The following is a 144,179-nucleotide window of genomic DNA, read 5'->3' on the forward strand; positions in this document are numbered from 1 at the left end:
ATACATTAAAATTGACATAAAACGATATATTTCAGACCCAAAAATATCAGTTAAATCTCATCTTGTAGATGCTAAATAGGTCAACTTTAATGTCTTACAGAGTAAAACAGCTTTGAGCAGTATATCTTGAACTCTATTGTTTAAATTTGCTGTGTTGGATTCTTTTCAATTCTTTTTATCTTGCTTTGTTTGTAAAAGCATGTATTGTCAAAAACTTTGTTTCTCACTTATTGAACAATGTCATAGTTGTCACATATTTGCATTTATAGTGGATTAGTCATAGAGCCTTTCTGTTTATGTATGTGGAGATTCACTGAGATGGTACCTTTAACTATTTGGTGGTGCAATTGGAAAAAAAATCCAGAAGTTTTAGGAGGGGAGAGTTCATTTTCTTATGAGGTTGAAGTTTTTCTTTTCCCACCTGTATAGTATGTTACGAAGTTTAGGGCATTGACACTAGCAGCTCAAATGTGAGCCTGTAGATTATTCCATTAGTGCGCTAAGTAATTATCATCCTGGCACCAAAACTGATTAAGAACAAAAACAATAAACTTGTCTATTGTTTTAGCCTGAATTTTATTTCTCAAACTTGTGCTCTCTACAAATTGTATATTTTTGTCTTCTCTGATCAGGTAACAAAATCTACACAAATTTTTTATTCTTTGAATTTTTAAGATAGTATGCACTAATTTATTCTTGACCCCTTGGATTAAGGCTAAAATTGATGTAGTCGTTTACACTGGTTTATCTTTGTAAACTGCTGTGAATTGATTAACCTGATCTTTTGGCAGGAAAATGCAAGATGAAGGATTGGATGTCCAATCTGCAACAAATGCTGCCTAATGGCATGTGTAAGTAATAGCTTATGATCTTTTTTCTCACTTGATGCTTAGCCATCCCCCATTCATTTGTTTTATTAACTATTAGTTTCTGAACAATGCAGGCATAACCAATCTGGAATAATACAAAACCTAAGTTGGAAGGTTGGGCGGGTGCTTCCTGATGAAATTGAGCACAAGCTAAGTGATCCAGAAAAGCGTTACTTTAAGTTTGAACATTAATTTATAAGTAGTACATCGCTTGTTAAGTTTATTTTGTAGATTGAAGATGGATTTTGTAATTTGTACTACCACACTCATGGGCATCTGATCCAGGTGCTCTACACGCGCGTATCCTTATCATTTTGGAATAGCTTAATATAAGGCAGATGCTAAGTTGTTGGCCCTATAGTGGTGTCATATAAAGAGATAATTTAGTGGGTTTTGTATGTCATTGTTTATTGGTGGATCCGAGCTTGCAGCTGAATATGTTATGTGCTAGGAATTGATATTTAGATAAGTCTAGGAGGAACACACATAGGTTGTATAGCTTTAAATTTTTAAGCCTTCCCCCCTGCCCCCTGGTTTCCCGCATGGCCTCCAAGGGAGGCAATGTTTTAATAATCAAGACACCCCTATTTTTTTAGGTGTTGAATTTTGTCTTGTTAAGGGGGCAGTCAATTAGCATGTTGGAGAGTTAGAATGTTGGAGAGTGCATATTAGTCAACGACCAATGACCCTGCAATGCTATACTATGTGCTTGACATGTATATTTTCTGACAAGTTAGAATGTTGGTGAGTTATTCTTGGCTACTTGAAATTTCAAGGTAATCTTCAAAGGTTGGAATGTTGCAAGTTGCAAGCTTATGCTCTTAGTTAGTTGATGATTACTAGGAATTGTGCATTTATGAACCTTAATTAATCACATAGAATATGGACTTATATTTCTTAGATACTAGGGCAGCCGACGCGCGCGTTGCGCGCGAAGTGGCTAGCCGTTACGATGAAGTTATCTTGACTTGTGTTTAAATTAGCGCATTAGTGATTATGAATTACTTACACAAAGTTGGCGCACAATAAATGACTTTTCATAAGTGATACATCCAACAATACTTGCTTATGGAAAAACATAAATTAAAAGTCCAACAATTTTAAGTTCTAACCAAGTACTCTGTACAACAGTTGTGTTTTTGTAATCAAAGTTTTTCTAGTTGAAGCCTTTTGAATTTAGGCCATAGTTATTATGTGTAATGCAAAAACAAAAATATTTAGAGGTTTGAAATTTTTAAACATAACCATTAAACTATTGCATTTATCGAAACGGTTTGGGCTGATTAACAGCATGAATTGCAATTGGTAGTACCAGAAAATAGTTCAAAGATGATTTGTGTATTTTCAAAAGCAAAAATTACAACCAATGGCCCGTCAATGTAGTTTAATCTTGCTAGTACGTACAAATTACATTGGTATCAAAATCTAACCAAAAGGTGTTGTCTATGTCAGTGCTCTTGTAAGAAGCCACTTGATGTTGCTGCTATAGTTGCGTTCAGGCAATTAAAATGGCTTTCCTCTGCCATTTTAGAACCCAAATTCTAATCAGGGACATTGGAGCAATCTCCAAGTACATTGGCTTAGTCACCAAGCCAGTAGCTATTGCTTCAAATTCTGGCCAATCACCCTGTCCAGTAATGCTAAAAACATTTTTTAGGAGAAAAGTCACAGGAGTTTATCTAACAAGCTACTACTATTACACAATGTTAATTCGGTGATATGAAACTGAAGTGGCATGGTTGAACTATACATCAACATATATATACAATAATACAAATACAATGGAAAACAGGAAGAATAAGTTAAGAAATGATATGGAAAAAACTAACCTAATACACTAAATGAGCAGGCAATATTTACAGTGACAAATCTTAATGAACAATACTAACTTCTTCTTTTTTTTTTTTAAACAAGAAATAGGATAGCCTCAAGGGATTAATAGAGAACATAACAGTTTTAAGATGTAAATGCAATATACAGTTATAAACTCTGCAGTTCTTGAGTTGGGTGGGTTTTAATTAGAATTGATTTGATTTGAATTGAATTGTGACCGAAAATGATTGCACAGAATTTGAAAAGAATTACAATAAATTGTGAATGGCAATAATTATTGGAAATTATTTAAATTTAGTATTGAGAATTAAGAGGATGTGCAATAAATTTAATATAACCTCCATTCTAAAGATTAAAAGCTTTCCACAATGATCATCTTTAGCTTTAGTGCAGCTCAATTATAACTTTGAATTTTGAATATAGCAAAACATATTGTTAGAGAAAATCTAGTAACAATACATTAAGAATAAACCTAGGGTAATACAATAGAGTTTTTAAAGAGAAAATGTAGTAACCTCCAGTTTATAGCTCTTGTAGATAGACTCGTCTAACTGGTCAAATTTATTTATAAGAGACCATTTTACTAAGTAGAGAACATCATTAAAGAACTTTTAAGAGAGTATTTTGCTTTAATTAGGTGAGGGTAAAATATATTACTTGTCTGATTTATCTTATCAATTGTTAGGTTGATTAGTTAAAAACAAGAGGAATACAATGAACAACTCAATCTATGGAGAAATTGCATACCCAATCAACCAACTTGTCATCCATGTAAGCTAGCCCCTTGAGATCCTCATGCAAATATGCTTATCCTTTTGCAGCTCCAAGGGCAAGCCTCAGTCTTGCAGGCCTTTCCATGGTGGGCTGCCCTTTACCTATGATTAGACCATTTAAAATTTCAGTTTAATCAATGTCAATCACTAATTATAAGCATAAAAGCCAAAATGAGTGTTATACTATGCTGGCAGTGAGTGCATTTAAAGAGAGACAATGCAGACACATATAAAAGCAGAGAACTAATGGCAATAAGCTTACAATGAAGATAGCACTCCATGGTATCGTTTGGAATGAACTCGTAATCTAGCAACCTATGTGCACCACTATTTCAATATCTAACTAAAGAAACACGATTTGTGATGGATTTGGCTAACAATTCCAGCTTATGCCTGAAATTCGCACCCTCTCTATCCACTACCAGATGTAAGAGACTAACGAGCAACTTCCTTAACATTAGAAAGGACACCCTTGTGGACATTAATTAGTCTTACATTTTTAGCTTCCAGCAAATGTTTAATAAATTAAAGATCAGATATATACTTCCTTGTACTGTCCACCTTCCTTCGATAAATGTCCTCTCTAATAAAAAATACTCTACTTAATCATCATACTATTCATTTCTCTGAATAAAATAACAATAATCAACAAAACTCACCAAGAAGATATTAACCAGACAAAACCGAGGAGAAAGAAAAGAGAGGTCAAAAGATAAACTTAATAATTGATCAAAGTTTTCAGTGATTAGGGTTCTAAAAAGCTTTGAAAGCATAATTAACTCATCAATAATCAACAACACGAAATACCTAATCTATAATTTCAAAAAATTTACAAAAACTCAAAGTTCAAAGAATCAACAATTATAATCAAAATAATACAGAGAATTTTAGAACTTGACATCGAAATGAAAGGAAAAAATTGATAGATCTAGAAAGAAAAGCGAGAAATACCTGAATATCGACCTCCCAAGAAGCGACCATGAGGTATCACGAACAACCAAGACTTCATCGTCTTTGCACATAGGCATTATATTGTTCGGAAGTTGTGCTTACTTCATCGGTTGCCGGAGAGTGGAGTTCTCATAATTACACGACGGACGTTCAATGGCACTGAGATGTGAGCCCTGCGACATTTTCGGCAAGCGGGGGACTGGACACTAGGCGAAAAAACTAATTGGCCACCGGTTCAAAACCCCCCTTTGCCACCGGTTTTGAACCGGTGGTCAGTTGGGGGGTGGCAATAATCTAATGCAAAAGCCACCGGTTCAAAACCGGTGGCAATTTCAATTGGCGGTTTTTTTTTTTTTTTGGGTATTAAACATTTTTGCCACCGGTTAACCGGTGGCAATAACAAGTACATATTTTTTTTTTCTTTTTCTTTTCTGCTGCAATTATAATACTAATGCTATAATATAAAAACAATCAATGTAAGGCAAACAACATCACATTAGTGCAAAAGAATTGTTATTATAAATTGTTATTGTACAATACTAAAAATAATTAAAAAAATTGCATTGAATTATAATCAAGCAATGAAATTCAACTTTAAATTATTGTACAATAAAAAATAATAAGTAAAAAAAATAAATCTAAAACAAATTTTTCTAAATCAAAGTCTTGAATCTTGTTGCATCTCTTGAATCTTGATGCATCAATTAAGTCCTGCATAAATTAAACCCAGAATTAATAAAACTTACCAAAAAAATGCGAAAAAAAAGTACCAAAAAATGCACGAACTCTAAATAACAAAATAAAAAAAATCTCGAACCCAGAAATCAAACAAAAATAAAAAAAAATGCGAAAAAATAAAGAAAAAAAAAACCATAAACCCATAAATCAAACAAAAATCCAGTAACAAAAAAACCCAGAAAAAGAAAACCCAGACATTATAATCGATCAAACCCAGCAAACCCAGAAATTATTAAAACTCAAAAAAAAAAAAAAAAAGCGAAAAAAACCCACTAATTAGTAAAACACTCAACACACTCCAAACAACAAACCCAGATCTACCCACCTAAACACCGAACCCTCACCGAACCCCACCAAACCCAGATCTACCCACCTAAACACCGAACCCACACTCCAACCCACCCACCTAAAACACTCAACACGTAACACCACCACCAACACCACCGAACCGACAATCAGACCCACTAACCTAAAACCATCCAAAAATTAAATAAAAAAATCAAAAACAAAAATAACAACATTAAAACGTACCTTAAAAGTAAAAAAAGCTTCGAAATTCCCTCGATCTTGGTTTAATAAGGTCAAATTCGACTATGAATACGCTAGATCTAGCATTTTCATGGTCGAATTTGACCTTGAAAACCATCACCACAAATGAAAGAGCGTGAGAAGAGAGGAGATGTTGTTGTTGATGTTTGAGGGGAAAGAAGAGGAGGGTGACGAGAGATAGAGAAGGAGAGAGCGGGGTGAGTTCGGAGGCGAGGAGAGATAGAGAAGGAGAAGAAAGAGAAAGAGAGGAGGCCGGAGAATCGCATGAGAGGAGAAGGAGAGGAGAGAGAAAAAGACAGAAGAGAGAAGGAGGAGAGGGGAGAGTGAAGGAGAGAGGCTGAGGGAGAGGGAAGTTAGGGTTAGGGGTTTATAAAGGGGGGGGTCCGGGGTTTATTTTTTTACTTTTTTTTTAACTAAGCCCGGGGTTTATTTTTTTAACTCATTATTGCCACGGGTTCAAACCGGTGGCCTTTCCAATTTTTGCCACGGGTTTGGTTGAACCGGTGGCAATTGTTCTTTGTGTCATCCCGCCACTTAATTAAGCCACCGGTTTTCAAAAACCGGTGGCCAATGAGCGTTGCCTTTTTCAATTTTTCTACTAGTGGGAGACTCTTGGTTGTTCATCTTTTTTGTCTCCTACTGTTTGGGTTTTCTTCTACTCACGGTTAACGAAGATGAAAAGGAGGGAGAAAGGCATAAAGCTTAAAACTCATTTATGAATAGGGATAAGAAGGTAAATAAACATTTTGAAGGGCAAAATGGTCCATGCACTATTCATAAGAACAATTTCCTACTTTTTATAAGGTAGGGATACACAATATTTGTCTATCTATCACTTCAAGATCGTGTAACCTACTATGACAAAGTATTGACATGCTAAAAGCTCATGTAAATTGTAATAGGACCCCATATAAATATATACACAGCGTCAAACTCACGACCTTAATCGCGAGCATGATCCACAGCCCGCGCGCGTCTCATCGCCCTAGTTTTGTGAAAAAGTTCAATTTTCATGTAGAAGTATGCCATTAATTATGGCACTCCTAAAATGGCTACTAAGCCACTAATTATGGTGGAAAAGTTTTGTATAAAACCGTTTTTCAGTAATTTACTGAACAATGGAATTACTTTTGTCAAATTTTGTGTCACTTTTGTCAAATTTATCAATGAACTATAAATTACTCGTATATATATTAGAATAACTTTTGTGCGTTTTAGTGTAATTTTTGCACATTTTATGGACACTTTTATAATTGTTGTTCAGCAATTACTGAACATCGATTTTATTCAAAAGTTTGTCAATTATGGGACGGAGGGAGTATAAGTATATAGATATAGAAGATTCCCGCATATAGTAACACAAAATAAAACCTTTTTTTTTTTATTTTAAGAACGCGAAATAAAACGTTTAGTATAGTTCGTTAAATAAAAATTATCCTTAAAAAGAAAAATTTAATAAAAAAAGCTAGCCGTTGGATTAATATTGTATCGACGGATTAGATAATTGGGAGGGTTTTCTATATATGAAGGAAAGGGGCCGAAACTATCTGAATGTTGTAGAAGCGAGGAGAGAGAAAAGAGGATGAAGCGAAAACGATGGTGGTTCTGCGCTCAAAGAAAGTGATCGGTACGGACTCCAAATCTTTGCGCCCGAAGGCGAAGGGTTATAATTTCGATCGTGGTCGTTCAAGTGTTGTGCCTGATTCCTCACCCAAACCCAAACCCAGGTAAATTTCTTTATTTTCATTGTTTCGATCTGTCCTGGGGATTCGAAATTGCTAATTCGACTTCTGAATTTCGACTGTTTTTCTTTTTTTTTTTTTTTTTTTTTTAATTATTGGGTTTTTTCTGTTTGATTAATGTTCATATCATATGTTTTGGGGATTCCATCATCTCACCGCTCCTTTTCCGGTTTGTTGTTGATTTTGATGGTCTATTTTTGTATATTGAATTGAAACTAGGGCCCAATTCGCCTAATTTTTTATCACGAAACCATACATGTTCTGTTAATATTGATTTCATATACAGCAAACAAACATTATATGGCTGTAATATTTATTAACAAACAGAGATTATATCATATGATTTTAAACTCTATATAATGCATACAAATGATTAGTATACTAGCGGCTAGGGTTTTTGATGCGGTTGGTGCTTCTTTACTTGTTGTAAACTTGTAATGATTCTAATAGTTTGTTTTTGTTGTTAATATTTGCTAATTAGTGATGGGGTTGCTGCTCTTTACTTGTTGTAAACTTGTAATGATTCTAATAGTTTGTTTTCGTTGTTAATATTTGCTAATTAGTGATAGGTTTGCTGCTCTTTACTTGTTGTCAACTTGTAATGATTATAATAATATGGCTGCAATTTGTTTTTGTTGCCTTGAATTAATGACTGAGTAGATGAACCGTGCTTGTGTCCTGTAATTCGGAGGTGAACTTGCTCCATGCTTTAAGCTGTGATTTCCATTAACTGTTTAACATGCTTTTATTCTTCATTATACTCCCTCCGTTACTTTTTACTCGCAACTTTTACCATATTTAGCCGTTACACATTACTTGCAACAATTTTTTTTCTTTCCTTTTATGGTAGGTTTTTTTGTATGATTTTACAAAATTACCCTTACTTTTTTTTAAACACCCTAATTAAACTACTAATTTTATCTCGATTAACTTAAACTTTACATTAATTAACTTAACCATTTCCACCAAAATCATTCCCTCCCAATTAAATTCATCATCATTTTCTATTGCCAACCACCACCACTACCTTCACCACCACTAGCACCACCACCACAACTACCATACCCAGATTTTCTCTCTCTTTCTTCACCGATCTCCTCTCGTTGTCGCCGCCTTCCCTTCTTTTCTTCCGTTTTCTTTTCTTTTTTTCCTTGTCGCCGCCGTCCTCGTTGTGGGCTTTGTGGGTCAAAATCGGTGGTGGGTCGAAATCGGGGTTGTGGGTCGAAATCGGGGGTTGTGGGCGAAAAGGTGGGTGGTGGGTCGAAATTGGGGGTTGTGGGTCAAATAGGTGGGTGGTGCTAGGTCGAAATCGGGGGTGGTGGAGGAAATTCGTGGTGGGTTGTGGTGCGAAATCGGGGTTGTGGGTCGAAGGGGGTGGTGCTAGGTCGAAATCGGGGGTGGTGGAGGAAATTCGTGGTGGGTTGTGGTGCGAAATCGGGGTTGTGGGTCGAAGGGGGTGGTGCTAGGTCGAAATCGGAGGCGATGCGCCGGTGGTGGGTCAAAATCGCTGATGGGTGGTGGTGGGTTGAAGTGGGTTCGGTCTTTGCTGGTGGTGGTGATAGGTGGACAGGTGGTGGTGGTGTTTCATGAATTCCAGTTTCTGGGATTTCAACTTTGATATTTTTTTTTTTTTTTTTTTTTTTTTTAAAATTTTAAAGTAGGATTAACACACTTAAGTGTATGCCCTTATTTTTCTTTAATCATGGTTTCAATATTTTGCCTAGGAGTCCGTTCCTACCCTCAAAGTTGCGAGTAAAAAGTAACGGAGGGAGTATATAATCTGTTTTTATTTGACTGATTTTCTAGCTGTTTAAATTTTGATTTTTGAACATTTGAAGGAAAACCAAGATATATTCCCATGAGCCTATAAAGGATCGCGTATGCACAGAGAAAATGATTCAGGATTTAGGAAGACCATATGCAACTGAAGCTTTGAAGTTCTATAACAAAGACGGGGTATGGTCAGTTTAGTTATCTTCTGATTTGAATGTTTGAAGTTAATCAATCGCCATTATTTTTTGGTTGATTTGTTTTTCTAATATTTATTGCAGTGGGCAAATTATGAGCTGTTGAAGCCTGGTTATAGTAGAACTGTACCTGTTTGGTTCGGGTTTCTCCATCATGCTAACTTCACGGCTAAGAAGAAAGATGATCCTGATGCACCTGTGGAGCTTTTTTTTGCCGAGCTCACAACTACCTCTGATGTTCTTTGTACCAAGGTCTGCGTTAGCTTGGGCCCGGTCAACAACCCAACTTTAGGTTTGTACTTTGTACTTTTGTAGGTAGCAATATCAATGTCAATGTCAATGTAGATGGGTTTTCATGTTTCTTACTCCATGCTTATATTAGCTTGTTTATCGATTTATATATATGTATGGGTTACTGACCAATTCTGATGTTCAATTCTTGCAGGAGATGGAAAGAGTGGCTGCCGTTTTTGCAGGAGTCTTCCTATTGAGCATCCTAAATTCGGAGGATTCACGGCTACCTTAGTTGCACCCTGCTTCAGCTCCGATAGAGGTTTGGCCGATATGGCCGATTTGGTCGATTTGATGATTCCGCAAACACAACCCAATGTCACTCATGACTGATGAAACTTGATCTTGTTAGACGTACTATGTTTGAAGCATATATAAGTTTGTTCGTTTAACTATTAATGACGTAGTAGTGTTTGTGTTTTGTGACATATTTCGAAGTTTGTGAGTTACTTAATTTAAGTCAAACTAAGGATTCTCTATGTGTTACATCTTCATGTATTTGATTAATTAATAATATAGTATAATGGTTAAACTAGTGAATGCTCGGCCATGCACTAATTCCATATCACCGTATCACCCCATGGATAACGGCATCAAAATGTAATAAATTATTATACGAAGTACTTTTTTGTGGAGTAAAAAAATTTGAAACAAATAGCTGAGGGTTCGTTTGGCATCGCTGTGGTTTTCTGTTTTTTGGTTTTTTGTATTTTAAAACTATATTAAATGTGTCACATAATGAATCAAAAATTATTTAGACTTATTAAAATCATGGTAATTTTTAAAACTGATAACAAAAAAGTGGAAACACCTTTTTCTTGTTTTCTGTTTTTGGTTTTTAGTTTAAAAAAAAAAAACAGAAAACTAAAAACCAAAAATGATGTCAAACAAGCCCTGAATAAACAATTTGTACACAAGGAAGTCCTATTACAAAACACCATGATACATAAGGCAATTAACCATACATAACTAAGGGTTCAATGGTACTTTCGCATGGGTTTAAAGATTTTGAATTTATAAAAGCCCTTATGACTTATGACTGGAATACCCGTTATGACATGTATTAAACCCGTTCCAAGCTCTCAAAATTTTCGTCACAAATGAATGAAGAGGAAATCGGAGACCGAAATCCAAATGCTTGGCGTAGATTGCTATGTGGTTCTCTGGACAGTCCAGAACGGTACAACCCTCATCGGGCACGATCAAATTATAGCCGTCAGGCAGCTCATACAAATGCTTCGCCTCACCGCAGTTATTGTACTTTAAGGCATTTGGCCTCCACTCTTTGTCAATTACGGTGGTCTTTACCTTTGATCGTGGCTCTATCACTAACGGCTTTCGATGATCATCATCATCTAATTCTGATTCATATTTGGAATCCTCGGCATCCTCTTTGGCTATTTCGGCAGCCAATTCTCCACTTCGTCATTAATAGAATTATCTGACGAATGATTTGGACCGTTACCTGTATTTGGCTCTTCAGGATTAACGGTCTTATCTTTTTTTCGACCACTTGTGCTAGGACCTGACCCATCTGTCGGACCACAGTTAACGCTTTTTTTCACTCCCATGTCGAAGTATTCAAAGTTAAAACTGTCGCAAATGGTATTGTATTTACCCCAAAACACCTTTCTGTCAAGATTAGGAAAGCTAGTCAGGTGGTACCTAACGTTAATGGGAGTAGCATCGACTACTTCAATATCGGGAGGAAGATTAGTGTCTACAAAATTTCTACCCTCTTCGTATTCAGCTATAATTTTGTAGCGAATTTTAGCCATTTCATATTCTACGGTAGACAGTTCAGGAAACGGTATATCTTCATACAATTTATCCCTAGGCATGATTCTAAGTTTTAACAAATTCTAAACCCTAGAAACTAGAAACCGTCGAACAAAAGCAAAATATGACAAGGACAAAGACGTTTACCTTATACTATAGTTTGGGCAATGTTCGCAAAGGATAGGTCCGTTCACTATAAAATAACGAAAGCTCAACGAATGAAGGGCGAGATAAAGCAGCGACGATTCTTCAATATACTCTGACAATTTTTTCAGAAAATTTTGTTTCAAACATAATAAATGACAAAAAATGGGAAGGAAAGAACTATTTATAACCTTCTAAAAAACCTATTCATCTCCTTTTTAAATCTCACCGTCCCCTTAAAATGAACGGGAATGGATAGATGAATGACACATGTCAATAACACTTTTCAAACTTCATAACTTTCCCGCCAAAATTTTAGGAGTTTCAAAGTGAATATAAATTATATCGGAGATTTTCAATCTCGGCCCCAATCAATTTTTCAAGTGAATATCAATTAATTAATATTCACTTAGGGGGACAATCGGAGATTTTCAATCTCGACCCCAATCAATTTTTTAAGTGAATATAAATTATAATTTATATTCACTTAGGGGGACAATAGGAGATTTTCAATCTCAGCCCAATCAATTTTTCAAGTGAATATAAATTATAATTTATATTCACTTAGGGGGACAATCGGAGATTTTCAATCTCGGCCCCAATCAATTTTTCAAGTGAATATAAATTATAATGTATATTCACTTAGGGGGACAATCGAAGATTTTCAATCTTGGCCCCAATCAATTTTTCAAGTGAATATAAATTATATAATTTATATTCACTTAGAGGGACAACCGAAGATTTTCAATCTCGACCCCAATCAATTTTTCAAGTGAATATAAATTATAATTTATATTAACTTAGAGGGACAATCGGAGATTTTCAAATCTCGGCCCCCAGCTCTACATGTTTAAATCATAAATGAATTTTCAGGGTTGTTATGTTGGAATTACAAAAAATAATTTTTCAGTATTTATATGTCGGAATTGCAGTGCTATTAAAGCGGGTACGTCAAGAATTTGTTTTTAACGCACCCACTTTGGGGGACCAGTTGTATAGGATAGATATATCCGATATCCTAATTAATCATATCATAATCAGCACCTAAGTACAAATTATCGGCATGTTATTCATATCGGTGATACAAATCCATAACGGCCACCACCCAAGGATCCACGTCACCAACAATACAAGGATACATGTAGGCATCCAATGCTGATGCAGACACGTGCGACCTACATGAATGCTTCTCCTATTTGGGTTTTCCTATAAATACCCCATCAAACACCACTCTTAAGGTACAACTAGTTTGAGGCCCGGGCGATGCCCCGGATCATTTTTTTATATAAAAAACTATAGTAAATTGTTTTAAAATCAACTTTAATAAATTAAAGGGAAATCTATTGATGGTTTTGTAATTTAAAAAAAAAAATCATTTTTTTTAAATTTTATTGAACATTAACAAAATTCATTAAGAAATATGCAGTATCCTAACTTTTATCTACCATTATAAATTTCTTCAAAGTATAGATGAGCAAACGAAAGAATAAGGATTAAAAAATTAGCATTTATGAACATTAATTTTTTGTGAGGGAAAATTGATGATCAGTTTTAATATGACATAAATCACATGACCCCACATCATTTATCAATTCATGATGACACGTGGCAAAAATGATGACATGTGGCAAAAATGATGACACTTGGCATAATTACAATTCTTGCCTTGGGTTTTAATATATATATAGATATAGATATTTTACACACAAATCACCTAAATCACATATTTATCTTTATATTCTTACACTTTATATCACGCTTATCTGACTTTAGCATCGGAGCGGTTATACTCGGATAACCCTCGAGCTCAGTTACCCATACTTATCTGTGCAGGATTAGTGAAGGACAAAGAGATCATTACCGGCCCAACAAACGGTATTCGGATCATAACCGGAACACTTTTGGTTATAATTAATATATGAAACTAGCATTTGCCCGTGCTAATGCACGGGTTATTATGTTAGGTATAATGAAAGTTCAACGTTGTTGATATAAAACGACACAAAACATTTTTAAAGACATATTGTTAAGCAATATTTTTCAAAAATGAATAACAAAAAAAGCAATCAGATTATTATTTGTCTATATGGACTATATTACCAAAACCATAACTAAGTGGATGTCTCATCTTTGCGGATGTCTTGATGGAGGTAATAATATTCTTCTTCCCATTTACTGAAAGAACAGCCACGACTCTTAGGGCCTATTCATATTTACTGAATTGAGCTGAACTGAACTGAACTGATTGAAGCTGAACTGAACTGAACTAAACTGAACTGAATTAAGCTAAAATGAATATTTTATGTGAGAGGGAAATTAAGAGCTGAACTGAATTGAACTGAACTGAACTGATTGGAATTGAACTGAACTGAACTGAACTGAACTGAAATTAAGTAAATGTGAACAGGCCCTTACTTCGTCCATCTCTTTTTTTGGAACATGTAGTATAAAAACGAATGTACTCATTAGATGTTCTTGTATATAATCCTTCAATATGACATCTCCATATTCCTGATTACAATTACTAACTCAACATGTTAATAAATTATCCAAATAGAAGCAATACATGTAAATGCACAACAAAAATAAACAACGCCTAAACTTACATGATTATCAAATTCTTTAATATATGAAGCTTGACACCCAATAATCTTCTTAGCATCATTTATAAGCTTGACAATTTTATATATTTGAATTGTAGTATGTGCAGGGCCAGCTAAGGGCCTGTGCAAACACCCTTAGCACAGGGCCCCGTAAATTTAAGAGCCCAAATTTATCCGAGACCAGTTAAGTTATTATAAAAAAAACGAATATTCTCAGTTATGAAAGTGTTGCAGTTGAGTTTATAATAGAGAAAGTTTATGGAGACTAAATTAGCAGTTACGTGCTTCTTTGTAGGGTTTTTTTTCTTTTTTTTTTTGAAATTGAAATGATGATGATGATTAGATTAGATTAGATATAAATAATAATACATTCTTGTAATAATACGTAGTATTACGTATAACATATATGTGGACACATTATCATTCAAGGCTCACAAATCAAGCATATTATGATATAGAATCAATTGTCTCATCCATATAATATGTGAATTGATTTACTATCAAAGGCAATGATTTCATTCATGTATCCAATGGCTTATTGCGGAAAGAATCAAGCATGATATAATTATAATTATTCTGTATAATATTCTAAGAAAATAATATGGAAATGATGGACATAATAATATATGATAATTTTCCATATTTACCTTCTTGACTTACCTTCTAGAATAATTGTGTGATGTAAGTTAGTAATTTTAGTAATAGTATCAATTAGGTGATTGATTTGTAATGTGATTATGAGTATGTGGCATTCTGATTTGCTGCTGACGTGGCGTAACGGGGTTGGGTATTCACCTTCAGTACTTTTCATCGTTTTAGTACATGAGTAAAATGCATTTTAGGGGATTAAAAGTGAAAGGTGAGTCCCCAAACGAAGAAAAGTACAGAAGGTGAATCCCCAAAAATGCATTTTACTCAATTTTGACCTTATTTGTACGATAATCCTTTATAAATTATCAAATGAGAAACCATATAATATGTAGTAATCTAATGATCTGATCTGATCCGAAAAAAACAAATACGAAGTATGTATTTGCTTAAATAAAATGGATTGAATATAGCCTAAATGTATTGAATTAAGATTATACTTTGTATTATGCTAATTATAGAATTTTGCGCATCATTATTACGCATTTAATTTGTGCAAATTATAAAACAGAGGGAGTACATATGTACATGTCTGCATGGGTTGTGCTTTGTAATGTATGTAGCCTTGTTTTTTTTGGGTGCAAATGTATGTAAGCCTTGGTTTTTTTTGGTGCAAATGTATGTATGTAGCCCTTTTTTTTTTGGGTGCAAATGTATGTAAGCCTTGGTTTTTTTGGTGCAAATGTATGTATGTAGCCCTTTTTTTTTTGGTTGCAAATGTATGTATGTAGCCAGTAGTCTTGTGACTAGTAAGTTGTGATTCTTGTCACAGTTATGAATCTTGTGAACACATAAGTTATTACGCTTAGGGTCTGTTCTCTTACGTTGAAATTCAGTTCAGTTCAGTTCAGTTCAGCTCAGCTAAGTTTCGTTCAGTTCAGTTTAGTTTAGTTCAGCTCAGTTCATCAGTTCAATTCAGTTCATTTCAGATCAGCTCCTAATTTCCTTCTCATATAAAATATTCATTTCAGTTCTGCTCAGTTCAGTCAATAAGAACAGGCCCTTAGAATATGTAAGGCTAAGATCCCGGAATAAGAGATTTGATAGAGTTTGTTGGATCTTGGATTGTTGCCATGTTGGGCTCATGGCTCATGCTTACATCCAGGTTAGCACAGAATCAACTTTGCTGATCTGCTTTACTAAGCATTACAAGAAAAATATTAAAATAGAAACAAAAAAGAAAAAAAAACCTAACCAATCATTGTGTAACCGTGACTAGTTTAACCTATTAAACACAGTACTGGTTTTTTATTTTATCATCAAATTTTAAATTATTTTGATTTGTGTTTAAATATGCTCCTTAATAATTCAAATTCATAGATAAATAAATTGAAACTAGATGGTAGTAATGCAAACACATGAAATCATAGTCTTTGACTCATGAATTACTTAGGCTTGTTCCGATTGACTGAATTGAGCTGAACTGAATTGAATTGAACCGAACTTATTGGAGCTGAACTGAACTGAATTGAATATTTTATGAGAGAAGCAAATTATGATAAGAAATGAACTGAACTGAATTGAGCTTATTGGAGCTGAACTGAACTGAATTGAAAATAATCTGAAGAGAATTGGCCCTTACTAATTAGGCTTTAAATTGCTTTGGCCAAAAAAAGAAAAAGGAGCTGAGCTAGCTCACCAGCAATTCTATGATTTATATATTCTATTTTGAGGAATATATTATACTACGTATCTCTTAAAGGGAATTTATTATAAACCAGCAAAGTTCACTTTCTCTTTAATTATAGGGCTATATTATTAATGAAAATTTGGAATCACAACGAAAAAATAAAAAATAATTAAGTGGCCAGTAATGTTGTGGCAATCATAGGTTGGGACTTGGGGTTTGGGAATAACCCTAGATTTACCAATTGGAAATTGGAATTGAAAATAGTATAGTGCACCCGGAAAGAACATTAGGCTTATTTTAAAGAACATGAGGAAAAAAAAAGAACATACGAGTGTTTGAAAAAGAACATGCTAGTATTTGAAAAAGAACATGCATAATAGTGTTCAACACAAGAACATGTTTGTGTTTGACAAAGAACATGGCCCTCCGAAAAGAACATTAGACATATTTTAAAGAACATGGAATAAAAAGAACATGTTACTGTTTGAAAAAGAACAAGCCAGTTTTTGAAAAAGAACATGCTAGTATTTGAAAAAGAACATGCATAATAGCGTTCAACAAAAGAACATGTTTGTGTTTGACAAAGAACATGACCTCCGAAAAGAACAATAGGCATATTTTAAAGAACATGGAATTAAAAGAACATGTTAGTGTTTGAAAAAGAACAAGCTAGTGTTTGAAAAATTAACCTTGCTTTGTTATCTTCCAGTTGGCTTCAATTCATTACTATTCTTCTTTCTCCTCTAATTGTTCTTTTTTGAACAACTTGTACTTTAGCTTTAATTATTTCTTTTTTTAAAAAAAAAACCCCAAATTCAAAAAATTAAACACTTTGTCTTTAAAATTATTGACGAAAAACAATTTGCATGTATAAAATTTATACTTACATTTTACTTGAATCCACCATTTGTTTAAGTTTGAAGGTTGAATTGTTGAAATAAGTTCAATTTTTTTCTTGGGTTTCACTTTGAAGATGAACAATTTTGCTATTTTGAATTTTTTTTGAAAAATAGAAAAAGATAAAAGAGAAAAGTTATGGAGAGAGAAAATGAGTACTTTGGAAATGATTTTTACCCAAATTCATTGAAATTCTTAAATGAAAATGATGGTGTAAATGAGAGTAAAAATTGGCAGCAAGAAAGAGAGTGATAGGAAGAGAAAGAGGAGTGAGAAATTGCAGGAGAAGAGAGTGATGGATTTGCAGTTGCAAGAAAATAAAAACATGTTCATTTTTTACCCATGTTCTTTTAAATATACTAAATGTTCTTTTGGGTGCACCATGAGCATGGTGCACCCGGGTGCATCAACCACAAATTAAAGGTTGACTAGTTTGAGGATCAAAATGAGAGAATAATGATTTGATCGAGTGCGTCGCCTAATTAGTAAGTACTCCATTTTTTTTTTTTTTTTTATTTTATAATTTTTTATTATCTTGACTATTAGGGAGTATTTTGTTCTCAGATCATCTAGCCAAAATTTTAATCGTTTCAATTTCTTTGTATATACTTTGTATCTAATATTACTATGTCCTTCGTATTTTGATTAACATATACTTTCTCTATTCTTTTTCACTTGACCTATTTCTTTAATCACGCTTGGCACTGCAAAACTTAATGATCAATAACTTTAATTCTACATAAGAAATAATTATAAAAGTTACGGAGTATATATTATGATTATACTTACTAAGACGAATTCAAAAAGATCTTAAATGAATATGTTTTTTCTTTCATATTATTCACAAACGACGGTCAGAGGAGGAGTGGTGAATAATGTAAAAGTCAAAGCGAGTCATGTAAAAAAGAACGGAGAAAGTATGTATTTATTATATGCATCCTTTAATTTTAGACTTTTTTCTTGGAAGCTAAGTATAGTTTAATTAATGTTCCGTCTGATAGAATTAATTTTAAATTTGGAAATGACTCAACCTAAACTCAAACAAAACTCAAATATACAAAACTCAATACAAACAAAACTAGTCAAAAGCTCAAACTATGAAAAGAAGGCACTTAGTAAGTTAGTTGGAAGGATAAATGACTTGGTTTGAACTGAAACTAGTACGAGTATTATTTATGAACTTGATTGTATCTAATTTCAACCTGACCCAAAAATTAACGCATGTAATGCAAAATATTTACTATTCATCCCATTTGTTCTTAAATACTCTAAACAGTTTGACTTTGACATTATTCTTTTTTTTTTTGAAACAGACATTATTCTTATATAATCAAGTTGATAAAACCAACCCTTGCTTAAACCGAACTTAACCCAGACGATCCATACACCACCTAAATCGGTTTTCCAACTTATGCCCCTACTAGCTAGATAATGAGAAGGCTTAAATCAAGGTGGCATGAAAGATGGCTACATTTGGCTTGCTTACCAATGATGAGATGGCCTGGCAAGATGTCGCTAACATAAACTTGTGTAAAGTAGCTGGCATAGCGACTTCACCGCGTCATAACATACATGTTGTGCTAGCCTTCTTAAATTCTCCCTCATCTCAATTGGACCACATTTTGCAATATTTGGTGTGTTAGCTTAACATCTTTCATTCTTAATTTCCTACTTGTGTAGGTATTCTAATAAAACTGTTCTTTTTTATTTTTATCATAATGAATTTGTAAGTATGGTAACAATTATTAATTATAGCTTAGGAGTTGGGACATTTTTAGTGCCTTAAGTGGGATAATTGCAACAATAATCCAACTGAGAAAGACTAAGCAACAAAATCCGCGATTCATTACTATTTCGCCCATTCTTTTTTATTTAAAACGGGTGTTGTGATAAGTAAGCGGATCAGGATCAAGTTCATTTTATAAAATTGCAAACAATTATCGTCCTTCTTATATCTTTTTCATTTTTTAACAAATCCTTTTATGTTTAGCTGATAAAAAAAAGGGAGGTAAGTGCAGGTATTGAGTGTGTTTTTAAATTTTGATTTATCAGTAATTTTTTTCCTTTTTTGTATATATAAGTTTTTTGCACATTCGGAGTTTTTTTTCTCTCAAATTGGGTAATTTTCTCATGTATTAAGCTTAAACAAGGCCTATTCAATTTTAACATTATTGAATTTGACTTTAAGTGAATATGTAAAAAGTAATGTAGTTTGATGTCAATGATATGAAATGCAACCTAACATGGTTTCAGCTTTTCGACCAAAGTGGTTGCCAGTTGCTATGTTAGATATGAGTAGTTAAATCATTGCTCAAATAAATGATCAATAGTTAGATTGGGTGAGATGGGATTACCATGTGTTGTATGTGACAAATTTAACATTCTTCAGACTCAGTTAACCAAAATATGAAGCTCATTATTTAAAATTTAGACTAGTTGCTCGCAATATGAGATTTAATTTGTAGCCCAAAAGTTGACACTCGGCTTTTAACATTCAGTATGATGCTCATTGTCTAAAATTTGAGATAGATCCAAAATCTAAGACTCGTTGTCAAAATCTAATACTTATCGCCCAAAATGTGATATTGATTGTCCAATATATGAGACTCATGCGTTGTGTGTTATCACATCTTTTACTAGTGTGACGCAAATCCTCACACAACGCCTCTTAAATGAATACGGAGTATTAATTAAGACTTTGGACTTCGTATTAGACAATAAGAAGATAAAGTTTTTTCTTAATACAGCTATAGATGTAGTAATTAATAAACATACATCAACTATCGAAGCAAAATACTACTTAATTAACATTTTGGATGATATTTTCACTTATATACTCCTCAATTAATACATGATTGTTGCAATTCAATTTCTTCTTATCCTATAGACGATTTCATAAGAGATTGTATGTAATTGGATAAGATAAAGGGCATTTCATAAAATTGTAAATAAAGTTAGAAAAGTCAGAAAAAATTCACAAGTGTATTAGACAAACATGACAAGAAACTACTTAAATTAAATATGGAGAGCTAGTAGTACAAAAACAGGAGGACTCATAAAAACCATAAAGATTGAAAGCAAAGCTTTACAGGTGAATATATGCATCATGCATGCACACTATATTTTCACACGCTTGCCCAATACTAGACGTTTCAAGTCTACTCAAGTTTGGCACGACCTACTTTGAAATACAACTTTTATTTTTTATTTTTATTTTTATTTTTGTGGTCATTAAAAAAACCTCCCATTTTTCTTCTGTTTGAATTTTGAGGTCAAGCAAATTTAATTCACAAATTTGACTATGGTAACTAGTTGTAGTTCTTCATTTTATATTTTCACACTCAATTAATCTTTTCATCAATGTCTTTTGTCAATGTCTTTAAAAGTAATTTTTATTATATGCATTACTTAGAAGCTTAGATTTAAGAATGGATTAATCTGGACTTAATTTTGTTGAGTAGTTTGTAGTCTTACCAAAATTCGGAGTGTATATGAGTGTAATACGTAACAAGTAGACCATGAGAGTAGTGTGATGGTAGGTATTCAGCTTGAGATGACTTAAATAAGCTCAAGTAATTGATTTAAGTCTTATTATATATGTATATGTTATTATTTGTGGTGTTGGGAATTCACTTGTTTTGTTTTGTTTTATTTTCTAAAATACGACACTTTTTGGTCTAATAGAATCCTACTTATTGTTTTAAAATAATAATAATAAGTACAATTGTAGTTTAGTAACTTGAGTGATGTATTATTTTCTATGACATAACCCATAGAAAATTAGAGCTAACAGCAGCATTGATTGTCCTACATGGCTACATCTTCTACATGTCCCACATTTGTTCTCAAGCCAAACATAACATAGTCGATACACTATACAACCCCACTTGCATTGCTTGATTATACAATGCATTAGGCTTGGTTTTATCCCTTAGTCCATTTAAATGTAATACAAAATGTTTTGTTATTAAACGAATTGAAGCTATGACATTGGATGAAGATAAAAACTCAATACACCAATTACAGACATGTTCTAATTGATTGGACTGAATTGAACTTAACTTATTGGAGCTGAATTGAATTTTTTTTTTTAGAGAAGGAAGTTAAGAACTGAACTGAATCATTGGAACTGAACTAAACTGAAAAATAATCTGAAGAGAATAGGCCCTACGTCAGCATTAGTGTTGTGCTAGGCCGAGCTAGGTCAAAGCTACCAAATTTCCCTTGATTAGGCCTAGTCTACAAATAATAATGACCGACTTACATTTGGTGCATGAGACCCTGACCAGAGTAGGCTTAGTGTGAACGTCTAATTTTACGTTAGTAAGTGTGTGGTTAAATTTATATTCTAGTTAATAAGAAGGTATTATCACGATTCTTAATTGTCTATAACAAGCACCAAGACTCGATCACCAAGTTAAAGTAAGACGATGTAAGCTTGAGACATGCTTGGATAAGTATTGCCATGCCAATTCAAGCCTTCAAGGTGAGCAAGTAACAAATCACACATAACAAAAAATGATAATATCAATAATTAAATTACATATACATTAGTTGAGGTCTTGAGTATTTGATTAAACACTAGTAGTCTAACAATTATATGGATTTTCACATACTTCAAGTATGTATGGACAATAGAATAAAAGAATATTTCGATTTTATATTCACATACTTTATAATTTTTACATATCAATAAACAAGAAAAAAGTCCTTTTTAATATCCAATCAAACATCAAATCCGAATATCCGAGTAAATTATATCCCGTAATTAATCCTTCAAAAAGAGATCGATTTACCTATCACCTGTTTCAATTTTGTATTTTTGTTCAAACACCTAGAACAGAGTAAACTGAGTTGGTTTGTTCAAAATTCTAGAGTTACCGTACTCCCAATAAAAACAATACTACGTATTTATTCTGGAGGAACCTCAAAAGAAATGCAGAAAAATCCAGCTTGCACCAACTCAGCAACTCCAGTCAGCATTCAGCAGCCTCTAAAACATCCCATATAAATACACCACCCTTCATTTGTCCAACACCACAATCCTCTGTTTTTATTTTATGACATTATACAAATTACAAACTTTAGTATAAAAAAACACTATGGCATACTTGCTTAGCAAGAACCTCCATTTACAAGCCATATTCTTGTATACATTCATACTACTACTACTACTACTAAGCTCATCAAACCATGGCAGTAACGCTCAAAGCGTGCTGCCGAGCTCGACTCGATTAACTAGCCTCTTCCCTCATCTTTCCTTCGACCGGGACTACTCCCAAATGTTTGGAGACTCTAATGCTCAAATTTATGGCAATGGCTCTTTTGCTAAGATTTCTCTTGACAAAAAAACTGGTAATTTTTATTACCTACATTTTTTTTTATCTATTTTTTATAATTTATTAATGTAAATTTGTAATAATCTAACATGATCAAAATATACAGGTGCAGGTTTTGGTTCTAAGAATCATTATAATTATGGGTTCTTTAGTGCTGCTATCAAACTTCCCCCTGGTTTCACCTCTGGAGTTGTTGTCGCCTTTTATGTAAGTCCAGTAACACGCATGTAGAATATACAACGGTTGCATAAGATATTTTGGTTATTTATAAATAACCGCGAAACTAAATGAATGATTTTTTTCCTTGGCCCCAGATGTCGAATTCAGATATTTTTCCACACAACCACGATGAGATCGATTTCGAGTTACTTGGGCATCAAAAAAGCAGGAATTGGGTTTTGCAAACAAATATGTATGGAAATGGAAGTGTAAAAACAGGGAGAGAAGAGAAATTTCGACTATGGTTTGATCCAACTACACAGTTTCATGAATACAGCATCATATGGAATAGTCATCATATTGTGTAAGTAAATGCCAACTTAAGCTTATACTATACCTAAAATCATGTCACTTTTTTTGTACATTAATTATTATCGTATGGAGTAACATGACAACTCGATATAACCAATCTTTTCTTAACCTTTTTTTTTTTTTTTTTTAACTAAAGTATTACGGCTAAAAAGGTATATTACTATTAACTCAATTTAAGGTACAACAGTGTAACAAAATTTGAAGGACGAGTTAGGAAAAAAAGAAGTCATTATTTAGAATTGATAACAGGATACAAAGTTGATGAATTTAAGAAGGTTTATTTATACATGCATTCAATAAGAGTGAAACATACATTATTTTATTAAGAAAAATAAAATTGTAACATGTTTATGTTTGGAACAAAATGGTTTATAGGTAAGATATAAATTGTGGACCTCATACTCAAAACACTATGAGTTGTATCACTTCAAGACTTCAAGTTGGCCATAACAACCAGACACAAACTTCCCTACCCAAACCTTAAATGCCTAGCAACATACTACTAGAAGAAATCAAATCATAATGCATGACACCTAATATAGGCTAAATTAGGGATTCATAAGTAGATTATCTTAAGAAAATAACTTAAATGGATGTCTACTAATTTAGCTGTTATATTAATATATAGTAAGTTTAATTAATTTTTTTCTTCGAAATGCAGGTTTTTAGTAGACAATATACCAATTAGGGAAGTGCAAAAAACCCCAACGACGTCTTCATCCTATCCATCAAAACCTATGGCGGTATATGCCACAATATGGGATGCTTCACCTTGGGCAACCCATGGAGGAAAATACCCGGTTAACTATAAGTACGCCCCATTTACCGCTTCATTAGGGGAGATGGAGATGGCCGGCTGCATTTATGACCCGAAAGATCTTTCGGGTAAATCATGCTCTAAGAGTAGTAGCCCATCAAGTTTGGACCCTCTTGAGGGCCAAGATTTTGTTAAGTTATCTAATCAACAAAACAAAGGACTACAATGGGCAAGAAGCAAGCAAATGATCTACTCTTATTGTAAAGACAAACGTAGGTACAAAGTCCTACCACCGGAATGTACCACAAAATAACTAGGATTCAATTAATTAATTAATTTTTTTATATATACATTTTTGTAACATTTTTTATATATTTTTTTTACCAAGATTGAATATGTAATTAGTTCTTGAGGACTTGAAAATTGTACCAAACTCACAATATTAGAAATTAAAGAGTAACGATTTGTTTAAGTTTTGTGACTCTTTTGTTGTCATTTAACATAGATTCTAGTAGTAAACTTTACCCGACAAAATTAATTTATTAATGCATTAAATAAAGAAACTACTGTGATCCAACATAAAATAAAGTTCTTTAATTAGTAAAATATATATATAAAAATAAAGTTAATTTTGTCTTTTTCGTTTTTTTTTTTTCTTTTTTTTTTTTTTGCTAAAAATCCAACTTGTGCATAATAATGTCTAAATCATAGACAGCTATAAACATTTTGAACTAAAAGATGAGCAGAAATCTCATGAGCTGTATCACAAAATACTTCTGATTCCTGAAATCCCTTTTATAGGGCATTTTGGGCTTGGACGAAATTGCGGTGTTCCCTTAGTTGACTATTTCATAATCATAAAGGTTATATTTTATGAAAGTGATTAACAAAAATTGATGTTTTTGAAAAGATATAAAGTTATTGGTGGGTTTACAAAGTTGGTCCAAATAATATATGGGCACATCTATATATATCACCTAGATATGCAGCTTTAAGCCTTTAACCTATTATAAAACTCTACATACAAATATACTACTCCCTTTCATACTCCCTTTTATAATACTTGTACCATTTTTATACAAAATATTTATGTTCGACGGATTACTCGGCATGTTTTATATAAAGTTAGTATATATAGTTGAACCAAAAATTTGTAATCAAAATTATGATGCTAAGTAGTTCTACCCTTTTTGTGATAAATAGTTCACTTTGAACACGTCATTGGCCATCCACTATCTTTGTTACTCAATAGTTGCATCATTTCTCTTTTAAAGGTCAAATTTATAAAAATTATGATCATAAATTCTCACTACTAATACGAAAACATAGTCAAGTGAGATCTTGTTAAATGTAACTTTGTTAAAAGCATCACAATGTGTTTTTTTCAAAATATTAGCTATTTTATGTGCAATTTTTACAATGCACAATTAAAATATTATTGATGAGCATATTAGTGCATTAAAATTGTTATAACGTATGCAAGAAAGAATAGATGGTGAATGTAAAATTGACAAGAAAAACACACACGGATTTACATGGTTCACCAATAATGTGTTGGCTACGTCCACAGGCAGGCGAGAGTAATAGTTTTATTGACTTAAGGAAAACATATTACAGATTCAGAATAGATTTGTGACCATTCACTGAAAATAGATTGATTGTCTTTTAGATTTATAATGTTATCTCTCACAGATCTCACCTATGAGAAAAACACAAAATACTCTCATATTTCTGAATAACCACTCAACTGATTTGGCTAAGGGTAACCCTAAAGGTATATATAGAACTCTTCAAAATAGAAACTGAATTTAAGCCACAGCCCAATTCATAACCACACGGACCAAAACCGCACGATCGTGTGCCTTAACATGTCTTGTAGTAGCGGAACTACACGACCACATATTTGTTCAAAGTAATTAATTATATTGTTTTATTGATGGTATTAAATAGTATTATCAATATTTTTTTGATTTATCAAATTTTTTATTTCATTTATGTAATTTTTATTCTTATTTTATATGATCTCAAAAAATATTTATTTTATGTTGGATTAAAATTTTCAAAATTTATATTTATATTGTAGATATTATAAGACTAATTATGATTATTTTATAAATTGAAAAACTTAACCAATCATATTATATATCATTAAAATAATATAATAGTCATCATTTTTCAAAAGACTGCTTATATTTCTCTCAAATAATTACACGTTTAGTGAAGTTGTTTTACTCTCTTATTAGATAATTGTTGTGCATTTGTGGGCCATTAATCACGTGAACCTTATAAGTAAGGACTAACAGAGGATCTTTAGTAAGATTTTGTGTTTATTTTTAAATCTATAAAGCCAAAACATGAGAAAATGTTATTAGAGTAACATTTCCTCATTAAAAAAAAAAAAAAAAAAGTATTAGAGTAATTCACCATTAATAATCAACAACAGCCACAAAAATTTAAAAATAAAAATAAATAGAGAGGGCTAGTATCCATGTTATAACATACTAGTATAATTTTGCAATATTCTGTAATATATGGTGCTGAATTACTTGGCCATAATAAAGTAATGTGTAGTGAACATATTCTGCTCGATTCATTAAGGGGCCGTTTGGTTCAACCGGGGTAAACGGAATGGAATGAACAAAGGAAATGGAAGTGAATGGAATGAAAATACCCAATATTCTCTATGTTGTTTGTTTTAGAAACAAAGGGAAACAATCCCATCAACCCACCACCACACAACCACCTAATTCATTCACTTTTCACCTTTTGTAGCCACCATCCGTCCACCAAACCACCAGCCGCACCTTCGCCGCCCTCCGCCGCACATTCGCCGCACACGCACATCACTCTCTTCCCTAAGAATCAACCCCGAAAACCCTAGAAACTAACCCAACCCCTAGAAATCCCTCCCTCTCCCCGCAAAACCGCCGTCCGACCCTCCCCCACCCTCGAAACCCTAGCCGCGCTAGGGTTTTGAGGGTGGGGGAGGGTCGGACAGCGGTTTTGCGGGGAGAAGGAGGGATTTTTAGGGGCTGGGTTAGTGTTTGCGTGAGGAGAAGAGTGTTTTACGGGGAGGGGGAGACGCGGCGAAGGTCGTCGGAGAGGCAGCGAAGCAATGGGTGGTGCGGTGGTTGGGTTTCTCGCTGGTGTGTGGAGGTAGGAAGGTGGTGATGTGGTGGTGGCTAGGGAATGGAATGGAAAAGTCTAGGGGGGGGGGTGGGGAATAAACTTAGAGGGATTTGGGGTAATGAAGAGAGGAAAGGGAATGAAAGAAAGTGGTAAACAAACATCAACAAAAATCGGGCCAGTTGATTCCCATTCCCTTTCCTGATTACCCCCAATCAAACGACCCCTAATTGTGTATATCTTTGTCTTCCTACTAGTAGCATATCAACTTTGGTTGACATAATAAAACATGAGAATTGAAACTTCCTAGGAATTGCAAATTTTGTATGTTGTTTGGTTGGCAAAAATTTGGTGATATGGGGGAAGTGAAACTTCTTAAGAATTTTGAGTTCTCACAAAATGTAGGAATTTTGAGTTCCCACAAAACTCAAATTCCTATAATCAAATTCATGGGATTTTACATCATAATTTGAGTTTTCATATATTACTCGTGATATTTACGGTCAATGTTAACCAAAAAGTTAATTTAGATGGGTAATTAGCGGCAGAGATAGGTTAAATAAGAACTCAAATTCCTATAATCAAATTCATGGGACTTCTCTCTATTATATAAATGTTAGAAGTAGAAATGTAATTTAGGGACGGAAGGAGTAATTATTTCCTTGTGAAAATACATTTTGAATTACGACTCAAATTTATGACGTTAAATAGTTGCATTTTTATTGCAGCGCAGCTAAATTTGGTTGTGTTCACTCGTTCTCTTCTTAGCACATCGGCGGAGTGTCATGTAAGGTTTTACAAAACAGAGATTTTTAATTCACAAACATACCAGCATTCAAAATCAAGCGTTGCTAACAATATAAACCAAATTTATCGACATCATTAAGATCGAACTGCTAATTGCAATATACGAAGTACTCCGTATATCAGATAAGGATCTTTTATCATCATCATCATTCACCACCAATGTTTGATGATAAAGCATAAAATGATATAAAGATTGAGCTTAGCCGCCTTTTATTTTAGGAAAGAAAATAGTTTTTACTCTATAGCCAAGCTGGATTCTTCAAGGCAGTGACAACGGCCTTCACTTGCAAGTAGTTTTGCAAGCTGTAAATTCCCTTCTCTCTACCAATGCCGCTCATTTTGTACCCACCGAAAGGGATTCCAGCATCAAAGATGTCGTAACAGTTTATCCACACTGTACCAGCTCTTAGAGCGCGTGATATAGTGTTAGCAGTGTCGAGGTTCTGAGTGAAAACTCCAGCTGCCAGTCCATACTCAGATGCATTTGCTCGGCGTATCACCTCCTCTATGCTCCTATGGAACAAGACAAGGAAAGCATTTAATAAAAGTTTTGTATGTATATATTTTTCTTTCTTTCTGTATAAATGTATGCATATGTCACTCACTTGAACTTCAAGATGGTTTGCACTGGACCGAAAATTTCATCTTGTGCTATCAACATGTCATCCTGAAGACAGTTATAATGGATTAGCTATGAATCTTGTAATACTGCACATTGTCAGGAAAACTGATGAGAAGTGAGGCAAGCTAGGCTTTTATACCGTTACATCCGAGAAAACTGTGGGCTTTATGTAGTAGCCCTTTGATCCTAATTTGTCCCCCCCTGTTTCCAGGGTAGCTCCACTATCGACCCCAGATCTTATGTACCTCAATATCTTATTAAACTGCTCTGGATCAATCTACATAATTCAAAAGTGCCACCATAAACACAATCAAACAAAATGTCCGAACAACCAAATGGTTTATTGCAATTAAAAGCCAGGAAATAAATGATAAGACAAAGACTTGTAGAGATTAATACTGTATATGGATTACCTGAGGACCTTGTTCAATGCCTTGCTTAAATGGATCTCCAACAGATCGGCTTGCAGCTCGTGCCTTAGCTTTGGCAACAAACTCATCATATATACTTTCATGGACAAAAGTACGAGACCCAGCACAACAACATTGTCCCTAAAGAAAGACGCAAATCACTTGATCAGCAATTAGGATTACGAGCCTTCAAACCAACAACAAAAAACAAACTCATATATGAAAATTTTCAGCTCAATCAATCAATCAATCAATCAATCAAAGCCTTAATCCCAAAAGTGGGGTCGGCTAACATGAACCAAATTTGATTATTCCGTGTAGTCATCAACATAAATCTTTCTCCTCCATCCCTTACGATCCAAAACTTCATATATGAAAATTTTCAGCTCATACCTGATTAAAAAATAAAGCAAAATGAGCAGTCTCCACTGCTAGGTCTATATCTGCGTCTTCACATATTATGAATGGGGACTTCCCACCAAGCTCCAAAGTAACAGGCTTGAGATTGCTCTTTGCGGCTAATTCAAGAACTAATTTTCCTGTGCTAGTTGATCCAGTAAAAGCAAGCTATGGAAAAGAATAGGTTGAGACTACTAAGCACTATATAGCAGCCTCTATTGCATAATATAATTAACAGAAAAGTATATAGCCTTAATCAATTAGTCTAGTATGGTTGTAGTTTCAACATTCAAAAGAGGAAAATTATTCAAAGAGTTTTCCAAGAAGTTGAAAACTTAGACAGAAAACAAAAGACAAAAGACATTCCTAATTACCTTGTCCACATTCATGTGAGAGCAGAGGGCTGCACCAGCAGTTGGTCCATAACCCGAAATCACATTTAGCACGCCTGGAGGGAGTCCAGCCTGTGATGACACAAGTTATCAGTAATTATCTGAGACTCATAGATAACTTGAAAGACAGATGCAAAGTGTATTTCTAATCAGAGACTGGTTGATCAATCAATAGGACGATAGTCAATTTCCACGAAATTTCTCAGATTTACATTTCTCTCTTGCAAATGAGAAGGGATAGTTATCACATGCAAACATAATCAAGTTCATGACCAAAGAATGAAAGTACCTCATGAAATAAGTTAGCAACATAAAGTGCTGACAAAGGAGTCTGTTCTGCTGTCTTTATAACAACTGTATTACCACAAGCTAAGGCAGGTCCAACCTTCCAAGAGAACATTAAAAGGGGAAAGTTCCATGGAATAATCTGCCCTGCTACACCAATTGGTTCATGCAGAGTCTGTACATGATACGGTCCATCAGCAGGAACAGTGAGACCGTGTATCTTATCTGCCCAACCTGGGATCAGAAATCAAAATAAGTTCTCTGACAGTAAATTGTTCTAGGGCCACAAAATATAAGAAATGCAACCTTGCTATATAAGTTACTTATTTACAAGAAAATGTCATAGCTAAGGGTAATCTTAATTATGGAGTATTTACTTACCAGCATAGTACCGGAAAAGGCGTGCAACCATAGGTATTTCAATATTGGCAGCTTGCTCATAAGGCTTTCCATTATCCCATGTTTCTAAAGCAGCAATTGCATCATTATGCTTTTCAATAAGATCAGCAAACTTCAAAAGGATTTTTGATCTTTCCTGCAGTAGATCAACAGTAAAGTTGGATTACGGCATATTCATAACTGTGAATCGAAGTATAATTTCACAACTTTTTGGAAATTTAGTTACATAAGCTGTCATCTTTGGCCATGGTCCTTCATCGAATGCTTTCCGAGCAGCAGATACTGCTCTGTTCACATCTTCGGCATCTCCTTCAGCAACATCAGCAATCACTTTCCCATTCCGAGGGTCCACTGTGTGAAAAGTTTTTCCTGCAATCAGCGCAAACATTAGTATTGAAAATATATCACATTTGTATCAGATAATTAAACAGAAAATTCGAAAATACCTGATGCTGCATCTACAAATTTGCCATTAATAAGAAGCTTTGTATAATTTATATCCACTGGTGGGGTAATTGGTTCATCAATGGCAGCAGCAGTGCTGTATTTTGGAAGTCCTCTCCTGATACAGGAGCTCCTTCCTACTTAAAAAAACATTAGAGAATGTTAAGTTCATCGATCATTGAAAGAAAAATAAAAGTCTTCCTTTAATGCAAAATGGTTACTAGAATATCAGTGTTGTACATATTTATTCATAATTATCAGTACACAATAGGAAAAAAAAAATAAAGATATTAAATCACTACACACCAACAAATGATGATCAAAGAAGTTCCCCCCTTTTCAGACATCTGATCAGTCATATACGTTCTAAACCTCGTAATGCGACCCCCAAAAAAGCAGTAATATATACAGAGATCTAAGCGCAATCCTAAAACACATTTACAAAGGATTCAACAATAGATGCACAAACGTAGTGATACTATATGGCAGGCTACAAAAAATCACTTAGGTGTATGATTATTGGAAACTATATTACCCTAGAGCTATTGTGAGTTGTTAAAAGTTTGTTTCATATGTCTGAGTATCTTTATTCATTTCTTCCATAACATTCAAGAGGTAAGCACTCTAAAGCAAAAGGCAAAACCTTTGTCATCCTATAAATTCCTAAATTCTGTTGAATGATCATTGGCTCAGACTTTTCAAGGAAGAAACTTATAATCCTTGTCCATTGACTAAAAAAAACAGCAGAGAGTACCTAGTCCAAGTTGTGGCCTTTTTGGCATCAGATAATCACTACTCTCCAAAAATCGAAGTTCTACTAAAAAACATTGAAACGGGGGGCAGCAGGGTGTAATTTGGCTAACAAAAGTAACAATGTTTACAAATGTGAACACGTTGTAATTAACACAGACGTGATGTAACCATCCATCCAACTGGTACCCTAGTGGGTGCAAGAAATGGGGTATCAGTCTAGCATCAAATTATTTCTACTCATCATTTGTCTTCCATTATTCCAAGTGAACATAATTGCATACTTCAATATTTGCAATCAACCCTAGACGTAAAGAAAAAATGGAAATTTTTTGTACTAACACGGAAACTACATCAATACTCCCCCTATTGTACTTATCTTTACTATTGTTACAAATATACAACGACTAATAGTGGAACAGACGCGTTTCAAGAACACTGCTATCTACATACAGTAGAGCCCTTATAAGATGCCCCTTATAATAAAGCCAAATTCAATCAAATCCAAGTAAACATCAATAATTGTTTTTAACAATGAATCTCATGCTTCCTAGTTTTAGACCTCTTAGTCCAAAATATCAATCACTTTACAAAAGTGACATTTCATTGTTGATCTTTTTTCCTATCACACTAATTTGTTTGGTAACTTAGAAGTTGAAACCCTGCCGCCCGCCAATCAAAATGGACCCACACGAATGAGGTGAATAATTGAATCACTAATTGTTCTATGTAAATCCAATAACCTTGAACAACTTTCATAGAACAAAACAGTAATTCTTAACATTCCTCAATTAGGAGCTAAAGATTCCTTTGACGGCTGAAAAAAAAATTAGCAATTGGCAATTGGACTGTCCTGATTCACTTGATCAACATGCAATAACTCTGCAAAGCTATGTGAGCTTGTGCAGTCACACATAATAAGTTTTACTCCAGAGAAAGGGTACTCTAATAAAGAGACGGAGGGAGTACTTCGTATTGTTTTTGTTCTGAATGAACAACAAAGGCATTACAATTTACGAGCACAAATTACAAGAACTTTCTAAACATTCAAAATTCAAAACTAGTTTGTGTGTAATGTGTATAAGCATTAAATATACCCCGTACGAGTATCTACTAAAATGGTCCAGCATAAAAATTCACGACAAACCATGTCTTCGATTGGTGTAATTAATGTTTAGTTTCCTATACGGATATAGTATCATTATCCTAAAACCCGGAATTATGAGTCAAATTCAAATCCCAAGAATAAATGGTCAGTCAGAAGAGTGAGATCAACAAACCCACCGAATCAGATTGAGTGACAAACGTAGCATCAACATAAACATTACAAAATAAAAACAAAATTCATGAATTGATATTTTTTCAACAAAATAAAAACAGGGTTAACATCTAAAATTATTAATCAAATGAGGGTAAACCAACAAACCCATCAAAACAAACAGAAAGATAATATAACCAAACAAACAAAATCAAAATGAACAAAAATCCAACCAAATTAATAACAATTTCGGAAGAAACAAGGGTAAAATTGTTGTAAATTACCAGGAGAAGAGGTGAGATAAGGTGAAAGTGAGCGAGATAGCAAAGATGAAACCCTTCGGCTAGCCATTTCTCAAGTGATTTGAGGAGAGAGAAAGTGGAAAAGATTGTATCTTTTTAGGCTTCTTTATATGAAAATTTCCTTAAATATAGGGATTAGGGGGAATGAAGTCGATATGAAATGAATCAAATGATGAATGAGAAAAGAGTGTGGGAGAGGAGGTGCATGAAAAACCAACTCACTCTCACTTCACCAACAACAACGTTTTGGACATACCAATATGCCATACGTGACTTGATTTTATTAGGGTCGCTTTTTTTAGAATCCGAATTCTCCGTCTCACTATACGTGATGTTGACGTGTCAGCTTTTTCCTATCCGTTAATATTTGTTATCTCAATCAATATTTAAAGTCAATAAAATAAGTTACTATCATTTTATAAAATTGGCGTGAGACAGAGTTTTATTTTAAGAGTATTTCACTACAAGAAGGTTTTATTTTAAAAAAACAACAAAGTATTTTTATATTTTTTTGTTGACGGAATAGTTGCAAATTTGGAAGGGGAACATTTTGTATTAGAAAAAGTAATAATGAAGAATCAAAGGAAGACTAATCTCCATATTAAGGAAATGTGTTAATTTGTCAAAGGAGATGACAATTTTGACATTATTGGATCATATATTCATATGGATGGTATTTTGCGTCTAAGTTAAGCAATTGGGATTAGGGTTCTCACTCAAATCTATTTTTCCTTTTTTTTTTTTGTATTATTATTATTCTTTTTAATAACACTTAGCCTAGCCTCATATGCAATTCAATAGTTGCATGGTGCGATTATAAGAGATAGGGTCATTCTTTCAAAAAAATAAAATAAAATAAGAGATAAGGTCATAGGGAAATAGTATTTATGAAATTTTAAAAGCGGAAGACTACTGCGTATGATACTAAATAAAGCTTAATATAAATTTCTTAGAATAGTTAAATACTTCCTCATTTCTTTTCAACATACAATTGTTTAGAGCTTCACACTTATTTATGTTGTTTTAACTATGAGTATTTTATGTCTATAAAGTATAAACTAATACTCCAAAGTAGCAACCATTGATATCATCACTCTCTCCAAATTGTACACGTGTTGCTTTCTCATGAAAAATTTTCCCGCCTAAAGACATTTCGTAATACGCAAAACAAGGTATTTACGTTTCATATTTGCCAAATCTAAGCTCAATTTGGATCATTTGGAACCAAAATAGCCCCTAAACTTTAAACGGAATATTTTAGAATGCGCAAAAATCAATAAAAAGTATTAAAAATTGGAAAGTGGGCCCCACTAATAGAATTTATTAACGGTGAGATAACGGCAAGGTTACTATATAGTCCCTAAATAAACTTGTTGGTTAATTACTATATAGAAGTTTTAAAAAGTAAAAATACAGCGTAAAATTTCTAAAAGTTGCGAGTTATATTGTAGAATTTCCCTTTAATCTTTATATCTAAAAATGTCCCTAATAAAAAATGTATTTTGAAACGGTTAGACGGACGCAGAAAAGAGATAATGTTGCATGTCCAACTTCCCTTTCATTCAATAATGAAAATAAAATATTGAAGTAATTACTTTCTTAAGTGTGATCAACCAATCGCAAATTCACAATAAGTAATTACTCGAAAAATTTGTCTGGAAGGGACATATATGTTCACTATTTTGTTTGGAAGGACATTATATGTTTAAACTTTAAAGTGGTATAAAAAAAACTTTATAAGTTTGTTTTGTTGTTTGGGGGATCTTGAGGTCGAAATCCGACAATAATTGACTTTTTTCTCTGACGTTGACTTCTTAAGTGACCTTAAACAATGACCCCCTTTACTTCTTCTTTTTTTCTTTTCACAATTTCCCTTCAATTCCTCATTCTCTCATCTAATCCCCAAACGACACATATCAAAATAAGGGAATTAGAGAGAAATCATGGGAAAAAAATAAAAGAGGATCATTTTTTAAGATCACATGAGAGGTCAACATCAAGGAAAAAAAAAACAATTAATGTCGGATTCCGACCTCAAGGTCCCTCCAAAATCCAAACAACAAAATTAACTTATAAGGTACTTTTAGACCACTTTAAATATATAAGATCCTTTCAAACAAAATAGTGAACATATATTCCTCCTAGACAAATTTTCCTAATTATTCCGTATATATTTATATGGTCCATTCATACTATAAATTCTCGGAAATGCAATCAAAACTATGACAGACAAGAAAAAGACCCAAAACACACAAAAAAAAAAAAAACCAAATCCAATTTTGTTCACACGCCAAGTGCCTTCATCCATGCAAAAAAAAATCCAAATAAGATAAATTAATAATAAACGTCGTCATTCAATCATTCATAATTAATTATACAACCAACCTCATGTTATTCAAGGCCAAAAAAATCAATAATTATCATATTATTTTATAAATGAAATGAATTTCGAGTCATAAGATGGACCAAGTTGAGTATGAACACATATTTCTTAGTTTTTCTAGTTCAGGTAAAAATGTAAAATAGGTTATGGTTGACACGCAACTATTTTGGTCAAAACTCACATTTTGAGCGGAGCTAGAACACAATAGATCCACTAGCTAATGCTAATCTACTACCAAAACAAGGTTAAACAATGAAAAAGATGCATTACAACTTTATACATAATTTTTAATTGGATTTGAATTCAATGACAATATTTAATCGTGTTGTTTTGGACTAAAAGAATGTGAAGTAAATAAAAGTTCAAATTTTTTGAAAAATAAGTCCAAAAGAATAAGACTTAGGGCTTGTTTTCATTGACTGAACTGAGCTGAACTGAACTGAATTGAATATTTTATAAGATAAGGAAATTAGGAGCTGAACTGAATTTCAACGTATGAGAACATGTCTTAACCGTATTGAAAAAATCCAAACCATCAAGCAATATCTTTTAATTTAAGTACTCGGTAATTTTTTCCACATTACAACAAAAAAAATAAAAAAGAATATTTGTGTTGTTGCGAACTTGATGATAACTTGAGTGAGAATCCGTGTGGAGGATTGGTGGTCGTTGTTGAAAACTTGAAAAGGGTAGTATTGATGAGAAAATAAAATCTACCAAACTTCAACTTGTTCTTTGGGAGTTTGGGTAGTATTGTAGATTTGTAGGAGACTAGGAGTATAGTAGTTGTCAATGATGTCAAAGATTTTTTTCAAAATCTGAAAAATATTTAATATGGAGTACTTGTTAGAAAATTGCAAAATTTTAGAAATTTAGATTGTTTTTTTTTTTTAGAAATTTATTTGTCCGTAATCATCATCCACCATTGTCATTTACTAGTGAGCCTTCAGAAAATGTTTCATGAATAATGAGTAATGGCTATTAGGTAGCACTCCGTAATATTGTGATAAATTATTTGACTATTCTGTACAAAAAACACAATGATGAAATCATGAAATAGAGGAGCCCCTCCAAAAAAGTAGGGCACCGAATACTTATCATAAAACAAGAGCGGGCCAGAGCTCTTAAGCCCATGTGATGTTATTGGATCGGGATCGGGTTGTTCTTAGACCTAGAAAAAGTCGTGTTATGTCATGTCATGTCATATTAAACATGTGTGAATATATGTTATAAATGCAGTTTAAGGACACAATGATAATGTTTGTATTCAAATCCAAGTATATATTTTTTAAATTGGTTGAAAATAAGCAAGCCAATCATCATGCTCATATCAAATTTTTATAAGATGCTCATAGTCCACCATCGTGCCTCTCATGTCAAATTTAACCACTTTTGTACTAGCCCAACACATACGTCATATCTATCTCTACATAACTAAGTTGGTAATCAGTTAAACAAGCTAAGTGTCTATCATTAAAAAAAATAAATTTTAAAAAAATCATAATGAGAGGTTAAATTTATAACAATTCATGACAAATCTATTAGTGTGTCTATCATATCATTGTGATCGCATAGGTCAGACCCGCAAATTAAGAGAGTCCACTTCACAAGTCCAAGGAGGTTCCATCCCAAAAACCATATGACAATAAAAAGGAGTAGCCCCTTAGCCTTATAAAGTGTTTAATTCTCTCTTTTTCAACCAATGTGGGACACTTATATGTGGTGACACTTAGAGAGGTTTATTCAGTTCAGTTGTTTTCAGTAAATCGAAAGTTCGGAATAGACCCTAAGAGATTGTATAAAGTTAAATGTAATGATCTATATATAATGTGACAACTAATTTCAATTTAGGCCATATCATACAAATTTTCGCCTATGTGGGCTCCATCCTACGATGGTCATTTTTTATTTCCAATATTGGCCCCTTTATACTTAAATCATTAAATGATTACTTGTATAATTAAAGTGGGTTGATTATACAGCAAATAATTCAATACCTAGAGGCTTTGCTAGTGAAAATAGTATTGCACCAAGATGGCATAGGTTAAAGGCTAGATGATATTAATCTAAATGCAATTTCAATGAATTAGAAAAAATTAAATGCTCAAAAGAAGCTATATTATATAGACAATATAGACAAAGAATAATTGAAAATTAAATCAAATTAAATGCTCAAATGAAGCTATATTATATAGAGGCTTAGCTAGTGAAAATAGTATTGCAGCCTTCCTTTATTTCAGCTGTTGAAGTAACTAAGAAAAACAGGAATACAAGACTTCAACAACAATAATAATCTGTGTGTTTTCTACAACCATGCAGGATCCTTCAAAGGTGTAACAACAGACTTGACTTGCAAGTAGTTCATGAGACAGTATATACCCTTCTCCCTTCCTTGTCCACTCATCTTGTACCCTCCAAAGGGGATGGCTGCATCGAATACATCGTAGCAGTTCACCCAAACCGTGCCTACTTTGAGAGCTCGAGCCAAGTAGTTAGCTGTGTCGATGTCCTGTGTGAACACTCCTGCTGCCAATCCATAGTGTGTGTTATTGGCTCGTCGAGCCACCTCTTGTATGTCCCTACAAGTAAATACATCTCAGGGTTGGTCATAAAAAATAATTTAAGGTTCTTAGATTAGTTGCTAGTGTAAATTAAAGATGCTCACTTGAATTTTAAGATGGACTGAACAGGACCAAAGATCTCATCCTGTGCAATCAACATGTCTTCATTGACATTAGAGAAAACAGTAGGCTGAATATAATAACCCTTTGAGCCTAATTTTTCTCCTCCTGTTTCGAGCTTAGCTCCACTCTCGATACCTGATCTTATGTATTGCATCACCTTCTCGAATTGCTCTGAATCAATCTGAGGCATTCCAGAGAAAGTAAGAATTTCATAATAAAAACAAGCATTATGCATTCAACATGTTAAGGTTCTGGCCTATAATATATAGGAAATTATGCAAATGTATTAGTTATGATCCAATATTTTGCCAATTTGTTTACCTGAGGCCCCTGCTCAATGTCCTTCCTAAAAGGATCACCAACAGCACGCTTCATAGCTCGTGCCTTTGCTTTCTCAACAAACTCATCATATATGCTTTCATGTACATATGTACGAGAACCAGCACAACAGCATTGTCCCTGAGAAAATAATGGAAATGACCCTTGAATAAAATTCTGTGACATGACCCAATAAACCTGGACTAATTGATGAAAGGCGACTTACCTGGTTGAAGAAGAGAGCAAAATGGGCTAGTTCCACTGCTTTGTCTATATCAGCATCCTTGCACACAATAAAGGGAGATTTCCCTCCAAGCTCCAAAGTCACCGGCTTTAAATTACTCTTCGATGCCATCTCAAGCACTAACTTTCCAGTCACAGTTGATCCGGTAAAAGCCAGCTGCAATGCAGAAATGTTATGTTAATGTACATAAGATCAGTACTAATTACAGTCTGGTGACATTATCTTGGAGATCCATAACTGACATTTTGAATTATATAAGAGAAAAACTTAAACAAGGTGCTCATTGTTACCTTATCGACATCCATGTGAGAAGCAAGAGCTCCACCAGCAGTAGGACCATAGCCAGAGACCACATTTATGACACCATCAGGAAGTCCAGCCTGCAGCAAAACATATTAAGATCAGCAAACTTCAATCCATATACATGTCCTTTATATAACTCGAAAAGTATGATGATCCACAGTTTCTTTCTCGCTTTTTTGACTGATTAATTTAGATTCAACGCTTGCAACACACAACCAAGCTTGCCAAGGTAAGATGTATTAGGCTATTAATATGATGATCAGATCATTTTATCAGGAACCTAATTAAGCCTATTAAAAATGAAATATTTCTGCAGTATAATTACCAATGATTTAAATTCTAATCAGTAGTACTTAGCTTGTCCATTCTACCATTTTGAAGTCCATAAAATCTATTGCAGAGATATCTGAAGCAAAACAAGTTGGAATAGATGAAAAGAGGCACATATTTGGACTTTTCATTGTGCAAGTACCTCTTGGAGTAACTTTGCAGCATAGATTGCAGTTAATGGTGTTTGTTCTGCACTCTTCAAAACAATGGTATTCCCGCATGCTAAGGCAGGCGCAACCTTCCACACAAACATGAGAATCGGAAAATTCCATGGGATAATCTGCCCTGCTACCCCTATGGGTTCATGCAGGGTTTGCATTTGATATGGTCCATCAGCAGGAACAGTTAGACCATGTATCTTATCAGCCCATCCTAAGAAATTCCAACATTGAACAATTGTCAAAATAAACCCAAATTCATGTTCTTAAACCCAAATAGCTTAGCTTATTTCAATACCTACCAGCATAATATCTCATTAGACGAACACACATTGGTAATTCGGCTTTAGCAGCTTGCTCATATGGCTTGCCATTATCCCAAGTCTCAAGAGCAGCTATCTCATCAGTATGCTGCTCAAGTAGATCAGCAAATTTGAACAGAATTTTTGACCTTTCCTGAAAAATAAAAATATACTTATTTACTGCTGTTTTTCTGTGGCCTTTATAATATCAATATTAATGCAAGAAGCTAGCTGATTACATAAGCAGTCATCTTAGGCCAAGGCCCTTCATCAAATGCTTTGCGAGCAGCAGCAACTGCACGATTAATATCCTCAGCATCACCCTCAGCAACTTCTGCAATCACATTTCCTGTCCTAGGATCGTATGTTTTGAATTTTTTACCTGAAACAGATGAAGAGCTGTTAATCATCATGGCATCAGCAATCGTTAGTAATTTTCTCGTCTGATTAGTCATCATTAGGAGCTTAATAAAAACACACCTGATGCAGAATCCACAAATTTTCCACCGATCAGAAGCTGAGTATATTTTACACTCACAGGCGGAGTAATAGGATCCTCAGTGGCAGCAGCAGTGCTGTATCTGCTCACCACTCTTCTGCAGTGAGTAGTTCTTCCTGAACAATTACAGAAGCTTCAGCATCAGTCTTAAACAAAAGAATTCTGTGATTAAAATACCATACATTTGAAACAAATGGAGTATTGACATAAATTATGGGTGCATATATCTTGAAGTTTTTCTTACATGTTTTCACAACACTTCTAATTAATATAGGGAATGTTTATTATAAGCTTCACTAGTCAATTTATAATACTACCTCCTGATCGTATTATATGCAACTTTAGAATTTTTTATATCTCACAAATAATACCCCAAAGTTGCATATAATACTATCCGGAGGTAGTATAAAGTTTTGTTGCATGTATAGCTCATTGCAATTTACAAGACTAAATTAAACTTTCTCCATTTCATAAAACAAAACATCTACAGTATATAAATTTTTGGAGATCATCAGGATATGATAATTGTTTGATATAATCTATTGATATTTAATAAATTAAGCCTTCTGATGTTACGTATTCTTTGACCACCTTTCGAAATGTATCTTTAACACTGTTGCAAGTAAAAGAAAACAAAAGAAAAATTACATACGTTGTAGCTCAATAGCATGGATCTTTATTAGCCATGTGACAACAAATATAAAAAGCCAAAACTATAATATTTTAAGGTACAACATTCAAAATACACTGTAGTCTGTTTAACAATTTTATAGACGTGTGCTATTTGCGGATTTAATTCAGAGCATAAAAGCTAAGTAACTGTAACAACAATAGATCTCATCTAACATTCTCACTTACCCCTACCCCATACATGAGCAAAATGACACTACAGTAATATTTTCTGAATGTCAACTAACTTAATTACTTCTAGGTTAAAGATGGTATTCAAAACCCGGGATCAAATCCAGTCTACATCTCTACCTTTTGCCATTGAAAAACGGAACGAAAAATAAATATATATATTGAGCTTAGAAAGTACCATGTTGTGAAAGGGAACGGATTGAAGAAGAAACCAATGTGCGAGATAGGAAAGATGAGATCTTTTGGCTTGCCATTTTTCACTTCCTTTTTTCCTCTGTTATAACACACAAAACTAATTAGCATAAAAATTAACAAAAAAAGAGTGGAAAGAGAGAGAAAGAGAGGACATTAGCAATAGCAACCCACCACTTGAAGTAGTGTAGACACCAAAGCAAGAACATTTTGAATTCTGATTAGTGATCACTTTATATAGAAAATGCTGCTATAACTCCATCTACTTCCATTAAATAATATTTTAAACTATCGATTAGTGGAAAACGCTAAATAACAGCTTAATTTTATACTCTATTCATTTTATACTATTGATCAATTAAAATATCAATGTATTATTATTTGTTCGCTTAGGATTTAAATATTACGGAGTAATATCTCTAAAAAAACTTGTGCATACTTATCTTTGTTGGGTCGGTAGGTCTAAATGGCTATTATAATATGCGAAAGGAAGACTGATTGGTAGATAGCAGATAGTAAACTAGTATTCCGTACTATTATATGGTCAAATAATGCTCAATATTCTCTTTAGGTGGTACCTTGGACATTGTTTTAATTAGACCACCAACATGTATGATATAAGGAAATCAAAAAGGATATCAACTACTTCGTCTGCTTGTCACTTTACATCAAAACCCAGATGATTGTACATTATTTGATTATTTCTAAATATTTGGAAGTTGTTAATTAGACACATGGGAAAAGGAAGAGAATAAATTACTAAATAATGCAACTTGCAAAAAAGATATGTTAAAAGGACCCAACTCAACCAAAAGCTGATGGTTGAAGCCCAAGATCGTTTTATATAATCTATCACGTCCACTCACAAGAGAGTCCATTGAGTTTGTAGTGTGGATGTAGCATGGGCCCCACCATACCTAGCGTTTAATAGTCCATTTTGAAAGGAGGGGTGGATGAGATTCGAACCCGTAATCTTTGTGTCACGCAGACTCTTGATACCATGTTAACTTAATTAAAAATTTAACTGATCGTTTTATATACTCTATCAAGATATGGGATAAATATCTTAGGCCAAGGCCAACAACGAGTGATCTCGTGAACATAATGTACATGAAGACGTACTTTTTTTTAGGGGAAATATTCGATTGGCCTTCACTTTTTGAAGTTTCAAAAACAATTTTAAAAAAATGTATTCAACATGTGCTTTTGTCATCCAACTATACACTTAAAAATAAAAATAATAAGTAAATGTTGAGAATTTGAGATGTATGTTGAAAAAAAAAGCAGTACATGTTTATGCTATAGACAAAGTTGCTAATTATTCTCAACGTCTGAATTTGCAAATAAAATACATATGGAGTATCTTTCCTTGATGATTTGCCAATTGACTTCAACATAACAAAATTGCTCAGTTAATTTCATACAACAAAGACAATGAACCACAAAAATACAACTAAAAGGCACAAAATATGTGCTATTTCTTGCAGACAATGGATAATCTTGTAGAACAAAAGGGAAAAATTCTATAATTTGTGAGTGTTTTTACAGCCATGCAGGATCCTTCAAAGGAGTAACCACAGCCTTGACTTGCAGATAATTCATCAGACTGTAAATTCCCTTCTCCCTTCCTTGTCCACTCATCTTGTAACCACCAAACGGAATGCCTGCATCGAAGACATCAAAGCAGTTCACCCACACCGTGCCAACTCTTAAGGCCCGAGCCAAAGTATTAGCAGTGTCTATATCCTGGGTGAAGACTCCGGCTGCTAGCCCATAGGGTGAAGCATTGGCTCGTCGAACCACCTCTCCAAGGTCCCTGCATAATAGATGATGAGACAGGATATTAAGTAATAATCCTATCACACTAAAAGAATGACAAAGGGACAGAATATATGCAAAGAGTGAACTCACTTGAACTTCAAGATAGACTGAACAGGACCAAATATTTCATCCTTTGCAATCAGCATGTCTTCATTGACATTGGAGAAAACAGTGGGTTGTATGTAGAATCCCTTTGACCCTAATTGTTCTCCTCCTGTTTCGAGCTTAGCTCCACTCTCAATACCGGATCTAATATATTGCATCACCTTCTCAAATTGTTCTGAATCAATCTGAGAAACTCAAAGAATAGTGAGTTTTTCAGAAGTCCTCCAACTAGTGTAAAAAGGTGTAGTTTTAAATCAATTTACATATTGCATACCTGAGGACCTTGTTCAATGTCCTTCCTGAATGGATCACCAACAACACGCTTTATGGCACGTGCCTTTGCTTTCTCAACAAACTCATCGTATACACTTTCATGTACATATGTACGCGAGCCAGCACAGCAGCATTGTCCCTGCAAAAATGATCATAGCCTTGTAAGTACATATACATATGGGTTATGGCAAGCATAAAAATAAGAGACAAAATAACAAAAAATTGTTCCACTAACCTGATTGAAGAAAAGGGCAAAGTGAGCGAGTTCAACAGCCTTATCTATATCAGCATCCTTGCACACAATGAAAGGAGATTTCCCTCCAAGCTCCAAAGTCACCGACTTTAGATTACTCTTTGCTGCCATCTCAAGCACCAGTTTTCCAGTCTCAGTTGATCCAGTAAAGGCCAGCTGCAACAATACAACGCGAAGTATATGTCAGATAACAGTCCTAGACAGTAGACACAAAGACACTGCATAACTCTTATCTATTGTGTCCTGCATGCTCATAGATGGCAGGATACGGTTAATATAGCCTTTCTACATATGGGGTGCTTATTAGTCATTACCTTGTCCACATCCATGTGAGATGCTAGAGCTGCACCGGCAGTAGGGCCATAACCAGAAACCACATTTAGAACACCATCAGGAAGTCCGGCCTGCCACAACATTGATACAGAGTTTAATCGAGTTAAGTTTCATTTCATCTATGTGATAAAACAATTTAAAGCAAATTAAGTTTCATCTGTAAGCAACATAGATTTGATGAATGGTTCAGCTCTGACATTATTTGGATCACCTGCCATAATCCTATATTATACTATCCACTCTAAATGAATCTTTTCTGTGTTCATCTAAGTAAAGGAAACTCTTTATAGTGTCATATAGATGATGAACAGGACCAAAAAGACCAGGTAGATAATAGTACCTCATGGAGCAGTTTTGCTGCATAAAGGGCAGTCAATGGTGTTTGTTCTGCAGTCTTCATAACAACGGAATTTCCACAAGCTAATGCTGGCCCGATCTTCCACACAAACATGAGAAGAGGGAAATTCCATGGGATAATTTGTCCTGCTACACCTATGGGTTCATGGAGGGTTTGTACATGATGAGGTCCATCAGCAGGCATAGTTAGACCATGTATTTTATCCGCCCATCCTGAGGTTTTTGAACATACAAATCCGTTAGGAAACACAAATACAAGTTTACATTCCATAAATCAGCTAAGATAGCACCTATTTTACACCCACCAGCATAATATCTCATTATACGAGCACACATTGGTAATTCGATCTTAGCAGCTTGCTCATATGGCTTTCCATTGTCCCACGTCTCAAGGGCAGCAATCTCATCAGTGTGCTGGTCAAGTAGATCAGCAAACTTTAACAGGATTTGTGATCTTTGCTGTAAAATGATAAGGCTGAGAGTTAGCTACACAAAATATAGGAGCTAGCTTCAGAGAAAGAAAAGAAGGAACAATACTAGCAAATTACATAAGCAGTCATCTTAGGCCAAGGCCCTTCATCAAAAGCTTTGCGAGCAGCAGCAACTGCGCGATTGATATCCTCAACATCACCCTCAGCAACCTCAGCAATCACATTACCTGTTCTAGGGTCATTTGTCTTGAATTTTTTACCTAAAACACATAGCAAATTGTTGTATTATCTTTAACACGGATGAAATTTAATCTATTGATTCATAGTTTCAGTGGAAATCTCACCTGAAGCTGAATCCACAAACTGTCCATTAATTAGAAGCTGAGTATATTTCACCTTTACTGGTGGAGTGATGGGTTCCTCGGCGGCTGCAGTTGTGCTGTATATGCAGACTACTCTTCTCAACTGACAAGCTCTCCCTAAGAAACAAGTACAGATACTGCAGCATTAGCCTTGAACAAATAATTGGAACTGAAGCATTTAATTTCACAAGTTAATTCATGATAAAACAGATGTAGTACACCTTAATACAAAGACTAGTAAGAACTCTAAGTTCAATATAACTTTTTAACGATGTCTTTAGATTACTTCCTCCGTTCTTCAATTAGTGCAACATTAGGTTTATAATACGTGCTCAAATCAGTGTAATCTAATTCTCTAATCCCCTCGAACCACTAACCGAAACATGTGAATTGGTATGTAATGTAATACATTGCAATGGTTAACTTATAGACTAGTTTAAGTGTGTAACAATAGTAGGAAATGAATTGAGTTCCCAAACCCAATTTGTGTCCCAAGAAACTTTGACCCTTTTTGCTACTCTAATTTATCACATTTTGTCTTATTTCAACTTAATTTATCACATTTTGTCTTATTTCAAACAATTCATAACAATTCAAACAAGTACAAAAAGTTCAGACAAAATAAGTTTGGATAAAATAATAAGTTCCGAAACACTCACATATAACTTTTGCTACGGTGAAAATAAGTTTAAATATAAGTCAATAGTAAAAGTTTAAACGAGTAACGATGTTATAATGAAATCTAGTTAACAACTAGAGGAACAACATTAGCAGCAATAACATGTCATCTTATTGATCTCATCAAAAATATATATTTCTAAAGAGTAAAAGTACCTTGAGAAAGAGTAGAACGAGTTGAAGAAACCAATGCTCGTGAAAAAACAGATGAAATCATTTGACTAGCCATATTATTGCACTCTATTTTACTTTGTACTTAGCCATTTGACTTTCTGTCTAGTGACCTTATATAGATAAACTTCTGCCTAGCTTCATTATTAATTAATTAGCTAATTAATAAACTATTCATCAGATTAAGCCTACAATTAGAAAGTGTTAGATATTACCCTCATATTAAGATAAGTGTCATTCTTGAATTAATGCATTTAAGTTTTTATATTGTGTGCACATCTAGGAGATCTAAATAATTATTAATCAATTTAATAATTTTAAAAAAAATATATCAAGTCATTCCATTGAGTGGAACCTAAAGAAGTTCCTATAGGTACGGATAAATACCACGTAGATATTACACTTTAAGACTGAGAGGAAAACTCAAATGCTTAGAGCTCCCCTCCCGATTTCAGATAATCCTAGAATCGATTCTCATCACCCGCCTTTGTTGGCTCTCTTAAAAAAATTAAAAAAAAAAAAAAAAAAAACTCCAACTATGTAGTATTTTAAGTTTTTAACGAAACGACCACTAAATATAAATATATCTATTTGATTGAGTGCCAAAAAAAATGCACATAAAAGTTAGCAATTGAACGCTTGAAGCAAACCCGGGAGTTTAGGAGAAGAGATCACATTGTGATACACTTCACATGGGCCACATGGTAACCCTAATATTTTTCGATATTCAATTAACAGCGTGGCTCATGTGATAGATATTATTTTGATTGTTAATTAGGCCTAAAATGGAGTATTATTTTTACAAATAAATCATAACAAATTACAGAAATTGAAATTGTTGCTTTCAGTTTCAGAAAGGAGTAGGAGAGAACAGAAGTAGAGATTTACAACAAAAATAATTAAATAAGGATTTCTCTGCAACAGATTGTATATAAATTTCTAACTAATTAGGCAATAATAATGTAGTTTTGTCAACTACAAGTACAAGACAAGAAAACCAAATTATGTTCTTACAATAGTTGCAATTCATAATTTGTTTCACTACGTAGAAATACCAAACATGGATAAATTATATTTAACAATGTATACATTATCGTCATAGATTCACAACCTGCAAGAGCTGTAAGCCTGCAACTAAGCGACGTTTACACAATACTCTACCCGTTTACACAAAAAATTGCTTTGAGTATGCTATCGCCTTGGCAGATCCACTACCCGTTTAGTTGTTGGTGACGCATTTGAGCCTTGTCAAAACACTTAGCTGGATCGGATTAATGTCAAGTAATTTGGGGTTATTTTTGTGCTAGATAATTTCTATCAACAATTCGAGAATATTACAAAGTACTCCGTATATCATAGCTTAAAAATAGTCGATTGTGAGTTTGTTGCACTGTGAATCGGTCGGTTGGGTGACTTGGGTCAAAGGCGCATTAACCATTTGGCAAATATTTTGATGTGAACGTAGCATTAAAATTTAGTAAAATTTTCTCAAAACAATATTGTAATTACCATACTACTGAGATCGTCGAAATACGAGTAAATAATCATTACAGCAATTTTTATTAATTACAGTAAATATTAAGGTACATAAAGTACAATTAAAACCTTTTTTTACATTAATAAATGTAATAATGTCCCTGTTTAAATATAAGATACTGTAATTATTGTTTTGGACTAAAATCTAAAGTATATACAGTCATCAGACGACTTTCTATGAGATTGACCCAAGAGATTATCCAGATAAACAATTTTATCACAAAATAACTAATACATACTCAAACGTTCATGTAAAATATCCCCCACTTTTCAATTACTACTCATTTTAAATCATAATAGAGCTGTAATGGGAGTATTATAGTCTGTAGAAAATATTGGTAACATGATATTTTATTTTCTTATATAGTTTCTACAAATTATTTGCAATTATTTAGTATAATTGCTTTGATTGAATGATAAATTAGTTTATAATTATTAAACAAATATTTCATTAATGCCTGTAGTTTTAGGTATTACTGCGCCAGACTGCTGATTGCATATTTTAGTATTAGGCCGTGTTAAGTCACTAACAAAAAATATTGATTCATAATGATATGATCCATAAAACATGCATTAGATGACTGAATAAAAGATTCATAGTTAAATTTATATTAACCAAAATAAGAACTACAAACCTAAGAAGTAAGCCATCCACAACCCACTTTCTACTGCCCTGCAACTCTGCAAGACTGCCTGCCTGCATCGCAACCACCAGATCCACCAGCCACCACATTCTCTCACCACCTTCATTTTCTCTCTTCCCCATCCCAAACATAACAATGTTCAGTCTCTGATCCTGAGCTAACCATCCCAATCATGCCCAAAGCCCCACAATGACAAGTTATTGTACCTCAATTGTCTCTTCATTCTCAATATGACATGGGGTTTCAGACAACCAGCTTCAATAAAAACAAAGAATAGAACGTTGACTCCTTTGTGTCACAGAACTACTCTCTCAATCACAAATCTAAATTTTCAGCATGGAGTTGAATTACTTCATAAACATAGATCCCTAAACTAACATGAATCAACTAACAAAACTTGTAGTAAAAATTATTTTCGTGAACCATAATTTTATAGTGAGATTCATAAAGTCATGTACATGTGCTGAAGATAGACAAATTAGATTTTTCTTTAACCTCGAAGATAACAATTGCTACAAAATTTTGCAATCTTAACCTGGTAGCTTAATGTTACACTGATAGTTGAGAACATTTGTTTGAGCATGTTCAATTTCCATAGTCAACTTGCACTCTCCATAAAGCACTAAACTGATACGGGCAAACCTTTGAATACCTGTGGAAGCTCATATTCTACTCAAGTTACTCTTGATTTTTGAAAATGTGCCTGTTTCAGAAAAATATGTACTCTGAGTTCCACTACCAAGTTGATGTGCATGAGCCTGTGGATTTGAAAGTTCAATGCCCTGCATGAAAGGTACAACAGAAATTCAACATCAGCAGCAAAATTTTAATCAAATCTCATAAGGAGTGTTTTCCATGAAAATTTCCCAATGGTAGATAAAAACATCACAACCAAAATAATTTTTACACTAAATGACTGTAAATGACACTGAAGCTGTTTAAACAATCTTTGCATAAGACTATAGTAAGGGAAGATAAAGTTCAGTGTTATGGATCTACGATACATGAGCATTCTATGTTGCCTAGAGAAGCAGACAGTGAAGTGGAAGAAAATAGACTGACCTCTTCCTTTCCACATATAACTTAAGGGTGCTATGGTTTTTTGGCGAGTGTCATGGTATGGGAGCATTGCATAAGCAATTTCCAGTTACAGTGTTACTAAAATCTACAAATAGCACCCAAAGAAAAGCAGATGGGAAGTGATCTGGAATTATCCCTATTACATCATCCAACAATTTGTTTTAACCATGTAAGCACATAAGAATACCCCCCCTCTTAAAGAGCAAAAGATTTTAGTATGTGTTGACAAGAGACAAGACCAGTGTCTAAAATTTCATCCTTGGGTGTGCCCAATGCCAGTCATGTTGATTTATAACAATCATAAGGGAGATTCCAAAAATGATTTCGCCACCCCCCCCCCCCCCCCCCACCCTCCTTCCTCTGGCGAGACAGATATAAGAAATCTAGAATGGTATTTGGACAACAAGAGCTACTGTTCAGATAAAAGGGCTTATTAGGCATGTTACAGCCAAGGCGTACATATCTTCAATATAAGTACCAATAAAGTCTTAAATCAGAGGTTCAGAACCCCATCCGCTGGACTAAAGAGCAACACCTAACACTTCAAGCAAAACCAAATAAAGATAGCACAACAACCAATATGAGATGTGAAGCACAAAAACTATTAGATAAGTCTGTTTATGCTAAACTAACTCCAACATGCAAAAGCATAGTGATTCCCCTTTAATAGAAAAAGTCTAAAGTAATGTGATTGTCAATTTGTTACTATTCCTAAAGTTCCCAACATATATCCATTCATTGCAAAATTCAAAATATGGAGACCTAGAAAAGGATAAAACAACACAAAACCATAATCCGCATTTTGATTGGCCTCCAAATTAGAGGACATCCAATAATAAAGATGTACGTGTAGTTACGGAGTAGCAAAATAATTATAATAATAAAAAGGCCCCTCATGCCATATACAAAGCATCAAATAGTACTATAGTGCCAGTGGACTCATGCAAAGCTATCTACAAAGAATCAGAAGCCCAAAAGAAAGAATAAGCATAATATATATTAAGAGTATCTAGAAAAAAACCTACAAAATAGTCCACTTATAAAAAAAAAAAATATTGAATGTCAGATGAAAGATGCTATTAGCAAAATTTCGACTATTGAAACAGTAGAGTGACAAAGCAAGACTAGGAAAATAAGGAATCTAAGATGTTATAGTGCAGACTGCAGAATAACCAAAAATCTAGTAAAACCTTGCTTATTTAGGTTAGCTTAGAGATTTACTAGGTATAAGGGCAAGTGCACAATATTTTATGGCTAAAGGAATGGAGACATTGTACATTGTGCAATCACTAGAATACTAGCAACTATTGAGGAACTAAGTAGTTTACAAAAACAAATCATTGGCATCACTTTCTACTTCATTCATCCCACAGTGTTCTGTCCTACCAGACTTTTGAACAAATATTAAGGAGTCTAGATAACTTCTGGGGAATAGAGTACAGGGAATTTTAGTAAACAGGGAGAGGTGAAATCAGGCTAAGGTCGACTAGAAAAAAAACTCTAGCACACTAGAAATAAGAGAAAGGGAGTTGCGTGAATAAACAATTATCAACATAAGAACAGATATCCAGTGATTGTGGGGCAAAGGGAGTTCTTGTAGTTATAAATCAAACAAAAAAGAAAACTTAGTACATGCCTGCACAGCAGTAAACACGAAAAAAAAAAATGATAATAATAATAATAATAACATATCAAGGACAATTATTGTGGACAAAGAGATTATTTTAAGGTATAAATCAAACAAAAGGTCAAATAAGGTACAGACCTGCACAGGGGTAAATGCCAAACTTGAAGTTAACCCTGAGGTAACACCACTGCTTCCGTAGCGCTTTTCCTTGAATCTGATTTTTAAAAGCAACAAAGAGATGTCAGAAAAGGATACGTCAACCACCCCAACACAATCTCAAAAACCAACTTCCAAGCACCAATTAACTAGAAGAAAACTTACTTCTTAGCAACTTTTGCTGCAAGCTTGCTTGGACCAGCAGACATACGTAACTTCCCACTTCCAGCTTGACCAAGCATACCATATCCTTCTCCCAAACCATCACCTTAGCAAAAGGAAAATGAATTGTAAGATATGCTATTATTCTAAGAAAAGGAAACTACCTGGCTAATTAAAAAGATAAAATTTAAATATAAAAATAAATAAAAAAAACTCCAACAGAATATTAAATTTTTTGAACTTGATTTGCACTAGAATAAAGTGACAAAGGTAACTTTAGAAATTCTTATCTAATATGAATATGTACCCTCATTAGCTTGCCTAGATTATCAGCATTCTATTCAAATTATATACCTGCATTTCCTGAATTCTACACAAGGATGCAAATCAAAAAAGATTTAGAGGCTTTGTTACACTAAAAGTAAGGAATTTTACCTAGAGAACTCTCTTCAGGCACACCAAACTGCATTCTGTTAGCCAATTTCCTCATATCTGTGACAGCATATCTGCAAAACAGGACAAGAACACACTAAGAAAATAATGTATGGAAAGAAAACACCCTGATACTTTACGCCAATGACAGGTCTACCTTTCCTTCATCTTCCTTAGCCTTCGCCCACCTCTTTTCTTTTTAGGTTCTGAATCAGGCACGGGAAGAGGTTTTGGGATCTTAGGAGGTGGAGGCTCTTGCCACTTCTCGATCTTTTTACGGATATCTTCTCGTAATGTCCTTCCAGTCTTACCAGTTGAATCTCCTCTCGTTGAATCTACTCGAGCTGCAAGGGTTGACTTTGCAGCCAAAAGACGACATGCACGCATTCTCAAAGGAGGGGGCGTACTCTGAAATACCTCTGTCTGCTCAATATAGCCAACACGAAAGTGAGATGTTGCAGTCGAAAAGCCTGCCAAATTCTTCCTTTTGGCCCCAAGAAGCTGAACATTACAAGCTGGCATCTTAGCTAATGAGGCCAAACCTCCAGCAGTCCCCATTAGTTTTGCTGCAACAGCACTCCCAACAATAGCTGAAAGATTAGGTGCTATATATACCATTCTGCTTTCAACAAAATCAAGGACTTTTTTCCTTGCTGAATCAAGCTCAATTGCACGATCACATGCCTCAACAGTCTTCAGCAAAACATCCTCTGGAAGTGGCTTACCACTGGTGGTTGAAGCAGTGACTGAAACAACCATAATGATGGCAGAAGGCAGCAGCCCTTCCAGATCAACTAGGGTCAAGTCCACTTCATTACCAATCTTCTTCACAACACGTGCATAGTCAATGGGATGATGAACGAGGGATTCAAGCTCAGGAAACTTTAAACGGTACTTGTCACGGATAAAATTATGGATAATAATAATCTCATTCTCAATATCCACTGACAAAGCATTGCAGTCAACAATCAGCTGATATTCGGGATCATCTTCCAAAACTATTCCATGTTCAGGAATCTCTGAACCTTTTAGCAATGCATCTTCAACTTTCTGCAATTTCAAGAACAAGTTATTGATGACCATACAGCTAAATAAAACTCAGATATCAGTACATTTGAACATCCAGTTGGCAACACCTCCTCTCCCCCCTCCCCCCCACCTTCTCACCCTGGAAAAAATATTAAGCATCGAAACAAGATAAGTAGACAAGGGGCCCAGCGCAAAAATAGAGAATGAGGGAGAGCCCTCAGCAATCAGGGTCAGCACTTTCAACAAACCAAACAAGAGGCACAGGATGAAAGTCATGCAAATGAAGCGAAAGCCATCTTTCACAATAGGGGAAAGAGGGGAAAAACAAAAAAAACTATGATTGCATCTGGAGATATAATAAGACCTATATACATAACTGCTTAAAAATTCATAATAATTTGGCAGCTAATTAGCAGAACAACGTCGCAAACACTCCTACAGTGAGTCAAAAACCTATTGTAAACATGTAATGTTCATCATCTTACCTGCATTATATCAGTGTAACGTTGAGATTTTTGTAGTTTGGAAACGCTATCAAGGTCATCATAATTCAGAGATTCTATGTCAGCTAACTCTCCGTCTATATCCTCCTCCATGTTGTCAGCATCAGCATCTTCTTCCACCTACAAAAGAAACAAACAAGAGCTATTAAAGACATACAAACTAACAACAAATATTTTCCTTGTAATTACTCTCATTACGAGACCTTGACATCAAAATTCAATTATATAACATACACAACCAATTATTTAACAGACTCTTCACACACTGAACTTAAACATCAAAAACTGTAAGATAAGACTAAGACTAAGACTAAAAGTAATAAACTCACCACGACATCAGCTTCATTGTCTGATAAATCATCCAGATCGGCCAAAAAAGAATCGGCAAGTGTTGCCTGGAACAAAAGTTGAAAATTCAGCCAATACACAAAAGAGGCAATATGAATGTGCAGTTGAGAAGGTTCATAAGAGCAAACTAAAATGTTCTGTAAATTGATTTTATATATCACCAATCACCATACAACTGAAATATACTATATTGGGGCAATCGACATCCTAAACAATCATCAATAATCCACAACACCTCCAGAATATCCAAATTCCAAAAATAAACCTCCTTATACAAACTCTAGAATCAAACTTTTATGTGCACAAGAGTTGAATACAAACCAATTCAGCTAGTCAAATCATCATCTAGGGTTCTATCGAATATAAATTTCCAAGAAGTAAAATACGGATATTCATTACTTCAAAATAGCCCCTAATTGCAAAGAATAAAGGCAACGGCTAACCGTGTCGCCGCGCCTAAGATCAATATGCTCTCATGTACAGGGTACGCCACATTCCCCTATTTGCACACTAAAAGATAGCTAAATTTTCACATTCTATTGACGTTTTTCTTCCTAATTACGATTCCTCGAACGTTTAAACGATACCGTTTGCCCTAATCATGCTAAAAAAAACTCCTCTTTAATCCAGAACAATGCAAGAAATACAACTATGAACAAGAAAGACGCGGTAAAACATATAAACAACATACAATAGTACTCAACAACAAACTATATTCAGAATAGTGATCAGAGAAATTAGGTTTCCCAACAATGAATTGAAAATATTATGAATTCACAATAAATAAAAAATTGAATGTTTAATGCGAGTTGTTCAATTACAAAATTAACAAAGAAATTCAGAAGAGATGAATTGCAGAAGACTAACCATTATGATTTACTCCAGCAAAATAGCGAGTAATTCGACGTAAGAAACTTGAAGCGTAGTTGAAACCCTAACTTGCGAAAAGGTGATTTAATTAATCAGAACTTGAATCCCCAAATTGAAAGTAAAATAAAAGTTGGGAATAATAATCCAATTGATAAAAGAATTTTAAACAAGTGTTGCCGACTTAGGGCGTTTCTCACCCCAACACGGTGCACAACTGCACACGGTGACAGGGGCAATTTAGTCAATGTGTTCTAAAATTGGCTCGGACTGGAAATATAAATCAGACAGTCCAAACGGGATCAAAGGTGACTGGTTTAGTATTTTCGGTCTCAATTGGTATTAGATACACCATGGTGCACCTAGAAATAGGTGCACCAGCCCAATACGCGGCCCAACAAACAGAAGCCAGACACAAAACCCACGCCCAAATAAACAAAACCCGTCCAACTAACATAATACGGTTTTTATTTTAAAAATAATAATAATAATAACCGTTCTAAACCTCAAAGTATAAACCACCATTTAATTTTTTTTAATCATTTTAAACATTCTCTCTCTTCTCATAAATTATACACTTCCTTCAATTAATTTCTTTGCATTTCTCAAACAACTTTTAATTTTCTCTCTCTAAAACTGCTGCACTTCCATGGCGAACGACGAAGGATCACCGAAAACACCTTCAAAAAGGTGAACATCACTCCAATTACTTTGATTATGATACGATTTTGTTAAATTGTTGTCGCTTTTAATTTTTTGAAATAGTTAATAATCAATATAATTCTGTTTTTTTTTTTTTTTTTTTTTGTAGAAAATCGAAACAATCTCCGTCAACTGAAGAAGATGAAGATATGTAAGTGATTTATTGTTCAAATTCATAAAAAAAAAATGAGTAATTGAAACCCTAATTTTTAAAATTGAAAATTAATTTGAAACAAAAATATTTTGAACTAGACATTAAGTCAGATGTTTAGACTCAAAACACCAAAAAAGAAGAAATTAGAAGATATAAAAGCAAGTCCAATTGTTGATAAAAATATATTGGAAGAATTAAACAAACAAGTTTCACAAAGTCCATCAAACAGGTATATTTTGATTCATATGTTTCCTGTTTAATGTTTATATATGTTGTTTGTATGAACAAAAAATTCTGAAAAAAGCATTGAACATCTATTTTAATCAACTGAAAAACCCACAATTGTGTATTTGTGTTTCTATATTTACTTGCATGTTCATTAATTTTAATATGTATGGATTTCTTTTTGAACAACCCTTAAAAATATTTTGAACAACAACGAATAACCACTAAAAATCTTTTATTTAAGTTTAAATTGATATATATATTGATTAACATTTAAATATTTTATTAACTGATGAACACCGTTCAGAACATTTTGAACAATAAACAAAAACCACTGAACAACACACAAATTTATATAAATGATTATATACTTGTTTGCAAATTCAATAATTGTGCTTATGTTTTGAATATGTCTTTTGATCAACCCTTAAATTATTTTGAACAACACACAAAAATTACTGAACATTATGTCGTAAATACCCTTTAAAAACTTCTGAACATTTTTTATATATTTCAGTTTATATTAGAATATATTATGGTTAATATTACATTATTACATTATCTTATGAACGCCCTTTTAAAAAGTTTGAACAATAAACAACAACCACTGAACAACACACAATTCTATATTTATCTTAATATATTGTGATTAAGTTTGGATTATTTTTTGAACAACCCATCTAAAACTTTTGAATATCAAAATATAATAAGTGAACATATTCCAATTCAGTTTGCTTTCCATTCATATTTTAGCATGTAAACATATGATTTCAATTTGCTTTATATTCTTAAATTAGTTAGATATTTTTATTTTGTTCTTATTATTTTTTTATTAACAGTCCAACTGCTGGAGAGTCCCCACTTCCATCTGAACACCACCCTGAAAGTTCTGAACTCCCACCTGGAAATTCTGATCAACCTCCACAATTTTCTGATCAACCTCCACAAACTTCTGATCAACCTCCACAAATTTCTGATCAACCTCCAAAAACTTCTGATCAAACAGGGAACACCGAACCATCTTCACAATCTTCTGATCAACCTATACAAACTTCTGAATCACAGAAGCCAAAAGAAACAGAAAAAAAACATGAAAAAGAGAAGCCACATGAAACTTTTGAACTCAACTCAGGAAATTCTGAACAACATCCTGCAACTTCTGTACCCCCATTAGAAACTTCTGAACCAGAAAACCCAAATGGAACAGAAAAAAACACTGAGAATCAGAACCCACAAGATAGTTCTGAACTCCCACCAGCAAATTCTGAACATCCTAAAGGAACTCCTGATCATCCTCCACAATCTTCTGATCATCCTCCACAAACTTCTGATCAACCTTCACAAAATTCTGATAAACCTATAGAAACTTTTGTACTCCCACCAGAAAATTCTAAACAACCTGAGGAAAAATCTGATACTCCTCCACAAAGTATTGTACAACCTTCAACAACTTCTGATAATGGTGAAGGCGATGGTGACAATACTAACCAGCCCAAGGAAACATCTAAGAGGTAACTTCTTTATATACTATTTATTCATTTTTTTGTAGTGTAAAGTTCTTTAATTTACATAAATTTTAACATTTTTTAACTATAACTATTTATACGATAAAATCAGTTCTTTCACAAGGAAAAAACACATAGCTATAAAAAAAGGAAAGAACACAAAAACTACATCAACAAGAGTGTTGCGCAGCCAAAACACCCCAGAAAAAGAGAAACAACAGCATGATGAAGAACATGAAATTCCAGAAGAAGAATTAAACAAAGTTCAGAAATCTGGAAAGGGTGTTAAAAAAAACAGAAGGGAGTTCAGATCAAGGAAAAAACTGGTGAACAAGAAGGTGGACAATCTTCTAAAAAGGTTGTTAAGAAATCACCTAAGGGAGTTCAGAAAAAGGATAAAGAAGTTCAGAAGAAGGAAAAAGAAGTTCAGAAAAAGGAGAAAGGTAAAAAGGTTATGCGAGAAGTGATGTTGCAAGAGTCTTAAGTTTCAAAACTGACTTGATCAAGATGAAATGGAGAAGCAATTTGGATCATAAGAATTGTGGTGTTTACGTGATGAAACATATGGAAACATACACAGCAGAACCTTTGCTAGAATGGAAATGTGATTTAAAAGCAAATGATGTGAGTTTCAACAATAGTGTTCATATTTTTTCTTTATTTGTTCAAAACATTTAACACTTTGTTCATAATTATATGTTTTCTTTACATGTTCAGGTTGATCAAATCAGAAAGCTTAGGGTGCAGTATTGTTCAGAAATAATTTTAAGCCACACCAATAGAGAAGGGTACAGAGTGAAAATGGCAGCAAGAAGAAGACTTGAGGAGAATTAATATTTAAATTTAATGACATTTCAAGAAACTGTGATTTTATTTGGTGTGTTTAAATTTTTAGTTTGAAAGACAAATGTTGTTTGAATTTTCAATTTGAATTAAGATTGACTTAAATATGTAATATTTGTAGTATAGTTGTTGATATTAAAATTACGTTCAAATATTGAAGTGTAGTTGTTCATTTTATAAAATATGTTTGTCAATATTTTTTTGTATAATAAAAAATAAAAAAATAATAACAAACAATTTAAAAGTAATGATAAAAATATTCGTATGTATTGAAATTTAATAAGAATTTGAATATTCTTACAAATTGAAAACCTATGAAAATATATTCATATATAATAATGAACTAAGAATTACTTGTCTTGTCAAACATTGATAACATTTCATCATAATTTGAAACATTAGAAGATCCAACACCACGAGACCCTTCATTCCTTGCTTTGCGACCAGCATCAAAATACTAAAAACACAAAAATTAAACGAAAAATGATAAAAATAAAAATAAAATACAAAAATACAAAAACAAAAACAAAAATATTCAGAATAGAGAAACAGAATGTCCATACTTACTTGAAACCATTTACTAGTCTCATATCGAAAACCTCTGTTATGGTTCACTTCAGATGATTGCCTTTTTTTTACCTTGAGAGCCACTTAAAACCTAACAAAAGTTAAAAGTTCACATTATAATATTAGAAGTTCAAAAAAAATCTAAAACAGTTCAATTAAATAGTTACATTTCTTGTAGAGGACTGAGAACCAGTTGATGGAAAGTAAGTTGAAGATTGATGACCAATAACCTACAGAAAATTCAGATTAATTCAGAATATAAAATTTAAAGTTCAAAATAAAAAATTAAAAAGTTCAATATTATCAATACATTTGATAGAGGTGGCTGAGAAGCTCTTAAGAAAGATTTTGTATTTTTAGCTTGAGATCCAAATACCTACAAAACATATAGTATATACATAAAAATATTTATATTAATAAATTATTTTTTAAAAATATAAAAAAAATATTAAGAGTAAAGAAGTTAAATTTACAGAGGAAGGCTGGGCATTAGTTCTTGGAAATGTATTTGAAGCTTTTGATGGGGATGGCTGAGAAGAATTAGGTACTGGAATATTATCGGATGATTGGCCTTCAAAAACCTACAAAGTTATCAAAAGATCAGAAATAAAAAAACAAAAGTTCAAAATATATTAAAGTAAAATAAGTAAAAAGATACATTTCTTGAAGAAGACTGAGAAACAGCCGCTGGAAAGTTAGTTGAAGCTTGATGAGCAAAAACCTACAGAAAATTCAAGATAGTTCAGAATATAAACAAAAAAGTTCAACAAAAACAAAACATAGTTCAGTAAAAAAAAAATTACATTTGATAAAGGTGGCTTAGATGTTGAAAAAGAATTTGAAGCTTTTGATGAGGATGGCTGAGAAGAATTAGTTGAAGCTTGATGACCAAAAACCTACAAAAAAATCCAAGTTAGTTCAGAATTTAAAAACACAAATTCAAGAAAAACTTGAAAAAGTTCAATAAAAAAATTACATTTGAAAAAGTTGGATGAGAAGCACTTGAGAAATTTCCAGAGGAAGACTGAACATTAGTTGTTGAAAAGGTATTTGAAGCTTTAGATGAGCATGGCTGAGAAGAATTAGGTCTTGGAAAATTGTTGGATGAATGACCTTCAAAAACCTACAAAATTAACAAGTTCAAAAGTTAATATCAAAAGTTCAATAGTAAAAGAATTAAGTTCAAAAAAATAAAAAAAAAATTGGAAAAATAATTACATTAGATGAAGATTGCTGAGTAAATTTAGTTGAAGGGTTACTATTTTTGAATCCTTTTCCATTTGAAGATTGGAAACCAGTTCTAACACCATCACCAAAAACCTAAAAATAAAAATGAAATTAAACATATATAATAGAAAAGTATTAAAAAAAACAATTGAAATGTTCAACAAATACTTACATTTGCCGATGACGAATGAGAAGCATTGGTTGAAGATTTACTATTTTTACTTTGAACATTCTTTCTCTTTGGAAGAACATAGAGATTTGAACCTTGTGTTGTTGGATGTGAATAAATCAAAGGATCTCCATCATCATCTAAAACCTACAAATAAAATAAAATTATAAGTTGTTCAATAAAAAATAACAGAAGTTCAGATAAAAAGAAAAGGGGTTCAAAAGTACCTCAACAACCAATTTTTGGACAGTAGCTCTGGCTTCATCTTTATATTTTTCTACTTTCTTTTTCCAACACTTAGCTTTATTAAACGCTTTCTCAACAGTACTTTTTGGCCTGTAGTTTCTTTCACCCTTTTTCCTAGCTATTTTTGGATAATTTATGAACCCTTCTTCATCAACTTCTTCATTAGCTTCTTCACCAACTTCAACATCTTCAATATCAATTGGACCCAGCACACTTTCGACCTTTTCACGTAACATTTGAAAAGTATACTCAACTTCAGTTCTTGCTAAAAGATCATCTTGACATGATGTCACTAACTGAACATACTTCCTAACCATTTGAACTCTCCAAACAGCAGAAGGAACAACTTTAACATCTTGACATGTATCTTCATCAGAAACATGACTACACATAGCCTTCTTAGTCCACCTCTTCACTATGTACTGTTCTGGTATCTTTTGAACACAATGAATATTATATATACGAAGAGAGTGTCCACATAACAACCCCATTTCACTCCAATACTTACATGTGCAATTGATATTGAAAGTAAATTTTTCATAAGTAACTTCATGCCTAATAATGTCCTTATTTGGCCTCCAAACATAATAACAAATAGTCTCATCATCTTCATGCTTCCGCTCTTGACAACATGCAATTCCTTTAGCAAATTGATCCTCAAAAACAACATACACAGAAATAGTATAAATCTCCCTAGCATGTATGAGCAAACGAACATTAGCTACTGCAAGATGACGGTTACCCCTCAAAAAACGGAAATCTTGCTTACTTTCTTTACTCCTCCACTCTGATATAACATCAAGAAAAGTACTGTAAAAGTCACTCAAACCATCTGTTTTATTCAATCTATTGGAAACAGAATGATTTGTTGTTTCACTCCTTTGGGATGACAAAACTCCACCCGAAAAATAATCTTTTGAATAAGCAGGACACCATTTCTCTTTGATATCATACAAGTGATTTAACCAATCATTTTCTGAACACTTGTATTTTGTCATCATTCTATTAAAAACAAAAAACAACAAATCAATAAACAAAATGATAATATAGTTGTTCAAATTACACCAACAAAAGTTCAAAACATAAATAATACTATTCATATGCACTTGTTAAACATGATAAGTAAAAATGTTGAAAATAAATAATAAATAGTTCATATTTAAAGAAGGTTCAAAACTTAATACATTTAATTCAAATATATATAATTAATGTTCAAAAAGAAACAAATCAGGTTAAATTAAATAAAATTAAGTCCGCAAATATGTAAATGCAATAGTTCAGATATCAAACAAAAAAGTTTAAAACATAAACTAAAAGGTTCAAATAATATTAAAGAAAGCTTACCTTGGCCAATAATGTTCAAATTCAGCAGGACTTTCACAGTACTCAAGCAAATAATCGAATACTTCTGGAAACCCTTTTAATATCCTGAGTCCTCCTATATTGGTCTTTGAATTCTCACCAAGGTGCCAAGTGCACAAACGGTGTCGGGTGCTTGGAAATATTTGTCGAAATGCTGCAGCAATTGAAGGGGCTTGATCAGTCATTAAGGTTATGGGATCTCGACATCCTCCCATAGATCTCATAAAAGCCTCAAACAACCATACAAAACTGCTGGTCTTTTCATCAAGAACAAAACCCATTCCAAACATGACATTATTACAATGATGATTCATAACAACAAAAGGGGCACAAATCATGCCATATTTGTTAGTTCTATAGGTGGTATCGAACACCATCAAATCACCAAAAGCTTCATAATCCCTTCGCATTCTTCCATCCCTCCAAAATACACTACAAAGGGCATGATTTCCATCAACCTCAAACTCATAATAAAAGTCACTCTCCTTGGCTTGTCTTGTAGCAAAAGACTTGATCAAAGCATTACAATCACCACCTTCTAATCTGCCGGCTTTTTCAGTAGCTAAAGCGTTGTAAACATCAGTAATAGTGTAGCATAGATTAGGAGATCCACCAACTTCTTTCCTTAAAGCACGAAGAGAATCCGTAACCCCAACCCCACTAGCCTTCATAGTACTTATGAACTTCAAATGCTCACCTTGAATTTTCCTTTGAGACCTAAGGAGATGTCTTTTCTCAACAGGTATCATAACATGATTGTGATCCATATTGTGTTTAACAGCAGTCCAAACACCTTTCTCATCAATAACAAAATCAATGTAAGCTTCACAACATGTACGGTAATCCAACTTAGAATACTTCCTAGGCACCTTGGAAGAAGTATCCTTCAAACCAGCATTTGAACATACATAATTTCTGCCTCTCCAAACACTTGAAGTACCAACATATCGAACTTTCCCTTTCCTAATACTAAATCCATGCCGAAATGCATAATCACTATACATTTCATATGCCTCCGCATCACCGTTGACTTGTTTCCACTGCAATTCAGACTTTTCACTTTCCTTATAAACAACTTCATACTTATAAACTGCAATAAACAAACAAAATGCATAACAAAAATTAATATAGTTCAAAAATAAAAGAACAAAGTTAAAAAAAAAGGATAAGATGTTCATAATTACTTGTACAATTCTATATTAAAATATATATAAGATCAAAGGTTCAATAAAATGAAATAAAGATTCAAAAAATAACATGACAGTGTTCATAATATATTTAAAATACTAATAATACGACTAATACGGATTATAAACAAATAATATTCATTAAATTCATCAAAAAATGATAAAATTCATCACAAATTAATAAAATACAATAAGAAATCAAAATATCTTAAAAAAATTCCAGAAGCTAATAGTAAATTGATCAATAATTTAATTAGTTCTTCAATTAATAAATTGAATAATACAACTAATTAAACCTAAATATTATGCAATGTTCAAAATCATATTAAAATTCATAAATCAGAAATCAAATTCAAAACACTTTGAACATAACATACGTATATCTATCAAATTCTGGACATAAATTGTTCAGCAAGAAATCAAAAGAGGCGAAAGTTCAAAATCAAGAATTAATAAACAGATTAATCTACAAATGATAAAAATCAACACAAATTATTATAATACTACTGCAGAATCATATTAATCAAAATCTAATCAAAAATTACAGAAGATTAAAAATAATAGATCAAAAATGTGATTAGTTCATCAATAAATCAATAGAAAATACAACTAATTAAAACTAAAAATTATTCAATGTTCAGAATCATATTCAAGAAAATAACAAACCTAATAACTATAAAATAAAAAATCACAATCTCATCTCAAATATAAGCAACTAAATAAAACCTAATTATACAATGAATTAAAAACAAACGATAATTATAACTTCAAATAATTAGCAATAATTAAAAGTTGCTCAAAAATCACATTGAAAAAACCTAATTAACGAAAATTAATCAAATTCAGAAATCTTACCTCCACTATCAAGAACATCAGGCACATAAATCAAATCCATGGAAAAAACAAGATTGAAGAACAACAAGGATGAACAGAGCAATCAACAATGGTGAGAAGAGCACTGAATTAATCGAAAAGAGAAAGTAACTGAGAGAGAAAATTGATGAGAGAAAACTAGAGGAGAGAGAAAATCGACGAGAGAAAAATTTCGAATGATAATTCAAAAGGAAAAATGGAGAAATAAGGAAAGGATTGAAAAAGGAAAGAACGCGGGAAATTCGTTGCAAAAATAAGGAAAGAAACAGCTAGGAAAGAAGCAGCTACGTGTCAGCGTCCTATTGGTGGTGCATGTAGAAGGAGCTACGTGTCAACGTCCTATTTGTGGTGCACGTAGTTCTGTGTGCACAAGGGTGCATATTATAATTTGCGTTTCGGTCTTACCTTTTAAAAAAATAAAAAAGGATTGGTTAGGTCTCCAGATAGCTACTACTTCTTTTATATACTCCCTCCGTTTTTAAATACTTGCTCAATTTCTCTTGGATACGCATGTCGATGCTAATCTTTGATCACTAATATCTTTAATTATCAATAAGTATAAATTCTAACAATTGAAAATTAATAATCTATTCATTGAGATAATTCCAACAAATACCCACATGACTATATTTTTTTCTTATGTATAAATCACAAATATTAGTCAAAGTAGGACAAATAAATAGTGCAAAAAATAGAAATAGAGCAAGTATTTAAAAACGGAGGGAGTATTATTTACAAGTTACAACGATTTGACATGGAAAAAAATGTATTTTTTTTTAAAAAAATTCTTAAATTTAAGTTGCGTTACATAAACTTTTTTTTTTAAAAAAGGCTTGCATTACATAAACTTGATTATCAACCATATAGACTTTTTTATTTTATTTTGTATGATCTGTTTAATTTCTTGGATTTATCTTATCTAAATTTATTAACCTCAATAAAAAGTACATGTATTAATTAATCTAATTTTATTTTGGAAAAATTGCTCAGAATAATCCGACCTTTGCCTCATCCGCCCAAAATAATCCCACCTTTAGATTATTTTTAAATAATCCGACCTTTGATATCACTGCGCTCAAAATAGACCCAATAGACCGGTTACCTAATAAACCAGTAAAATTTTTTATGAGTTTAAAGTACACGTGTCACCGTATAATTTGTCTAAAATTTTAAATCTTTTAAAAAATTAAATTAAAAAAAAAAAAATCGCAGCCACATCCTTTCCCAGCCCCAACCACCGTGACATCATAGACTCATAGTAGCAGATGTGACATTGGAGCTCGATCGCTGTCGTCGCTATTGTGGTTGGTCTGGGCGGCCAAAATCGGGGCAGTGGAAGGTGAGGGAGGCTGAAATAGTTGCCATGGGGTTCCGCAAATTGAGCCGAAATTGGTTGAAATTGGGGCTGCTAGAGGTTTGTTCATGGCGGCAGATTGTTGCGGTTTGAATTGCAGTGGGTGGGCGGTTTTTGGTGCGGTTGTGATTGGTGGTTGCCGCTGCAATTGCGGGCTTGTGAATTGGAGATGGTTGTTGGTTGTTGGGGGCTGTATATGCGGTGTGCGTGAGGTGGTCTAGTGGTGTAATGTGGCAGATTGTGGATTGTGGTAGGGGTATGTGGCTAGTGCGAGGTGAGGCTATGGGTGAGAAATGAATAGGGCTGCTAGCGGTGGCCGGAAATGATAGCGTTGTTGCTGGTCGCTGCTGTTTTGAAGGAGGAACAGGGGAGACGAGGGTGTGCGTGTTTGGTTGGCAAAAGGGGTTGGTGGTTGAGGTTAGAAGGTTCAGATGGGCGCTGCTTTGGCGCCGGCTCCGGCGTTGGTGGACTGGGTGGCCGGAGCGACGAGGCAGGGAAGTCAGGCAGGGGAGGGAAAATAAAGTTTTTTTATTTTTTATTTTTTCTTTACAAAACTTTAACATTTTTTAATATTTATTTTTATTTTATTTTTATTTTTTTTTACGAATCATGAGTCGACGCATGTCAAGTAACTTGGTATAACAAGTTGCATGACTGGTTGGGACCATTTTGAGTGGATTGATATCAAAGGTCGGATTATTAAAAAATAATCCAAAGGTGGGATTATTAAAAAATAATCAAAAGGTGGGATTATTTTGGGCGGATGAGGCAAAGGTCGGATTATTTCGGGCAATTTTTCCTTTTATTTTTCCTCAAAAAATTAGAAATAAACTAAATATAACTAGACCTTATGTTGAACAATATTCTGTTTGAAACATATACAACCCTTTAAGATGATTAATTTTAACTTAATATGTTATGAAGTTTTTTTTTTTTTTTTTTTGGTAACAAGTATTACTTATTTTATACAAAGAATAAGGCTTTCATAAAAGCATTAAATAATTATAAATAAAAAAAAAATCCATTTTGTTACTAGTACGGAGTATAAAATATCAAAAAATATAGGAAATTTTTAAATTGGTTCATTTTGAGTTTTGGACACGTTATATTTATAAACGATATGATCTTCAATTATAGATTTCCAGTCTTCAATTTGATTTTTGAATGATGAACAACCCTACATGCACTAGCTAGACCCCAGATGGTGCTAGGATTGTATATCCAAAATTCCACACGTAAGGGAATGTTGGTTATTGCCTACACGAGCATAGCTCAGACTCACTCGAACATCGTAGCAGGGATTGTATATTTGTATATCCACTCATAATGGCATGTTCGTTGGCTAAGAATTTTAGTTATCAAATGAGAGGTTGTATTTGTATCAATGTAAACTTTTCATATGTGCAATTTTTTTAACTTTTTTTTTTAATGCAAAATGAAATTTATTTAGTGATAAGCAAACACAAATAAAATGATCTAATTCAACCACTTTCAAAATAACCAAATATTTACTTTATATAAGTTGATCATCAAACATTGACTCAAAGTCTAAAATAGCTTAATAATTACTGTATTAAAACAGCAATTTTTAATTTTATATTTTACTCTCGCCACCTTTAAAAAAACAAGAAAATTCAAGTTTACCACCGTTATAAACAAATTTGTTTATCAAAGAGGCAAAAGTGCAAAATTTGCAATAAAAGTAGCTTTTCCCGCTAACTGTTTCCCAAATACCGCTATTATTTGCGGGAATCGAAATATCCGCAAGATCTAGTACTTCAAGCTAAGTAGCAATTTCCCTCCAAACTGCTGCTTCAAGTAGCAATTTTGGTCCATGATAAACGAAACTTGTTTATCACCAAAATTAAATGGGCTGGCCTCTAAAAAACCCGACTTTTGTGTTTCTTGAAGGTGGAATTATTTAAAATAAAAAAATTAAATTGATGAAACTCTGCAATAATTCGATCTTTACAAAATTCATGCTCAAATAAAGATTTATGATTTGATTTAAATATAATTTTTTTTAATCGCCCTAACAATGATCATATTTTAATTTGACCCAAGCTCACGAAGGACCCTATTTGAAGTTTACAACTCATTAATTAATTATCCGATCAGAATCTTCGCGACAAAATATAACCCGCTACAAAATTTAAAGCTCGATCGAGCATAATATGTCAATACGGACCCAAATTTGGCTTACATTTTATCTAATCTATACCCAAAATATAAAGGAAAAATTGATGGGAATAATCCCACATTTTGAGTGTCGGAGATTAATAATCCCACATTTGGGATTCCATTTAATTATCCCACCTGTGATATCATTCCGCTCAAAATGGTCCCGGGTGACCTAGATATCAGAACCACCACCCGGACCCAAAACCACCGCACCACTAGCAAGACTCGAAACCACCGTACCGCAATCCACCCCAGCCAACCCAACCCCAAAACCACCTTCAAAAATAAAAAACACACCAAACCCAAAACCACCTTCAATGATTGAAAACCCACCAAATCAAAGTCAGGGAAAAGGGAGGGAGGCCGAGATTGGGACGGAGGAAGGGAAGGGCTCGAGATTGGGGCGGAAAAAGGGTTTTTGAGGGTTGTGGGATGGTTGGTTTTCGAGGGTTTTCGTGGCGGTGGAAGGGAGGTTGGTGGTTCGGGGGAGGTGGAGAGGGGGCGTCGACGTTGGGGGAGTCAACCTGGGCGGTCGGCGTTGTGGGGCAGGGGATATATATTGGCGGCAATGACGACAGTTGCAGGTTGCGGGGAGGGTGGCTGGGGCTGGCAGCTGGTTGGTGGTGGGTGGTTTTTTTTTTTCTTATAAAATATTTAATTTTATTTTTATTTTTTAACCAATCATAGGCCGCCACGTGTCAAGTAACTTGTTATATCAGGTTACTTGATCAGCTGGGACCATTTAAAGTGGCTTGATAAAAAGAATCCTAAAGCTGGGATTATTAATCTTTAATGCTCAAAAGGTGGAATTATTCCGATCAATTTTTCCAAATATAAATAATTCATTATAATAATTCAATTATTTAAAAACGGAGGGAAAATTGACCAATCCGATTAGCTAAAAATGATCACTTTCTCGAGTCCTTTACTCCTTTCTCAGTCTCACTCTCTGTATCTTCCGTAGTCTTTCTGGATTAATCTCAATCACGAGAAGCCGGGAACGAACTAGCAATCCACAAACTCTTCTTCGTAATCAATTTACATTTAGGTAATCTCTTGTCCATTAATTTCAAACTGTTTTTGACTGGTTGTTCATCAATTTTACACAATGATAGAAATCGTTTGTACTGTATAATTCATGGGCAATTTTGAACCTTTAATGTCAATTTTCTGTTTCAATTTTTAGCATTTCTCAATTTCTTCCAATTTACAAGCTTTAATCAGAAAAAATAATTCCCAATTCAATTTGCAATCTAGGTTATTATGTCACTCCTTCCAGTAGATGTTATCATTGATATTCTGCTTAAATTGCCGGCAAAATCTTTGCTACGCTTTAAGAGTGTGTGCAAATTATGGTATGATATTATCAATGACCCTAATTTCATTGAATCCCATTTTAAGCAATCCAATAATCTGCATATAGTTTATTGGAACACTGCTGGTAAGCTGAGTGATTTCGATACATTTGATAATACCATTGAACTTGATTACCCTTTTAAGAATCTGGGTTATCTGGTACAACCCCACTAATCAAAAACACAAAACCCTACCATTTTTGCCGCATAAAACTTTATTCCATCGCAAGGGGAATCATTACCAGTGTGTGAGGATTGTTCTGCATAAATCAGATGATGATAAAGTAGGTTCGCTCGAAATGGTTTATAGCTTGAGGGCGGATTCCTGGAGAAGGGGGGCTCAGGATGTTCCTTATTACTTTGATTGCCCCTTTGGTTATTGTGTCGATTTTGAGGGAATTCTGCATTGGTCCGTTCAAGATTTTAATAGAATGTCTCTCCATGTAGTTAGTTTCAATCTTAATGATGAAGGTTTTAGCTCCGTGCCACTGCCTAACTTCGATACAGAGCTGTATATGGCTGCTCACATAGGGGTTCTTGATGATTGTCTGTGTGTTATGCTGAATTATGTTGAATATTGTGATGTATGGATTATGAAAGAGTATAACAGACCCGCAACTTGGATTAAGATGTATAACTTTCCGATACAACAGATGATTGGGGAGTTTAGGCCTCTTTCTTTCTCGACAAGCAGAAAGCAATTGTTTTTGACCTATAACTCATATGTTCTTGCTTCTTTGGACATGGAAACTTTGGAGACTACGATAGTTAAACTCCCAGGTTTTCCTAGAGTTTTATGTACACATTTGTGTCAGGAGAACCTTCATAGGTTCAAGGATGCTGAAGATGTTCTTGTGGGCACACAGCAACAACGTAAAATGAACAGCAAAAGGCAAATGTTGAGCCCATGAGAAAACCCACATGTGAGTGAAAGTGTTGTCCCACATTGAAAGAATATAAAAGTGAAGAGAAATATTGGGATGTGTATCCACATTGAAGAAAAGAGAAAGTCTTGTCCACTTTATAAGGCTAAGGGGCTACTCCCCTCATTGCCATATGGTTTTGAGGTGGAACCTCCTTAGTCGTATAAAGTGGACAGTTGTGACGGGTGTGGCCCAGACCCGTTTATCAGCAAAAGGTTGATGAGGATAACAGAGAGGTATGCAAAATGTAGCTCTAATAATGAGCATGTTAAATCATAAATTCCAATGTTTAAGCTGCCATTAGTTGCGCTGCTGATAATAGGTTTTTAGCACTTTCGTGGGTCTGCTTTGAGATTCTTTGTGAAGTTTGTTACACCTATAATTGTGGAACCTGGACCCTGGTTTTTAATTTTTTTACCACGCTCGTCCTCTCTAAGAAGATGAATTTACTGTAACTGGATCATGTCATGGTTGTTACAAGTTACAACCAGCATGTGGCTATATGGTTTCTTATACATTCTCAAGAGACGAACCCACTTACTACTTATTCTGCTTTAACCATCATTTTGCTCATTGTTTCTTATCAGGATAATTATATTTATATAATTATATTTATGTCCTTAGTGAAACAGAAATCAAAAGATGAATCTGGATGACAGTTTGGTGAGAATTCTATCAAGCAATGGCAATCTGGATAAGTTACAGCCCCTTCAATATGTACGGCTGCTGCCGGTTTTTGATGCGACATTTGAATCTTCTAGTGTTCCTGGCTCTGCATAAAAACTCCTGGGTTTAAATGAGCTCTTAGCTTGTAATGAAATCTGTTTAGTTAACCTTATCTATGTACTAGATGGTGCCCAAGTCTGGAACAACGTAATTGTATTTCTGATATCCTTTTCAGCTCCTCAGGTTGATTTTTGTGGGGATGTTTTGCTGTTTCTAGGCACGATTTAAGACTTCATTTGTTTCACTACTGTTAATCATCATATGTTGAAGTTATGAATGGAACCCTTGTGATATAATTTTAAGCTGTGTCTTTGTCATCTATCAGTGTTTCATCAAGTTGTGCCTGCAATCATATAAATGAACTTCAGAAGTTTCATCTTCTCGTATATCGAGTATCTTGGAGTGCATGTTTGAACTTACCCAGACAGGTCCCAATTGGCCGGGTTAAATTTTGAGCTATGTTGATCCAAAAGTTTTGGTTTGACTGGCTTAAGATCACCTCTACGGCTCTACTCTTCCCGTTTTCACTCCCTATTTTTGTACAAGTGAAAATTCAAGTAAGCCCCTAAGATTTAAGTTTGATCAACTTTCCATTGACAAAGGCTTTGTTCTTTGAAAATTTGATCGTCTTTCCTTGTTAAAGGATTTGTTCTTAAAAAATTAATACCAAGTATTCATTAAATTTAAGTTCCAACTTATTCAAAAAAAAAAAAAAAATTAAGAATAATTTAAGTTTCAACTAGTTGAAATCTATTATGGAAGTTTTAGGAGTTATATACAATTGAAGGTACTAAAGTTTGGGAAAAGTTGCAAAGAAGGTACTAAAGTTTGAGAAGTTGCATTTAGAGTACTCTAACTTATTACAGGAGGTAAAACTCAAAGTGGTAAGGGTTCGTTTGGCATCGTTGTGGTTTTCTGTTTTTTTTGTTTTTGGTTTTTTAAAAGTATACAATATATGTCACATAATGAATCAAATATTATTTAGAATTATTAAAATCGTGATAATTTTGAAAACTGACAATCGAAAAGTGGAAACACCTTTTTCTTGTTTCCTGTTTTTGGTTTTTAGTTAAAAAAAAAAACTGAAAACTGAAAACCAAAAACGATGCCAAACAAGCCCTAACTTGCTCCAACCGGTTTCCCCTTTTATATTCCTTTTTTTTTTAAAAAAAAACTTCATTTCCTTCATCACCATTCACCAACTCTCAACTTTCTCTCTCCTCCATTACTGCAACAAAAATCCTTCATTTCCTCTATTTTTTCTCTCCTTAAAAAACCTTCAATTTAGAAGCAGCAAATAAAAAAAAAAAAAAAATTAGAAGAAATAATTAATTAATTAATTAATTTTTAATTGAAATTCTAACATTCCTGAATTGATTGGTAACTGATTACTTCTATTGAGATTCTTTTGAGATTGAATTGAGGGGAACCGATTACTTTTACTACATGAAAAGCATCCCAAGAAATTTCAAACCCATAAATTAAATGAAGATAAGTTAATTTGAGGAGTGCAGTGGATTTCATTTGTGGGTCTGTTGATTTAATTTCGCGATGAATTTCTTCAATGGCTTTTGAGAGGAAAGATAAAAGGGGTGTTGATGATTATGGGGAATGAAGCCGAATTCCTTTGATTAAATCATCTAATGAGCGTTGAAAGAATAAGTCCATTATTGATGAATTCACCACTGATGAATTGGTTTGAGCTTATTTTATTGATGATTTTGATTTGATGGGGTATTTTAGAATTGTGGGAAATCCATGATTGAGTGGGAAAATGGAGGAAAAGGGGATTTGTAAGTGGTTTTGATTGTTCGAATTGAGGAAGAAGATGATGATTGTGAATTGTGATGATATGAATTTAATCCGTGCAGAAACATTAGTACCCTTCTTTATTTTGTCAGAATTTTATTTTTCCTTTTTTTTCAAAGCAAGTTTACCTGTTGTAGCAAGTTGAGTACTCTAAATGCAACTTCTCAAAATTTGGTACCTTTTGTGCAACTTTTGCCAAACTTTAGTACCTTCAATTGTATATAACTCGAAGTTTTAGCATATCAATATATAGCCATATAGGTAGGTATAAGGTACTCCCTCCGTCCCTTTTTGACATTCTTGCTTTTCTCTTTGGGTATTCTAAAATTACATTCATCCTTTCCTTTTTTAGTAAATATTTTTTTAGTAAATGTTATACATAGCCCTTAGGGTTACATATAAGAATTAAATTTACACTTGAAAATTGTAAAAAGCTAAGAAATCATCAAAATATAAACACTAATAACACTGATTTATGCGTGTTTTTGTCATGAATTCCTAATTTTATACAAAGTCCAAAAGTATATTTAATGCTTATATATATCCCTTAGGGTTACATATAACATTATTACCCTTCCAAATATCCCAAATTATCCCTCTTTTTCTGTTATGTAATTAATGCTCACTCTTATTTTCTCACTCTTAGGCCCTGTTCTTTTGAGCTTCTGGGCAGAGCAGAGCAGATTTCAGCAGAGCAAAGCAAAGCAGAGCAGAGCAGAGCAGATTTCAGCAGAGCAGAGCAGATTTCAGCCGAGCCGAGCAGAGCAGAGCAGATTTTATTATTATTATTATTATTATTATTATTATTATTATTATTATTATTATTATTTTATTATTATTATTATTATTATTATTATTATTATTATTATTATTATTATTATTATTATTATTATTACTACTACTACTATTATTATTATTACTACTACTATTATTATTATTATTATTATTATTATTAAATATTAATTATTATTATTATTAAATATTAATTATTATTATTATTATTATTATTATTATTATTATTATTACTACTACTACTACTACTACTACTACTAATATTATCGCATTATTATTATAATCATTAAATTTTTAAAGTTAAATATTAATTATTATTATATTAATTATAATTATTATTAAATATTATTTAATTATTATTATTAAAAATTAATAATTAGTATTATCTTTAAATATTAGTCATTATCTTAATATTAATTTCTATTATAAAAATCAATTATTGTTATTATAATTAATATTATTAGTTACAAATATTATTATTACTGTTAGTATAATTACTATTATTATTACTATTATTATTATTAAATATTAATTATTATTGTTATTATTATTATTATTTTTATTAATAATTATTAATAATTTATTATTATTATTATTAAATATTAATAATTATTATTATTATTTTTTTTTATTAAATATCAATAATTAATTATTGTTATTATTATTATTAAGTATTAATTATTATTATAATTAAATATTAATTATTTATTATTATTAAATATTATTTATTTATTTATTTATTATTATTATTATTATAAAATATTAATTATTATTATTATTATTAAATATTAAATATTAAATATTTATTATTATTAAATATTAATTATTATTATAATAATTTAATATTAAGTATTAATTTTAAGTAGAGCAGAGCAGGGCAGACAGAACAGATTGAAGCAGAGCAGAGCAAAGCAGATTTCAGCAGAGCAGATCAGAGCAAAGCAGCTCTAAAGAACGGGGCCTTACTTTCATATTCCCACTCTTAAATTTAGATGAATATGATTGGTTCTTAATATTCCAATAGGAGCATGTTATTGGTCCTTTTTTTTTTTTTTTTTTTTTTTTTTTTTTTTTTGCGCAAAGGATTGATGACATGACATAATTAAATATTAATTTATCTTTGTTTTACTCAAAAACATCATTTAATGTTTTGTACTTCCCATTGTGTTTTATTTTATTGTTATTTGTTTTATTCTTAGTTCCTTAATTCCCGTGTAATTTTACAAACAGAAATGTAAAAAAGGGACGGAGGGAGTATAACAAATACAACAAAGGTGAGTGTGCGTAGGGCATAGGCCTTATTCAATACGGTAGTGACTTTTGAGCTAAAAAAAATTAAAAACCAAGGGAACCCAATTTATCGCCTCGATAAAGCATATTCTTGGACTGATGAAAATGAAAACTATGTTTTGGGAAAAAATCGTAAGACTTTGTGGGGAAAAGCTAAGTGGGTAAAATCACTAATATCTTCTATGATCGCTACAGTGTTTTTTCTTTTCAAATCAGTCATCATACAATGATACAAGGGCAAATGATTTTGACACACTCTTAATTGATTTTGGCACACCCATAAGCACAGTTTTCTATGCTTTTCTCACGAGGTGTGCCAAAGTCAATAAAGGGTGTGTTAAAATCAATTTCCCAACTGTATTTTTTTTTTTTTTTGTCTTTTAATTGATTTATTTTTTAATTTATTTATAGTAGGGTATTCAATTATGAAACCGTACATTTTGTTCACAAATAAAATAACCATGAAACCGTACATCATATAGAAGTAAAAAATTACCTCTTGATATTAGTTCAATTTGTATAATTTTATCTCTCCTATCATGTGCAATAAACAACAACATGTACTAAGAGCCTATTCTATTCAGCTTAATTTCAGTTCATTTTAGTTCAACTCTAATCAGTTCATATAGGTTAGGTTCCTAATTTCCTTCTTTCATAAACAATTCATTTAAGCTCTATTTAGTTCAGTTTAGCCCCAATCAGTTCATTTTAGTACTTGTAATGGGTTGAACACTTGAACATGAATTTGTGCTAGACTAACCTTTGATTTATGCTTAACAAGGACTGTTTATGAGTTGAGCGAGCTTTAATTGAGTCAGACTTGAACAATTCACAAGCATACTCGATTCATTAATAGCCCTAGCTTAAACCCATGAACAACTCTTAATCAAAGCAAAATCATAGGATACTCAAATACTTACTTTGCTACTAGCCTACAATATATCAAAAGCAGAACTTTAACTTAAAAAAACAGCTAGCAGCATAAAGATAAAAAGTACTCATATTCCCAAATCTCCAAGCCAAATTCAGAAATCCTATCATTTTAAAATCATATGCTCTGTCTTTAACTTTATAAAATCAATCTTTCATAAAAAAAAAAAATCTTTATAAAATCAATATGTTGTCCAAAAAAAATTCACCTTTTTAAAATCAGACTATATATCAGCATTATTTTTATTTATCTTAATTCCAGCTGCTACCCTTCTCCTTAATTTGGGCAAATTGCACAATTTGTCAAGCATCACACATCCACGATATTCACACACATATATATTCACACCAAAATTGTGTGCCCTATTTCATTTTGGCCCCTCTGCCCCTTATTGTCTTCATTTTTGGCCCCTTTTTCTGCTTTTTATTCAAGATTACAAGGGTTTTTACAAGAAAAGAGTGTGAAAGGGGGATAAGAAAAAATCCCAAAAAAAAATATATTTTTTTAATATTTATAATTAATTAATTAATTATTCTATAAATTGATTGATGGCTGGAGAAGGTATAGTTGCTCCCTCTGGTACAGATTTACCAGTGAAGAGACCTAGAGAAGAAGAAGAAAACATGAGTGAGAAAATTGTTAATGGAGCTTCTTCTGTTTCAATGGAGGCTGAAGATGATAAAAAACCCAATTCTATTTCTTCAATTATTCCTGGGTGGTTTTCTGAGATTAGCCCAATGTGGCCTGGTTTGTTTCTTTTATCTAAATCTTCATTTTTTTATTTTGATTTGTTTTTAAGTTTATTTTTTGCATTAGATTTTCTGATTAGATGCTAATTTTTATTGGGTTTAGATTTAATATTTGATTGGTTATTGTAATTGTGAAAAAATTTCTGGGTTTTGTTTATTTTGTAGTTGTAAAAGTTTTCTGGTTTGCATGTGTTCTTGTAATTGTAAGCTTTTCTGGGTTTTTGATGGGTTTTAAGTAATTTTTAATTTTAAAACTTTTCTGGGTTTTTGATGTCATAGTTTCTAAAGAGTAAGTGTTTGTTTGACAAAAATCTATTTTTGGGTGTTTTTTGCGCTTTACATGTGATATGTTTTTGCTAATATTAGTTAGTAATTTTTCTAGGGTTTTGGGCAATTTATTAAATTAAATTGGATATCAACTATTAGCAATCATTGTACCATGTGTGGTGGTGCTCTGGATGAAGTTGCCGTAATATTAAGCTACTGTGACTGTGCTAATTATATTGTCAATCATATCATTTGTTTAAAGCACATATACTAATAATTGCATTTTCTTTTTGAAAGGTTATTTTTTACTGTAAGTATTGATTACTAGTAATTCCTGAAACCTGACAAATTGCTGTTGTTGGAATGATTGTGCTTACATTCATGGTCTGGTATTGTTTGGCTGGTATTTGATTCAAGAAATGCCGTTTGTTGTGCTCGAGTTTGAATACAGTTTTGTTGTCAGTTACTTCATCATTTTTTAAGTTCTGCTAGTCTATAGCTTCAGTTATATAGTTTTCTGTTGTCTTTGATGTGCGTACTTTCTTTGATGCTTAATGAAGTAATGAACATTGAATGTATAAGTATATGATTTGATTATATTGGTGGCTGGGTTTGGTCATTTGTTACAATGTAATTTTTGAATAAATGGTATTCTGACCTAGGAATATGATATGAGCTTCTACTCCTAGTTGTCGCAAACTTGATCTTGGCGGTAATTATTAGTATTAACTTAAAAGATAAGTCAAAATAACTTCAGTAGCAAGTACCAACAATATGATATTTATGGATGTACTGGTCTAGATAGCTAAAATGTTGCTTTGTTACTTGTGTTTGAAGTAATTGATGAGTATTGGAAGGAAAAGGTGGTTTGAAAGCCTGTTGATTTACAGAAAACGTGCTCTAAGGGATTGAACAAATGGAGCAAAGATATATTAGCTGGTAAAATTAATTAGTTTCCAAAAGCCAAATCAAACAGTTTCTCAGTAGTGTCATTGTTTGTTAAAAATTTACTCCAACTAGTGATGCTGTCTTGTGCTCGTGCCTCGTCCTTCCTCAATTTAAACCTCTGCAACCTGACACTTAAACTGTGCTGTATTCCCTCTTTTGCAATTTGTTTTTCTTGATAAATAAGAAAATTTGAGGCCTATCCTACACATTGCTGATGATGAACCCTTAAATCTGGAACAGGTGAAGCACATTCTTTGAAAGTGGAGAAAATTCTGTTTCAGGAAAAGTCAAAGTATCAGGATGTCATAGTCTTTCAGGTATTCTAAGTATACAACTTAAATTAATCTCTGAATTTACTGACTTTTCAAGTTATTTTTTGATTAACTTAATTGTATCTTTGTTACAGTCATCAACCTATGGAAAAGTTCTTGTTTTAGATGGAGTAATTCAGCTCACTGAGAGGGATGAGTGTGCTTACCAAGAGATGATCAGTCATCTCCCACTTTGCTCTATTCAAAACCCCAAAAAGGTTTATTTCTTTCTCTACCTCCTCCTGATTCCTGAAGAAGGAACAGTGATTGTGTTCGTGATCATCTTCATTGTTTTCCAGTTCATTTTCCTATCATCTGATTGGTGGATCTTATCTCTCATCAAGATATCGATGGTCGTGACCCCAATTAAAAAAAAAAAAAGAAAACATAATTTTGTTATCTGTAAGCTCATTTGGATTTATATGGTGTATGAAAAAGCCTTTTAGTTCTTCTTTTCCCTGTATCCCACATGCCATTTTCTATGGGGAACAATTTGACAAGTATTTTTAAATCTCTAGGTAATTTTGGGGGCTTATTAATGCGTAAATTCCCTCTGTTTTAGTCATTCTTTGTCTGTATGCATGGGTGTCAAGGTTCTTGAGAAGAATTGTTGGAACCAGGATATGCTGAAAACAAGGATTTCCTTGTGTTGTGACAACCAATGTTTTCTTTCTAAATATATTATTATTAAGATTTAAACCTATTGACACAAAGTCAGTGGCCATGGCATGATCTCATGTAGTTGCTTGTAACAGATTTAATTTGTTAGCTTGTTTAATTTTCATTGTTTTAATCTACAAGCTACCTTATGGCTTGCCAGTTTTCCTGTGTGGAGGGATTTTGCTGAGGCTAACATGTTTCCTCTTCTTGGTGAAAGCCTAATATACGGATTCTGTGTTTATCTCGTAGGTTCTGGTCATTGGAGGAGGAGATGGAGGTGTCCTGCGAGAAGTAGCTCGCCATTCATCAGTTGAGCTTATAGATATTTGTGAAATTGATGAGATGGTAGTAACGGTGAGTAGTTGAGGGTGATTTGTTGGTTGTTTTTTTCTTAATACTGAAGTTAAAATTCAAACCCTTGGAACTTGAAATTTATTCAACTTGATCTCTATATCCTCATCCATGTTTGTTATCATGGTATTATTCCTTGGTAATGGAGGCATCATTTTAAAGTGTATACTCAATTATGGCTTCTGTTGGTCCTATTATAGCTTGACTTTTCTGCTTAGATTGATTTTTTTAAAATTTCAGGTTTCTAAGCAGTTTTTCCCTGAGGTAGCTGTTGGATATGAAGATCCTCGAGTAAAATTGCATATTGGTGATGGTATGCCCTTCAATCCTTTCCTTCTTATCCAAATTGTTTTACTGTTAACTCCTTTTTGCATATTCTTTGAGTGGTTCTGTGGGTGTGTTTGGTGTGTATCTCTGTCAAGATTAATCTTTTCTTTCTCATCGTATCTTTTATCCCTGGGGTCTACCAATGGTATTGACTAACGACAAATTTGACTTTTAGGAGTTGCATTTTTGAAGGCGGCTGCGGAGGGGACTTATGATGCAGTCATCGTGGATTCATCTGATCCGATAGGTTTCTCCTTTACGCTCTTTCTCTGTTCCAGATTTCCACTATTAGATGTGGTTTAGTGTCTTTCATTTCAATACTCAATTCTTGCTTCGGACGTTGATCAGGTCCAGCACAAGAGCTCTTTGAGAAGCCCTTTTTTGAGTCAGTTGCAAAGGCACTGCGACCCGGAGGGGTTGTGTGCACCCAGGCCGAAAGTATATGGCTTCACATGCATATAATTGAAGATATTGTTGCAAACTGCCGTCAGATTTTTAAGGGCTCCGTGAACTATGCATGGACTACTGTTCCTACATATCCTAGGCATGTTTTCTTGCCCTTCTTTCTCTTTTTCCCTTTGCACCCCTGAACAAGTGAACATGCACAAAGTTATTAGTTGATTGTATCTGTAAGACTAACAAAATTGGAAAGTTAGGCTAGTTTACTAATCAAACATGTGATACGTAGTATTATATTTCTGTTTTCCTCCAGTTATGTGCTCATAACTTGTTAACCAGCATTTGTTATTGAATTTTAACATATATTTTAAATTTCAGTGGGGTGATTGGCTTCATGCTTTGTTCTACTGAGGGACCAGAAGTTGATTTTAGGCATCCAGTGAACCCTATTGATAAAGTTGAAGATCATGAAAAGACAGAGAGACCTTTGAAATTTTACAACTCAGAGGTAGGTTTACTCTCTTTGTTTTTTTTTTTCCCTACCATTGGTCATTTATCCACGATCAAAATCTTACTTTTTTTTGTTTGTTTGCAGCTTCATTCGGCCGCTTTCTGCTTGCCTTCTTTTGCAAAGAGGGTTATTGAGGCTAAATCCAAGTAATCTTGGTCTGCTGTGGATTTCCATTAGAAGGAAAATTTCATATGCGCTCAAGCAGAGAATAAAGATTTATTTTTCTCTTTCTGTTTTTTTCCCCGACATTTCAAGCGGACAAGCTTTCTAGTCATTAGGGATGATATAACAGTATTTGTTGAAATTTCTTTCCCCTTGAACAAAACTGAGAGAAATCATGATAACAAATTTGTTAGCTTGTTTCACTTGTAGTTTTATAATGATAAAGGGTGTCATGAGGATTTTATTAGCAATATTGTCTTGAGTTTGGAGAAGATCATCTGAGTTCTATGCCTGTTTTATTGCTGTTTGCACAAGTATTTAGTTGTGCTGTAGTTAGATACATGCTGCGTAAAAATAGCAACTATGTGTAGGGTAATCCCTCATTTCCATCTGCAGCAGTATTGGGATCTGCTTATGATGTCGCTAGCCCGTCACCCGAAGCCATAATTGTAGCCAACATAGCTGCTTCAAAGGGTGATGTACATCAAAGTGATATTCCTTATTTCTTTGTAAAGGAATTAGGTTTTATCCATTTCAGGAATTAAGGTTATAAAATTGGGGATTTAAAGATCACAATTCATCAATTTGGGATTGAATTACAATTGGGTGATTTGGGTTTTTAAATTTGAAGTTTTGTTTATTAAATTTGTGAATTTTAGGGTTATACAGGGAATTAGAGTGTATATATTTAGCAATCGGTAAGATATATATAGGGGTCTCGCACCCTATCATAGGAATGGGGGGATGAAGATCGAACTCACCCTATCCCTCCATCCCCTTTGTCCTCGTATTTGCACTAAAATAGAAATAGATGCAAAGAATTCTATCAATTGTCAAAAATATGTATATTCAAAATTCACGAGGTTAAAGCAGGAAGTTTACTCTCATTTTTATATCTCAGCCTTGTACTGCTGATAAAATATTTACACTAAGAATTTCAAACCACTAAATACAATTTCAAGCTGAAACTAATTTGACATTGTCTATACACATTTTTAAGTAAGAAGAACTACTTTGAGGTCATGGTTCCATGTTGTTTCTGGCTTTAATGGCATAGCAACAAACAACGCGACCATCTGAAACAACGGAAACACATCTCATCATCAACGCAAACAATTAAATGAAAAAAGCAATACGAGAGCAAGAGGGTGATCGGAGAGGGGTGTACCATAACGAAGGCTGCAAAAATCAGGCTGAAACCTTTACAATCAAACGGTGCTTTGTTTGATAGGAACCACTCTGCATGTCCAAAATATAAATCAATAAGCCCTTGTATTTAACGACAATTTAGCTGTTGAATTAAACTCAATGTGAATAGAGATGCAAAACTTACGAGTTAATGGTGTCATAATAAGTGGTGACACGAAACCTGCTATCGAATCTACTGCAGCAAGGAAACCTTGTGCTCTTCCCTGCAGATTCAGAGATATCCTTAAGGCAATTGGTCACAAAAAATCGCAGTTAGTAGTGAATTGTTAAAAGCCATAGTTACTGACCTGATCATTTGAACTTGATGCTCTTGAAATAATAGCACATATCTGAAGATCAAGGAACCAACATAAATTAGACAGAATTCACAAATATTGATGTAAGTTAAGGCGTTAAGCACAAGTAAAACTTATATCTACGAACAGCACACATGAAAAAGTAGTAGCTTACTGAAGGTTTGACAAATCCGTATGCCAATCCAAGTGAAACACTAATGTATGGAAGCTGCAGAACAACCAAAATATTACAAAAATATACATTACGAGTCTGATATGAATTATAAAGTCACACAACCATAAGCAAAAGTATTTAGTTGTTTCCAATGTTACGCACCCAAGTTGCCCATGCCAAGCTGTAGAAAAATGCCTGCAAATCAAATTTACAAACATACTGAGATCATAACATTGGTTGAAAGATGTGATAGTAACAAACCAATCAAAGCAAATATATGGTGGCAATTAGAGCATTGAAAACTTACATAAGTCACGGATGCCAGTAATCCCATGGAAAGTATCGCCTTTTCCCCAGTCAGTGTATTAATTACAGGCACTATCAGCATCTGAAGTTAGAACCAAAAAAAACACAGGATATCAGCAAAGTTTTTAAGGTGCTAATATAGTGGACATGGAATTGCTCCATTATAGTGCTTCACGCATTTTCTACATATTCTATGTATCAGATACTATATACTTAGCTAATAGTTCTATTTTTAAAAAAAATATTTTCAGATCACAAATTTCACATCTTCTCCCCATACCATAATCCATACATTGATTTATGTATTGCAGACTGATAAAATTCATCAGGGAATCTACAAACATTACGAAAACAACTGGACAATTCTGGTCAAAGCAATTTGTACAAGTTTCTTCATTTAGCAAGGATGAACCCAACAGTTAACACATACAAATCACGAAAAGGCAACTGAAGTTATAAAACAAGGAAAAACTTTAGTACCTGTGAGAAAACTGATCCGACTTGGACAATCATCAACGTTTCTGAAACTTTGCTTCCATTTAAATTCAATGCATCCTTCATATAAAACTGCAAAGGAGGTTATCTACATGTCAAATTATTTTCCCGAGATAACTCTTAAACAAGAAGATAGAACATGATAAGCTACTTGGATAAAGAAAAAAAAAAGGCAAAGTTTAATATAATGCTCCGGCAATGCAAAACCAGTCCATGTGATTCAAACAAAACTTCTATATTCTGATTTGAAGTTTTCTATAGGCTGTAGCGTTTCTTAAAGTAGTTAGATTTCATATTAACGAATTACATTCATTCCAAATCAAGCAGCAAGACAAGAAGCCTGCAGCATTTACCAAGACTGCTAATAGTCTAATAGTAGGGAAAACCAGGATTATGAAACATTACTTGTTTAACTTAGAAATGCTAAAACTCCATAGTTGTACCAAAATGAAAAAGACCATTTGTACTGAAGAAACATCGTAACATACCAATAAGACACTGCTGATGCCAGACATGCCGAACTCATACAAGAAAGAAACCAGATAAATGCCCCTGAGATTAGGTCTGAAACAAAAAAATGTCATCAGGATGAAATATATATAATATTGGTAAGGTGTAATGAAATGCTGAAAAACCTTCTTTAACCAACAAACAATAAGAACATACTTGGTAAAAATTACAGCAGCAGCACATTTAATAGAACTGTAACGCTCTCTGATGGACTTAAAAAAGATGGACCAGAGTGACTGCTTTGTCATAGGTGCCCGCCTAGCAGTCTCAGCCACGAATAGTTGAATAAAGAGTGGAGACATGATCAAGAGAGGAATTGACAGCTGAAAATAATGTATTCTATCAATAAGAGAAACGATAACAACCAAGACAACTCACAGCAAACAGCAACATTATTATAGGTAAAAACATGCCTCAAATATATACTTTCCAGGAATGAACTTTGCTAGCAAACTCCCCAAGATATATGAAGCAGACATTACTCCTGTGATCCAACTGAATGCTGCAACTCTTTTGTCATCCTCAACTACATCTGCCTATCAGAGAGTGATTTTTATTTTTAGTCATTTCATTGCCATTTATAAATCCAAAATGACAACTTGAGTAGTATCTTACCGCATAGGCTATAGCAATGCAGAATACACTCCGGAGACTTAGGATGTAGGAAAGACAACGAAGAGCGAAGTATGCATAAATGAATGCCCTGGACTTGTTAATGGCAAGAAGAACTGAATGGAAAAAACCAGGAAAGATGTTGAGCAACACAAATCATCAAGGAAAACAGGTCATAATGTTGTACATTTGAGACACTGATTTACAATTTAAGGAAGCTGGTAAAGCGTAAAACTACTAAAACTCCACAAGTCATTTACCACAGCAAAAGAGAACACACTACATGCACAAAGGCACCCTATATATGTATCAATGATGTATATATAATTCGGAGTGCAATTGACCAAAAACAAGGTTATATAAAGCAATTAATTATCTTTCAAGCTTATAAAAGTTCCAACAAAGGGAGATAAGAATAGGCAGAGTGAGATGTTGATTAAATTTCTTACCAACAGGGAATATGGAAGTAGACATAGTCAAAAGTAGAAGTGGTTTCCTTCCATACTCATCCGAAAGCTCACACAATATTGGAAGTACAGGAATCATTAGAAGCCCAGCTAACTGCAAAATGAAATTCTATGTCAAAACACAGAAACTACTCTATTCCGAAACTGCTTAAAGAACAGCAGAAACATTGCAAAACCATCCACTCAATATACACCACATGTAGAATCTTACAAGATGACAAGCACACCAATACTCATAGGCAATACAAAATATGGATCATCCTGAGCCTGCTAGGCAGAAATGTTCTCAGAATCAGAATATAAAACCAAGTTTTGGCATGATTATTGTGCTCATAAACCTGAATCACCTGATTTCCAAAATCAATCTGTTACCTTCTAGTTCTCGGCCAATTTAGCTAAACAATTCTTTAAGTGATGCTACATGTCATATATGAATATATAGCAAATTTAAGATGCATTAATCTCCTCATTACGATCATCATTCATCTAAAAGATAGATATTAACCACTATGAAGAAAAGTATGTAACATATGTAGTCAGATCAACAGCCCCCTCATCCCTCAAAATGAACGAGAGAAAAATAGTCAACAAACAAAGATCAGCAAGATAAAAAGAGGAAAACAATGAGACAGGATTACAGTTTTTTGAAGACTATTCAGGTAAAGCGCATAAGAACAGGTAGACTCTTCAGGACACAAAACACGACTAATCACTTCCATCAGAAATGGACTAGACATTTCATGAGCAATGCCATGAACAAACAGCGCCACCAGCAAATGTGATAAAAGCTTTATATTCCGGAACATTATTAAATCCTTCATGCTTTGCAAATTCTCCATCAATTTACTTTCCATTATATCTCCTTGCTTACAGAAAACTCAGATTGTACAATATCTATCATTCCTTGTGCATTGCGGAGAAGAGGATTTGAGTTGGCAACAAACATACAGATATAGAAACATCATCCAGGTTACTTATTCTGATAAATTCAAACATATAGATAAAATAGTATTACCAACAGAAATGTTCATGTCTTGAAATAATCAAGTAAGTTGACATAAGAATTGTTTCCTATATATTTTACTATAAATTGAATATTAAATATCTTAAAAAGCCTAAACTCTTTTAACATGTCTTAAAGACAAACAATTTGGAAATGACTTCTAAATTATAATGTTACTCATAATTATTATTTTTTTTCTTCAGCCTAGCATTTATAGATAATATTGCATATATCTTGACCTCCCTGAACACCTTGTACGTAAGCAACAAGATCATCAACAAAGGGCGGTATAGTTGCCTTCGTCGTCTTGATGTTTAATGCTCACACACATTTGAATGGTAAAACAATTACCAAGTCTCATAACACAATTTTTTTTTTTGTATTTTCACGAAATCATTGTGAAAATAATAACATCGTTTTCATTTGCTCATTTTTATATGTTTCTCAATCCCCCATCAAAATGGAGGATGTATATACTTGTTTAGATTTCATTCATTTCATTGATATAGATAATTTACAATTAAGTGCACCATACAATTATGAAATGTATTACTCCAATAAAGAACATTCTAATGCCAAAGACAACAAAAATAACTATTGCCTCTATTGACTATCGCCTGGCCAAGTAGCTCTTGTATGCAACGGGTGTATTGTATGACGACATAAAGGAACCTTCAACTAAGTTAATTGACATCTACGTCATTGTCGACATTAGTGACATTACACACCATGCAACAAATTTAAAAAGAGATAAATGAAACATAATTATTAATTAAGCCTGTTTACTAGCCAGAGGCAAATAAATCCTCACTCAATTAGACACAACATGTATTTCTGATGAGGCGAAATAAGTGACAAATTCTCTTCAAAACCAATAAATCAATAAACAAATAAATAATTCAGGAAAATTCGCATCAATATTTAGGAATATGCTATCATGCATTAAAATTAACCAACCCAGAACACAAATGGAAGAATTGAGCCTCGAAGACGTGTCATCTACTACATGTCAACTCACCATATAATATACCCGAATATTATAATTAGAACTAAAATTTGAAATATTAAACATTAAAAACTCCCATACACGTAATTTTTGACAAGCATTGTTAAATTAATACTATATTATTACTCCCTTCGTTTCATATGAAACTAATTACAATGAAAATAGAAACTGAATAGGACGAGATTAATCTCTGTCCTTAGGATAATATTAGCCCCCGCGATAAAATACTACCAATCATCTAGTAGCAAGCCCATGATCAATCCCACACAAAAAGGCTCACAACTCATAACACACATAGCACACACTAGTTAATAAACAAGACCAACATTTCATATTCTGTCCATATGGGACAATACTCCCACTGTCCCACATAAAACTCACAAATTGAACACTACATACAACATCTCACCCAGTTAGAGCATTACTCAAAACTTCTAAGCATGTTTCTTAGTTTGCTTCAACCAAAACAGTGTAATGCCAAATGTCTCGTATTAAATTGTGTAAAATTTTGAAACAATAAGAAATGGGTCTGGCCATCTGAGCAACCCAAATAAGGAGGATGAGAGTTTGGTTCACAAACAAAGCTTAAGAGCTTCCATACTAAAACCAATTGGCTATAGTAAGAGTAACTCCTCAACCTTATAAAGTGGAATCATCTTTCCTTTTTCTCCAATATAGGTCACTCACAAGTAGGTTACAATGGATTTCAACAAATTATAAGGTGCAATTGATTGTATAAAACATGATATGATAATTTTATATTTTAACTAGGGAAAATCAATGAGTAAATCTAAGTTACTCAATATGAGTAACAAAATATGTTACTTAAAGGGTACTCTTTCTATACTATCATTCTACTTTCTCTCTCCTCACTCCTCTTCTACCTCAACCATCAAAGCCACCACATCCGCTACCATCATCACTTCTTTATCGCTGAACATAATTTCTTTCATCATTTTCGATAATAAGCTCAATTGAGGGAGCTTTAATGAGGACATGGTCACCCCTTCACTTTAGGGTTGATTATGCCTTAATTTCACCCTTCATTCATAGGATTTTCGTTTTGTTCTGATGTGGGTAAAGATCGGGGGAGGTGGGTGGTGATCGGTGAAGGTGGAGAAAGGACAAAGAAGATGGTGGCTATGAAAAAGGACGATGATGGAGATTGGCTTGAGAAAGGACAAAGATGATGGAGATCGGCTGTGAGAAAGGACGTAGAAGATGGTGGCTATGAGAAAAGACAATGGTGGAGATCGACTTGAGAAAGGTCGAATGATTGATAATAGGTTAATATTATCTTGTTAATATTCTGTAAAGATATATCTTGTGTAATTAGGCATCTCATAATTAGGGTTGTACATACTTATATATATTTGATTAATGAGAATACTCCGACCAAGGAGAATTACACTATTCTACATGGTATCAGAAGAACTGATGTATGGGCCAATATCTACCCATAGTAATGCTCAACACAGTCTGAATAGTAGCCGGCTTCACCATGGGACTAAAAATCTCATCACAATCAACACCAAACTGTTGAGATTTGCCATTGACGACAAGTCTCACTTTATGCCTCTCCATATCACTATTTTCCATGTATTTGTGCATAAACAACCACATACAATGAATAATATTCACCCCTTCCGGCCTTGGAACAAAGTCCCACGTGTGCTGTTTAGTAAGAACATTAAATTCCTCATTCTTGGCAATATTCCAATTATGGTCAACCATGACTAATTTCGGATTTTTGGATAAAGTTGAAATAGTTTGAATTGTAATGTTGGCTTGATATTTTGGATTAGGCTTGAAGATACCACTCTTGGCATAGGTGGCCATAGAGTGAGTGGGTTGTAGAATTTGCCTTGTACGAGTAATGGGAACTGGGATCGGATGAGGTAAAGTGCCAAATTGGATCGTTGGGGAAGAACTAGTAGGAATAGTTAGACTAGTAGGTGAAGAAGGGGAAAGTGATGGACTGGGCAGGGGGTCGGCAGGGGGCTTACGGTATGAGTGGGAGTGCCGCGGCCCACCTTCGGAATGGACTATTGGTCCGTGGGAATTATGGGGAAAAGTGGGGGTGGGCCATGTGTATGGGTGGGGTATGTGTATGATGGCCCTTGACATTGGGCTTGCATAAATGTAATGTAAGTGTTACACGAATCCAAAAACTCATAATCAATTTCTTTAAATTGTTGAAGGTTTGAGAATGGGAATTGATTTTCAACAAATGTCAAGCGACGAGAAATGATTATTTTGTTGGATGATAGATCATTACACAAATAACTCCAATGATTGGAAGGAAATCCCAAGAAAACACATGGTGTAGACCGAGGTGTAAGCTTATTAGGAGCGATAGCACTAAGGTTCGGGTAGCAAAGACAACCAAAGACACGAAGATGATCATAAGTGGGATACTTACGATATAGAATTTCAGTGAGAGTCTTGTTTTGTATGGTTGTAGTAGGGAGAATATTTAGAATATACGCAACCATATGAATTGCATAAACACAAAAAGATGGAGGAGGGAGGCATGAAAAAGAATTGTTCGAGACGCATTGTTAATAGTGCGAATGATCTTTCGGCTTTGCCATTTTGGGAAGAAGTGTTTGGGCAAGAAAGACGAAAAACCATGCCATTAGTAGCACAAAATTTTCGAAAGGGGTTATTGTTGAATTCACGACCATTGTCACTTTGAAAAGTTTTAATATCCTTTTCGAATTGTGTTTTAACATATGCTAGAAAAATAATTAGAATGTCATAGACTTGAGATTTATATTTGATAGGAAACACCCAAAGAAAATGAGAAAAATCATAAAAGGAGATAGGAGATGTCCATAAATCCGCATGAATAATATCAAACGGTAAAAAAGTGATAGAAGTAGAGGACTTAAAAGGAAGTTGTACATGTTTTCCCAATGGGCATGAATAGAAAAAATGAGAATTATTTCTCTTATTACAATGAATTAAATTGTTTTTCCTAAGAAAATCAAAAACAGGCTTGCCGGGGTGTCCAAGTCTATGATGCCAAAGTGAAGGAAAAATTGCAGCAAGAGAGAAGATTATTGTCATTTGTAACAGAAGAGTTTGAAAAAGGATAGAGGTCCCCCACACTATTGCACCGAGCTAGAGTTGTCCCCGAAAGAAGGTCCTTCACAGAAAAACCGAGAGGGTCAAACTTAACAGAAACAAAATTGTCACAAGCAAATTTTCTAACTGAAATTAAATTTTTAATAATATTAGGAACATATAGGACATTCTTGAGGTGGAAAGGTGGATTGGGTGAGGGAGTTGTAGAATTTCCATAACCATAAATAGGAATACGTTTCCCATCACCAACTAAAATAAATTGAGGAATGCTCAAATTAAATAGTTTAGAAATATTACCCGAGTCACGAGTCATATGGGATGTCGCCCCCGTGTCCATGAACCATCCGTTATCGGGAGGTTGAAGACTCATCGAGCTGTATGCTTGACCCAAATGAGTGGGAGTCATAAGTGGACCGTATCCGGGTGGTGTAGGTCCGGCATAGTAGGCATGATTGTTGGTTGGACGCAGGCCCAACACAGATTGTTGTACACAGTATTGCTGCTGGAACTGATTGTCTGGGCCAGTTGGAAAGGGACAAGGTGGGGAGGCCCAATTGGCTTGTTTTTGTTGTTGTTGGGTCCAATCGGACTGATTTCCCCATTGTGGGGCTTGCTGCTGGGCCTCGTTGGATTGTTGTTGCTGCTTATTGTTGTTGCTTCCACGCCTCTTTCCTTTGGTGTTGTTGCCTCGACCACGGCCACGACCCTACCCACCACTGGCACGCTGTTGGTCAGACGCCGGCTGGTTGGTGGCCTACGAAGTAGCGGACGACGACTGGGATTGGGCCACAAGGGAATGTTGCCGAGATCTTCTTGTTCCTTATGCCTAGTTTCCTCCAAGAGGAACATAGATCGAGCTTTGTTGATGACATTGTTCTTACAACTTCTTTAGAACAACTCAAGTGTGATATTATTGCTCTGCTTAAGTCAGAATTCTATGTGACTGATTTAGGGAAGTTGAGTTATTTTTTGGGAATTTTTGTAACCAGAACAAAGGAGTCTATGATCCTTTATCAGAGAAAGTATGCAGAGGAAATTATTCATAGGGCAAAGATGGACAATTGCAAATCGGTTGTAACACCCATCAAAACTTGGGGCTCACGATGGTGAGCCAATGAAGAAGGACCCCTCTCTTTACAGGGGTCTTGCCGGTGCCCCCCAGTACCTCATATTAACCAGACCTAACATTGCTTATGCCGTTCAGCAGGTTTGTCTATTCATGCATGCTCCTAAGGAACCTCATTTTAACGCTCTTAAGCGTATTATTAGATATATCAAAGGCACTTCGGATCATGGCCTACATTTATATCGTTCTGCTCCTACGAGACTTATTTCTTACACAAATGCCAATTGGGGTGGGTGCCTGGACTCTCGGCGATCCACTTCAGGATATTGCGTTTATTTGGGTGATAATCTTGTCTCGTGGTCTGCTAAACAACAGACTACTTTGTCCAAATCCAACGCCAAAGTAGAATACAGAGGTGTCGCTAATGTTGTTTCTGAACTATGTTGGCTCCGAAATCTACTTCTCGAGTTACATTGCCCTATTCGACCATCATCCTTGGTTTATTGTGATAATATCTCTGCCGTGTACTTATCTTACAATCCGGTACAACATCAACGTACCAACACATTGAGATGGATATTCATTTTGTACGCGATAAGGTCGCTCTTGGTGAGATAAAGGTATTACATGTTCCATCTTCATATCAGTACGCAGATATTTTCACAAAAGGATTACCTCGTCAACTATTTTTAGACTTCAAAGACAGTCTCAACGTCCGACCTACTCCCGCTTCGGCTGCGGGGGTATGATAGATAATAAGTTAATATTATCTTGTTAATATTCTGTAAAGATATATCTTGTGTAATTAGGGTTGTACATACCTATATATATGTGATTAATGATAATACTCCGACCAAGGAGAATTACACTATTCTACATCGAAGATGGTGGAGATTGGTTGTGAAAAAGGACGTAGAAGATGGTGGCTATGAGAAAGGACGATGGTGGGGATCGGCTGTAAGAAAGAATGAAGAAGATGGTGGCTGTGAGAAAGGTTGATGGTGGAGATCGGCGGCTGTGAGAAAGGACGATGGCAGAGGAGAGATGTTGGATGTGATGATGGTGGCGGTGGCACTAGTACAAAAATGACCTAAGGTAACATCACATGGTATCACTTTGAAAGCTAGAGATTGTACTAAGTTATAGGTAACACTATTGTAACACTTTAACATTAGGTAACACTTGATTGTAACATTTTAATATTAAGTAATACTTTATTGTAACACTTTGATATTAAGTAACACTATTGTAACACTTTGATACATAAGTATGCTCACTAACTGAAGGTATTATTTTAATTTTTTTTTTAGAAAAAGAAATGCCCTTTTTTCATTAGCTCCTTAAACTTATTATTGGCATTTCGATTCTTTCTAACTCACTCGCATTTCATTATTTCAATCTCTCTTCGCACTACATTCTCCACCACAGCCCCCTCCACCGCAACGGCCTCCTCACCAGTGCTCCACCATAGCTCTCCTCCACCAGAGCCCTCATCCACCGTAGACCTCGGCCTCCAACACGTACAACTCCTCGTCTTCCTCTCTTTCCCAATGAAGCGCACTCCATGTTCTCCTCTGAGGCGACCTCATCTGAAATCAATTGAGCCGAATTATGATATCAATTGAGGTGAATTCTCTCGGGTAAAGTTGATTCTCTATGCAATTATCGAATCTCAATTTCGCAATCTAGGGTTTATTCTTAATTTAGTTGTAAGTATATTCAATTTAGTGTTCTTTTAAACTCGATTATTATAAAAAACTATTGCTTATATTTAATTTCTATTGAACTATTGCCTGTAAACTTAATTTTTACTGCCCTAGGTGTTGGAAATATGCATGTGATTACTGCTGCTGTAGATTTCAGACTCCAAGAGGAAAAATTTTCTATTTTATTTGGATAAATTTTTCTGATTTCGATTATAAAATTTGTGTTTCCATGTAATTTGCAATTTGATAATTATCTGAAATAGATGATGGAATATTTACTAATTTGCAGTCTCAATTGTTTTTAGTTATTTTTACCTTTGGCTATTATTGTTTAGATTTAATCTTTAAAATTATTAATCGAAAGTGTTCTAATTAATTGAGATAAATCCCAAACCATCAGCAATTTGATGCAACTTGTTAGATGATGTGGAGTTCTGTTACTGGATTTGTTAGAGGAAGAATAATCAAGTAATTTGGGGGAGTTTGTTATTTTTGTTATCACTATTAGTTTGTTATAAGTGAATTTTGTAACAAATAGAAGGGAGGGAAGGGTAGTAAGATAATTGAGAAAAGTTGTAAGTAGAAGTTTTGGGAGAGAATTCCTTCCTCTTGAAAGACGGAAATTGTGAACTGGTTGAATTCTGTTTCTGTTTTTTGGGTCTGATTTTATTCTCTTCAGTATTATATGTTTGTACTTGTTGTCATGCATAATTAATCTAACCGGGGACTTAAGAGTTAAAAACACAGCTCAAATTAAATATCGAGTTATCCTTTAGTTTCACTGATGTTAACAGGGGAGTTACGAGCTTTGCAGTTAAGATCCTTTAGTTACGAGCTTACGTACAACTCTATGTTGTCATTTGCTTTAATCATAGCTTCTCAGTGGTTTAGGATCTTTGATAAATATGATTTTGTTTATGCTGTTTATTTGTTTAATCATTAGAGTGCGATATTCTTCCCTGTTTAGTGTGATAGTTCTTCAGCCAGAAATGTGATAGTTCTTCAGCCAGAAATGTGATAGTTCTTAAGCTAGAAATATAATCTCTTCAAATGCAGCCTGTGTAGTGCCAAAATAATGACCATGTCGTAGAAGACACCTATCAGCCGAGTATGGTGCGTTTTTGAGTCAAGGTATCATCTCTATAAATGAATAGGGGAATCCCGATGAATAATTTCAGACTTGCTTCAGAAGTCCTGAGGCAGGTTCTTTCTTCTCTTTGTCGGAATCATGGAGCTGCAATAGAAGAGAATTACAGACCATAAAAATTGAACTCAAAGCCATGAGCCCACCTGATATAATTGAAAATAAAATGAAGCAATCAGTAAGCTTTTATAGGCAGACAAATACTTGCTACTTCAAGCGTAGTTTGGGATGTCTTAGTATCAAATAATTGAGTATTAGCAAGATTAATTTACCTCAGACTCAGCTTTATAGGAAGACTATTAATAAGCTTCTATAGGCAGACTATTAATTGAGTATTAGGAAGCCTCAAGCGTAGTTTGGGATGTCTTAGTATCAAATTATTGAGTATTAGTAAGCTTCTATAGGGAGACTATCAATCTTGCTAATAGTCTGAGGTAAATTAATCTTGCTAACAGTATGAATTCTTCATGTCCTAGCTCTTATGTGAAGTCAAGTGCTCAGGTACTCTTTTTGTGCTCAGTTGCTCAGGTGCTCGAATTTGTAGTCAGGTGAGATCTTTACTGCCTAACAAAGGTAATAAGCTCTTAAACCCGTATTCTAATCAGTGAAAGTGACCAGTAGAGGTCCTATGACATGCATGCATAATTCTACAGAACAAAGTCAATGCATAGATTTGTGACTTAAATGCATGCATCTGATCCATGTAGGGAGAAAACCTTGAATTTGAACTTAATGCCTGCAATATCTGTGAGCTAGTCATATATGAACTTTCCCTAGTAGGTATGTTTCCATTAGCGTTAAAACATGTTTAACATGGTGTATCAATTAAGCAAATATCAATTCTAGTTATTAATAATTCAACCCATGAATAATACAATGATTACTCTCACTTGATCATTTTCATTTTGTCATATTTACATAGGAATCGAACAACCCTTGACAGTAACACAGGACCAATCAGGTTGAAAATTGCTTACACAAATAATCAAACACTAATTCCTCTATTAAATGGGATAATGTTTGAAGCTGTTAGTTATTCGAAAATAGCTAAATTAGCATGCCCTAATGGCTGTAGGAATCAGACTTATAGTGACTCTCCCAAATGATTTACCGATAAGAATTTATGCGTTCATAGAATATGTAAAGGCTGTACGGTTCTTATTTTCATCATATTTTGAGATGAAGAAATACCAAAAATGTGTATCATATAATCTACCATGATAATTTTGTTTCTATATCTATTTTGCAAATTTTGATGTAAAAATGTGCTTATTTGACTAGTTACAGCCCCTCATGGATGTAATGCAAGTTTGTATGCATTGTTCCTCAATGGTGAATGAAAACTATAGTATTTTTCTGGCCACTTTTATAATCTGCCAACAGTGAAAATTGGACATAGTTTTGTTCTGGCCACTCTCTTTTGAGGTAAATCAGGAAGGTGGAATTAGCAATGTAAACTCTGAACATCAGACTAATAATCTGCTAGGGGTCTGATACTCTGAAAATCTGTTTGTCATCAATAATGTCCTTCAACTGACTGTCTTGTGTGTTCTTTGTAGGAAGCAAGATCTAGATGGCAGAATATGAAAAACTTAGACAAGCAAGGATAGAACAAAATCGAAGCACAATGAAGGATTTGGGGGTTATATCCATGGCTTATGAAATGAAAGAGTCGATGAAGGGCTTGAAACAAACGAATAAGCACTGACTCTTATTATTGCGTTATTATATTTTTGCTCTAGATGTTTTATATATGATGCTTTCACCTATGGAATCAAATGGATCAAGATGAAGAATTGGGATACAAGTGATGATGCTACAAGAAGCACTTACTATTACTGTTGTTTTGCTGCTGCTACTGCTGTTTTGATGTTGTTACTGCTATTTTTTTGCTGCTATTGCTGTCTGTTGCTGCCCCCTGCCACTGCTGTTTGCTGCCACAGCTACTGCCGTTTGCTGCCACTACTGTTGCTACTGATGTTTGCTGTCACATAATGTTGTGTGCTGGTCTGTTATAGCTGCTGTCGGTCTGCTAGCTAGCTGCTGCCGCTATTTGCTGTTATTATCGCTGACTGTTTTTTTGAAATTTGGAAGTTTTTCTTATTTCCTCACTTTTTCCAAGCTAGAGATCGAAGTTGATTTTCTTTTTGTTTGGATTATTATATTGTTTGGCCAAACATTAAATTTGGTGTTTATGATTTTTTTTTATAAGACTTATAAAATTATTTCAATCCAAATTGTTGTCCATCATATATGTTAATTTCTCATTCATAGTTGTTGTACATATTAATACTAATTTTATATTTTAAAAATAATAATAATAATAATAATATAATAATAATAATAATAATAATAATAATAATAATAATAATAATAATAATAATAATAATAATAATAATAATAATAATAATAATAAATATTATCTATTAATTAATAAGGTGTTACATTAGTTTGCAAAAAGTGATACATAATGTCGAAAAAAGTGCTACAATATGTTCAAAGATGATTGAAAAATTTTACCTAATAATCAATAAAGTGTTACATTAGTCCAGAAAAGTGATACATAATGTCGGATAAAGTGATACTAGATGATTGAAAAATGTTACTAAAGATAAGTAAGTGTTACATAAGAAATAAAAGGTAACACTTTAAAAATGATACTAATAATATAATAAAGTGTTACATAAGAGAGTTTATAGTAACATTTTTAAAAGTGTTACCATAGGTTACCCAAAGTGTTACATAAGACCTTAGGTAATACGGGCGGACGTATCACCCACTAAAGTGTTACCTATTGTCTATAATAACACTTTTACCACTTTATGTAACACTTTTTGGGTGTTACTTAAGGTTAGTTTTGTACTAGTGTGGTGGTTGTGATGATGGGAAGGAAGGAGGAAGAAGGATGAGTTAGCAACAAAAATAATAAAATATTGGCAAATTTACAAATAATTATAATTTGTGCCATTTAAGTAACAAATTTTGTTAGAAGGGGGTTGCCCAAAGTCAATTCCCATATGATGCCAAGTTGCCAACTTTTTAATACAAGTACTTGTTTTTTTATTTTTATTTTTTTTTAATAGCAAAAATATTTCATTTATTAAAAGTCATACGACATCTATAATAGAGATTTGACGTTAACAAATACATAAGGTATTGAATCAAATAAAATTTTCCTTCATAAAAACTACGATCGTCGAGTAGATCTTTCACTATGTAACATCTCCCGCTTATATCGCTGGAAAATGCAACCTTGTTAGAGAGACAATCTAACGATCCTTTGTATTCATGAGGATGTTTTCCTTCTAATTCATCTGTCTGTATTCAAAAATTTGATAACTTTTCCACCAACGAATTAATTTCACGACAATCCATTAGATATAATATCATGGATTCAAAACTAAGAAATTTCTCCCTCGAACAGAGGAAATAAACCTTGTCTTTCGAAGGAGGTCGAAAACCTTGTCTTTCGAAAGAGATCGGAAACCCTTTCTTTCGAGGGAGAAAAGTTCCTTCTAAAAGGAGGAATCATTATTATAAACCTAAAAACAACTTTAAAGAAACAAGAATTGGGGATTTCCACCGGTTAAAACCGATGAAAGCCCCTTCAAAATTCAACAATGGAGACTAGGGTTTTGGAGAAAGGAAGGAGGAGAGAGTATTGATATAATTTGATATCTGTAAGTACTTGTATTATTTTAATACAATATACAATTATTAGATTAGTGCCCGTGCATCGCACGGTAGTAACAATTTTTTTCCATAATTAATTTGTGATATACTTCCTCCGTTTTTATTTTATTACACCATCAGGACTTTTACACTATTCACTTAATTTTTTTTGACCATCATTTGTTATTTATTCATTCGGAAAAATATAGTCACGTGGGATCTAGTTAGATTCATCTCGAAATATTATTTTCAAATATCAAAATTTTATAATTTTTACAAAAGTATAATTGAAGATATTAATAGCTAAAAAAAGGCATTGGGTGGCGTGAAATCCCTCATGGTGCAATAAAAAAAATAAGGGAGGAAGTATAAAAAATGAGGCAATTCATATAAAATATACAGATGCAACGTATATAAGAAAATTGAAATAATAAGGCCAAATTATTAAAATTAAATTGTGAAAAAATTTATAGTTGATTAGTTGTGTTAAAGATATTTAAAAGTAGTATACATTATATTGCATTAATGATGCATGTTTTTTCCAAAATAACTATACAATGTACTTTTAAAAATTACGCTAAGTAAAATAACAAAAAAAAAAAAATGACATCATATATTGTTTTGGCGGGAAAATTTTTAATGATAGTTTGACATGTGTCAAAAATGTTGTAAGCATGTTTTGTTTTAGTATTAGTTAATAGATATGCAAAATAAAACCCCGTACTTCGTATTAAGATTTAAATTAAGATGAATGACAAGTTTGTTGGTGCAAATTTTACTATTTTGGCAAAAGCTAACAAGCATCGACGTTAGATAAGAAAATTAAATGTCTTAATCTCAAGAAAAATAAAATAAAAATAATTTTAGATCTAAAACCTAAGCTCTGATTCCATGCTAGATTTCGAGAAAACACCTTAAATTAGAGTGTATACTATTGATCAATATATATAGAATTGTACAAGACTAGTCCTAATCACATTACGAAACCTAGTACAATAAAAATACAATATATATATAAAATAAATCCTAATCTGCGATAAATCTATCTATACTCAGGGTTTGTTCTGATTAACTGAATTGAGATGAACTAAACTGAACTGAACTTATTGGAGTTGAATTGAATTGGACTGAATATTTTATGAGAGAACGAAAGAAATTAAGATAAGAACTGAACTAAATTGAATTGAAAATAAGCAGAAGAGGACAGACCCCTTAGTATTTAAAAACACAAACCACAATCATTCACATGCCATGTGTCACCACAAATCACTCACATGCCACATGTCACATTCCTTAATATTTTCTTTCTGTATTCCCTTTTTAATATACTTTTTTTAAAACAAAAAAATAATGTTCAAGTCTTTATTATGCATTCCATAACTTGCAAATTTATGTAAGAAAATGAAGTACGTGTTCCATTTCCACCATAATAAAATAAAGTAATAGTCTTTTAATCACCTAAGTTTAAAATAAAATAATAGTAAAAAAAAGTAAATTTTAACTAAATAGTACACATTACATTCACTTACGAAATACAATAAGTCATTTCATCTCCTAAACTTAAAATATAACCTACAACAATACGTAGTATTTCAGAACTTGATTCCTTAGTTTTTTTTTTCGTAGTTACACCCTCACTATCTTTTTCTTTTAAGTTTTAGTAGTAAACTTAATATTTTCTTTTTATATTCTCTATGTTAGCAGTGTATCATCTAAAAAAAAAAAAAAAAAAGAGGGAATTCAAAACAACACTGATGCATATAACACAAATAAGAAACACATTACAAGAAAAATAATTTAAGTAATAACCCGTGTGTTGAATGGGCCAAAAGGCTAATATATATTATCATAATAAATCTAACATCTACCATTAAATGTGGAAATATTAAGGTAAAATAAACGAACATTAATTACAATAATCGACGCATGATTTTGGCATACATTCTAAAATTGATACAAAGTACTATTTTAGGTTATATATTGAATAGATATCCAACACCCCGAGATGCTCAATAGCAAGATTTTCTTTTTGGAGGAAATAACAGGAATTTTTATTCAAAAGTATAGAAATCAACCTACATGGCTACATTAAGTTCGGCTAAGGAAGACCTGGCCATCTTGACCTAACCTAAATGACTAAACCCATGAGCCGAAACTTCACTTGAGAACAATGACTAAAAATTGACTCGAAACTTGATATCTACTCGACAAAACCCGTACATTACCCGAAAGTGGAGTTGACCAATACCCGAATGCCCTGACCCGATTGTACCCAATCCAAAATGTCCCAATACCCGAAGCTGATCCGATCTGATTTTAACTCGAAATGCTTGACCCGAACAGACTCGATGCCCGATATACCCCGCATTAAAATTACCTAATACCCAAACTAATAATGTCTAGTGCCATAAATGACTTAAATTGTTCCATCTCCAATCGTAACTTAACTCTCAAACCAAATAAATTACAGATTTGTGCTTGATTCGTAATATCGAAACAATATGAACAATCCGAACGTGACCCGACCCGATTTGGACCTGACCGGACCGATATGAACCTGATGCGAACATGACCCAAACATACTCAACCCAAAATTGACCTTACCCGAAAAATGCCCAAAACATACTCGAAAACGAATTGTCCCAAGCTGAAATTGATCCGACCCATATCCGATCCGAATGACATGTTTGCTAAGTCTACTAGCTAAGGTGGTCTGTTCAAAATTATTTATTTACTTAAATTTTTTTTTGAAGGGATATTTATTTAATTGTTTATTAGGTAGTCATCTTTAATACTTTGAATGTGGTTTATTATATTGAGGGTGGACTTTGTTTGGGAATTTGATAAAGCAATCATCTCCATTTTTTTTATTTTTTTATTTTTTTTTATAAATACAATCATCTCCATTTGAAACAGGGTTACAAGATTCGCGGTACGTTGGCCCGAACCGCGACCTGGTTCGTTCGTACCGGAACACGGTACAAACGCGACTCAGGTCGCCGGAGTCCACGAACCGATTTCATAGCTTTTTAAGGGAAAAAGAAAGGGAAGAAATGGAGACACCTCCATTAAAATCGATAGAGTTCTTGAAATAGGAGAGAGAAACTAATTGTGCAGGTGAGAGATAATGGGTTCTCAGCTGGCACGGGTTTTTTTTTTTAAAATAATCTTCTTTTGGGTAGGTGGGGATAGTGAGTGGGCCTAAACAACCCCACGTGTACTTTTCTAGACCTCTTGTCTTACCTTTTAATTTAGTACTCCGTATTGTATTATACAGCTGTGTAGTGTATTTTAATATATATTTTTTAGTGAAATTCGAATTTTATAGGACTGGATCACTGGAGGCTGTCAATTAGGCCAAAAAGCCTTAAATTTAATTAATAATTATAAAATAATTTTTTTTAAAAAATAAAATCTTAAAATATATTTTGTTCTTATCCCTTATTTGTTAATAAAATATTACTTAAAATATAATATTAATTATTTATTTCGTACCCAATCGTTCCGGATTCACTAAAAGTAAAGTTTCACGTATCCGTTTCCGTACCAAGTTTCGAATCGAACCCCGTACCATGTAACATTGATTGGAAATAAATTAGTTGGTCATTTTTAATACTTTGGACCTGGTTTATTCTATTGAGGGTGAGCTTTGTTTGGGGATTTGATGAAGCAATTATCTCCATATGAAATACGTAATCAACTTTTGATCAAGGATATCGTGCATTTGTGTCATCGTAACTGGATGTCTATATATATATATATATATATATATATATATATATATATATATATATATATATATATATATATATATATATATATATATATATATATATATATTGATAAGTAGATGTAAAGTTGACATTTTAGCTGTACCAAAGATTTTTTTTTTCCCCTAATTGTTTAAATTTTTTTATTTTTTTTATTTATTTTTATAATTAAAGGTGATCATCAATAGCTCGACTTAGCCAGTTCAAAAGAACATATTAATCCCGTTTTGACCCAATAAGTTCGACATTATTTTGCAGGTTTGGGCACAAGATTTTTTACATAGGCATGGCCCAAAATTATGATCACCTTTGAATGTATTCCATTTAGAGATGAGTAGGTCAGCGTGACTCACGCCGCCATCGCTGTGAAATAATCTCACAATCTCACACTATACAAAGGACTACCAAAATTATGTTTGTTTTAGAAGCTAGACTTTCAATAGTGTAATAAATTATACATAGACGTGATTTTGGCATGCATTCTAAACTTTCGATAGTGTAATAAATTATACCTAGTCATCTTGTTAGTCCCTAAACTTTCATTGTTTAGTAAAGTAAATGCCAAGTCAACATCAGACGGTCCCTAAACTTTCTTTAAAATATTATTTTATTTTTTGCCACATGGACACTTTGTTCCCTAAGCTTTGGTGACTCATCTTTTCTCCACTAGAAAAGTAAGTTATGGGTGGTTTTTTTATTTTTTATTTTTTTTTTAATGCAGAGCCTAGGGCATGAATTAGATTAAAAGTTTAGCAGACCTACAAAGTGTTAAGGAGGTTTATCCTCCAAAATTACATCCCGAATGAAGTCGGGGGGGGGGGGGGGGGGGGACAAAATTACAAGAGTTACATCCTGATTTGGGGAAGTTCTACAATACTTAGCTAAAAGATCAGCTGTCCTGTTAGTGCTTCTACCTTCGAAATATAATCTGGCTTCATCCATACTCTCAAGCTGGCCTCTGCAAGATTTCAGAATGTTTGTGTTAACATCCTTGACAACCATGGGTCCTTTGATGAGATCCACAACCTGCTTAGAATCTGAACACACTTTCTATTTCTCCCTGTCTCATTCACCAACCAGACTAAGGCTAACAGAGATAGCAAGAAGCTCTCCCATATTTGCAGACTTGACCATGCACTTTTGATAGAAGCCTAGTACTCAGTCACCTGTACAATCACGAATAATTCCAGCTATACCAGCCCAAGTATCAGCATAGCTAAAAGAGACATCACAGTTCCATTTCAAGAAGGAAGGAGCAGGAGAATTCCAGTTAACAGAAGAGGGAGTAGTGGATAAAAGACCCGAAGAAATCCTCATAGAGGAGTTAAATTCCCAAGCTAAAGCTAGGGTCTCTCTGAGGGAAGAATCTGGGGGTTGGTTAGTTTGGTTAAAAATCTGATCATTCCTCCTAAGCCAAAGTGTCTAGATAACATAGGAAAAGAGAGTTTGCCAAGGGAGGAGGATTTTAGCAGATGAGGGAAGGTTAAGGGAGAGATTTGCATGAATCCAAGCCTGGAGGTATTGAGAATAGAAAGACCCTGGCATGTGGAGGAGATCCCACACCTCTTTTGCTTGCTAACAATCCCTGAGAATGTATGTGAAGAGCATTTTCAGGAATTTTGTGACAGGAAGCACAAAATTCTGAATTAGTGATGTTTCTCCTGCACAAGGTAACCCGTAACCTTGTGAGGGAGCCTATCCCAGTAGCAAAGCCATACAATTTTTTTTTTAACTTTGGGGTAGTTTTGATAGACCAAATCCAATCCAAATTAGTTTGTCCAGCATCTACAACATTATAATTATACAAAAGGAGAATAACTTTTTAAAAATCAAACATACCATTTGAGGTTAGATTAGAAAAGATGAAGTCTTGACAATTACTATTAGCTTTAGGGATAGGAACACTCAAGCAAGCATTAACAATGTGGACAGGGAGATCAAAAGAAAGCCTAGAGAAGTTCCATTGAGAATTTGAAACGCACTCATCAAGCAGGATATCCTCTTCATCTCTCTGCAGAGGCCCATGGATTAAGCTCCTAATAGTCTAATAGACCCTATATCAGACCAATTGTCTCCCTAAGTGAAAATATCTTCCCCATTTCCAACCCCCCACTGGATATTTGCCTTAAAAACTTCCCAAACCTTTCCCATACTCTTCCACAAATGAGAACCATTAGAAAAGGATCTAAATAAATTATTAGGCTTAGAATACTTGTCTTTAAGAACCTGAACAGCCATATTATTCTCTTGATTGAGCATCCTCCACCACAACTTCAACATATGAGCTTTGTTAAGGGTTTTGAAACACCTTAAACCAGCCCACCCTCTTTTTTAGGGATAGCAATTTTTTCCCAACCCACAAGGTGCAAACCCCTAGTATCATCCCTCTTCCCCCACAAGAACTTGGCCAAATAACTATTAAGATTCTGCAGAGCCGAAATGGGAAGCAACATACAATGAAAATAATAATTAGGCAGGGTGTTTAGGGTAGAAGACACAAGACAAAGCCTCCCAGTCTTTGATAACATAGCAGACTTCCAAAGCTTAAGTTTCTTGGTTATTTTCTCAGATATGAACTTAACCTTATTTTTGGAGGGTCTACTACCAGATATAGGGAAACCTAGATAAGGGCTAAGATAATCAGTTTCACTAAATCCCGGCCCATAGCCTCACAAAACAACCTCTTATCACTTTGGGAAGTATTCTTAGAGAAGAACACCCTACTTTTGGAAGAACTGATAGTCTGATCTGAGAAGGAGCAAAAAGTGAAAAAAAAACTCTTTTATTCAAACAACGAGTTTTTACACGTACAAATGTACAATTCACATCCTAGTCTTTGATCATCAATTCGATTTTCACAAGCACAAAATTGGTATACGTGGGTCTTGTAAAATTCTTTGTCTGGATCAAAAAATTTATTTTACTAATTAATTAATGAAAATATTGTAGGTTAAAACTGTCTTACGTGTTGGGATATAACGGTTGTGAGTCTTGTGACAATAAAAGAACGTATTAAGTACAAAATGCTACACGCGAATGGTATGCATATAGAACTTGTTGATACCGTGAACAAATTCACATATAAGTGAAAGTGTTATCTCACAACAAAAGAGTAAGGAGAAGTATTAATTAAGATGTGTATCCTATATTGAAGAAAGAGAAAGTGACGTCTCTTTATAATTTAAGATAGAGTATGTCATATGGTTTTAAAGTAGAATCTCCCTAGACTTATAAATTAATGTGTTCCACGCCAATCTAAGGAACTAGCATGATTATAAATTTGTGTGGTCCAAGCCAATTTAACTGGAACTAGCTAGTATAATTATACATAAAAAAAAAAAAATAATAATAATAATAAAAACTAGTAATTGTCTATTTGATAAGAAAGAGACTAGAGAGTGTCCTTGGATAATGTATTAATGTCGCTCATGGAGGCAATTGTTTAGCTAGCAATTAAGTATTTGTTACAAATTAGAGCTTAAATTAATAAAATAAGTTGAATATTATTCAGGTCATACTAAAATACTTCGTATGAATGAATAATACCCCATAGAATTGTTCAACTAATGATAGTTAATACAAGTGTATATGATTAATTAAATGTCAATTAAGTAGTATAAATTGAGGACATTGGTTGCTCTAAATTCCCATCCTTTCATCAAATATCAACAAAAAATCCATAGCTTGATAATCCAATCAAATTACCTTCTATGGCGAAGCATTCTCTTTCACTTGTTTCTAAGTTGGTTCTGCTCATAATATTTTTGGTGCTGATTACATCAGGTAAATTCTTTTTTTGGTCTCTTCATTAACTTGTTAATTAAATAATGGATTACAAATTAAATTGATTTCGTTAAAGTTTGTAACAAGAAGATGGTGATATGATGTTGCAAAATCAATAGGAGTTAAAAATATAAGTATGATTTTAATTAGTGATACTCCATCGCACTAAATCAATTAGTGATACTCCAACGCACTAAATATTGATTTTGTCACACTCATTGTGAGAAACATTTTATAATCTCACAAAGAGGTAACAAAATGGGCAAAATCAATCAAAGGTGTGTTAAAATCAATAGAAAAATTGCTAAAAATAATACAACCTTTGTCCCATTCTTTTTTAATACTACAACCTTTTGATTATTTTGTAATAATACAACCTTAATGGGCCAAAGGTTGTATTATTTTTTAGCAATTTTTCCAATTCAATATTCAAAATTTAATTGTCGGATGTGATGCTAAAATAAATATTGATGTATGAATCAACTTACAAATGTGTTATATATATGTCACATACAGTTCCAACATTCACTGAGGCGTGTACACGAAATAATGGTGGCTGCACTTGGAACTCCGATTGTTGTTCTGGGTACTGTAACTGGCATGAGTTTCTTCCATGGCAAGGGCAATGCGAAACTTATGTGTAAACATTAACAAAAGAGGGAAGGAATACACTGAACTATATACAAACGGCTCATTTGATAGCCGGTAATAAATTGTGTTCCTTTCATCTTAAAATCTTTAATACAATACAGTTGTTAGTTATTGTGGTTAATAAAATTGTACGGTACTCTTCCACTATGGTATATGAGAAAATCCAAGTTAATATCTGATAGAAACAAGGAGTGTTTATATCAGGATACGTTCGTCTTTCCGCTTGTAAAAGGGCAATTTGGGCAACAAATATTAGACGATTTTCTCGGTTACACTGACGTTAAGAGGATAAAGTTAACTATGGTTAACTCCTCTCACCTGCCCAATTTATTTCTTGCAACGTGTTCCAATTCATGGTTTCTTCTTCAAACTTCTGCTGCAATTTTCGTTCCATCAATGGTGAATACCAATAGGAGGGGGGAAATCAAATAAGCAAACGAAAACACCTTCCCTTTAGGGTTAACTTTTCCATTAATTTCTATATTTTTACATAGGGTTTTCGTTAGATTCGGCGGTGAAGCCGCCGAAAATGGTGTTAAGGTTTAGTTTCCGCCATTAATGGAGCTCGAAGAAGAAGATGAAGGTGTTTGGGATAGTCAAATTAAATCGCATCAAGCAGTAACAAAGTAGCTTCAATGGAGAAGTGAAGAACAGCTTCCATGGATAAACAAGAAATTCAATGAAGAAACTGAATAGGAGCTTTAATGGAAGAGCTAGGATGATGCATCTACCCTTTAGGGTTAACAATGTCCCTTATTTCTCCATTATTTATTAGGGTTTTCTTTTAATTTGGCAGCGGAGCCGCCGTATTACGGTGGTGAAATTGGTGGTTCAATAGAGGAAAATTTGACAGCTTTAATGGAGTTGGGTTGTTGATGGAGATTTGAGGAAGAAGGAGTCACGGGAGGAAGAAGGAGATGAGGGGAAAAAGTAAAAAAAATAATAATAAAATATTTCCATGAACTGTGTAAGCTGTCCATTTGTCAAATTTTTTTACTTTTACGGCAGTAATTGCTTAACTCACCCTCAGTTACCGTGGGTTAAGGTTGATTAAAGAACATGGAAGGAGAAGTAAAGGAGTCATGTGCACTTTTTAGCTCCAAATTGATGGATGTCAGAACTTTAGTAGGCAAATCAATATTTTATTACTCTAGCACGAAAATCAAGACATTTTATTTACCATTCTGCCATGTTATAAACAACTCTTATAACAGATATTAACCTGGGCATGCTCATGGTATATATGTGGCGTGCCAACAATTTGTATACGTAGTGGTACTGTACATGTCTCTATTTACTCATTGTTTGTCACTTTTCTAAAAAAAAAAAAAAAAAAAAAAGTGAAAGTTTACCGGTGTATTGTCCATTGTTTTAGAGAGTGAATGATATTTATCTTTATATGTTCTTACATTATCATACTATGCATTTGAGCAAATGTCTTTGCTTAATCTTATTTTACATTTTATGAAATATGAATATTAATTAATTGTTTATGTACCAATGCACTTACTTAGGGTCTGTTCACATTTATTTAATTTCAGTTCAGTTCAGCTCTAATAAGTTCAGTTCAGTTCAGTTCAGTACAACTCCAATTAGTTCATTTCAGCTCCTAATTTCCCTCTCTCATAAAATATTCATTTCAGCTCAGTTCAGTTCATTTTAGTTCAGTTCAGCTCAATTCAGTAAATATGAACAGGTCCTTAGTAGTCTTCCAATATCTAAATGCAAATATGATTTTTGAAATTTTTAATCCAACATAAGATAGATAATTTTCAAGAAACTATATAATAAGAATAGAAATTACATAAATGAATATAAAAATTTGATAAATTAAAAAGAAATACTCCCTCCGTTTCATAATGTTAGTCCCATATGTAATCAATCATATAAAATAAGAAAACAAATATATTTGGAATCTAACATTAAAGTACAACAGATTTCATAATTAGTTTACCTTAATTAACTTTTTTTTATTTTTTATTAGGAAAGCACAAGTCATAATTGCATAATTTAAGGTAAAAATTTCCTTAATTAGAGTCATGCCATCAATCCACAATAAATTAATTCCAAAAAAAAATCAAGTCATAAATGAAATATATTCAATATGGGTAGAACTTTTTGAAAAGCCCAAAATAGTATATAGGACTAACATTATGAAACGGAGGGAGTATTAATAATACTATTTTATACCAAAAACAGTGTAATATAATTAACTGCTTTAAAAAATGTCAATTATAAAGTACATAATCATTATTAAAACATTATGGTAGTCATATTTTAAACGATTACTGTTTGGGCCAAGTCCATTGTCCTAAGCCCATTGACCTGGAGTTACGAATATACCACTCCATGATCCAACCCATCATTAACAGAGTAAAGTACAGATTTACCCCTAATCTGTCTAAACAAGTACAACTTCTGCCACCTGAAAATACATCTATAAATAGCTCTCCAATCATTAATGATGGTAACTTTTTCCTAATTCTCTAACCTTCTCTCTCTACTTTCTCTCTCTAAAGTACTCTTTCTCTCTCTATTTTCTATCTCTAGAAAGTACATTCGCTGATTTAAGGATCGGAGGGGATTTCCCGGGTCACACCCCCGGGGTAGTTAACCTTCTTTCTCTTTTGCAGGCCTAGCTCTCGGACAGCAAGGCATAGCGGAGGGGAAATTCGAACATACTTTGGACCTAGTTCTAGGACATCTTGATACCTTACTACCCTAAGACTCCCAGGAGCATTCTGTTTCAAGAAACAGGAGGCGCCGTCTGTGGGGATTGCTAACAAAAAGTCATGGTGAACACTAGGCGTCCCCGCAGAACATATCAAGATGCTACTAGAGAAGCTCCGAATCTCTCAGCTTGGCATAAGCATGAAGTCGAGGAAAATATTAGAGGCAAACCCTTATACAAGCTGAGCTCTCATCATTTTAAAACTCACTTAAATGAAATGAACAATTCAAGAATCATGGTCAAGCCGAGCCCCCAGCTAGTCTACATTAGGCTCTCGGCATGCCCCACCGAACATCAAGGCCCTCGGCTTGCCTGGCTACCCCCTCTGCCTGCCAGCACACCCCCTCGGCCTTCTTGGCTACCCCCTCGGCCTGCCTGGCTACCCCTGGGGCATGTCAGCATACCCCCTCGGCCTGCCTGGCTACCCCCTCGGCCTGCCAGCATACCCCCACGGCCTGCTTGGCTACCCCCTCGGCCTGCTTGGCTACCCCTTGGGCATGTCAACATACATACCCTCTCGGCCTGCTTGGCTAACCCCTCGACCTGCTTGGCTACCCCCTGGGCATGTCATCATACCCTCTTGGCCGGCCTGGCTACCCCCTCGGCCTGCCAGCATGCCCCCTCGGCTTGCCTGACTACCCCCTCGGCCTGCCAGCATACCCCCGGCCTGTCTGGCTACCCCCTTAGCCTGCCAGCATACCCCTTCGGCCTGCCAGTATACTCCCTCGGCCTGCCTGGCTACCCCCTTGGCCTGCCAGCTGTAGACACCCATTTGTGTCTCCCAAAAACCAAACCTAGTGATGAGTACCTTTCGCGTCGAATCATAATCGAATGAAGTGAAAGTGCGGAAAGTCTAGTGTTGCGAATAGTTTTAATTTCTTTTCTCTTCTCTCTGTTTTTGAAAACTTATTTTAAGAGAACAACCAATCCAGTTTGTTTGGTCCATAATATGGGTCCAATAGTAGTGTAGTTGGATGGGTCTTGAAAAGACCTTTCCAACGATGTATTATAAGCCCAATTCCGATGAATATTGAGGAAGTTATGGCCAAATTACCAAACTGGGCCCGGTTTGAGCCTTATATGCGGCCCAATGATCTAGAGGAGGGCCTAATATAGATTTATCATTCCTAATGCAATTAGGAATGGTTTTAGACTTCTAGATTCTTCTAGAAGGTTCTTTTCATTCCTAATTCAATTAGCATTGATAAATTGACTTTTGTTGACTTTTCAGAGTTTTAATTAAAATCAAAGAGCATTTTTGAGGAAAATACGATTTTATCCTCCTGTATGGCAATTTTTATCCGATTTTAAGAAAACGCGTAAATTTCCAGATCAACGCCAAACGCCAGCTGTAGCGCCTGGCGTCAATAGCTAACGTTGGCGCTAATTCAATTTTGTGTGCGCCAGAACTCTGTTTTGACATTTTATCTTTTTGGCTGATTTTCTTTATAAATAACGTCGTAATAACTCCGTTTTAATTCACCAACTCTCATCAAGATTCTCTTGATTACTCTCTCTCTCTCTTTTCTAAACTAGCTTCTCTCAAATACAAAATTCCGCATTCATTAGATCTAGATACACCTAGCCATATTCGAAGTTGCCTTCGCCCTAGACGTGAAAGGTTTAATTTCTGAGGGTTTGGTCCCAAATCTCTCTTTCAATTATTTAATTTAATTGTTATTTTGTTTATTATTTTCCTTGAAGTTATTAATGTGTGTATTTTGTTATTAGAAAGAGGTACGAGGCATCAAAGTAAGTACTATAATGGTTTTTATTGATGTTATGATATAGAGTTCATGCTTAGGTTGTTATTATGATATTCCTAGTATCATGTCTAGGGTAACTTTAATATTAAGTATGATTAAAAGTATGATGCTTCCTAATAATATTTATGATTGTTAGTATCATGTTAGGGTTAAAGCTTTGATCTTTATTGTTAGTGACATGCTAGGGTTTGTTATTAATCTTGTTAGTATCATGCCTAGGATCTTGCTATTCTTATGCTTTAACATGATTCATGATTATTTTTATAATTGTTTTGATTATGATTATAATTTTATGATTGTTATAATTATTTTTATGATTATTATTATGTTGCTTGATTATATTTATTGTTATTGCTTGATCACCTTTTATGCATGTTTAAAGGGAATTGGTATTTGTAATCACGCATAATAAGATAATTAATAATCTTATTTAGGGTAAATTCGATTATAATTCAAGTGATCGCCAATAATAGATTTATTTGTGCATTAATACTCAACCAAACATAGATAAACAGGTTTAGGGTTAATCCTATTGATTGCATGTTAGTGATCAGAAAGCGCACATGAATACGATCTGAATAAAGTAGAGGCCTATTATTAGGGCAGGTTCAATCTCTTTTAGGTTGGATTTGTACCTTCATCCCCGAACCCTATTTGGTTCAAGACCTTATGGAGTTAACGATCTCTTGGATCGTTAAGGGGTGTAACCTTCACCCTGTGAACGGTTTACAAGTTCCTAAAAAAAACTTGTTGGCGACTCTTTTGCTCTATCTTCTTTCCCTTTGGACGCCACCGTACTTTAGTGTATGATCACAGTGGGGTTCAAGCTAGAGGATTAACGCTTGAAATATTCCCCACACCAGCATACCCCCTCGGCCTGCTTGGCTACCCCCTCGGCCTGCCAGCATATCCACTCGGCTTGCCTGGCTACCCCCTTAGCATACCTAGCCAAAGGCCATCTTCTATCAACCGCCTCGGCATGCCTAGCCGAGGGCTATATCTCTAGCTATCATCTCCTAGATATGCCTAGTCGGGGGATATGATTCTATTAACCATCTCGGCATGCCTAGTCGAGGGTTATGCCTCTATATATCATCTCCTCGGCCTTCTCGGCATGTCTAGCCGAGGGCTATGCTTTATCATCTCCTCGGTATGCCTAGCCGGGGGATATGCTTCTATTAACCATCTCGGCATGCCTAGTTGAGGGTTATGCTTCTATCATCTCCTCGGCTTTCTCGGCATGCCTAGCCGAGGGCTATGCCTCTACCATCTCCTCGGCATGTCTAGCCTAGGGATATGCTTCTATCAACCGCCGTTGAAGACTATGCTTCCATCATATCCTTAGCATGCTTAGCCGAATGCCATGCTTCTATCAACCGCCTCGGCATGCCTAGCCGAGGGCTATGCCTCTATCATCTCCTCGATATGCCTAGCCGGGGGATATGCTTCTATTAACCATCTCGGCATGCCTAGTTGAGGGTTATGCCTCTATCATCTCCTCGGCATGTCTAGCCTAGGGATATGCTTCTATCAATCGTCGTTGAAGGCTATGATTCCATTATCTCCTCAGCATGCTTAGCCGGGGGCTATTCTTCTATCAACCTCCTCGGCATGCCTGGCTACCCCATCCGCCTGCCTGGCTACCCCGTCGACCTGCCAGCATACCCCTTCGGCCTGCCAGCATACCTCCCTCAGCCTGCCAGGCTACCCCCTCGGCCTGCCAGCATACCCCTCGGCCTGCTTGGCTACCCCCTCGGCCTGTCAGCATATCCCCTCGGCTTGCCTGGCTACCCCCTTAGCATACCTAGCCGAAGGCCATGCTTCTATCAACCGCCTCGGCATGCCTAGCCGAGGGCTATACCTCTAGCTATCATTTCCTCGATATGCCTAGTCGGGGGATATGCTTCTATTAACCATCTCGGCATGCCTAGTCGAGGGTTATGCTTCTATCATCTCCTCGGCCTTCTCGGCATGCCTAGCCGAGGGCTATGCTTTATCATCTCCTCAGTATTCCTAGCCGGGGGATATGCTTCTATTAACCATCTCGGCATGCCTAGTCGAGGGTTATGCTTCTATCATCTCCTCGGCTTTCTCGGCATGCCTAGCCTAGGGCTATGCCTCTACCATCTCCTCGGCATGTCTAGCCTAGGGATATGCTTCTATCAACCGCCGTTGAAGACTATGCTTCCATCATATCCTTAACATGCTTAGCCGAATGCCATGCTTCTATCAACCGCCTCGGCATGCCTAGCCGAGGGCTATGCCTCTATCATCTCCTCGATATGCCTAGCCGGGGGATATGCTTCTATTAACCATCTCGGCATGCCTAGTTGAGGGTTATGCCTTTATCATCTCCTCGGCATGTCTAGCCTAGGGATATGCTTCTATCAACCACCGTTGAAGGTTATGCTTCTATTATCTCCTTATCATGCTTAGCCGGGGGCTATTCTTCGATCAACCTCCTCGGCATGCCTGGCTACCCCCTCGGCCTGCCAGCATACCCCCTCGGCCTGCCAGCATACCCCTTCGACCTTCCAGTATACCTCCCTTGGCCTGCCTGGCTACCCCCTCGGCCTGCCAACATACCCCCTCGGCCTACTTGGCTACCCCCTCGGCCTGCCAGCATATCCCCTCGGCTTGCCTGGCTACCCCCTTAGCATACCTAGCCGAAGGCCATGCTTCTATCAACCGCCTCGGCATGCCTAGCCGAGGGCTATACCTCTAGCTATGATCTCCTCGATACGCCTAGTCGGGGGATATGCTTCTATTAACCATCTCGGCATGCCTAGTCGAGGGTTACGCCTCTATCATCTCCTCGGCCTTCTCGGCATGCCTAGCCGAGGGCTATGCTTTATCATCTCCTCGGTATGCCTAGCCGGGGGATATGCTTCTATTAACCATCTCGGCATGCCTAGTTGAGGGTTATGCTTCTATCATCTCCTCGGCTTTCTCGGCATGCCTAGCCGAGGGCTATGCCTCTACCATCTCCTCGGCATGTCTAGCCTGGGGATATGCTTCTAACAACCGCCGTTAAAGGCTATGCTTCCATCATATCCTTAGCATGCTTAGCCGAATGCCATGCTTCTATCAACCGCCTCGGCATGCCTAGCCGAGGGCTATGCCTCTATCATCTCCTCGATATGCTTAGCCGGAGGATATGCTTCTATTAACCATGCCTAGCCGAGGGCTATGCCTCTATCATCTCCTCTAGGGATATGCTTCTATCAATCGCCGTTGAAGGCTATGCTTCCATTATCTCCTCAACATGTTTAGCCGGGGGCTATTCTTCTATCAACCTCCTCGGCATGCCTAGGCGAGGGCTATGCCTCTATCATCTCATCGGCATGCCTAGCCTAGGGATATGCTTCTATCAACCGCCGTTGAAGGCTATGCTTCCACTATCTCCTCAACATGCTTAGCCGGGGGCTATTCTTCTATCAACCTCCTCGGCATGCCTAGCCAAGGGCTATGCCTCTATCATCTCATCGGCATGCCTAGCCTAGGGATATGCTTCTATCAACCGCCGTTGAAGGCTATGCTTCCACTATCTCCTCAACATGCTTAGCCGGGGGCTATTCTTCTATCAACCTCCTCGGCATGCCTAGCCAAGGGATATGCCTCTATCATCTCCTTGGCATGCCTAGCTGAGGGCTGTGCTTCTATCATTTCCTTGGCAAGATTCTATCATATTGTCATCATGCCTAGCCGAGGGCTATGCATCTATTAAACCCTCGGCATGTCTAGCTGAGGGATATCCTTCTATCAAGCCCTCGACATGCCAAGCCGACTTAACATGCCTAGGTAAGGGTAATACTAAGGTGCAAGCATCCCTCTTGAAGACGAACTTTACAAGATCAAGGAGGTCATTCAGTCGAGGGTCTTCCACTCACAAGTTCCAAACAGCAAGATCCTCAGCTATCATTCCCCATCTATCATGAATATTTACAAGCTGGAACCTGCAACCGGTATGCTTGGAATGCGGACTTAAGACATTGTGTCTGAGCAACTTCTCAAATGACAATGATGGGGCAATAAGAGATTATACTAGAAGATATTTCTTTTAATAGTCCATCATTTTCATTTTTCGGGTTGGTTATCTACATAGCTGCCTAAAGCTCTAAAATCTCGGAAATTCATTATCTTCTCAAAAAGCATCGGGTCTTCCTTCGTACAAGACACCCCGGCTAACTAACGTTATCAGTAACAAGTTTGTTCCAATGTTTGGGCAAGATGCTAGCCTATACTCAATGTTTGAGATAGTGTCCAGGCGAATCGCTAAAATAACAAAAGGCTCGTTTAGCCCTCAGCCTATCCCAAAAGTTGGGATAGCGTACCCCTCATATATTTATAACTTGGGGCTCGTTTAGCCCTCGGCCTATCTTAAAAGTTGGGATAGCCTAGCTCTCATACATATATAACAAGGGGCTCGTTTAGCCCTCAACCTATCTCAAGATTTGGGATAACGTACTTCTCCCTAGCATATCCCTATGATTGGAATAGCATACCTCTCATCTATTTTTATTAGGAGGCTTACTTCGGCCGGAAGATCTCTTCAATGCAAGTCAAGCGCACCCCGGGGACTAGTTTCTACAACATCAACAAAATTCAAAAGTTTGAAATAATCATCAAGTCAAGCCGGCAAAACATTCAACATATTTCAATTAGGAGAAAAAGAATTTTCTCTTGGGTTTGTGACAAACTCAAAAGCAAGGCATACCCTAGGCTCTCAGCGTTGCTATATAAGGCTCAGCTTCCGGCTTATCTATATCACCCTTCAACCTTGGGTAATTTTTAGCAAAGATAATGCATGCCAAGCTCTTGGCTAATAGACCCAGCTCGAGCACGCTCTTGGTACTTGAAGTCAGGCCCTCGGCCTAGAGGAGGCTTGACCCTCAACATGACAAGTCAAGCCCATCGTCATCTCTCAGCCTAGAGTTGGCTCTTTACTCCTTTCGCTCGGCCTATTGAGTCACCCTTTCAGCATGGCCTCCCTCCGCTCGGCCTAGAGCGGGCTTGACCCTCAGCATGACAAGCTAGGCCCTCGCATCTCTCAAACTAGAGTTGAATCTTTACTCCTTCCGCTCGGCCTATTGAGTCACCCTCTTAGCTCGACCTCCCTCCACTTGGCCTATTCAATCATTCTCTCAACTCAGCCTCCCTCAGCCCGGGGTATTAAGCTTCTTGGTTTATTTCTCAAGATACCTCATCCTAGAGGTATACAATACTTGGTTTATTTCTCAAGATACCTCCGCCTGAGGGTATAAAGCGCTTGGTTTATTTCTCAAAGTACCTCTGCCTGGGGGTATAAGTCACTTGATTTTATTCTCAAAATTAAAGTACCTCAGCTCGGGGTATAAAGCTTCTTGACTTTTTATTTCTCAAAGTACTCCCGCCTGGGGGTATAAGTTACTTGGTTTATTTCTCAAGGTACTCCCGCCTGGAGTATAGGTCACTTGGTTTATTTCTCAAAGTACCTCCTCCTGGGGCTATAAGTCACTTGATTTTATTCTTAAAAGTACCTCGGCTTAGGGTATAAGATACTTGGTTTGTTTCTCAAGGTACCTTTGCCTAGGGGTATAAAGTACTTGGTTTATTTCTTAAAATACCTCCCTCTGGGGTATAAAAAATTTGGTTTATCTCTTAAGGTACCTCCGCTTGGGGGTATAATGCACTTGGTTTTATTGTCAAAGTACCGCGGGGTATAAAGGCTCTCGGCTCTCTCTCCTTCAGTACCTAAGGTCTCAGTCTATCCACATAAAAGAAAGAAAACTCCCCCCGCTTGGAAATTCTCTCAACTCTTACATCACTCTCTCGACATATTTGGTCTCGCACAAGCCTAGCCCAAGCCTAACTCATGCTACATCAGAATGCATAACTTTTTCCTTTGGGGTAAAAATATTTTTTTTAGGTTTTTAAAGGTATCTCCGCCCGGGGTAATAAAGTCTCCCTCCGCTAGGTCTTGCTACCTAGTTCACACCCCATGATCTCGTCTCTCCGCTCAGCTAGTCAGACCCTCCGCTCAGCCTTACATTTATCTCTTTTAAGTCCCCCAGATTACCTCAACCAAAAAGTTGTCACTCACCCCGCTTAGCTCGCGAAAATCTCATCAAGTCACTCGATGGCTATGCCGAGCGCCCAGCCTTTCTAAAGCTGTCGGCCTTGCGCACCATTCACCCCCTCGGTTTCTCTCGCATCCCTCGGCATGGCCGCATTTAAGCCCTCGGTCTGGCAGCCAAACCCCTCGGCTTGTAAGCCCTCTCGTACTGTCAGCTCCTCACCCCTCACAAAATCTAAATAAATCAAAGTAAAACCCCGAAAACAAAACTCTCCTTCAGCTGGTGCTACAGGCTCGCGACCGCGCTTGAAACCCTTCAGCGCTGCATCAACACCCTCAGCTCTCAATAAAATCATCTCACCCTCCCCCGCTTACCTCAAACTCACTCAAAATCCCTCATCAAAACTCCCTCAACTCGGGTTTACACAAATCATACCCTCTCGGCCTGGCACCCCCTTAACCAGGCCGAGAGCTAAACTATCTCTCTCCTCAGCTCAATCTACAAAAAAAAAAAAAAAAAAACAGCAAAAATAGATGTGCAAGAAAGCATTCGGATTGAAATTTCAAGAACAGCGCACAAGATCACAAAACAAGTAGCGAGACTCTCGGCACTTGCTTGGCCATCAGACTTCATGTCTAGTCATCACCATGTTCCTTGGTATTCTCAAATAAATAAATAATTAAAAAGTTAAAGAAAAGAGAAAGGTGGGCATACTTCCTGGAAGGGTGCGTGGCGATCTGATGTTGATCAACATTGAACAAGGTAGTATGACAATCTCAAAAGATCACTAAGTATTTGCATAAGGCAAAAGTAGCGGCACGTGGAGTACATGTGAGTGAATAGAGAAGGAAAGGTGGCTCACTTGAAATCCAAAATAAATGGGTTCAATGTTTCCTTAGGCCCAAGTATTTGCTCATGACAAACTATGCCTACTTACATGCTAATGGGTATTTAATCATTATCATATATCTTTTGAAGTAAAGTCTAGCTGAAATCCAAGTCATGCTCTCGCCTAGGCACTTACCTCTCATGATATTAAGCTCTCGGTTGTCCATAAGCCATCATTCATCATCCGGCTTAGCTCTCGGATATACCATCAAAACTGCTCAGTCATATCTACTTAAGTACTTCTAATGCATTGCTTTGGGCTGGTCGTCACCCTTGCAAGTCACTTTAGGGCTATTTTTAGCCCCAGATACCCATGCGGCTCGTTTTAGCCCTCGGGTACGCCTCAAAATCCACTCCATCTTACATGATAACTTCTCTCATATTCATTTCAGCCCTGAGGTATAGCTCGGAGGCGAGCGAGCAATAGCTCGGGTGCATGCTTGTGTGCGGCAAGGCCGAGCTATAGCTTGTTGGTGAGCGATTTGCTCATGAGGTGCGGTCTGAAGAGGAAAGATTTGATTTGTTTCCTTTATTAATGACTACTCCTATATATACTCTTTGATATTTGAACAATTCTTGTAGCAATTCTCTTCTTCATCACGGAGGAAGTTGTGTTAACATTTGGGGGCGTGCATCATTAGAATACATATACCGGTGGTGGCATATTTTGCTTCTAATGTAGTAGATCCTGTTCTGCGGCAGAATTGCATTATTGAGATTTTCAATCAAGTATTTTAATTGCAATCAACATGTATTTTACTTTTAATGTAGTAGATCCTGTTCTGCGGCAAAACTGCATTATTGAGAATTTTAATCAAGTATTTTTATTATTGCAATCAACATGTATTTTACCAACAGTTACGGTGCAATTTTCAATTGTTATAGGAAGAATTACAGGTATTGTCTGTTAAACAGCATATCAAGGAAGACAAAGTAGTAATGGTCCAATATTTTAATTTCATTTCACTTTGGGAAGTAAAAAAGAGTCGCATTATTATGCATCCTTAAAACAAATCATTCATGTTTATACATACAAGTACTTATTTTCGGATGTAGGGAGTAGCTAAAATTAGCTAGGCGTGTTATTCAAATTGCATTCTTTATGCTATAATTTGCCAACTTTGGTATTCCAGCTATCCCACTAAGTAACACCCCCACATATCTAAATCAAGATAGCTCACTAGCATTCAAGTATTCAGAACTAACAAAACTCTACACAATTATAATGTCATAAGTAAACTTGGACAAGTAAGCTTTATTTATGTCCTAACAAAGATCACCAGCTTCCACAGCTTTGTGCGCCTCCTCGTTAGCCTTCTTCAACAATACTTGAGCCTTGCACTCATAAAAATACGACACAAGAGCAACCCACTTCACCAAGCTCCCAAAGAAAACCAACCCAAAACCAATTACACTGACAGCAACTGTAACAACAATCACATAGTTACACATTCTTGCAAGCAAAAACGGCAGTCTCAGGACAAAACTGTATGACAACACCATAAGCATCAATTTGAACCCATTTCGCTTACAATGTTTTCCATAGTAAGCTGACAGTTCTAATGCATAGAGGCCGGCTTCGACTTGCAACATAGAAATCACCATAGCCATGTTCCACAAAACACTCCATTCTAAAAATTTGTAAAGTATACCATAAAAAATTAGTGCATGAAACCCTATTGACAGGATTTGCACAAAATCTTCCCTTAAGAAAATATATTGCATGATAAAATGGTGGCTTAAAACTGTCCAAATTAAACCAGCAAATGTACAAATTGAGAGTAGTTGAACCCAAAACAAGGTAATAAAAACACTTTAAGGTTAAAATTCTTGTAGATACCTTCATTTATAATCTCCTTAACAGTTAATGATGATGATATTTCCCCTGCATAAATTTTCACCCCAAGATTTACAATTAAGGGCAAACTAAAAAACTCGAGCAGAGGAAGAAGTACCAGATAGAACGGGAAGAGCTCTAGAACAACACGAAAGTGTTTCCTTCTGAGATCATTTTTTCTCTCTTAATAATGTTCTCCATGCTCCCAAACTTATTAAAAATCTAATATCTGTTAGAAAGTTTACTTGTGACAATTGGGTATCTATTGAGTTTGACCCGTTTGGTTTTTCTGTGAAGGACCTTTCGACGGGGACAACTCGTATGCGATGTGATAGCTCCGGCGACCTTTACCCTCTCTCCACCACCTCTATACAAGCATCCCCCCCCCCTCCACTTTTACTGCTTTATCTTCTTCTTTATGGCATAATAGGTTAGGTCACCCCGGCACCGATGTTTTGCGCTCTCTAGTGGGGAATAATTTTGTCAAATGTAATCGAATTTTGAGTACTCCTCTATGCTCTTCTTGTCCCTTAGGCAAACATGTGAAACTTCCATTTTATTCCTCTAATTCTCGTACTTGCATGCCATTTGACATTATTCATAGTGATCTTTGGACATCCCCTAAAATGAGTTCGGCGGGCCATCTTTATTATGTGTTGTTCTTGGATGATTTTAGTAATTTTTTATGGACTTTCCCTATTTGTAAAAAATCTCAAGTTCACTCATATTTTTTACAATTTCGTGCGTATGCTAAAACTCAATTTGAAAGGGAAATTAAATGTTTCCAATGTGATAATGGAAAAGAATATGATAATGGCCCATTTCGCCAATTCTTTGAACAAAATGGTATGCTCTTCCGTTTTTCTTGCCCTCACACTTCCTCCCAAAATGGTAAAGCGGAACGAAAGATCCGTACCATAAACAACACCATTCGCACTCTTCTTGCTCACTCCTCCATGCCCCCCTCCTTTTGGCACCATGCCCTCCAAATGGCTACCTATCTCCACAACATCCTCCCATCCAAAACTATTGCTCAAAATTCACCAACACAAATTCTCTACACCAAGGACCCTTCCTACTCACATCTTCGTGCTTTCGGATGCCTTTGCTACCCTCTCTTTCCCTCAACCACTATTAATAAACTCCAAGCACGCTCCACTCCTTGTGTTTTCCTAGGATATCCACCGGATCATCGTGGATATAAGTGTTACGACTTGTCCACAAATAAAATTTTCACCTCCCGCCATGTTATCTTCGATGAGACACAATTCCCCTTCTCGAAAGTTCATACACCCACTGCCCATACCTATGATTTTTTGGATCATGGCATCTCCCCCTTTTTTCTCCATCAAATGAGTCAATCTACTACTCCTCCTACTGTCCAGCCCACTGACGAGCTACAAAACCCAAACCCCACCCCCACGGCCCAATCAGATGAGGCCCACTCTCCTCCTTCCCCACGAATTTCCTCCCCCCCATCAGAGGCCCGGCCCACTATATCTCCCCCCACCCAAAATGCGCCTCTCCTTCCTATTGGGCCACCTACTGTTCCAGCCCAATCCTCACACTTACCTCCTTCTCTTTCACCACAAATGGCCACTCGTAGCTCACATGGGATTTTTAAGCCCAAACGGCTCTTTAACTTAAGTGTCTCGACTTCCCCTACTCCTCTCCCTCGAAATCCAATCAAAGCTCTCGATGACCCTAATTGGAAAAATGCCATGCTTGAGGAATACAATGCCCTAATTGACAATAAGACTTGGGAATTGGTGCATCGTCCTTCTAATGTCAATATTATTCCATGTATGTGGCTATTTCGCCACAAGAGAGATGCTAACGGTGTTTTTGAGCGGTATAAAGCTCGACTTGTTGTTAATGGCAGGAATCAACAGGTTGGAGTTGATTGTGATGAAACTTTTAGCCCAGTGGTCAAACCGGCGACCATCCGCACTGTTCTCACCCTTGCTCTCTCGAAATCATGGTCTATTCATCAAATGGATGTGAAAAATGCATTCTTGAACGGTGATATTGCAGAAACAGTCTATATTCACCAACCACCCGGATTTCGTGACTCTACTAATCCGGGCCATGTGTGTCGACTTAATAAGGCTTTGTACGGCCTCAAGCAAGCACCACGTGCGTGGTGTCTAAAATTGGGTTCATTCATAGCAAGGTCGATCATTCTCTATTCATATATTGCCATGGGAAGGAAGTTGCATATATTCTCTTGTATGTGGACGATATTATACTCACTGCCTCCTCCGATAAGCTTCGACAATCAATCATGGCCAACTTAAATTCGGAATTTGCCATGAAAGACCTTGGCAAATTGAGCTCTTTCCTCGGCATATCTGTCACACACCACGGCAATGGGATGTTTCTCTCTCAAAAGTCCTATGCACAAGACATTATTGCTCGGGCAAATATGTCCTCTTGCAATCCCTCAGCGACCCCTGTCGACACCAAGGCCAAACTCAGCGCCACCTCCGGTCCACCAGTCGAGGATGCCACACTTTATCGAAGCTTGGCCGGTGCCTTGCAATACTTGACATTTACAAGGCCCGACATCTCTTATGCCGTCCAACAAGTTTGTCTCTTCATGCATGACCCTCGAAAGGAACATATGCAAGCCCTTCGTCGCATACTTCGATACTTGCAAGACACTCTCAAACTCGGGCTTCACCTATACCCGACTACCATCTCGGGACTCGTGTCATACACCGATGCGGATTGGGGAGGGTGCCCTGATACCCGCCGATCCACCTCCGGCTATTGCATATTTCTTGGGGATAATTTAATATCTTGGTCCGCTAAAAGGCAACCCACTCTTTCTCGCTCTAGTGCCGAAGCCGAATACCGAGGTGTAGCAAATGTTGTGGCAGAGTCTTGCTGGCTACGAAATCTATTGCTTGAGCTAAGATATCCATTAAAGAAGGCAACGATTGTATACTGTGATAATGTCAGTGCGGTATATCTTTCCGGCAATCCCGTTCAACACCAACGTACAAAACACATTGAAATGGACATCCACTTCGTACGCGAGAAAGTCACACGTGGTCAAATTCGAGTGCTTCACATTCCCTCTCGATATCAAATTGCCGACATTTTTACCAAAGGTCTTCCTCAACTCTTGTTTGAAGACTTTCGTACTAGTCTTAGCGTTCGTTTACCTCCCGCTTCGACTACGGGGGTATATTAGACTATGTACAAAGTATGTCTATATTAGCTTGATGTAATTAGTTTGTATTGATTCCCTAGGCTCTTGTGTATTTCCTAGGATGATTGTAATTGTATATAACTCTTGCTAAGCAATGAGAATGGGCACGGGATACATTATAACAATTTTCATCATATTCAAATTCGTCACCAGTAAAATAGTAGGTGTAGGAAAAGGATGGTGGTAGTAGAAACTTTGATACATCATCCATTACTTTTGAGATTTTGATCTCATGTAAAACCATGAAAACAAACAAAGGTAAAACAGACATAATTGTTAAGACCATGAACATGGGGTTACTCTTCAGGATTTTTGTAGCAGATTTCAGAATCTCAAACGACGTCAGATGCTTGAGATTGTCTTCATCTTGTAGGAAAGCTTGATCAATCCCTGAACTCATGACTGTTGTATCTACCTGCTGATTTTTTTTTTTTTTTTTTTTTTTTTTTTTGACGGGTACTCTAATTAGTTTGTACTATGTTTCAAAAACCAAAAAAAATAAATTAGTTTGTACTAAACTTTTTCGAATTCTGATTTAGTTAACATTATATATGGATAATAGGTAGAAGGTAAACAACAATTATACTTGGTGATATAAGACTTAGAATGCCGTGTGACATAAGTATAATTAGAAATTATACTCAAATTGAAAACTTCCAAGACAACACAGACCAAAGAAAATGATTTGTTATGTCAAAATTGTTGTTCTACTCATCCAACAAATAAACACCCCATGTATCGAAATCAAGATAAATCACCAGTATTCAAGTTTTTCAATCTGTTGCTCTACAAAATTATCAATTTAGTTCTATAAACATTGAAATGCTCCAAAAACAGAACAAGAGGTGGTTCAATAATACAAAGCCCCCATTCATCTTCATGATAAACAAAATTTGTTTATCTAATGGCATTTTCGTAAATATATCATCAATTCATCACAGTCAGCATGACATTTTTTGCAAATAAGTGAATAACTTTTATTAATATGCGGGTCCCACAAATGTTGACTTATTTACGAAAATGATATACTGATTGTGATTTTTTGCTGATTTATTTACGAAAATGCCATTAGATAAGCAAATTTTGTTTATCATCAAGATGAACTTGTATTTTCTGTTCAATAATACAACAGTTTGCAAAACTTTGCGCTTTTCCTCAACCACCATCTATAACAACACTTGGGCCATTCAATCATGAATATTGGCCCAAGTTTACAAGAACTTAGTTTGCAAATTTAATGTATGACTAAGTTACAAATTTTTATTTTTACTTGTACCTTGCAAGGTATAACCGGTTATACAATAAATATACTCCAAAAAGGATAGTTGGAGATTTCATGGTGTATCTAGTGCACATAAATTCACTTTCAAGTCATGGTGTATCTAGTGCATAGAATTTCAAGTCATGGTGTATCTAGTGCACAAAAATTCACTTTCCTCCATGGTTTGATTGAACTATTTATAGGGGGCGAACCGAAGAACCCAACCTTCCACTTGATTTAAAAAACAACACAGAAAAAAGGATAAGTTTATTTTAATCGTTATTTTATTGTGCTCGCTCACATGAGAGCCCATTCGACTTGACTTGAATTTTTAAGATGTATCTAGTGCACAGACTTTCTGTGCACTAGATACGCCATGATTTGAATTTTTAGGATGTATCTAGTGCACAGAAACTTCGGTTCGCCCCATATAAATTGCGCTTGCTCGGGTGATGGTGTATCTAGTGAACGGAAATTCTATTTCAGTTTTCAAAATATTTTATTTCGGTTATATTTTTTTCACCAATATTTTTTTTTTTTTTTAAAAAAATTCTATATGATAATTATAATATTCATTTCAATAATGGCCATGTGTATTTCTAATTAGGATGTTCTTTATATGATTTAATAATGATCTTTACCTGAAAATACAATGTACTTTATATTTGTTTGTAATATACGATATTTATTAATATTATACTCTTTCCATATTGTTGTAACAATTACTAATAAAACACCTAGATACTTAACAATAAGAACAAGTACTTCAAAAAATATAAGGGATAAAAGAAAATAATACAATGGTAAAACAAATATAAGTACTTAAAAGTATATAAAAGAACAAATGAATATGGGCATAAAAGATTATTCAAGTAAAAGACCATATTTTGTACTCCCTATTATTGAAACCCAATGAACATTTTTTATCTACATATTTAAAGAACATAATTTCTAATGAAAAGAATATATAGTTTATACCCAAAGAATATAAATGACCAAACTCAAAGAACATATATTATGCTCGCGTTTCTTTGCAAATGTCGTCTATACTAATGTTTTTTTTTCCCGTGTTCTTAGCTTTATACATATGCGTAATATTTTTTCCGACTGCATCATGGGAATAGTGCACCTGAGTGTACCATAAAAATTTCAGGGCGGATGAAATTTGAACTCATGTCACGTTGACTCTAATGTAATGTTAGAGAATCATCTAACAAAAAACTTAAGCAAATGGTTGAAGTTCAGGATCAGTTTATATATATTTTTTTTGAATAGAAAATATATTTCATTAATTAAAAGTCATACGACATCTACAATATAAATTCGACGTTAACAAATTCATAAGATATTGAATCAAATAAAATTTTCCTTCATAAAAACTACGATCGTCGAGTAGATCTTGCACTGTGGAACATCTCCCGCTTATATCGCTGGAAAATACAACTTTGTTGGAGAGAAAATCTAACGATCCTTTGTAGCCGAGAGGATGTTTTCCTTCAGATTCATCTGTCTGCATTCGAAAACTTGATAACTTTTTCATCAACGAAATAATTTTACAACAGCCCATTAGATCTAATATCATGGATTCGAAACTAAGAAATTTCTCCCCCGAAAAAAGGAGATAAACCTCAACTTTTGAAGAAGGTCGAAAAACCCTTGTCTTTTGAATGAGACCGGAAACCCTTTCTTTCGAGAGAGAAAAGTTCCTCCTAAAAGGAGGATGCATTATTATAAACTTTATCACTTTCATATCACTTTTTTTTAATATACTGTAAAATGGGGTGAGAGATTGTTAGAAATATAATTTAGTGGGTCATTGATTAATAGGGAAAATAGTAGTACAATTTTTTTCAAATAATTTACTTTTCAATTATATTATTGTGTTGCAAGTATTGTGATTTTCATTTTAAGGAATTTTGCAAGTATAAAAAACAGAAAAAAGAATAATTTAATATACGTTGCGTAATCCGATAATTAAAGATTAATTTGACATCACTGCGATTTTCTATTTTCTGATTTGGTTCCTATTTCAGGTATCCAAAATTTTTTGACTTTTTTTTTACTCAAAAGTAAAAATCGCCGAACTGTTTACCATGGTTCTTAATACCCTCCGAGAGTCCAATTGGCAGGGTGAAATTATACCATCCAATTTGCCTTTAAACGACCAATTTATCGGTTTACAACTTGCACCGATTTCATTAACTCAAGCTTACCACGAACATATATGTCAACATATAATGATCATACATACGACATTATATGATCCTGAGATGTATCCCCTAAAATCTCAAGTTTTTTCGACACCGGGCCAGGCCATAACATACGAATTTTCTCAAAAAGCGTGGATATTAGCCTTCAATTTTGGATTTTTTTGACTATTTTTCGCTCGGAAATAATAATTGCCGAAAAGTTTACTATGGTCCCTAATACCCTCTGGGAGTCCAATTGAGTGGGTGGAACCATCCAATTTGTCTTTAAACGGCCAATTTACCGATTTACAACTTGTACCGATTTCATTAATTCAAGCCTATCAAAAATATTTATGACAACATATAATGATCATATATGGTTCCAAACGGCATTATATGACCTCGAGATAAATCTCCTAAAATCACAAGCCTTTTCGACACCTAGCCCCGAAACCTCAAAAATTTCTCAAAAAGTGTGGATAATTAGCCTTCAATTTTGAATTTTTTTGACTTTTTTTTCCTCAGAAATAAAAATTGCTGAAATGTTTACCATGGTCCTTAATACCCTCCGAGAGTCCAATTGGGTGGGTGAAACCATCCAATTTGCCTTTAAACGACCAATTTACCGGTTTACAACTTACACCGATTTCATTAATTCAAGCCTACAACGAACATTTATGACAACAAATAATGATCATATATGGTTTCAAACGACATTATATGACCCCGAGATGTCTTCTCAATATTACTGTACTTTTACCATTAGATTGATGAAAATGCAAAGAACACGTACAAAGTGAACTATGAGGAATATTCATTTTGGTTAAAATCAAAGCGTTGGCAGCTAGCTAAATGAAGGGCGTTGTGTAGAGTTCTAACAAAATCTTTTACATTCTTGTTGAAGCCTCTTTCCATCTGCAAAATTAAATGTAAGAGAAAATGTGTTAGTTGTATTTCAAAGTATTACAAAACACTTTCTTAAGTTCAAAAGAACTAAATAAAATAACTAGTATTGTAATTAATCTTGTTTCATTTCATCATATTCCTCACACAATCCGTTTTATTCTGTTCTAGAATGTTATAAAACATTTCCATTTTAGCTTGTTTTATAATAATTATTGTTCTTACGATTAACACTTTTACTTTATTATCTTATGGTATCACCCTCTCACATCTTACAATTATAATTAATGATCTCTTGCTTTTGCAGTAGTCACATAATCTTTTATTTTTCATAATTGATATGCAAATAAATGTAAATGTTAAGAACATTATGAAACAGAAGGGGTGAATTTCAAAGTAAAATTAAAATGAAAGGATATAAGTTAAGACGTGGAAGGGAGGAATTCTGACCTTTGCAACAATGGTGATGTCTTGGGCTAGGTTCTCAAATGGTATGACACTAAAATTAGTAATGCTCAAATGATGCTTGTCTATCTCTGCGAATAATTTTACCAAAATATCCTTTTGTTGTCCACAGTAAACTCTTAAGAGAAGGGAGTTCCCCAGTATCTTAACTTCAACTTCCGGAAGTGAATCACTGCTGCTATCACCATCATCGTTATTGCTGCTTCTACAATAGTCATCTACAGTAGTCGACGAGGAAGCAATATCATCGCTACTTCCTTCGTCGACCATCAATTTTGATTTTTTGACAAGTACGACGGACTCCATTGTACGCTTTGCAATCACACTTTCGAGTACCTTTACTTTCTCTTGAAGCTCCTTCATATGTTTGATTGCCTCTCCTAACACCGATGTTTTGTCTATCTGTATAGTAATAATTACAGCAAATAGTTTAGATCATACTCATTTGTGTTTGATGAAACCTTAAAAATCACAAGATGGGAAATTTGTGCACCTTCTTGAGGCCGGGAACAATCGCAGAGAGTGAAATGAACAACTGGCTAAGTAATTCACGACGTTTCCTCTCAGCGATGATGTGATCTTGCACTTGACTTGGCTGTCGTTTCCTCTTTGCACCACCACTACTCACTGCTTGCTTCTTCTTCGTCTCTTCCTTAGTTTTGGGTGGTTGGCTCATCTCTTCAACATCGGTGTGGTTTTCACTAGTTTCGGAAATAGGAGGAGTTGATATGAATTGTTCGATGACATTGTTACACTCAAAATCTCCTTGAGGAGAGGTAGCGTCGCTGGTGTCGTATAGAGAATAAGGGAAATTGTCGGCAAGCGTAGCTGCGAGCTGCTCGTCGAAAGCTGCTGCTTCCATTGTTCCACTTTGCTCACAATGGCTGTTGATTAAACTAGGAATTGTATCCATTTCCATTTCCTACACAGATCAAATAAATAAATAGTGCAATCAATTACAATTTGCATAACACATTTCTTAACTACTGTATAAATAAATAATGCAATCAATTACAATTTGCATAACACATTTCTTAACTACTGTATTACTGTACGGAGTATTATATATTACTCCAAGTAGGCAAGTGCGGAGTAATTTAGAAATGTTATTACTACAGAATGTGGTGATGATGCCAAAAAGGGCACGTATGTATATCGTTACTATGTCATTTAATACTAGCTCTAACTTCTATAAGTTCATCTTGAAATGCTCAAATAGTTGAAATAATTAAGATTTGATAATGCATCTTATAAAAAAGGGCAAAAGTAAATGAGCGCCCCCGGGATGTTAAATAAGAGAATTAAAATGCAAATATGAGAGTAAAATTAACATTAATTATACCAAACAACGCGTGATTTTATTAAGAATTCCTAACTTAATACTACCCTTTCAACCAATATAATTTATCCTTATCTAACGCCCCGTAGCACTCGTTAGCAAGATCCAAAAAAATACAGATTATGAGGATTAAATGCGCTGATTCAACCATCTTTTCAATAAATTTTAGAAGCATTATTTGGATCTTAAATATTTCCAAAAATAATACTCATACTCTGAAATGTTATTATTTTAAATATTTCCTAAAATAATACTCTAAAAATGTATGCCAAATCACTTTGTCAATCACTGTAATTAATATTAATTTTAATTTTGCTGTAGTGTGGAGTAATATTTTATAATAAGAAAATGTTACAAACAGTTAATAAGAATTTAAAAGTAGAAAACTATATAAAGAGTATGAAATACAAAGTATAACCGATAACATTCATTATAAAAAAATATCAAATGCATAGGTTTTTTTATTTTATTTTATTTTTTTTACAAAATCAAATACATAGTTACAACCTTGTATGGTTCGATGTACCACTTAAAAATTTATCGAAGATATGAAAATGACTTCACATGATAGTAAGTATGACAAAAATTCAAATTATGCTAGACGAAAGTGAAAGAGCAACACGCAAAGTAACTAAAAGAAGTATATGATAAATAAATGACACACGGAGCAGTGATTAGAGTCCTTACCAACTCGGCTAACCACGCATCCATAGTCATGGTCGACGACATTGTTACTTCTTGTTACCAATTCAAGCTTTGACAAATTAAAGAGAACGAAGAAGTAGTGCTGTTGAGTTTTCAATAGTCTTTAGAGTTTCGTTATTTATATAGAGAGGGAAGTTTCCAAATTCATTTGTTTATATTTTTTTTTAAGGAAATTCATGTGTTTATTTCTTCCATTTTTTTTATTAACAATTAAAGCCATACGGGATCACACTTACTACGAGTAGATCGAAAATATGGACCCTTTTATTATTATTATCAAAAGGGGGGCTTCTCAAGAAATCTACAATCAATATTCTTTTCAAGTGTTGACTATGAATGAAGCAATTACTACCTACTACTCGATCCCTTATTTTTTTTTATCCTATTATCAATAGGCAAAAAGTTAACGAGCGCTCTTAAAGCGTTAGATAAGAGCAAGTTTAGCCCCAAGTGTTAAAACTTGGGATGACATCATAATTTTAAGTTTTAAGACTTATACTTAATACTTTTCTCATTTTTCTTCAAAAATCTCAAGCAAGTCTCAAATTGAGTCTTGAAATTTCAAGACTCAATTTAAGACTTGAGATTGGGACCCCCTACTCACACCTCATTTTTATTTTTATTATCTCTTTTTTTTCCTTACACTTTTCTACATATAATATGTCAAATATTTAAGTCTTAGGGCTAAAGTGATAAATTTGTGTAAATCTTAGTGAGTTTTAACAAGAATTTGATGACATCATTTTCAATGGGAACCACAAAAAAATGATGTCACATCCAAGTCTTGGGACTAAACTTGCTCTAAGAGAAAAAAATTGAAAATAATTACACTGAACAACGCGTGATTTTGTCCTACATTCCTAACTTATATACTATTTTAAGCAATATATTCATTAGTTATCTAATATCCCGAGACGCTCATTATCAAAATCCTTTTTAATATTGGGTTAAACTTTGATAATTTTTATCATAAATTTCCGTTATTCTATTAGAGATAGTATATTCATGTGGAATTTTATTAACAAGTTTTTATAATATTTACGTGTAGACAAACTTTTTAAAAAAAAATCGGATTTACAATAAAATATTATTCATCGGCTTCAAGGTTACCTTAAAATGATCAAAAGTTACCCTATAATGAATATAAGTAACCCAGTATATATAAGTTATCCTGATATAAATAAAAATTATTTAAACTTTATGAATAAAAGTTACCCTAAATTCAACAAAAAGTTAACTCGATGTACAGTAATATTTTACTATACATCGAATGCTTACAAAAGTTTTTGTTACATATATAAATTAATTAAAATTTATACAGTTTAAGACTTGTTATTTAAATCATAAAAAGTCAAATAAAAATAGGGACAGGAGGAATATACTTCATTAAAATACTTCTTTTGTCACTTTTTATCTTAGCTAGTTGTATATTTACCCTTAGTATACTCGTATAACACAGAAGTATACTTATTTTTTACAATGTCGAACTTCATCAAGTTCTTCATGGTTATAATTTTTTCTTATTACTAAACATGTAAAATAAAACATTATCATCTTAATTTTGTCATAAATTCAGTTAAATATATATTATTTTTGCTCATATATAGTAATAATTAAAAATAAAAAAGTATGGTACTGTATATGTACTTTTTTTTTTTGAAAAGCTGGTACTGTATATGTACTTATGTCTTCATTTATGTTGAAAAAAAACCAAAAACTTTATATTATACTACTCCGTAGTTCTTTGCCCGAGCAACGCTCGGATATTTACAGGAAAAAAATTATATTTATATAATTATATAAGCTAGTATTTATTATAGATTTTGTATACATTTAATATTTTTTATTTATTAAAGTTGTTATTGTTCTATTATGCATACTTTATATTTTTTTATTAATTATTTTATTATTTTTTAAGACAAAAAAAGGGTTTTTGACGGGAAAATATTTAATATAATCGCGACATGTGTACTTGTAGAATAATCTTGGTAATTACTTTAGTATATAATCCCTCCGTCCCTTAATACAATGCCTCTTTTGAGCATTTATTCATCACATAATAAAGAGAAAGAGGCATTGTATTAAGGGACGGAAGGAGTAGTATAGATTGATTTTTTGAATTAAGAGCATTATTATATTAAAGAAATAAAAAAATTACGGTATATTCTTTCAATCTCCATTATTTGTAATAAATGATAAATGCATTCTACATAATGTTATTGAATTTTTCTTGAACTTATACAAAGTATTAAGTTATCCAAACTTTTTTTTTTTTTTTTTTTTTTCCTTTTTTAAATACTCCGTAATATTTTACAGAGTAGAATAAGATGAACAAAAATACACTAATTAGCAACCCCTTCATCTTAAGTTCTTAACCTAAGTTGGGCTAAAATCTAAATATACAATATGCATGATACATGTTGTCATGATTAATTAGGTGTTAGATGAAGAATTAGTTAATCAATTTGGGTTTGAATGATTTCAATACCGACCAGCATTATTCATGTGAATAAGATAATTATACTAATAATTATTTTCATAATAAATTAAATTATAACCTAAGGCTCATCGATCAATACCTGTGCTGGACTGATTTTCGATTTAGACAGTGAGATTGATTCCACACAGAAAACTAGCGGCATCTTAGCGATTCGTAAATATTGTATTGTACCAATAACATAAATATATAATGCACATTTGTCTCTTTATTTATATACAATAGGAGTATATACTTATCTAATGCATTAATGCATACCTGTCTCATTTACTTCCACCCTTACCAAATCTAGACTCTTGGCTTTCACTAAATCTACATTATACTTTCATCATTTCAAATTTTAATTGACTGTTGAAACCCATTGTAACCTACTTGTAAGTGTTTCACATTTGAGGAAGAGGAGAGGTAGTTTCACATTATATGGCGGAGGAGTTACTCCAACTATTGCTAATTGGTTTTTGGATGGAAGCTCCAAAGCCTAGTTTGTGGACCAAATTCTCCTTGTTCGGGTTGTCTAGGCCCATTATATATATATTATTTCGAAATTTAACATGGTATCAGAGCCCAGGTTTGTTGGGCCGTTCAAAACTGGGCATTTGTCAAGCCACTAGTTAAGGAGCCTCTATTGGATGTTCATTCCCAATGAGGATTATATTGTACCTTCTGGTGTGCTCTAAGTTCTAAGGACACTCACAAGTGAGGGGGAGTGTTGAAACTCATTGTAGCCCACTTGCAAGTTTCCCACATTGGAGAAAGATGAGAGGTGGTTCCACTTTATAAGATGGAGAAGTTACTCCTACTATTGCCAATTGGTTTTAGTATGGAAGCTCCAAAGCCTAGTTTGTGGACCAAATTCTCCTTCTCCTTGTTCGGTTTGCCCAGACCATTTCATATTGTTTCGAAATTTAACATTGACACTTTTTTTTAATCACATTTGTATGTGTATATATTTAACCATAACTATATTACTTTTTCGATCTTAAAATAAATATTTTAATCAACGTGTAACATTGACTGATAATATCTTTAATCATCAATAAATATAAATGATAAAAAGTATATATTTGTAAACATACACCAAGACGAAACTGGCAAGTACCTCATCATGACTATGTTTAATCTGATATGTTAAATTTAAATATTGGTCCAAATAAGCTATATGAATTCTACTCCATATAAAAGTTAAATGAAAACATTCATTTTGAAAAAAGGGGAGTATTATTCAGTACTCCCTCCGTCCCCAAAATTTCGACCCTTTTAGCCTAATTTTAGTCCCAAAATAATCGATACATTGGCATTAAAATACCCACTAATTCACAATAATATTTGCATAAAATTAGCTTCCCCATATAAATTTTTGTTTATCTAAAGGCATTTTCGTAAATATATCACCAATTCATCCCAGTCAGCATGCCATTTTGTAAATAAGTGAACAACTTTTATTAATATGCGGGTCTCACAAATGTTGACTTGTTTACGAAAATGCCATACTGACTGTGAATTTTTGTTGATTTATTTACGAAATGCCATTAAATAAACAAATTATCATCAAGATCAACTTGTATTTTCGGGAGCAATTTAAGGTACACTTAGTGTACAAAATGAATCTTGTACACAAGTTTCCTATTGGTTGATTGAGAATATTCCTTTTTTGTGGGCCACCTTCATTTTCATTTGAATTTCAAACTTGTTTTTTAAATTTCAACTTTTGAATTTCAAATTTATCTATCCTTTCACCTACCCAAATTAATGTAGTATATAATCCCAAAAAAAAAAAATCAGATTTTTTGACCTCATTTTTTTTCTCTCTCCTAATTTTTTTTCTCTCTCCTAATGTTTCCCATCTAATGTATCTGTGTAAATAACAAATGAAGAACAATATACAAATCTGATTTTCTGAATTTCAGCGTAAATCAGATTGATGGCGGTGCAATAAGGTGTTGGTTAAAATGCGAACGCCGTGGGTGAATGTGTTGCCAGTGAACAACCTATCGGCGTCGGTGAATTTTTTGTAATGTTCATGTAGATTCCGGCCCGTCGCGGTGTGGCTTACAATTATTAAAATGAATTGTAGTGATTATATATTTGAAGAATAAACTAATTTGAATGAAAGTTTGGTGAAGGTGTGAAAAACAAAAACAGATTTAGAATTATTAGCTGCAAAATTGGTTAAAGATTATGTTTTACAATTCACCCAAAACAAACGATCCGGAATTTTAATCGACTCTAAGAAAACGATTTGTTGGGACGCTCATACAAACATTGTAATATATAGTTTTTTTCCCACATAATGAACGTGCTGATACCCCTTAGTCCAATGGTTAACTTTGAAAGCTACATGTGCATACATCAAACCACTGTTCGAACACTGTGACGGCATAAATTGTATTTTTTTTTCTGGTTTTAATTATTTTTAACTTTACAGAATCATATCTAATTTTAAAATATCAAAATAACATAAAAGTTAGTGAGTGAAACAATGTTATACGTATATCTTTTATTTAGTTTTTAATTATTTTATGTTAGTGAAGGAAACAAGGTTATACGTTTAGATATAAATTATTTATATTTAATAACTATTTTATTAGTATTTAAAAAAAACTATTTTATTTAAAACAAAAAGTATGTTAATAAGTTAAAATTTTCACTACTTTGATAAACATAAAAAGAGAACCTATTCAACTAATAATACATATTAATATGTAATCCAGTGAATGTGCTGATACCCCCCTAGTCCTATGGTGTTGATATTATCAAAATGTTGTATTATTCAAATGCATTCGGTGTTCGAACCTTGCGACCATGATAAAATCATCTTTTTTTTTTGTCCCCTAAAAACATTTTTTATTTTAAAGAATCATTATTCTTTTAATAAAATCTTGTTTGATAAACGTGTCACTATTAGATCTCCGTACATTATGTTTAAAATGCTTGTTCACACTATAGTTTGAAATGAATTAATAAAACTAATGGTATGTGTTGTGGAATATGTGGACCAGACTTCCAACTGCCATCACCTCCCAATCCACTTTGCCCTTTTTTTTTCCCTTTTACACATTTTTTTTTTCTCTTTCTTAGATCCATTTTTAGTACATGCATTTTAAAGATCAGAATGACATGTTCAAATTCCATAAGGTGTATAATCTGGCATGGTGGGAGGCTTGTATATTATCCTAAGTTGAAGTACAAAGATGGAGAACACCTAGTTGTTAACATCTCCGACAATGAATTCGAACCAGAAGGATTGGCTGCCATAATTGAAGGGCTTGGGTATGAACATTATAATGTAAGTTATATTCCTTCGTTTGATTGTTCGATAAATGAATTATTTGATGTCGTGGATGATGAAGAATTCATCAACTTGAGAAGGGTTGCATTGTCAAATAGATCTGTGCACATATTAATCAAACATAACCAGAAATTGAAGGGGGATTGTGTACGAAGATCTGAAAAGCATATTGCGGTTCGGAAACCAAATCCGAAGGTACATGTTTAAATTGAAGCATTTCAATTATAAATTTGATTTATCGTTTGAATTCGTATCCACATTGCATGTTTATTCAAAATTCAATTCCAACTTCAATGGTTTTGTAAACCTCTAGTTTTATCTAATTATTGCAGTTTATTTTATGGAAATTAATATAAGTTTGTAAAACTATGTTGCTTATGAAACTGTAAAAGAAATGAATTAGTTATTGCCAACACTTAGTCAGGGTCAAATGATTCTGTAAATTAAATAAATATACTTTTAAATAAATTCTGATGCACAATTATATTAAGTAAAATAATTCAAGTGATGGTAATGGAAAAAGTTATTTCTCCTAGTGTATATTAACCATCATATGCTTTCTTTAATCTACTAATGAGACTGTGTAAAAAGCAAATTATTTGTCCTATATAGTAACCCTTATTGTTTCATTAACTTTATTATGATTTTGTGAAGTAAGTTATGATCTTTTAAAAGAAATAAGTTAGTTGTTATACTGGTGGGTGTATGTTGATCAATTTAATTTGTTTAAAAAATTGTGTTACAGTATTCAAATTGCACAGAAAATCTAGTGCGGTTTGTTGAACTCGTTGGGGAGTTGAATCCTACTCAAAGAGGTTGGGTTAATGAAATGGGATTTGTCAATCTCCTCCATTTGTCCGTTACAAGCATAGACCCATCCTTTATAAGTTGGATTGTTTCAAGGTTTGATCCCGTTTCACGCACCCTTAATATTAGGGAGAACTACAGTGTTGTTGTATGTTGATTGCGAGATGGTTGGATGGGTCCTCGGAGTTCCTGGTTGGAATTTCTTGTTTTACCCCGAAAAAGCTTCTGCTGAAACATTCAAGTATTTGAAAAAAATGTACAAGGGTCATTTCTCTCGCGGTGCTATCAAAGAGTCAAAAGTGTATGCTGACATATGTGCTGAGAAGTATAATAAGGCCATGTTCAAGCAACATTTTCTACTGTACACACTAGGTGTGTTGCTTTGCCCGATGATGAAAGGCAGCTTAATAAGTTCTGCTCATGTTTATGTTCTGCAGTACGCAAACATGGCATATAAGTATAACTTGGGCAAATATATGTTGGACTGGCTTACCGTGTACAGTGACAGCTGGGATAAGCAAGGATGCGGAATACTTCTAATCGTGGTTTGTTTACTTGGCCTTTATTTGTTGGTCATTGTTTATGCAGTAAATAGATGATATAAATAACCTGTTTGGTGCAACTTATATACTTAGACAGGATAAGTCATGCAAGAAAGGTGGAGTGGAAAGTTAATGGTTGCAGAATTTGTTCATGGAACGAGGACAATGTTTCTGTGGCAATACAGTCAGACTCCCAACGCAACGGTGTTTACGGCAAAGCTAAGGTTTATTTCTAATTGCATAGTAATAAAAGTATTTTCAGTTTTCAACTATTTAACTAACTGACGTCCGTATTTGATACATCAGGCTATCAATGGCGTTGTTTATGGGAGCGCATATCCAGTCAATTCATCCTAGGAAACGAGTGACCTAAGTTAAAAGTAAATGTATATCAGAAGTTGTGTTGTGCACAACAACTTAGAAGCTTCATGTAATTGACAAGTGTTGTATGACCTTAAGTAGTTAAATTTGTTGTTTCTATTATGAATATGTTCTGGATATTACAAACAAGAAATTGATCCTACAATTTATGATCCGATACTATAAATAGGTATTTGGTATTACAAGTAATTTATACTTCACTAACGGTAACTATTTTGAAATACGCACTCAACACTTACTAACGGTTACCGTATTTAATGCACTTATTAATATTATATCAACTGGTGTGCCAAGGACCTTATACTATTATTTTTCAGACTCTAACAAAACAATTTTTAGCCTGTAAAAACTAATATGATCCTGTTAGCTACATTATGGTACATGATATATTTGTAGTTTGTAAAAGTGATAATTTCATGATATACCCAACGGTAACTTTATTTATTGCCTTCATTTCAAAATCCAAATAGTCGTAGTTTCCAACCTATAAATTAGTAGGGAGCAAATGCCAATAGTTTCGTATTGTGAGTGAAGATGACAGTCGTAGAGGGAAATAATAAAAAAAATGAATCAAGTTCATCCTCTTCTTGGAACATGAACGTTGGTGAAAATAATGTTGTTATATGCAATCATAGTCTACCAGCCAAAGTACAAGTTTGCAAAAAAACTGGAAATGCAGGGCGTAAGTTTTATTCATGTCCGAATTGGAAGGTAATATCCCGTATGCCCTTAATATACCCTTAATTTCGGTTTTAGGAATGCTTTGGAGTATGATATTCCCTATTATTTTAAATTATTTGATAGGATGATAGCTGTGGATTCTTTTGCTGGGAAGAAGAAGCAAACCAACAAGAAACCCAAATCCTGAGGGATCTAGTCGGACAATTGAAGGAGCAGTGCATGGCGATGAACTGCGAGGCGATTAATCTAAAAGTTGAAAATAACCTTCTCCGGGACAAAATATCGGAAATAAAGTTGATCGTGAATTACTACGACTAAAGTTGTACAAGTGCGAAGAGACCAACATGAAACTATCTAGGATGGGGTTGACAACATATATTGTTTTAAGTATTTTGGTGATTATATTTACGTTATTGAGGATGTAAGTTATTTTCAATTTAAGTTGTAACATTTATAAATAAAATGATTTTATCAATCTCATTAGGATGCTATATTATAACTCTATTACTACTAATTTGATTCCAGAATTGTCATAATGATTACATAAATAAGTAAACTACATCAGATGTTTTCTGACGCCATACTTTAACTCCTTAACATTAATATGATTCCATAAGTGTCATAATGATTACATAAATACGGATACTTCTTGATATGTTCTAAACGCACCTAAGATAAACAACTAAAGTAACATAAATAGATAGTTTGAGACAACTGGTGCATCACACACCCAATTTCGAATTAATATCCTTCTTCTCTTGATTGCTTTTTGACGTCAGTAACTTGCACACCACGTACTTCCTGAAAAGAAGGTCATTCGTTCCCTTCCCACACAGCTGCAAATGGACAATCTTTTTAGCAATAGGCACAATACCAACTTTTCGCAAAATGATCAAAGGTTATGTATTAATAATCACCTGCAGGCTCGACATGGCTGCCTCCAAAATATTTATCAGGAACAAAATGCATAGCATTCCAGTGTCCCCTATTGCTTTTGACTTTGGGATGTCAGAACACTTACAAATCTCATAACTTTGAACACCTGGATGTTGGATGGGTTCCTCTGTCGTACGTAGAATCTGTGCAGTGTACTTCATCTGAGGCATAGAATAAAAAGATTTTAGGACATTTTTCTGTTTAAAAAAATTCAGTATGGGGTGTCTACACTATGTGCAGATACGAGTTACATACCAAAATCTTAACCCTTTTCAAATGCCTTGCAGTTTCCTCCTCCTCATCACTTTCTTTAATATTCTCATCGAAATCCACTATGAACACTTTCTTATGTTCCATATGGAAGACATAGATGAACCACCCATGATCAACGTAGACAGGCATGTACAACTAGATGTCATCATGATCAACACATATGCAGTGTTAGTGGCCATTATCAGCAATCTTATACTTAATGTAAAGCTAGGATTTTTTAAAGTAAATAATGATTCTTTAAACTCAAATTAAAAGCCTCCAAACAAGATTTTGATCCTGTAAATATAATAAGTAGTAAAGATAAAATACCTTAAGCTTATCTGCAAGCTTGTATCTCTCTTCAAAGAAGAAGTCGTTGATGAACTTAACTTCATCCTTGACTAACTCTTCCACAGGTTCACCCTTCATTTCCTCCTCCAGTAGCGTGCACTACAATCCAATCTCAAAGAAGGTTATTTTATTATTACCACACCTTAATTTGTACAATAGAAGTTAGGCATTTTAAATTACCAAAAATGATGGTCTTAAAACGTAGATCCCGAATAATTCCCCAGTTTTTGTTCCCCCAGAAGCCTGATAGTTGGTGTCCGTCGCATACGCATCCATGAGCTGAAATTGAAGTGAACATGAGTGTTAGGACTTATTTGTATATTGAAATTAGGCGTGATAAGTTTCACATCAACTATTTACCTCTAGTGGTATTTGTGTTTTCCTCTTTAATGCATTGTGGAAGGTTTGCCGGATTATTTCAGAGTCCAAATACCTGTACAATACCTGATCCCTGAACCTGTTTGAATGCAAACATTATTTTGTTACTTGTCAAAAGTGTAATATTCGTAAGTATGACAAACATCAGAGTGTCTAATTTGCTTACTCTGTTCCCCTTGACTTTTGGTGAGCTATTAATGTAAGCCTCTTGTTTGCATGAGGTGTAATGACAGGCGGGGCTTTGACATCGGAATTAAATCCCTCTTCTATGTCACTATATGTACACTCAGCAACTGTATTAGCTTTGTCCTTTTTGGCGGTTCTGCCTTCTTCTTCTTTGTCTGACTATCAACAGTTGGCTGTGAAATCGATAGTTGCCCGTGAAACCGCCGCCCCTTTTCTACCCTTCATATCCTTCCCCGCAGGAGCGGACTTTGAAGCCCCCTTACCACCCTTAGGTGCTTTTCCATAAACGGAGGCTGAATCCTCCTTGGCACTCTTAGGGGCAGAAGTTGAAGTGGAGACTGGTGCCCCACTGCCACTGTTCCCACCATCACCACCTTTGTGAGGACCACTATCATCGTCCTCTCCTTCAGTACTGCTATCCCCATCAGAGGGGGAATCTTCATCACCATCATCTTCCGTTGATTCACCTCCACTGCCGGATGCATCTTCTTCAGTTGATTCATCCTCATCCTCCTTTGTTTTCCTTTTTTTGGGAATTGAAACCTAAATTAAGAAATGAGGTGGGTAAGTGGAATATTAAATTGTTATGTAAATAAAAAAGAATACACTGACGAGGGATCTACATCGTCTCCACAGAAAAAAAAAAAAAAAAAAAAAAATTTAGGGTACGCACCCCATTTCATTTACATTTGTTTAAATATCTGTATATAAAAAACCACTTATTTAATATGGGAAACTAATTGCACATTCTTCTATAGTTTCCTGATGTTCCACAAGAACACGATGAATGTCATGATTTTGATTGGAGAACATACGGGGAACGGCTAAACGCCATAGTGTACCCTTGTAGATATCTAAAGAAATGTGACTGCATTCAACGTGTACGAGTTCTACAAAGTCATGATCCAAAGTGGGCAGGTCCATTGTTACCAAAGGTGCTGTACTTTCAACTATGTGATTGGGGGGATATTGAACCTAAGTATCTCGATAAGGGGAAAATGAAACAGATTTGGGGAAAAAATGTTTTGATGGAAAAAATTTGGTACCACATGTCTGAGAAGAGGTTGGCAGTTGCCATGTTAGTCTGTCGTGAATGGGGAAGGGCTATTCCGTACTACGTGAACGATAGCCCCGTTCGCCGGAAATGGACTTGGTTTCATGATGATCCTATGGAACGAAAGATCAAAAGGCCCTTCCCCGATTTCCGTTAGATATCATGTATAAGTAATGCATTAGACGCATGTCCTTAAGTTTAAGTTTGGTGTTGCTATTGAATTTTAGTTTTTGTCAAGTTACGTTTTATTTATGTATGACATTATGTTAGGATAAGTTTGTGTTACAGTAAACTAATTTTAATTATTATCATTTGTAAAAGTATTATATTTGTCATATTCACTTACGTATGACATCAATAGCTGAGTATGTTACGAAATTATTTTTTCCTTATTTTGTTTTTCCCTAATTAATCAGATTTCATGTGCAGTATCAATTCTGAATTTACGGAATTATTAACTTGGTATCACAGAGTATTTTAGAAGTATACAATATAAGTACGTTGTTAATAAAAAATAAAATAACTTATTAATACATTTTTGGTTAAAATAAATTGTTTATACATTTTTTGTAATTCAATATTAATATGTGAAGTTGTACACTTTACATATTTGTTTGTAGAGGACAGCAACGATTATACATTGTTTATATTTATAAAATATTTCATGTGATAGTCAAATAATATTCACAATCCTATTGAATAATAATACAAAAAGTTATCGTTAAATATAAAAATAAAAAATAATATAATCCAAAAACTCCATTGAAATCATGTGAATAGAAAAATATAAAGATAAATTATATTTATGTGGGTAATAAATAACATTGGTAATGGTAATTTTCCTTATTCATCCTAGAAGTATTACTATTTCCAACGTGGTAAGTTGGAAGGGCGTAATGAATATGTAATTCTCAGCAACATTGTATGATACACTAAACATCGATTTGATTCCAGTATATTTTGATTGAATTTTTAATTTCACAAATAAGGTTTTACATTTGAATCCATTATAAAAACAGAAATGATACAATAAACATGTTTATGATACTGTTAACTTTCGTTTTTATTTTTCAATCAATTCTGGTGAGAAGAAATACATTATATTCTTCCCGCCGAAATGTGTAATTATTACATTACTTGGCGGGAAAAAAAAAGCCTATAAAAGAGGGACAACTCCCTTTACAATGTCATAAAGGGTTAACAATACTCATTATTTTAAACCTTGATTTACATTAATGTTAAATAAATTTCAAGTACTTAGCTGAGGATTCTTCAATGGCGAAACGTAACCGATGCAAAGGTAAAAAATCATTCATAACATATGTTTACACTCCATCTTTTATCTATAGTACTATAATGATGACTACTTTTTACTATTATGCAGCCCCTAGCAAGGTCGAGCAGTTGGAGATGCAAAGAATGAAGGACTGCCATAACTTTCGAATCTTTATGAGGAACGTGTTGTACCACATTGGGCCACTTGACACGGGAAAGTTTGTAAGTGTGGGTGGCCATTCCCCTTTGATTGAGAAAATGTATGAAGAGGAGCATTTTAATTACATGATGCACAAAGGTAACTTGAAAGACATCCCGGTGAATGACAAGGGCTTAAGAATCATTTCACTAGCCGAGATTGATGATCGTGTTCTGAAGATTGAGCCAATTAACTTGGAAGAAGATGAAATATGCCCAAAACGATACAAGAAGGTTGAATTTGTTGATCTAACAGAAGATTAGTTTCTTGTCACATGGTTTGATCTACTACGGACCAATGGTTTATTTATGTACTTATAGCTTTATCTGTTTTTGCGTAATTAAGGCGTAGCGCCAATGTATGCAGTAACATGGCTACATGTTACACAATTTTCAAGACCTCTATATATGCATAATGTTACTTTAAATGGATAAATGATTATTATTATTAATATATTGTGATGATGCTTACATAAATATCTTAAACTTCACGTACATTAGAAAAACAAAGTAGTAATATAATTTGATTCATAAAGTCGAACTTAGTGATAGATAATAGTAGAAATTCATAACTTTGCATACGTAAACATGAATAGATCCTCTGAAATCCCTTCCTTTTTTATGGGCTATTATTTCTTCACAAAAGATCGCTTGAACTCCCAAGCACCGAACACTCGTCGCTTCATCATCCCACCATAAGTTTGAATGAGGTATCGTTTTCCTGAGTCAAAAGCCTCCCCTCTCCATTGCACCGTCCAATTGCAGGTTCCACATTGCTTCATGTTGGGAAGGTTCTCATGCCCTCCACAAGGACAGTCGTAAATATCCTGACAACAATATTTTTCTAGCTGCACCCAATCGACATCTTTGTTGTCATTGATCCTTTTTCTGACGTAAAAGTTCCAATCAGAATTAAGCCGTAACAAATTCATAAGATGAAAAATCTCATTAATCTTAGGATAAATATGATTAGCAAAAATAACGGGCCAGTCACCAAATTTCTCATGGTCTGGATAGTATGATTCATCTTCCTCCATAAGAAATAGGGAGAAAATATGATGGGAATACGAAAAGAAAATTATGTATAGGTGGCAAGTATGAGGAAATGGGTGGTATTGATTAAAACCTACAGTTACTGGACTCGCCATTTATAAGAATGATTTATTTTCGTCACCTCGATAATTTAATTTAAAATAACATAATTATATTAATTAAAGAACCGTTGTGTAAAAAAAAAAAACCGTTCATAATCAAATGGTGGACAACACCAGAATTAGATATTTTTTTACAGTATCAATTTGAACTATAAAGTATCACAAACGTTACAATAATTTTGAGAGATTAACAGTCATACGAATTACGAAGTTGAACGTAGACATAAATTTAAGAGATGTCTAGATAACATCATCAATAAATACTCTTTTACATTCCCTAGATGATAATAATCGGAATACGTACAACCCTTCCATTTAACAATGTAATTTATTCAACTTTCCAAATTAAAATATTTAAAGTTTATTAAGTTTACATTAAAATAATTTTATACGTTATTTTGGGGTTTACATAAAATAATTTTTTTTTTAAAATACACCCTTTTAACTTCCAAAAGTGCACCCCCTACAAATAGTTGTTTCACATTTATCACCCACACCTATCCATCTCACTTGCCAAAAGTCCGCAATACATATATATATTTTTTTTAGCACTGCCCTTTAAACCATGACATCTCCAAATCAAGAAGAGTCATACTACCCAGATCATGAAAAATTTGGTACATGGGAAACAATTTTTCATAAGCATGTGTACCCAAAAATTAATGAAATCTTCTACCTCCTAAATCTATTGTCGTTGAACTCCAAATACAATAAGCTTGTAGGTATAAGGATAAATGCCAATGAAGATGTGGACTACACTCACTTAGAGTCATTTTGCTGCAAGGATCTTGTAAGAGTCAACATAGCTACTTGCGGGGTCAAACACGGTTGCTTTGAGGAATTAATGGATTGCGAAATTTGCAACTAGAGTACTCCTATGAGGTATCGCGCATTATCAAGAGGGATCAGATACCTCAAAAACACATACGGTGGAATGCGGAAGACTAGGGTTTACAACACATGGTCGGAAAGACGTTGGTTTATCAAGGATTGAAGATGGCCACCAATTAGTCGATGTCAATGATATGATGTTAAGCGTTTGCATTCTCTTTAGTTAAAACTAAAAAAGGCTGATGAGTTAAAGTAGTCCTTTTTTGGTTTTTTTTTTCCATTTCCCTTTACCAAGTCATTTTCTGTTGTTTTCCAAGTTTCATCCTTAATAATAATCCGTCTCGCAGTTTTAACATCATCGTACCACATGTCTTGTTTTTAGTTGAATAGACATATTTCGTATATTCAAAAATTATTCTACAAAATAAATTTTGACAATAAAAATAACCAAAATAAAAACGGAATTAGTCATTAGTCAAACGCTTCGAAACAAATATGCCTCAATAAAAGTTATATGTGTATAATCAATTTTTGGGACAAAATAAGTCTTCTATGCCAGAATTGCCTCATGTATATAATCATTACATGACCCTCTTTCTAAAATATATATATATATATATATATATATATATATATATATATATATATATATATATATATATATATATATATATATATAACTAAATAAAGATTTCTTAAATAAGAAAATGATTCTTTTAAATCCCAAATCCTTTAACTACGTTTATTAAAACAAAAATTAAAATGTTACAATAAAAAATAAATCAAATAATGGACATACTATTAACGCGTCTAATATCTATCGTTAACATTGAATATTACACATTAGTCTTATTGTGTCTGTTGAATACTTGCATTTCATTGTTCTCCCTTTCGAATTTTTATTATTTTTCTTTTTAACAACAAAGTGTGGTTCTTTCAATTTATTTTCCGTTTGTTTTTTAAATAAAAAGTAATTATACATTTACAAATAACTGTGTTGAAGGATAATATGAAAAGTTTTTGTTAGAAAATAAAATTAAATTAAAAAGGTAATATGAAAAGGTAGGTGTGTATTTAATAGTGGTATTTGTAGCTTTTCTTAAAAAAAAAAGTAATAATTAAAAGGCAGTGAAGGGACGTGCACCTTCCCCATAAGGGTAAGGTGAAGCAATTCACAATCTCTATTTAAAGTTGGTTCAACTACTTAACATAATCCTAAAAATAGTAATTGTGCAAAACTAACCTTTAAAATGGCAAACCCAGGTAGCTCTTCATCATCTACTACGA

General features: G+C 34.3%; 10 protein-coding genes, 1 long non-coding RNA gene and 1 pseudogene across 13 annotated transcripts; 5 read left to right on the forward strand and 7 right to left on the reverse strand.

Annotated features, from left to right (window-relative positions):
- The first annotated feature begins 7,251 nt into the window (after positions 1–7,251).
- On the forward strand, positions 7,252–10,248 carry LOC145642984 (uncharacterized). Its single transcript, XM_081694164.1, has 4 exons — positions 7,252–7,440; positions 9,294–9,411; positions 9,507–9,714; positions 9,868–10,248. The coding sequence occupies exons 1-4, from the start codon at positions 7,310–7,312 to the stop codon at positions 10,044–10,046; spliced, it is 636 nt and encodes a 211-aa protein (XP_081550290.1). The 5' UTR covers positions 7,252–7,309; the 3' UTR covers positions 10,047–10,248.
- A 12,192-nt stretch (positions 10,249–22,440) lies between these two features.
- Positions 22,441–24,513, forward strand: LOC145643044 (putative xyloglucan endotransglucosylase/hydrolase protein 33). The gene is made up of 4 exons (XM_081694225.1): positions 22,441–22,769; positions 22,860–22,960; positions 23,068–23,276; positions 23,946–24,513. The coding sequence occupies exons 1-4, from the start codon at positions 22,517–22,519 to the stop codon at positions 24,352–24,354; spliced, it is 972 nt and encodes a 323-aa protein (XP_081550351.1). The 5' UTR covers positions 22,441–22,516; the 3' UTR covers positions 24,355–24,513.
- A 3,506-nt stretch (positions 24,514–28,019) lies between these two features.
- On the reverse strand, positions 28,020–33,481 carry LOC145641674 (benzaldehyde dehydrogenase, mitochondrial-like). Of its 3 annotated transcripts, none has more exons than XM_081692581.1 (11): positions 33,218–33,480; positions 30,928–31,065; positions 30,708–30,850; positions 30,464–30,617; positions 30,087–30,316; positions 29,780–29,869; positions 29,400–29,573; positions 29,010–29,147; positions 28,736–28,873; positions 28,580–28,641; positions 28,020–28,487 (listed from the first exon to the last, which is right to left on the reverse strand). In XM_081692581.1, the coding sequence occupies exons 1-11, from the start codon at positions 33,282–33,284 to the stop codon at positions 28,214–28,216; spliced, it is 1,608 nt and encodes a 535-aa protein (XP_081548707.1). In that variant the 5' UTR covers positions 33,285–33,480; the 3' UTR covers positions 28,020–28,213. The 3 variants fall into 3 exon arrangements, with proteins under 3 accessions (XP_081548707.1, XP_081548715.1, XP_081548723.1); XM_081692589.1 differs by having other exon boundaries at positions 30,928–31,062; positions 33,218–33,479; XM_081692597.1 differs by lacking the exon at positions 29,400–29,573 and having other exon boundaries at positions 33,218–33,481.
- A 4,277-nt stretch (positions 33,482–37,758) lies between these two features.
- On the reverse strand, positions 37,759–41,716 carry LOC145643104 (aldehyde dehydrogenase family 2 member B7, mitochondrial-like). The gene is made up of 11 exons (XM_081694284.1): positions 41,684–41,716; positions 41,496–41,591; positions 40,438–40,572; positions 40,197–40,339; positions 39,958–40,111; positions 39,640–39,869; positions 39,155–39,244; positions 38,847–39,020; positions 38,624–38,761; positions 38,284–38,483; positions 37,759–38,197 (listed from the first exon to the last, which is right to left on the reverse strand). Exons 2-11 carry the CDS (start codon positions 41,569–41,571, stop codon positions 37,924–37,926), a joined length of 1,614 nt encoding a protein of 537 aa, XP_081550410.1. The 5' UTR covers positions 41,572–41,591; positions 41,684–41,716; the 3' UTR covers positions 37,759–37,923.
- Positions 41,717–42,789: 1,073 nt separating this feature from the next.
- Positions 42,790–46,363, reverse strand: LOC145643171 (benzaldehyde dehydrogenase, mitochondrial-like). The gene is made up of 10 exons (XM_081694356.1): positions 46,279–46,363; positions 45,427–45,561; positions 45,200–45,342; positions 44,957–45,110; positions 44,635–44,864; positions 44,276–44,365; positions 43,944–44,117; positions 43,710–43,847; positions 43,421–43,620; positions 42,790–43,325 (listed from the first exon to the last, which is right to left on the reverse strand). Exons 1-10 carry the CDS (start codon positions 46,349–46,351, stop codon positions 43,052–43,054), a joined length of 1,611 nt encoding a protein of 536 aa, XP_081550482.1. The 5' UTR covers positions 46,352–46,363; the 3' UTR covers positions 42,790–43,051.
- A 2,603-nt stretch (positions 46,364–48,966) lies between these two features.
- On the reverse strand, positions 48,967–54,861 carry LOC145641690 (U4/U6 small nuclear ribonucleoprotein Prp31 homolog). Its single transcript, XM_081692609.1, has 8 exons — positions 54,678–54,861; positions 53,792–53,857; positions 53,445–53,582; positions 52,088–52,980; positions 51,934–52,004; positions 51,502–51,604; positions 51,319–51,394; positions 48,967–49,255 (listed from the first exon to the last, which is right to left on the reverse strand). Exons 1-8 carry the CDS (start codon positions 54,678–54,680, stop codon positions 49,136–49,138), a joined length of 1,470 nt encoding a protein of 489 aa, XP_081548735.1. The 5' UTR covers positions 54,681–54,861; the 3' UTR covers positions 48,967–49,135.
- A 20,608-nt stretch (positions 54,862–75,469) lies between these two features.
- Positions 75,470–80,053, forward strand: LOC145641700 (spermidine synthase 1-like). The gene is made up of 9 exons (XM_081692620.1): positions 75,470–75,845; positions 77,303–77,379; positions 77,469–77,591; positions 78,283–78,387; positions 78,625–78,697; positions 78,887–78,958; positions 79,060–79,255; positions 79,489–79,618; positions 79,706–80,053. The coding sequence occupies exons 1-9, from the start codon at positions 75,647–75,649 to the stop codon at positions 79,769–79,771; spliced, it is 1,041 nt and encodes a 346-aa protein (XP_081548746.1). The 5' UTR covers positions 75,470–75,646; the 3' UTR covers positions 79,772–80,053.
- Positions 80,054–80,766: 713 nt separating this feature from the next.
- LOC145555374 (uncharacterized) lies at positions 80,767–84,745 on the reverse strand. Its single transcript, XM_081617138.1, has 14 exons — positions 84,471–84,745; positions 83,815–83,926; positions 83,369–83,481; positions 83,167–83,289; positions 82,910–83,076; positions 82,732–82,807; positions 82,229–82,315; positions 81,750–81,830; positions 81,605–81,637; positions 81,443–81,496; positions 81,280–81,321; positions 81,117–81,195; positions 80,952–81,022; positions 80,767–80,859 (listed from the first exon to the last, which is right to left on the reverse strand). Exons 1-14 carry the CDS (start codon positions 84,684–84,686, stop codon positions 80,779–80,781), a joined length of 1,335 nt encoding a protein of 444 aa, XP_081473264.1. The 5' UTR covers positions 84,687–84,745; the 3' UTR covers positions 80,767–80,778.
- A 2,521-nt stretch (positions 84,746–87,266) lies between these two features.
- Positions 87,267–87,680, reverse strand: LOC145627662 (putative mitochondrial protein AtMg00820). The gene has a single exon (XM_081680022.1). The coding sequence runs from the start codon at positions 87,678–87,680 to the stop codon at positions 87,267–87,269; it is 414 nt and encodes a 137-aa protein (XP_081536148.1).
- Positions 87,681–90,045: 2,365 nt separating this feature from the next.
- On the forward strand, positions 90,046–90,996 carry LOC145627669 (secreted RxLR effector protein 161 pseudogene; annotated as a pseudogene).
- Positions 90,997–91,369: 373 nt separating this feature from the next.
- LOC145555446 (uncharacterized) lies at positions 91,370–95,092 on the forward strand. Its single transcript, XR_014091502.1, has 2 exons — positions 91,370–91,637; positions 94,407–95,092. It is a non-coding gene; the product is annotated as an uncharacterized LOC145555446 (long non-coding RNA).
- A 30,312-nt stretch (positions 95,093–125,404) lies between these two features.
- On the reverse strand, positions 125,405–128,158 carry LOC145555502 (transcription factor bHLH18-like). Its single transcript, XM_081617263.1, has 4 exons — positions 128,063–128,158; positions 126,530–126,958; positions 126,022–126,438; positions 125,405–125,583 (listed from the first exon to the last, which is right to left on the reverse strand). The coding sequence occupies exons 1-4, from the start codon at positions 128,102–128,104 to the stop codon at positions 125,470–125,472; spliced, it is 1,002 nt and encodes a 333-aa protein (XP_081473389.1). The 5' UTR covers positions 128,105–128,158; the 3' UTR covers positions 125,405–125,469.
- Positions 128,159–144,179: the final 16,021 nt, after the last annotated feature.

This window comes from Chenopodium album, chromosome 1 (genome assembly GCF_948465745.1).
Source record: "Chenopodium album chromosome 1, dcCheAlbu1.1, whole genome shotgun sequence".
Taxonomy (NCBI): domain Eukaryota; kingdom Viridiplantae; phylum Streptophyta; class Magnoliopsida; order Caryophyllales; family Amaranthaceae; genus Chenopodium; species Chenopodium album.

Excerpts from the sequence above, each read along its gene's own strand:
- LOC145642984 (XM_081694164.1), top strand. The coding sequence starts at position 7,310 with ATGGTGGTTCTGCGCTCAAAGAAAGTGATCGGTACGGACTCCAAATCT. Across the intron at positions 7,441-9,293 it reads TCACCCAAACCCAAACCCAG|GAAAACCAAGATATATTCCC; the intron begins GTAAATTTCTTT and ends GAACATTTGAAG. Across the intron at positions 9,412-9,506 it reads AGTTCTATAACAAAGACGGG|TGGGCAAATTATGAGCTGTT; the intron begins GTATGGTCAGTT and ends TATTTATTGCAG.
- LOC145643044 (XM_081694225.1), top strand. The coding sequence starts at position 22,517 with ATGGCATACTTGCTTAGCAAGAACCTCCATTTACAAGCCATATTCTTG. Across the intron at positions 22,770-22,859 it reads TTCTCTTGACAAAAAAACTG|GTGCAGGTTTTGGTTCTAAG; the intron begins GTAATTTTTATT and ends CAAAATATACAG. Across the intron at positions 22,961-23,067 it reads GAGTTGTTGTCGCCTTTTAT|ATGTCGAATTCAGATATTTT; the intron begins GTAAGTCCAGTA and ends CCTTGGCCCCAG.
- LOC145641674 (XM_081692581.1), bottom strand. The coding sequence starts at position 33,284 with ATGGCTAGCCGAAGGGTTTCATCTTTGCTATCTCGCTCACTTTCACCT. Across the intron at positions 29,574-29,779 it reads CTCACATGAATGTGGACAAG|CTTGCTTTTACTGGATCAAC; the intron begins GTAATTAGGAAT and ends TCTTTTCCATAG. Across the intron at positions 28,874-29,009 it reads GCATTGAACAAGGTCCTCAG|ATTGATCCAGAGCAGTTTAA; the intron begins GTAATCCATATA and ends TGAATTATGTAG.
- LOC145643104 (XM_081694284.1), bottom strand. The coding sequence starts at position 41,571 with ATGGCAAGCCAAAAGATCTCATCTTTCCTATCTCGCACATTGGTTTCT. Across the intron at positions 40,573-41,495 it reads CCGTTCCCTTTCACAACATG|GAAGAACTACTCACTGCAGA; the intron begins GTACTTTCTAAG and ends GTAATTGTTCAG. Across the intron at positions 38,484-38,623 it reads ACATTGAGCAGGGGCCTCAG|ATTGATTCAGAGCAATTCGA; the intron begins GTAAACAAATTG and ends GGAATGCCTCAG.
- LOC145643171 (XM_081694356.1), bottom strand. The coding sequence starts at position 46,351 with ATGGCTAGTCAAATGATTTCATCTGTTTTTTCACGAGCATTGGTTTCT. Across the intron at positions 45,111-45,199 it reads GGCCTAAGATGACTGCTTAT|CAAAGATCACAAATCCTGTT; the intron begins GTAATTTGCTAG and ends ATCATTTTACAG. Across the intron at positions 44,865-44,956 it reads TATAATGAGATATTATGCTG|GATGGGCGGATAAAATACAT; the intron begins GTGGGTGTAAAA and ends CAAAAACCTCAG.
- LOC145641690 (XM_081692609.1), bottom strand. Across the intron at positions 52,981-53,444 it reads GTTACACTGATATAATGCAG|AAAGTTGAAGATGCATTGCT; the intron begins GTAAGATGATGA and ends TTGAAATTGCAG. Across the intron at positions 51,395-51,501 it reads GCAGCAAAAGTTGCTAAGAA|ATTCAAGGAAAAGCGCTACG; the intron begins GTAAGTTTTCTT and ends TTTAAAAATCAG.
- LOC145641700 (XM_081692620.1), top strand. The coding sequence starts at position 75,647 with ATGGCTGGAGAAGGTATAGTTGCTCCCTCTGGTACAGATTTACCAGTG. Across the intron at positions 77,380-77,468 it reads AGGATGTCATAGTCTTTCAG|TCATCAACCTATGGAAAAGT; the intron begins GTATTCTAAGTA and ends TCTTTGTTACAG. Across the intron at positions 79,256-79,488 it reads ACTGTTCCTACATATCCTAG|TGGGGTGATTGGCTTCATGC; the intron begins GCATGTTTTCTT and ends TTTAAATTTCAG.
- LOC145555374 (XM_081617138.1), bottom strand. The coding sequence starts at position 84,686 with ATGGAAAGTAAATTGATGGAGAATTTGCAAAGCATGAAGGATTTAATA. Across the intron at positions 83,290-83,368 it reads GCATTGCTATAGCCTATGCG|GCAGATGTAGTTGAGGATGA; the intron begins GTAAGATACTAC and ends ACTCTCTGATAG. Across the intron at positions 81,831-82,228 it reads TCGGATCAGTTTTCTCACAG|ATGCTGATAGTGCCTGTAAT; the intron begins GTACTAAAGTTT and ends TTCTAACTTCAG.
- LOC145627662 (XM_081680022.1), bottom strand. The coding sequence starts at position 87,680 with ATGGCCACCTATGCCAAGAGTGGTATCTTCAAGCCTAATCCAAAATAT.
- LOC145555502 (XM_081617263.1), bottom strand. The coding sequence starts at position 128,104 with ATGTCGTCGACCATGACTATGGATGCGTGGTTAGCCGAGTTG. Across the intron at positions 126,959-128,062 it reads ATGCGTGGTTAGCCGAGTTG|GAAATGGAAATGGATACAAT; the intron begins GTAAGGACTCTA and ends TGATCTGTGTAG. Across the intron at positions 126,439-126,529 it reads TTGTTCCCGGCCTCAAGAAG|ATAGACAAAACATCGGTGTT; the intron begins GTGCACAAATTT and ends ATTACTATACAG.